A 144,179-nucleotide genomic window follows, 5' to 3' on the forward strand; every position below is an offset into this window, starting at 1 on the left:
CATGGCCCACTTTACACCTCTAGCTTCAATTATGACATCAGGTCACACATAAGTGCATAACTTCCCTCTCTCTTCATACATTCAATAGAAAAAATGAACTAGTAGAAAATTTGCATTAATTTTCTTAAAAGAAAAAATAACATTAACAACTTCATTAGATTTCTAAAGAAAAACATTTATTCTTCATTTTCTTACATTAAAATCTCACTACCATAAATAAAAAATCTTAAAAGGTTAATTCTATATCAAAAAATAATTAAAATCATCAAAAACAAATTAGAAAAATATTTTAAAAAAGATTGCTAGTATAATATCAAAAGTATAGAAAAAAATGAAAAAGTATAACAATTATGTTAGTAGTAATATTAGAAAGAATATTAAAAAAAATTAGTTAATTAATCTAAGTTCACTTGACTAAATTAAAAATATTTTGACAAAGATAAAAAAAAAAGTTAAATAGAAAATTTGTTGTAGCCATCTTCCTCTTCTTTCTCATTCAATCTCATATCATAGGTAAGGAGAGGCCCAATCAACTCATCAATATGCATAAAGTTGAAGCTTCTTGATTCTTTGGTGACTATTAACTTTAATTTCCCATTCCTTTAAAAGAGATCTTAAAATTTTTCTCATTTTCTCTTTCTAATAAAAGATTTTTTTGAATGGATTTGAGTCCATTCACAATATATGTGAATTTAGTAAACACATTAACAATAAATTCATAAATAAGAATGACAACAGGCGAGTTACGAGAGGGTTTTGTAAATTCTATACCCTACATACCTCCCTAAACCTCCCAACCCATACCCACCCCAAAATCGAGATTTAAGAATCCAAACCCTTTCCACACATGACAATGCAAAACCCTCCCCAACCCTATCCTCCTTGCATTCAAGGGTAATGTGGGTTGGGTTTAGAACCCACATCTAATTTTCCTATTATTTATTGTCACATATATGCAATAAATAAGTAAAATAACATGAAAAAACAACAAATTTTTCAAATATTTGATTAACACATGTGAAAACACAAAAATAACGGACTTTCCACTATCACATTCTCAGCTCTCTCTCTCTCTCTCTCTCTCTCTCTCTTTATTGGAAAAATGGGAGAACACTCACTCGCTTCTTTCTTCCTCTCGCTCTCTATCTCTCTTGAAACTTCTCTTGCTTGACCTCTTTCTCTCTCTCTCACTCTCTCTCACTCTTCAAACTCTCTGCTCTCAGTTCGATAGCCTCTCTAAAGGAGAACCACTGAGAGCTCCCCCTTCCAAACTCCTCTCCTTTGACCTCTCCCCACTCTCTTGGGAATGGTACTTCCTATTTATAAGGAAAGGGAAGGGAAGGGTTGCTTTTACAAAAATCTTTAAGGTACATGGGATCTTTTAGGTTAACTCGACAATTAGGGCTTGAAAGGGTGCATTTAGGGTCACATTTGGGTAAGGGGTATTTTAGGTAATTTTGAAAGGAATGATTTGAGAATTTGGTGAGTGAAGGGCATTTTGGTAATTTGGGGTTTGGAAAGGGGTATTCTGGTAATTTGGAAAATAAGGAGGATTTTGGTAATTTTGGAATGAGGGGTAATTTGGGAATTAGGTTTGGGGTATTTTGGTAACTTGGGAATTAGGTCGGGGTAATTTGGGTAACTTGGGTAACTTGTTCAAGGGTATTTTGGGAATTTGGTCAAGGGGGGTAATTTAGGAATTTGATTGGGGGTATTTTGGGCATTTGGAGAGAATGGGCAAATGAAGGGTATTTCGGTAATTTTGAAATAAGGGGTATGTTGGTAATTTATAAGGAGGGGTATTTTGGGAATTAGGTTAGGGGTAATTTAGGAATTGGTCAAAGGGGTAATTCGGGTAACCTAGTAAAGGGTGTCTTGGTCATTTTAGAAGGATAGTTTTTTTTGGGGAATTTGGTCAGGGGTATTTTGGTAATTAGTCAAAGAGGTATTTTGGTAATATAGGTATAAGGTGGGGTTCGACAATGGATTTTAGGGATTTGGGGGTTGAGATTTTGGTTCATTGGATTCTTTAGGTTTCGGCAAGGTCAAAATGGTTTGATCAGTGTTCGAGGGTGAATTGGGGGTTCAGACAGAGGGCCGAGCAAAATCAGGTGCTGATACTAGCGATGGGCTGGGAATTAAGAATTCTAAATTAAGACCATCCATACTTTCCCATCAAAATATAAGTGAGACTTTATGGTGCCAAATTTAATGGTAAGACTAAGGTAGTATAGAACCATCATAAAAGTCATTACAATTGTCATTCAAAATTTAATATCTAACCATAGCAAGAAAATTAAACAAAATACATTGAAGAACATAACAAAAGGAAATTAATTATAAAAATAACAATCAAATTAATTGTTGCAAAACAACTCTTTGTTTTGCAAGGAACATAACATGTGGTTTATTCAAACCCATCGAATAACCCAAATGTTAAAACCATGTTCTCCTAGATTTAATAAAAGAAGCAATCGAACAACTTGCAACTTCCTTAGATCATAAGACCACATCAATGGAATCCCATGTATTAAACAAAAAGTAAATTAAAAGAATCTAAAAAAAATCAAAACGGTAACACCAAAGCATAGTAGAGTACCATATTAAAATCAACCTCATAAGCACACATCTACCCCAATAATCCATCTACAATCATCATATGAAAACCCTGTAAATTAGAAATACCTAGTTGAAAGTAAGAAGAAATCATGATGATTTCATAAGGTTGCACCTTCAACAAAGCCATCACATGCTTCAATAAAACCCTGCAAAATGTGAACAAACAAAGATCATAAAACAAATTCAAGAAAACCAACTATGGATTAATGTCACGCCATTCTTCAAAAGAGCCTTACATGCCTTAGCAAAATCCTGAACAACGGATTAAAATATCGATATGATCCAATACAAGATATGCTAAGTGCATCCTATCGATCGTGTGTATTGGTCCAATACAACATTGTATCGTCTAGTACGGTCTGATAGGCACCGATAAGAAAGCATGTTGAAACCTAAATTGATAATGTGCACACTATAAAAAACAAGGCTAGCATGATTCGAACCTAAGAACCCAAGATGATCAATACCTACAGTTATATGCATCTTTACCAAGCCACCTTTTATTTCATGACAATGAGTGGAATAAATTATCTTTTATTAAAATAATGTCTACATGTAATCCAAAAAAATTAACATACACATGTGTTAGTGTATATGCCCTCAGTTCATATTGATGTGTTGTACATACTTTTGTTATGAATAAAAGAATGTTTATTTCATGTGTTATTGGGTTGTTCCGCCTCATACCCTTAGTTCATATAAATATTATGTATGAGACCTCATAATTGTTATAATGTTGACTTTAAAGTTCACAACCAGTGGGTATACTTGGGTAAGTCTATCTTGACAAAGTTGTCATTCTCACACTACCCAAAGTATTAGAGTTGTGGTCTCAGCAGCTCGAGTTATGACCTAAGGTGTGAGGATGAGTTTTGTTGGAAACATTGAATTGGACCAAACCCATTATGTTCTTGGACTTTATGACTAGTGGAACAATTGAGTGTTGCTTTTAATACCTAGACTTGATATTGATATCACATTGAGCATCAGACTTGTTTATCTTTAATATACCAACCAATGAGATTCTTCTAGGGTCAGACATTTGGGTATGTTGGGAGAATTAAGTGTAGTATGTATATTGATGATCAATGTTATAGGTTCTACTACTATGTTAGGATGTAAAGAATACTTTATACAACTTCCTCCCTGGAATTCTGAATATGTCGACAATATGATTATCTACATCCTCAATGATAGATCCAATGGAGTTGGAAGTTAGACATCATGTCATAAAGATAAAGCAGGAAAAAGTCTCTCTTAACGCTGTGTTTATAGTAGAGATATTGATAATGGAGTAAACCAATAGACTTGGGCTTTATGCTAGTATGGTTTCAAGTGTTTTAAGTGTTTAGACACTGGACGTGCATGCTCATTTAAGTCCATGATAGTTAAAGTCGAATTTGCCTATAATAGCTAATTAAAACTTATGTGGCCGATCCCACTAGCTTGTATGAAGCATGTGACATGTTGGCTCTCCCATTAAGTTAGAGGCCCCACACCAAAGAACCTGTAATCTCCTAAATGGATAAATATTTTTCAAAAATAATAAAGTACTAGTGGATAATTAAGAGTTTTACGTAGGAGTACTAGTCAAACTATGTGATAGATAAGTTTAGTAAGACTAGGATTTAACTAGGTGATAGATTCCAATCTAATGGCTAATTTAAGAGACTTGGACTCTTTTTAATCTTATCTTAATTGAATTAGAAAATGTAAATAGATTAGGAGAAGGCTCTTGCACCCTCCAAAGTCTATAAATGAGAAGGGATCAAACCATGCTTTGTTCTCCCTATTACTTGCATTCGTCCCCCCCCCCCCCCCCCCTCCCCCAATCTCAATTGAGAGACATTTAAATTGGGGTGGTTTTGCACCTTATTTGACTAGAGCTTATATTCATTGGTTCAAGCACTACTCTAGCCTTGTTTGGGGACAAGAAAACCACCAAAAAATGTGACAAAGGTTGGACTTTTGTTGTTATACTTCTTGAAGAAGAAATCCAAGATTGCAAATATAAAGTTGCACCATCTTCAACTTGTTGTAAAGTTACTGGGAGGATTCAAGCTTGGGTGTGAACACCACTTCGAATTTTGCATTTGTGGATTTTAGCACAAATGGTCTAAGAACCCATTCGGTCCTATGAGAAAAATCGGTTTTCTCATGTCTTCGGTTTTAGCATTAGGGTTTAGTGAATTTTTTAATTTCTACCTTTCTTATTGTTACTATTTTTGGAACAATACGATCATTGGATGATCATTTCAATATGTTGAACAACTCCAACAACAAATTACAAAGATTAATATTCAAAATTCATATTATATAAACCAATGGAATATATAAGCTATAAAATCACATTTATATCAAATATTATTTTTAATTTTAAGAAATTTATACAAATAAAATATGAATAATATAATAATGATTTTAATACTTAAATTTATAAATTTGCACATGACATGTATCTTAATTTTTTATAAAATATTAATTAATATTTTAATTTGCCTTAAATAACAATGTATTTATTATTTACGAAAATAAAAATATTGTTTACAAAATATTCAAAAATATAATATGAATTGAAGATATAAAATCCATTCATCTACATTTATGTTAAAAAAATTAAATTGTTTACTTTAAAAAACTTTATAAAAATACAAATATTAATAATGAAATGATTATTTTAGTAATTAGAATTTATGAATTTTCACATGACATGTATCTTTAAAATTTTAATAGGTTTGATATATTTTATGTTAAGATTATATATTTTTATAAATTATTAATTGATATTTTGTTTTTATTTTTATAATTACATATTTAATGTTTACAAAAATGAAAATATTGTTTAACAAACATTTGAGAATTATTTTTTTGTTAATGTTAAAAATTAAAAATAGTAAAATGGAAATGATATATTAATTCAAATATATTATTTTTATAGTTTTTGTGCCTTAGACTTTAAAAGAATATAAAATAATAATGGCTTTGTACATGTATTAATTTGAATAAATCTATATAATATGTGTCTTAGACTTTTGATTGATGCATTATCAATAAAATTGTAGGAATTTTATGCCCACTATATTAATTGTAATATATTTCTTCATATATACCATTAAAATATATAATTTCTATGTATTTATAAATCATTTGTAGCTATTTTGATATTAAACTTAATGTTATGAATATATTTATAGAATTTGTATACATTTTCTTAATGTATCCAAGCATTTCTATATATATTTCTTCATATTCGTATCCATATCCATAGCCCAGTTGTTCGATATGGCACTTGATACCAATACTTTGGTCCTGGTCCTGAACTCCTCAATAAACAACAACGTTATTCCTCTTAGACCAATCAACTCCAACTTTGCATAGAAATGAAAGTTTATTCTCTACCTATTTTCAAGAAAAAATAAAAATATAATAAAGAAATGAGAAATATAAGAAAGAAAGGCATGTCAAGAGGAAAAAAGTAATAAAAACACATTGTCGTCATTGCATGGGGGGGGGGATAGAGTATGGAGCCATCTGGTAAGTCCTTTTGGGAAGATCTTTTGGTAGCTTTGACAATCAAATGATGCATTGAGCTTTTGCATTAAGATCCAAGCAGCCTAAAGTCCGTTTGGCTAAGGAATGTCTTTTTACACGTCTTTCTATGCAGAGATGAATAGAAAAAATGCAAAAGCTCCATTTGGAGCTTCCTGAAAATTGCCTATTTTGGGCTTCTCGTGTCTTTTTGACGCATTGTCTTTTAGCAGTTAGATCTACTATGAACCAAACGGAGAAGACGACAAACCTAATTGAAAGATGCATCGAACGAGGCCTATGTTTTTCCACATTGAAACGACGGGAAGATGTTGCTCCTCCTCTATATTGAAGTTATACTTTCAATTTGCATGATTTAGTTGGAAGAGAAAGATTAGTAATGTGTTAGGAGAAGATACAAATGGGTTAGGAAAGGAGGAGTCCTATTATGGGTAGTTTTTCATTATATCACGATTTAGAATCATTGATTTTTAAGTCTAACCCTCTTTTTTCTTTATATAAAGGGAAAATTCCTAATTAGTACACTGTATTTGGGCCTAGTGCTACTTTGGTCCCCGAACTTTAAAACATAAGAACTCAATATATGAACTTTCAAAACATGTCAATCCAGTAATTGCCGTTAATCCACCATTAAGTGGCGTTTGAAAAGATACAAATGTCATTTAGTGTCATCTAATTCTCCTTATCAACCACTCAAATGTTGACAAAAAATGAATAGTCCCAAATCTTTGCCTCTTCTATTAAAAAAATGACCTCGGCTTTTTTGAATATAAGAGGCAAAGATTTGAGATTATTCATTTTTATTAATGTTTGGATGGTTGATAAAAAATAAGATGACATTAGAAAGGCATTTATATATTTTCAAATGCTACATAATGGCCAATTAAAGATAGGTATTAAATTTACACATTTTAAAAGTTTGGGAATTGAATTTTCGCATTTTAAAATTTGCCACCAAGGTAACAATAGGCAAAATTTACTTGTAAATTTTTCTTCAACATGAATTGAAGAGTAGGACTAGGAGTGGTAGAAGGGGAAAGGACAAATGAGAGAGTTGAGGAAGGGGGGTTTGGAGAAAAGGAAAGGGCTCAGGGCTGCAACTAATATTCTTGCCGGTCCCACCATTTCTCTATTGAAGAACCGAACAGTGCATATTCTTGTTGTTTAGCTAGCATTAATAAATAATTCAAAGTTTAAAACAGCTTGTAAGGATCATACTCGGTATTGGGTGCCGACTATCAAGAGAAAAGATCATATCGCCGTCTTCATTACTCGGACTGATCTAATGGTCTATAATCCATTATTCTGGTGGCAGTTATTCAAAAGCGAGTTCAAATCAGCCCCCACTTCTTCTCCAGCACATCTTCGCCATATATTGAGTATATTTTCTGATGAAACATCAGAAATGAACATGTCATCATGAGAGATATTTCCAATACAGGTGGGGAAACGAAGATGTCATGATCGAGAGATGTTTATAATACCCGGTGGGATGTTCTTGTAAGGTGCAATCTTGTGGGGGGCTGATTTGATATCCCAAAAGCGATCATTAATTACGTGCCTGTAACTTCCTGTATAATGTACTTTCTATATATCATTTTGAGGCGAATCTTTTCCGGGGCTTTTCGCGCTTCATGAAACTCTCTCCACTCCCTCTGAGACTCTTGAGTCTTGGCTCTGCAATCTGGTGAAGTGGGGAGGTTACAATGGGAGCTGGAAGGAAAACACAAACATTTACGTTGAACCACGAGAGAGGGAAAGGTCCATTATCGGTCGGTGCAAACTCTAGTGCTTCTGCTCGTGGGTTGAGGAAAGGAGACATTGGTGGGTTGATATTTGGTTGTACTCATGCTACGATGAAGGAGTGCCTGGCAATGCAGTTGTTTGGTTAGTTCTTTAACTTTCCTAATCTCCATTTGAGGTTCTGTAATGATTATTTCGTGGTAACGTTTGCGTTTCGTGCTCTTGCAGTTGGTCTTGTGATTTTTTTTGAATATCCATGTTGATTTTTACTCATTGAGACTTCTAGATCGTGATATATATTTTTTTGTAAATTAGGTTTCCAGGATTCGTGAAATTTTTACCTGTTACTCATGAACTTTTATCACTGTGTTCAACCATCCTGTTTTCTGGTTACAATTCGTGCTCTTGTATTTCGGTTTGTGGTTTTCTTCAATTCAATGCCCACATCGACTTCTTTTTACTCGGTGGAATGTATTGACAGATGTTTATTATTCATTTATGTATAAATCTTGGCATCATGAATTCATGAAGTACTCGACTCTTTCACAGGATTGCCGGCTCAACATATTTCGTACGTGAGGAATGTTGAACCCGGCCTACCCTTGTTTCTTTTCAATTATTCTGATAGGAAATTACATGGTATTTTTGAGGCTGCATGCCAAGGGCAGATGAATATCAATCCATATGGCTGGACTGATGGGTCTCAGAGAAGCCCGTATCCTGCACAGGTAGGCATGCATTGTGTTATTTCTAATTTACTCGAAGTTTTCCATTTAGGAATAATGGATGCATTTGAAACAATGGATAATTGTATTACTATTTTTCTCTCCCTCCCTCTATTTTATTAGGTTCGCGTCCATGTCAGGTTGCTGTGCCAAGCACTGACAGAAGGGCAGTTTAAACGGATAATTGAGGATAACTATTACAGTTCGAGCCACTTCTATTTTGAGCTGGACCACAAACAGACAAGAGATTTGATTGCATTATTTTCTTCATCACCGGTCCAAGGTAGTACTACCTTACCGAACAGTTCTGTCAACTGGAACACTTTGCCAATGGTCCTTTCAAATCCTATTAGAACTCGTGGAGACGATGGCTCTATAACACCAACTTCAGAGATGGATGTAGGTCAATCAGATCAGTTTAACATGGAATCCTGGCAATCAGGTGCTGCATCTTCCTTGGATGATGTAAGCGAGTCACTAGAAGAACACAAAGATGGGGTTGTTGAGGAAAATTTTGAAAAACAGGAAGAGGTATACCGTAGGCTACTTGAAATATCCAAAACTCGTGAACGTCGCAATTCTTCTCCAAAGGAAAATGTTGAAGATATTGCTGGTCCTTCTATGGTAAATGACAAGCATTCAGAGGGTGAATGCTTTTCAGATGAGCAACAGGTTTCAGAAGAGAATAGAGAATGTCCATTTAACTCCACTGATCCTCATTTCATCATATCTAAGGTTATTAATGCTTTGTTATCTGTTAACTTTGTCTCTCTAGTTTGGTTATTTGTTTATTCTGTACTCATGTTCCCTAATGCGTTTAATGTAGTTGATGTGGAAAATAGAGCAATTGGAGATAGAACAACTCCAAAAGATGGCAGCATTGGAGAGCAAGCTGGTATTTCTGCTCATAATGTTGGATACTAGATTGATTTCTTTTTGTTATTTCTTACTGATTTGTCATGCATCTTTAATTTCCAAATAATGCCTTTGACACTTTAGTTTATTGGAACATTCTAATGCGTTTCTGCATCAAATGTTATCATCATCATCCATGCCTTATCCCAACTATATGGGGTTGGCTACATAAAACCTGCTTCTCCAATCCATTCTATTTAAAACCATATCCAACATTAAATCATTAGTGCTTAACCGTTTCTTACTACTACCCATGTCCTTTTTGGTTTACCCCTAACTTTGCTAGTGTGAGCATGTCTTACATTGTCAGTCCCAAGCCCAGATAAAGGAGGAGGGTTTCATCAGGTTGGCCGGTGGCACTAAAACTTTTGCCAAACACTCATTAATATGGATCCTGATTTGTTTTTTCTGCATCAAATATGTATTAATAAAATTATGAATCAAATTCAGACTATTGGCGAATGTACATCATTGTTAAGAAGGTTGACAGAATTATCAATTAGTTAGGGCAGTAGTATTGAATTTGATTTGATTTTACTTGATGTCTCTCATGTAATCTTCATAGTGTAGGAAGATTCTTGGAGCTAAGGTGGTTATTTCTTCTTTGATGAAAAACACCACAATTTTCAAGGTGTTTATTTCTTTGTTATTTGATTTCACAATTTTGCTGATTTCATTTTCGTAAGGTGGTCTTTTGGGGCATAGTGATTTCTTGTTTAGTCCAGACTCAGATCTGAACTATTCGTAGGGGAATCCACAATTCAGCCCTCCAGCAGCCAAGGGTTGATCTGATGAGTTTTAATTGTTCATTAAAAAACCAGCCAACCAGAAACCTACTTCACCTATTTCTCATGGTTGAACTATTTTATCTTTCAATGCCAACCATGAGCCTTATGACCGGTATTTATGTAATCGATTAAACTCTCTTAATTTCTCTTTGGTTTCAATCATTTATTGACTACAGTAGACAATATTGAACGTTACACTGATTTATGATCTCTATTCTGCTGTCCAAGTGAGGTGTGATATATCTTAACAAGTAAACTCTCCTTATGTTACACTGATTTATGATCTTCATTCTGCCAACCAAGTTAGAAGGTCTAATATTGCTTTCATGTTTAACTAGAAATGATCACATGACTGAACATTTATATCTTAACAAGTAAAATCTCTTTTTACCTTAAAATGGTGGCCTTTGCTGGATCAAGATACTAAATATATGCTCCTATTCCAAATATCAAACCCTTCACAGAATTCAGTAGACAATATTAAACTCTCCTAAGGTTACACTGATCCCAAATTGTAACAGTCTTTAACATCCAGAATTGTAAGTCTTTAATATTTTTTCATGATTTTTTGTCAAGGTGCCATCTTGTCACCTCCTTTAGTAATCCTTTTATTTTATTAAAAAATTTATTATTACTCTTCACAAAAAAAAAAAGGTTACACTGATTTCTGATCTGCATTCTGCTGACTAAATGGGAAGATCTAATATTGCTTTCATGTTTAACTAGAATTGATCACAAGATTGAACATTCATATCTGAACAAGTAAAATCTCTTTGTACCTTAAAATGGTGTATAAAATGGTGGCCTTTGCTGGATCAAGATACTAAATTTATGTTCTTTGCTCCAAATATTAAATCCTTTGCAGAATTCATGATATTCCTTTTCATGGTGATTTTTTTTTGGTAATAAAATAAAATTTATCAAGAAATGAAAAAAGAAAGTACAAAGGAGAGTGACCAGAAGTCATTCGAGAGAGGCAAGAAAAAGCTTCACCTACATCCACAGCTGTGTCCATAACCTTAGTTAGGTCAGCAGCTTTATCAATCTGATGAGTCTCATCTTCCTGTTGTACACTTTGGGCCCTGAGAAATCCTGGTTTCACATCTGTTTCTTCTCCCCTCCTCTAACCTTTCACTTCCGAGGAAACAGCGTCAACCAAATCAGAACAAAGGCCTGTTCTGCCCCTTCCTCTAAGCCCTTCTCCAAAGTGAAAGTCTTAGCTGCAACAGGGTTAAACCCCTCCACTATGCCCTCTCAGCCATTATGAGAGATCTGTTCTGAGACCTGGTCTGTGGAAGGAGATTGTCAAATGGTGATTAACTGGTTTCAATCAAAGCTGAAGGCCCTTGGTGTTCAAGAAACAAAATAATAGAAGCTATGGCACTCGCACTGGTTACCAATCTGAACTGCTCGTTCGGTTGCATACCTAGGTCTGCCAATAGCTGAGACAGGCTAGCCATTGGGGTGAACAAGAGGGAACCGGAGTGGGGCACACCAGGTCCAGTGGTATCATTTGTAATTTAGAGTGTTTAGTTACTTGTTGATATATGCTAGCTTATGGCTGTTTTGAATTATGAGTTACCCATCCATTCTCTTGTAGTGTAGGGTGCCTTTATCTTTTTATAAAAGGTATAGGGTCTCTCTATCTTTTCCTGTTGTTATGTGATAAGGTTACTTGTTTTTTTATTGGGCATATGACCATTTTGAATTTGTAGTATCACCTTTTACACCTACTGATGCTTAGATCATCTGGTTAACATTTGCTTGCTTTGGCTTTCTACATTGATAATTTTCTTTTTTATTCAAGAAATGCAGATTTGGTTTTCACAATTCACGGTTATTAAGAAACTGCTGCTGGCACAGTTTCTGATCTTATTATGGACTTTCTTCATTAATGTACTTTGTGAAAATAATGGTCATTATTCTAGTTATATTCTCTATTGGAGTTCTGAGAATTTCAGTCTATGTATCATGTTTTAGATTATTTGCTTTGGCTAATGCTTGTCCTACCATTCTCATCAATTCTTGAAGAATGTCTTCTTTTTCTTTCTGTCTGAGTTTCTCTTAAGGTTTATATTTTGTTGAAGATTGTTAGTGTAGGGGTATTTCTGTCTTTATACTTATGTTGAGGTTGCTGATCTGTAATATAATATTAGAACTAGTGTCCATCACTTAAATAAGGCACATGTGTCTTTTCCATTATATTAATAATATAAAAACTTGTTTGGTCGAATGGGAGAGTAATTCGAACCCGACTTTTCTTCTCTCCTTTTCTCCTCCTTTCTCTTTCTTTTCCTTGCCTCTTTCTTCCTCTTTCTTCTTGGCTGTTATCAGACTATAACTCAAAGGCAGGCCGAATTATAACATGGTATCAGAGCTCAACTAAGAAACTCGGATCTGTCCAGATTTCTATTCTCTACGCACTCGATCTAGGGTTTTTCCTTGATTTCTCTGCCGTCAATTGGAGATAAGGGAAAGGGCTGAAAAGGAGTGGTCGCCCTCTTCCCTTGGAGGTTTATGCCTCCAGTTGTGTCTTGTGTGGTCGGTTGCTGTGGTTTCTAAGAAGCCCTCCCCTAATCGATGAAGAGAAGAGGGCTGATTCGTGTGGTGCAGTGGGTATCTTGTGTGGACTGATTTTCTTCTCGTGTGGTTTGTCTTTCAAGTGATGAGGTAAGAGATTTCTATGAATATTTTCTGTTATGAATCAAATAGGAATTATGTTTCAGATCGTATGATGGGATTTTAGACTGTAGTGTGCTAGGGTTTATGCTATTTTTTTATGTGATTCGAAGGAGGAGTGGTGCTCATATAGTGGTGAGATTTCAAGTAGTCGTAGGGTAGGGTTTGTGGTGTAAAGAGTGCAATCTTCATCAATAGCAAGTGCTGAAACCAGTGTGATCAAACAGTGTGCAGTGTGTCGAATTCAGTGATAACAGAACTCAACAATGGGAGATAACAGTATAGCAAATCTAATGTGATGATACCTACTGACTACCTGAATGTTCAAATGTCCTCCATTAAACTGAATGGAGAGAATTATGTACCTTGGGCTAAATCTGTAGAAGTTTTTCTGAAGGCAAAGAAGAAGGTGAAACACATAAGGGAGGAGAAACCCTCCACTGATTCTCATGAGTATGAAGACTAGGAACAAGAGGATGCACATATTATCACGTGGTTATGGAATAGTATGGAATCCAAGATTAGTGTAAATTTCATGTTTCTTGACACTGCCAAAGATGTGTGGGACCATGCTAAGAAGTATTCTGGTAAAGACAATACAACCAGAGTATATCGGCTATATCAGGAATACTTAAATCTACAATAAGGCAATCAGAGTCTTGAGGAGTACTAAGCTAGTATGAGAAACATCCGTAATGAGTTGAATATTTATCACCCCCTCACTTCTGATGTCAAAATTCAACAACAACAAAGAGAACAACTTGACGTGACTCGATTTTTGGTGGGGCTGAAATCCGAGTATAAACCAGTATGGGCTCAGATACTAGGAGGGTCAGCTCTCCCTTCTTTAGAAGAGGTGTTTGCTCGACTTTGGAGGACTTCTATTGGATCTATTGAGAACTCTAATGCCTCAGATAGATCAGCCTTTGCAGTGTCAAGGGGCCGTGGTGTTCGAGGTGGAGCTCGAGGAGCTCAGTCTGGCTGTGGTGATAGCAGTGGTTCGGTATATGGCTGGAGTGGTGGTGGTGGACCTACATATAACCGTGGTGGTGGTCGTACTGGAGGTAGAGATTCAGGGGGAGCCCGTGGTAGAGGACATGGCTTGGGTCCGAGGAGGTGTACTCATTGTGTATGGATGGACATACCATTAATTATTGCTATGACTTGCATGGTTCACCCTCAACCTGGGCCAATCATGCCATGACTAGTGACACCAGTTCCAGTTTCAGACAGGAGAATCGTTCATTGATCAGATGCCTCCTACATCCACAGATGGTGAGTGTTCCCCGTGATGAGTATGAGAGATTTGTCCAATCCACATCTCAGTAGAACACGACTACTCTCGCACACTTAGGTATGGCTTGTTTGGCATCCACACCCAATCCTTGGATTATTGACTCTAGAGCCTCTGATCACATGACTGGAACTCCAGGTGTGTTTTCTTCCCTCTCATTTTTCAACATCACAATTTGTTACCCTTGCTAATGGTTCCACATCCTTCATTTGTGGTGTTGGTAATGTTGACCTGGACCCTGTATCCCTATCCTCAGTTTTGTATGTCCCTAAATTTTCGTTTAACCTTATGTCTGTTAGTAAGCTGACAAAGTCACTTGATTGTTCCATTACCTTTTACCCTTCTATGTGTGTTTTTCAGGATCTCAAGACGGAGATGAAGATTGGTGGAGGTCATGAAGCTGGTGGATTGTATTATCTTGACGGTGGTGGAAGAACATCAACAACTCTCCAGTCATCTCTCTCTCCTCTTCAGTGGCACTGTCGATTTGGTCATCCTTCACTGAAAGTTTTGAAATCTTTGGTTCCTTCATTAAGTCAACTTTCTGTTTTAGATTGTGAGTCGTGTTAGTTTGGGAAACACCGTCGTGTTCCCTTTAGTTCTAGGGCTGATAACCATGTGTTGAGTCCTTTTTCTTTGATTCACTCGGATGTTTGGGGTCCTCATAAAGTGGTCATACAATGGATATAGATATTTTGTCATTTTTGTTGATGATTTTTCAAGGATGACGTGGCTCTATTTAATGAAAGAAAGAAGTGAATTGTTTACCATCTTACAGAAATTTTATGTTGAGATTCGCAATCAGTTTGGTGTTCACATTAACGTGAATATTTATCTTCATCATTTCAAGAGTACTTGGACCAACATGGCATTATACATCAGACCTCATGTACCTACACCCCACAACAAAATGGGGTGTTTGAGAGAAAGAATCGTCATCTCTTGGAAACATCACGATCCCTCATGCATCACATGAATGTTCCCAAACGCTTTTGGAGTGATGCGTTGCTTACTTCTTGCTTCTTGATTAATCGGATGCCCACGTCTATCCTTGATGGTCATTCCCCATTTACTACCTTGTTTTCCACCTTGTCTCCATTTCCTTTTTCTCCTCGAGTATTTGGGTGTGTCTGCTTCGTCCATAATCTGAGTTCCGGGAATGACAAATTAGATGCACGATCCCTTAAGTGCATCTTCCTTGGCTATTCTTGGACCCAGAAAGGGTATAAGTGTTACCATCATAGTTCTCGACATTCCTTTGTGTGTGCTGATGTTACCTTCTTTGAGTCTACTCTATTTTTCTTGGGGTCCGGTGATGCTTCTTCCTCCTCATCACCTCCCCCTCTTCCACTTCCAGTTGCCGATTCTGTTCCCCTTGTTCTAGCTGTGACCAAGTCCTTGCCTCCAGTGCCACCACCTGTTGAACGCCCACCTATACGTCAAGTGTATACACATCGCCCACGTATACCGATTGTTACTCCTCCGGCTCCATCACCATCGACAGATCCGGCAGTTGTCTCCACACCAGCCCCGAACCCAGTATCTGATCTTCTTCTTCCCATTGCCTTGCAGAAAGGTAATCACACTTGCACCCTTCATCCTATTTCTAATCATGTTTCACTCACTCACCTTTCCGCCTCCCATCGCCAGTTTATCTCTTTGTTATCCTCAGTTGTTGTTCCTAAGGATGTCTAGTAAGCCCTTGCCTCTCCAGGGTGGTATCGTGCAATGGAAGAAGAGCTCTCAGCTCTACTTCATAGTCATACTTGGGACCTCACCGCTCTTCCTCTTGGGAAGCAGACTGTCGGTTGTAAATGGGTTTATACTGTTAAGTATTTGGCTGATGGTAGTGTTGAGTGCCTGAAAGCTCGATTGATTGCAAAAGGGTACTCCCAAACCTATGGTATTGACTACACAAAGATCTTCTCCCCAGTTGCTAAGATTGGGTCGGTTCGTGTTGTGATCTCTCTTGCAGTTATGTATGATTGGCCCCTATATCAACTTGATATCAAGAATGCCTTTTTGCATGGTGATTTGCTCGAGGAGGTCTACATGGAGCAACCACCAGGCTTTGTTGCTCAGGGGGAGGATGGTAAGGTATGCAGACTCAAGAAGGCTATTTATGGGCTTAAACAGTCTCCTCGAGCATGGTTTGGTAGGTTCAGTGAGGTGGTAAAGAAGTTTGGTATGAAACAGTGCCAAGTTGATCAGTTCGTCGTCAGTCATGACTCTCCGGTAGGAAAAATACTATTGGTGGTGTATGTAGATGATATTGTTATTACCGGGAATGATAAAATGGGCATTGATAGGTTGAAGACTTTTCTACAGGAACATTTTCAAACAAAATACCTTGGCTAATTTAAATATTTATTGGGATAGAAGTAGCAAGGTCTAAGCACGGTATTAATTTGTGTTAGAGGAAATATGTGCTTGATTTGCTAGAGGAAACATGTTTGTTAGGTGCTAAACCAGTTGAAACACCTATGGAAACAAATACTAAGCTGAGCAGTGATATGGGTGAAGTGTTTGAAGACCCTGGTAGATACCGACGACTTGTAGGTAAACTAAACTACCTAACCATTACTCGGTCAGATATTTCATTTGCGGTATGGAAACAAATACTAAGCTGAGCAGTGATATGGGTGAAGTGTTTGAAAATCCTGATAGATACTGATGACTTGTAGGTAAATTAAACTACCTAACCATTACTCGGTCAGATATTTCATTTGCGATTAGTGTGGTAAGTCAATTCATGCAGAAACCTCTGGATCCTCATTGGAATGTGTTTCTAAGAATTGTGAGTATTTAAAAGGGGCCTCTGGTCGTGGCTTGATATACAAAAGTGGTGGAACACTTGAAATAGAAGGGTATACTGATGCTGACTGGGCTGGTTCTATGTCTGATAGGCGGTTTACCACAGGTTATTGCACTTTTATGGGGGGTAATCTGGTGACATGGAAAAGTAAGAAGCAGACAGTTGTGGCAAGAAGCAGTGCAGAGGTAGAATATAGAGCTATGACACATACTGCTTGTGAATTAGTGTGGCTAAGGAACCTTCTATAGGAGATAGGATACAACATTAATACTCCAATGAAGTTCTATTGTGACAATCAGGCTGCAGTTTATATTTCTTCTAATTCGGTGTTTCATGAAAGAACCAAACACATAGAGGTTGATTGTCACTTTGTGAGAGGGAAGGTGCTGAATGGAGTGATAGAGACTGCATACGTTAATACAGGAAACCAGTGGGCAGACTTATTTACAGAAGGGTTGAATTGGGGAAGAGTGGATTACATATGTAACAAGTTGGGATTATATGATATATACTCACCAGCTTGAGGGGGAGTGTTAGTGTAGGGGTATTTCTGTCTTTATACTTATGTTGAGGTTGCTGATTTGTAATATTATATTAGAACTAGTGTCCCTCACTTAAATAAGGGCACATGTGTCTTTTCCATTATATTAATAATATAAAACATGTCTGGCCAAATGGGAGAGTAACTTTCCCTAATTCGAACCAGACTTTTCTTCTCTCCTTTTCTCCTCCTTTCTCTCTCTCTCTTCCTTCCCTCTTTCTTCCTCTTTCTTCTTGGCTGTTATCAGACTAACAGAACTCAAAGGCAGGCCGAATTATAACAAAGATTAATTAGTTTTATGATGTTTTTCTGAGTAGATGTTTTATGTTAGTTGTTAGATAGGAGGTGGGGACCACAATAGTTATGTGAGTTCAAATTTTATTATTTTTTTGTGTTATATATATGCTGTTTTATGTTTTGCCACCCTATAAGGGCATAGTTGTCTTTGTACTATTCTATTATTTTAGTATAAATAATAAGTGAAGGAGACGACCGGATTATTGCTCTCTTTTCTTTCAACTTCTCTTCTTCTTCTCTCTTCCTTCTCTTTTCCTTCTCTCTTCAAGAAATTACTTTCTTTCATATTTTTTAATTCAGTAGATTTCTACTTGGTATTAGAGCATCGGCTAGGGTTTCTTGAAGCATTCTCATGCAGCCCTAGATCAGTTGACTGCATGAAGTAGTAAAGGGCTGATCGATCTGCTATAGATTGCCCAGTTCTTGGAGTTTTCGGCATCAAAATCAGGAAGAACTGGAGTACGGGGAAGAGTCCCAGAAAAGTTGGACTCTTTGTTTTTGATCTGATCTTGGGCGCCCAGGTATTGTTAGTTTTCTTTTGATTTTTCAAAGAGGGCGGTTTGGTTTCTGAAATTTTCTAGGCCTCTCGGAGTGATCGATTCACTTTTCTCTCTGTTGGGAGGCGTGGTGAGGAGAGAGATTTCCCTCCAGCTAGGGTTTTCTTCTTCCGGAAGGGTTGGTTTCTGTGTGTGTGGTATTAAATTATTTTTTGAAGGTCTCCAATCTATTTTCTCTTACTGTTAAACTGTTTGAAGTAAAAGGGAGAGTTGGAATACCGAGATGAAATTTACCGGTACTGTGGGACTGGGTGTTGGAGGTAGTAGTGATATTTTTGGGTCTGAGATCATTACTACAGTAAAACTTGATGGTACAAATTATTTGGAGTGGGCACAATCAGCTAAGATGGCTATTGGTGCCTGTGGAAAATTTGGGTATCTCACTAGGGAGGAGAAGAAACCTGATACAGACTCTTCCCGATGGGTGCAAGAGAATTACATGGTAATGTCCTGGTTTTGTAATTCTATGTTACCTCATATTGCAAAAAATTTCCTATGGGCCAATACTGCTAAGGAGATTTGGGATGGAGTGATTGAAACCTACTCTCAGAAGCAAAATGAAGCCAAAGCCTATCAGTTAAGAAATCAGGTGATAAATATGAAACAGGGAGAAAAACCTCTTGCTGTGTATTTTTCCACGCTGAAAACCCTATGCCAGAAAATAGATCACTTAGAAACTATGGTATGGGAAAGTGTAAATGATGCAACAATTTATCACAATCTGGGAGAGAGGAATAGGGTTTTTGAGTTCTTGGCAGGGCTGAACCCTGAATTTGACATTGCTAGGCAGTGTATTCTTTATAGGGAGGGTGTGACACTCTCTCAGGCCTATGCTTTTGTCTTTGGAGAGGAGAGTAGGTGGAATATAATGCTGAGACAGCCTGGGATTGACCAGTCGACTATGGTTGGTACAACAAAACCTAAGCCGAATGGAGACAGGGGGAGTAGTGAGGCTAGAAGGGAAGATAAGAAGGACTTGGTGTGTGATTATTGCAAGAAGCCTATGCATACCAGGGACATTTGTTGGAAGCTTCATCCAAATCTTGTGCCTGCTCGGATAAGAAACAAGAAGGGAAATGCAAATGTAGCCACTACAGGAGACACTCCAGCCCATCTCTCCCAAACTGATTGGGAATCCATTGCAGTAGCAATAGTGAGAACAAAATTGGAGAGGTTTGGACAACATGTGAGTAAGAAAGATTTACCCAGTTCTAGCCTTCCAGATGGACAACAGAATGCAGGAGCCAACTACACCACTTCCTTTTCACATACAGGTAGTTCATATGCAACTGCGAATCTTGCATCCACTTCAGGTAAGGAGGGACCTCCTTGGATTATAGACTCAAGAGCATCTGAGCATATGACTAATGCCCCTACCATTTTCAGTTCCTATCAGCTGTTCTCTGGTAGAGACAGAGTCTCTACAGCAGATGGTTCACATATGCCCATTGCTGGGAAGGGGACAATTAGAGTGACCAATGATATAAGTCTGTCCTCTGTTTTACATGTCCCTAGACTTTATACCAACCTACTGTTTGTTAGTTCTTTGACAAAAAAATTGAATTGTTCTGTGACCTTTCTTCCTGGTAATTGTGTTTTGCAGGATCTGGAGTCAAAGAAGATGATTGGGAGTGGTCGTGAGGTGAATGCAATCTACCTTCTGGATGAGATTTCGAGACATCAGGGCCATCATGTTAGCAGCAACAACAGTAGTGGGTCAGAGTCAGTAAACCAGATTATGCTTTGGCACAATCGCTTGGGACATCTTTCTTTTAGTTCTTTGAAATGTCTTTTCCTAAAGTTGTTTGAGTCTATTCAATTGTCTACTTCGGAGTGTGAGAGTTGTCAATTAGGAAAACATTGTAGACAGTTTTTTAAATCAAGTAATAAAAGAAGTACTTCTGCTTTTAATATTGTTCACACTGATGTATGGGGGCCATATCAACCCTTCCATGGGAGGATTCCATTACTTTCTCTTGTTTGTGGATGATTATACATATTTGATGAGATCACGTGATGAGGTTTATAACTTAGTACGACAATTCCACCAGATGGTTCTCACACAATTTGGAGTGAGAACTAAGGCTTTTAGATCAGATAATGCCAGTGAGTACTTTGAGAAGGACCTAACCACGTATCTCTTAGAACATGGTGTAGTTCATCAGAGCAGTTGTGCATATACACCACAATAGAATGGAGTTGCTGAGAGGAAGAACAAACACATTGTGGAGGTGACAAGGAGTCTTATGGTGTGTGCTTCAGTGCTTGTGCAGTTCTGGGGAGATGCAGTTCTTACAGCTGTACATGTGAATAACCGTGTTCCTTCACGGGCTTTGGGGTTTAAGGTGCCATTTAGCCTTTTTTTTCCAGATGGAGAGATATTTCATATACCTTTGAGGGTTTTTGGCTGTGTTTCTTTTGTTCACATTCTTGGCCCTCATTGCAAGAAATTGGATCCTAAGGCCAAGAAATGTGTTTTTCTTGGGTATGCTCAGAACCAAAAGGGGTATTGCTGTTATGACCCAGTGTCGAGGAGCAAATTTGTCACTATGGATGTTACCTTTTTTGAATCCACATTCTTTTTCTCAGGTGGTGTTCCTCAAGGGGAGAGTTTTGGGGAGGAGAACTCACAATCTGTTCCTCTTCCTGTTTCTGTGGTGCCTCCATCAGTTCAGCCTCCACCTGCACCATTAGTTCAGCCAGCACTTGCACCTCCAGTTTCATTAGCTGAGCCACTACGGGCAGCCTCACAGCAATATCAGCACTGGCAGATGATGGTTGATTCCGTACATCCTCGACCCACACCACTCTCTGTCAATCATTCTGAAACTCCAGATTCGGTAGATATAGTTCTAGGTATTCCTCTTGAGCCTGAGCATGTTATGTTTTTTGATGGTAATGTTTCTGTCCCTAACACCATTGTTGTAGCTGATCCCACTGACCTTGATCTTCCCTTTGCACTTCGTAAGGGGAAGAGAAAGTGTACAACCCACTACATTTCACACCATCTTTCCTACAATGCCTTATCACCCTCCTACCGTGCTTTTCTTTCTTCCCTGGATTCTATGTCTATACCCAGGAATGTTACTAAGGCTCTCTCCAAACCTGAGTGGAAAACAACCATGCAAGATGAGATGAATGTTTTGGTCAAAAACCAAACTTGGGAAATAGTTGATCTCCCCCTAGATAAGGAGACAGTCGGATGTCGATGGGTATTCACAGTGAAGTATAAGGCCGATGCCAAGATAGAGATGTACAAGGCAAGGTTGGTAGCAAAAGGGTATACTCAGACCTATGGTGTTGATTATCTAGAAACCGTTGCACTAGTAGCTAAGATGAGTTCAGTTCGTATCCTTTTATCTCTAGCAGCCACCTATTCATGGCCCTTGTTCCAGCTTGATGTCAAAAATGCTTTCCTCAATGGTTACTTACAAGAGGAGTTATATATGGACATTCCAGTAGGATTTTATGAAAATATTGGTAAAGGAAAGGTGTGCAGACTCAGAAAATCTCTGTATGGACTGAAACAATCACCTAGGGCTTGGTTTGACAGGTTTAGAGGGGCACTCATCCGTTATGGATACACATAGACACAGTCTGATCAAACCCTCTTTGTGAAGAGGAGAGATGCTTTGGTGTCAATTCTGATTGTGTATGTGGATGATATAGTGGTGACAGGAAATGATCTGGAGGAGATTGATAATCTCAAAAAATCATTGTAGCAGGAATTTGATATCAAAGATCTTGGTAAGCTCAAATACTTCTTTGGGATTGAAGTTGCAAGATCCAAGCATGGGATCTTCATTTCACAAAGAAAGTATGTACTTGACCTACTGCAAGAGATTGGGAAGCTGGGGATCAAACCAACAGACACTCCTATTGATCCAAATCACAAAATTAATGGTGTGGATGGTGAATTGGTAAAGGATGTGGGGAGATATCAAAGAATGGTGGCTCGACTGCTGTATTTGTGTATGAGACGACCAGATATTTCTTATGCTGTCAGTGTTGTGAGTCAGTACATGCATGCACCTCGGGTTCAACACTGGGAAGATATTGAGAGAATACTTGCATATTTGAAAAAGCACCCTGGCAGAGACATTCTTTTCTCAAATCATGAGAATTTGAAGCTAGAATCTTTTACAGATGCAGACTGGGCAAGATGCTTAGATGACAGGAGGTACATCAGGAGTGTGTACCTTTGTAGGTGGAAACTTGATATCCTGGAAGAGTAAGAGGCAATCGGTTGTGGAAAGGTCAAGTGCAGAGGCTGAGTATAGATCCATGGCTGTCTTAGAACTTCTTTGGGTTAGATCTCTTTTGAGTGAGATTGGGGTGAAAGCAGAGGAACCTTTGATGTTATACTGTGACAATCAGGCTGCAATTAATATTGCACACAATCAAATTCAGCATGACAGGACAAAACACATTGAAGTTGATAGACATTTTATAAGAGAAAGGGTAACAACTGGAGAAGTTTGTTTGCCTTATGTTTCTTCAGAGTTGCAGCTGGCTGATGTTCTCACTAAAGGGGTGGCAAGGAACAAGCTTGAACATGATCTACGCAAGTTGAGAATGTGTGACATTTACTCCCAACTTGAGGGGGAGTGTTGAAGATTAATTAGTTTTATGATGTTTTTCTGAGTAGATGTTTTATGTTAGTTGTTAGATAGGAGGTGGGGACCATAGTAGTTATGTGAGTCTAAATTTTATTATGTTTTTTGAGTGTTATATGTGCTGTTTTATGTTTTTCCGCCCTATAAGGGCATAGTTGTCTTTGTACTATTCTATTATTTTAGTATAAATAATAAGTGAAGGGGGCGGCCAGATTATTGCTCTCTTTTCTTTCAACTTTTCTTCTTCTCTTCTTCCCCTTCTCTCTTCCTTCTCTCTTCAAGAAACTACTTTCTTTCATATTTTTTAATTCAGCAGATTTCTACTTATTTCAATACATTTAATATGAGTAGTGGTGTATGCATACTATTTGCTTATTCTATTGTATTTATCCTCAATTTGCTTGAATGAATGGAACTTATTTTCTGCATTCCAGGCAGAGTCAGAAATCCAAATTCAACAATTACAGAATCGCGTGAGACAATTGGAATCTAAGGAAGATCCTCCCAGTGGATGTGAAGGAGCAATAAATGGGTCATGGGATGATAATGAAATTAAACCAAATGGACAACATTCATGCCTTGATGGCTCAATACTTATAGTAGGTGGATATGATGGAAGTTCATGGTTATCCAATTTGGATTCCTATTCACTATTTAGGGATGAAATGATACCTCTGAAGCCAATGAGCACTGTTCGTTCATATGCCTCAGCAGGAACATTGAATGGTAAAGTCTACATTTTTGGTGGCTGGAATGGTAATTTGTGGTATGACACAGGTAGGTGCTGTTTTTCTTTGCTTAGATTTTTTGTCCTCTTATTTTATATTATGTTCTTTTTACAACACACTGACATTTCAATCGTACTTTCTGAAGTTGAGTGTTACAACCCAGAGGATAATGAATGGACTTTTTGTCCACCATTAATTGAGAAGAAGGGAAATTTAGCAGGTGCAACTTTAGATAACAAAATATTTGCAATTGGTGGTGGAAATGGAATTGAATGTTTCTGGGAAGTTGAAATGTTTGACCCTGCTCTTGGACGGTGGATCCCTACTAGATCAATGCTACAGAAGGTACTTATAATTTGTTGTCTGGACTACAAGCTAGGTTTATAAATAAGGTCAAGCCTACATATTTGTCATCATGAGGGAAAAACTGCAGAAACATATTTGATAGATAGCATGTATGTAGATGACATCAATATGCATGAGTTTACTATATTGCACTATTGCAGTAGTACAGACAAGATGGTTCTTTATTATTATTTTTTGATTGGAAATTGGCATGATTTTATTAATGGCGTTGAAAGTGTACTGTGTAGTTTTAAAAACTGTAAAATCTCTATACATACATTCACAGTTCTATACGAGCTACCCCGATGCTGCTCACCCTTTCTCCTGGAAAGAGCCCCTTAGATAAAACAGAGACTGTCCTCTATTTCAGTGGGTATATTCCCAAAATCAGAACCTGCCTACTGATTTACTCAAGAGACTGGGAAACAGCAAATGAGTTAGAAGATTGAGGTATCCAAAATGGTTCTGCTTCTGGCAGATGGATCAGGTGTCTTCTCTAATAGAATTCCAACTCTAATTTATCCTGAGAAAACCAGTTAATTATGTTCATGGTCCCTAAGTACCCCTCCTACATCTCATTGCCCAGGGTTTCCAATATTACAGCCATCAAAGTTCTTTCTTACTGTTGATGTTGATGCCACCAAATACCTTCTATTGATGCATCTGTAGAAAAGCATGAAAGTACGCCTCATGTCTTCATCCTGTGATTAACTCTGATTTCAATTAGGACACTTGGTGGTTCTCTAGATTGATGTTATCTTGAAAAATCCAATCATTTTTTTTCCCAGAATTTCCATAATATGATTGCTCTTGCACACCTCTACATGATTTTCTTTTCTTTCTTGGGGAGAAAAAGTTGGTAGAAATAAAGTGTGTATCTGGCATTGTGGATAAGTAAATTAAAGCAGAAAAACGTTCCAACATAATATGTACAAAAAAATAGGAGATTTGTAAATTAAAGGTGGTGAGCTTGCATTACATAGAAAGCATATACGTAGTTATAAAACCTAATTTTCTCTTCTTCTTGAAAGAGCTTCACAAGTATTTATCTTTAGATGAAAGACTTGCCCAACATGAGGCCCTTAGTTTTTAGGATGTGGAACACAACCACACTACCTTAACTGGAAAGACTTGAAAAGTTTGGTCTATTGGAGCAATGGCCTTGAAAAAAGAGGCATAAGCGAAGTTACCTAAGTTGCCAAGTTTCCAACTTCTTGTATTACTAGCATAAGGATCTTAGAAGACACCCCTAACATTTGACATTTCTAAAAGGCAAAGTTACCTACCTGAAGGAAAGGATCCTGTAGGGTGTAAATAGGTGTTCTCACTTTTCAGTGTGAAATTGGGCAGATTGGTCTATGGAAAGATAAATATTGACTTCACTTGATATTTTGTAGTAAAGATAAAAATTTATTAAAATGAAAAAGAGAGTACAAAGAAGGTGATAAGGAATCACCCAAGAGAAAAAAGAAACAAACATTTACCCATCCTAAATCCCTTAGAGGAACAAACCAAAAGAAACACTCCAAAAGGCAAAAACAATCAGCCCACAACCAAACAACGACTTAAATATCTAAAAGCTAAAATTCCTCAATTCAATTGACTTCTCTTCTAAATTGATAAGCCCTTGCAATGTTTAATGCTTGGGAATAGGTTTCAACAACACCATCCTATATATCTTTTGAAGTTTTAGCCCACTAATAATTCCGACTGATGTGTGGCTGTATGTAATTAATAAGCCATGGCATCATATACTTTTCTTGCACCCATTCTGCATGAGAAGAGTTAGCAGATGCAGGGGTTTTAGATTCTCCACTTGTATAACCAATCTTCCCATGCCCACCAATATATATTTTTATAGATTGTGACCACTCCAATTAATTAGTTCCACCAACTGTACACAGGTGATGGATACATTGGGAAACATACCAGCATTCCTAAGAACCAGCTTGGTCAAGAACTTGTTTGAAATCATTCCAGACGGTTTTATTAGGACAATAGAGACACACAACTCCCAAAGAAACAAGAATAAAAATTCAGTCAATACTTCCAGTGACTAGTAGCAGGGTTAACTTTAATCTGGAAGGAGAAATAGTACTGTTGATCACTTCAGAGTTCAAACACAAAAAAATCCCCCAGAAAAGGCTGTCAATCTCACTGAAAAGATAGGAGACTTATCTTAATTTGGGCGCCACTTGCAAACAGTCTTTAAGACTTATCTTAATGTGGGGGCCACTTACAAACAGTCTCTTTAACCTTCAACACAAAAACTGGTTCTTTGGTTCGTCTTGTTTTGGGCAGGACCTCTGAGTGATTTCTAAGGCATGGCAAACAGCAGCAAAAGTAAGTAAGAATAAACCAGGCAGGAGAAACAGGTTCTGATCATCCCTTTAACATCCCATGCAATGGCTGATCCTAGTATTGCTTGGGAAAAGAGAAACAAGAGTGAAAGAAAACCCCCTGCTCTGATACCAAGTTGGTGATCAAAGCTTCACAAAAGAATAAAAAAAAATAATAAAGAGAGGTTTAAGGGTGCAACAACACTCGATAGATAGAAAGGAGAAAGGAGAGAAGAGAGAAGAGAAAAAGGGCTTGAGGAAGACCAAATTGTGGGTAACATGGTGCTGTCCCACTCACTTAAATATGATCTGTAAACCTACAAAATAATAAAGAGAGGTTTAAGGGTGCTACAACACTCAATAGATAGAAAGGAAAGGAGAGAAGAGAGGAGAAAAAGGGCTTGAGGAAGATCAAATCGTGGGTAACATGGTGCTGTCCCACTCACTTAAATATGATCTTTAAGCCTACAAAAAAAAATGCATCTTTACCCTTAATAAGTAAGGGCAGCAGCAACTATAAAAAGAAATAAAAATGGACCATGGTCCATTATGATTTATGACATAACAGTATAATGGTACAACAGTAAATAAAAACCAAGGCCCATTTCGACGACAATTTATATACCTATTTTTTTCCGTACAATTGAGAGGAGCACTAGTAATAATGAGGGGTAGTACTGCCCCACAAGTCTTCAACTATATGTCTCATGCAAGGTTCAAAGTATTGATACACCCTGATACAGTTGAAGGGTTGTTGTATTGGTACTTTATACCACACACATGCCACTTTTCTAGTTTTTCTTTTCCAAAAATAGGGAGGGGGTAGGTTTAAGCATTGTTTAACATTTGAAACACTTATGAGATTATAATTATAAAATAGACATTATTAAACTAAAATAATCATTTTGTGTGTTTATATACTGATTTCTTTTTATTATTTTCTTATTTAATAGGGTTTAATTAACACAAACATTGCTAAATGCTGTGTTGAATCCTCGAAGACTTAAAAACCTGAACCAATAAGTAAGGAAGAATTACAAATTTTATCTAATCATCACATTTTCCGCTTCCATATATTCTTCTTCTTCTTCTTCTTCTTCTTCTTCTTCTACCAATACTTTTTATTTTCTTCTTTTCCTATAACAAAAATAAGGGTTCAGCCCCTATATTTTTTGAAATTTATTTTCCTTCTTCCTTTTCTTCTCATGAATATGTTGATTTTCTATACTTTAATATGAAATTTATACTTTTCTTATGAAAATCATGAATAATTATTAAAGAAATATGGTTATGGTACCTAAGGAACTACCCTAGGATCTATGTTTTTTGCATAGATAATCCATCGCCTAGGTGACAAGATGCCCCCCCCCAGTCGCCTAGCCTCGCCTTGGTGCCTTGAAAATTATGATGGCCGATACAACGCGATATGCCTAATACGGGTTGACCGTGTTGACATTTTGAACCTTGGTCTCATGACATCCCTTGGGATCTCATTTGTCCAAGTTTGATTCCTAACTATGACCCAAGTTAGTCAATAAGTCTGTTGTGATTTTCTTTCCTGAGCATGTGAAATTACTATCAGTTGGATATTGTGTATACGTGCCAGTAACAAGATAGTTTGAATCGGCATATATTCCATGGTGATTAGGATTTCTGATTAATATAGTCATTTATGAACTTGCAATCTCTCTCAATCCAGACTAGTTAATGACCAACCCGTAATGGTATAGGGAAACTATACCTATGTATTTTGTTTGGGACCCACCATTTACATGGTAATTTTAGGGTCTATCTATAATTAACAAACCACTTAATCTGAAAGAATGACAGGCACACTAATATAATGTATCGAAAGCATTCGTATTAGGTTTTCTATTTGAGTTAGGAAACTAAATTAGATTTGATTTGTTACTGGTAGATATGGGGTAACCTAATCTGAGTTAAAATTTATTATCCCTTTTCTACGGTGGAGTCCTATCACGTCTTTGAGGATCTCCTCTTTTCTGAGGGCTTTGTGTAATGTGTATTGATAGGTTTGGTGTTGACCAAGATTATTTCCCACCTGGAAATTCTCCCTTGCTTCCCACACCTCTGCCATATTGACCTTCATGTCACCAATTCGTTTCATTTTGCTTCTAATATTTCCTTGTCCATTCTCTAGCATTGCAGCATCAATGTAGTTGTTGACAGACACACCAAAGTTGACTTTCATCACAATTTCCTTCAGTTTGCTCCTTATGTAGATTATTCTGTTGTTTCGCCTGGGTTCTGGAGTTAACCTGCAGGCATCAGTGAACTCACTACAATGTTGCCTGGCTTGGTCCAGGATCTTAGCTATGCTTGGCCTGAAATTCCACATGGTCTGTAGGAGGAAAGTAGTAATTTCTAATACAGCAGAGCACTGCTACTTCTTCTTCAGTTCTCATTCTCAAACTTGCATTACAGATCTGAAATATCTCTAATTTTATGTCTAGATATTTCAACCATAATACTTCATTAAATTCATTTCCGATCTGAAACCATTCCTTTCCTTGCATCCTTAACCCATTATTAATCAATCCATAGGATGTAGAGAAGATGGGCCGAATGGCCCATAGGCTTTTTATTCTTTTATTCTTTCTTACTGTTTATGTTCTTGTCTGTAATGGGTCTTACTCTGGGCCCATCTTTTCTATGTTCTGTGTAAATTCTTGCCCAACTAAGGGCCTCTTTGTAATTATTCAAAGTTTATCTTAATAAAATGGTGTTAGGGTGTTAGAGAGAGAGAGTAATGTTCGAAACTCTCATTCTCTACACCCTCATTGCCGAACTCTCAAGGTCTGTTTTCTTCATGGTATCAGAGCAGGCCTGAACTTCAGTATTCTAGGGCTGGAAGCTTCATCTCGTGTTGCCTGATTCTTGGAGGTCATTGGAAGTTGCTCAAGACTCAAATTTCTTGGAGAAGTGATTCGGTGGCCAGGAAGAATCAGAGAAAAAAGGGGAAACAGCTCGGTCCTTGATTTGAAGCTTAAATATTGTAAGTTGTGCTCAGACTTCTGGGTTATTTTTTCTTGTTCTGGACTGTTAATCTCCGAAGTTCCTTTGGAAACAGTACAGATATTCAACTATCCTCTGATCAGGTTTAACCAGAGATTTCTGGGTTGTTTTTCATTTCGTTTCTGGACTGTCAAGTAGCCGAAATACCTCTGAAATCAGTACTGCTGTTTATTGTCTTTTTTGGATTGTTTTTGGGCCCCTGTACGGACTGTTCTTTGGGGCTGTTTTCATCTTTAACAGTGTGGTCTTCTATACTGCCCACTCTGTGTTTGTAAAAAGGTCTCTTCGACAGTAGGGACTGTTCTCTTCCCTTGTGGGGTACTGTTTGGAAAGTACCTAATTTTTTTGTTTAAGAAAGGGAGCTTGGACTGGGTGGACAGTGTTTGGTAGTTTTCTGATTTATTCTTGAAGGCCGAACCAAGTTTGTTGGTGTCTCGTGCTGTCAACAAGGTGCTGCCTCTGTTTTGGGGCTCTCACAGCTTAGGTGTGACTCAGCTTTGTGTATTGCTGCTTGAGGCTGGTTTAATACAGCCCTTGTTCATCCTCATCCGGTGTTGTTTTGGTTGAAGTTTGCTGAAATCTTATTTGAAGTGGTTAAAATGATGGACTCATTAGAGATTGAAAACAAGAATGTGGCTGAATTCGGACAGGTTCCGGGAGCTCCTATTGACTCTTTATTGACTGTGACCACAGTCAAGCTAGATGGAACTAATTATCTAGCATGGTCACAATCAGTAAAGATTTATATATGTAGTAGAGGAAAGTGGGGGTTTATCTCCGGGAGCAAGAAGGCTCCCCCAGAAGATGATCCATCTCATGAGAAGTGGATCCAAGAGAACTACACTGTTATTGGGTGGCTTGTGAACTCAATGCAGCCACAGATCAGCCAGCACTATCTATGGATGAATTCAACAAAGAAAATCTGGGATAGTGTTGCTGAAACCTATTCCCAAAAACTAAATGTGGCTAGAGCCTACAAGTTGAGAAGTGATGTGAAGAATCTGAGACAGGGGGAGAAACCATTATCTGTATACTTCTCAACCTTGAAGTCTTTGTGGCAAAAATAGACTTGATAGAAGCTATAACCTGAGACACCACTAATGATGCAGAGACCTACAAGAAACTGATTGAAAGAAACAAGGTGTTTGAGTTCTTAACTGGACTAAACCCAGAATATGATATCACAAAGCAGAATATTCTATCCAAGGAGAGTGTCACATTGTCACAAGCTTATGCATTGGTGAGCAGTGAAGAGAGCAGGAGGGCTGTCCAGGTTCAAGGGGCTGGTTTTAGTGATCACTTTGCAAATATGGGGATTAAATCCAAAAGGGTTGCTGGGACTTCTAGTGGCTCTGGAAAGAAAGATGTGGTATGTGAGTACTGCAAGAAGCCGAAGCACACCAAAGATAAGTGTTGGAAGTTACATCCTGATCTTGTTCCAATTCGGTTTCAGAAAAAACATGAGAGTAAAGGGACAGGGAGTGCAAATGTGGCTGTTGGGCCAGATAGTGATAAGTACTATACTGAAGAAATGTCTGCGTGTGCACAGTTGGCAGTCATGAAAGCAGAATATGAAAAGTTTGGAAAGATGATCAGTCATCTAGAGGATGTGACTTCTTCCAACCCTTCAGGAAATTCAGCTCCTTCTGCGTTTGCTCATTCAGGTACAAGGGCCTTTGTCAATCATGCAACCACTTCAGGTAATCTTAAGATCCCTTGGATTATCGACTCAGGTGCTTTTGATCATATGACCAACCTCTCTACCCTGTTTGTTTCATACGACTTGCTTCCTGGATGTGATAAAATCACTTTAGCCGATGGTTCACTTGCCCCTATTTCTGGCAAGGGAACCATCAAGGCTACAGATTCCTTGTTCTTACCTTCTGCACTTCATGTACCTAGACTAAATACAAATTTGTTGTCTGTAAGTAGTCTAACCAAGTCACTCAGCTGTTGTGTAACATTATTTCCTTCCTATTGTGTTTTTCAGGATCTGGAGTCTCGAAAGGTGATTGGGAGTGGCCATGAGGCGAACAGAATATACCTGCTTGATACTCCGGGACAATGCACTAATCATCCTGGGAATGTTGCTCTTGGATCTGTTTCTTCAGAGTTTATTAGTCGGATTATGTTGTGTCATCGTCGTTTGGGTCATCTGTCTTTTTCTGCCTTGAGTCATCTATTTCCTGAACTGTTTAAGGGAATTAGTTTGTCCAGTCTTCATTGTGAGTCTTGTGAGTTATCAAAACATTGTAGAAACAATTATCCTTTGAGTAATAAAAGATCTTCTTTTCCTTTTAATATTGTGCATTCTGATGTGTGGGGGCCTTACCACTTACCCTCCATGGATGGCTACAAATATTTTATCTTGTTTATTGATGACTTTTCTCGGTTCACTTGGATATTCCTGATAAAATCCCGTGATGAAGTTCCAAGACTTGTAAGACAATTCCATGATTTCGTTCTAACCCAATTTGATACCAGGATTAAAATCTTCAGATCTGACAATGCAAAAGAATACTTTGAAGTTGCTGAGAGGAAAAATAGGCATATTGTTGAAGTTGCAAGAAGTATCTTATTTGCCTCGCATGTTCCTACAAGGTTTTGGGGTGATGCCATCCTCACTGCTACCTATATTATAAATCGTATGCCATCCAGGGTTTTAGGGTTTAAGTCTCCCTTCAATCTCCTTCATCCAGACAAGGACCATTTTCCTATTCCTCTTCATGTCTTTGGCTGCATCTGTTATGTACATGTTCCAAGTGTCCAAATGCATAAATTTGAACAAAAAGCCCACAAGTTTATCTTCCTTGGTTATTCCTCCACACAGAAGGGTTACTTTTGTTTTGATCCAAAGATTGGCACTCGGTATGTCTCAATGGACGTCACCTTTAATGAGTTTTCTCCCTTTTATGGTTCATCTCGGGAAGGACATTGTCCACATGGGGAGGATTTGGCACAGGTGTTTGCCCTTCCTCTTCATGTTCTAGTTGAGTCTTTTGACAAGTCTGCTTCTCCTTCACATGAATCAAGGGAGGGTCAACCATTCCATTCTCCCTGTCCCAGTGTTCTTCCCTCTTTACCTCCTCGTCCTATCCTCAATCCCAAGGTGTATCAAAGGCAAAGATCCAGGAATGAGCAGGTTGTTTCCCTTACAACACATGAGCCTCATGCACTTCCAGTCACAGATGAGACAATAGGTACTGTTTCAGCACCCTTGGAGTCATCCTTCCCTGACCTTGATATTCCCATTGCTGTTAGGAAAGGAAAACGGAAGTGCACTGCTCACTGCATTTCCAAGCACCTTTCTTACAAGTTGCTTTCTCCTTCATACTTTGCCTATCTATCTTCTGTTGCTTCTAACCCTATTCCCAGGTCTGTGTCAGAAGCTCTTAATATTCCAGAATGGAGGGATGCTATGAGGTCTGAAATTGATGCCCTACACAAGAATGACACATGGGAAGTGGTTGATTTGCCTGAAGGGAAGGATCCAATCAGTTGCAAGTGGGTCTTTACTATCAAATATCGAGTTGATGGCACCATTGAAAGGTACACGGCTAGGCTGGTTGCAAAAGGCTATACACAGACATATGGGATTGATTATCTGGAGACCATTGCACTTGTTGCCAAGATGACATTTGTGAGGGTTCTTCTATCTTTAGCTGCTCACTTTGACTGGCCCCTTTATCAATTGGATGTGAAGAATGCATTTCTGAATGGTGAATTACATGAGGAGGTTTATATGTCTCTTCCTCCAGGGATGTATGGAATTGATATGCAAGGAAAGATATGCAGACTGAAGAAATCACTTTATGGACTAAAACAGTCCCCTAGAGCATGGTTTGAGAGATTTAGAACAACACTTGTTAACTTTGGTTATGTGCAGACACAGTCTGATCATACTCTTTTTGTGAAGAGGAGTGGACCTCTGGCAGTATACCTCATTGTGTATGTAGATGACATTGTAGTGACTGGTAATGATGTTTCAGGAATTCATGATCTCAAATCTTTCCCCCATACAAAGTTTGAGATTAAAGATTTGGGGGAACTGAGATACTTCATTGGCATAGAAGTTGCTCGATCCAAGGATGAGATTCTTATCTCCCAAAGGAAGTATGTTCTTGATTTGCTCTCTAAAACTGGGAAGACAAAGGAATCTTCCAGAGGCTTCTTGGGAAACTTCTGTACCAATGCATGACTCGGCCAGATATTGCATATGCAACCAATTGCATTAGCCAATTCATGCATGCTCCTCGAGACACTCACATGGCAGTAGCAGAGCGAATCCTGTGTTATTTGAAGGGCTCCCCAGGAAAGGGAATTCAGTTTGCCAAGCATGGTCACATGAAACTTGAAGCCTACACCAATGCTGATTGGGCCAGAAACATTGATGACAGAAGATCTACTTCTGGGTATTGCAGCTTGGTGACTGGTAATGTTGTTTCTTAGAGAAGCAAGAAACAGTCGGTTGTTGCTCGGTCTTCAGCTGAAGCAGAATACAGGGCCATGGCACATGGAGTCTCTGAACTTTTATGGCTAAAATCATTGATGGAGGAACTTGGGGTTGAACATGACAAGCCAATGATGCTGTACTGTGATAATCAGGCTGCCATCAACATTGATCACAACTCAGTGCAACATGATAGAACTAAGCATATTGAAGTTGATCGACACTTCATTAGAGAAAGGGTCTCTTCGGGTGAAGTATGTCTTCCTTTCATCACATCTGAAGGACAGTTGGCAGATTTTCTCACCAAAGGCATTCCTAAGGCAAAACTTCAGTATGATACTGGCAAGTTTGGCATGATTGACATCTATGCTCAACTTGAGGAGGAGTGTAGAGAAGATGGGCCGAATGGCCCATAGGCTGTTTATTCTTTTATTCTTTCTTACTATTCATGTTCTTGTCTGTAATGAGCCTTACTTTGGGCCCATCCTTTCTATGTTATGTTCTGTGTAAATTCTGGCCCAACTAAGGGCCTCCTTGTAATTATTCAAAGTTTATCTTAATAAAATGGTGTTAGGGTGTTAGAGAGAGAGTAATGTTCGAAACTCTCATTCTCTACACCCTCATTGCCGAACTCTCAAGGTCTGTTTTCTTCATAGGATAACCCCTGTCCTCCATCCTACTTCAGTTAGAGAAGTGGTGGTGCCTGCATAAGGAACACATCTACTTTTTGAGCTTAGGAGGACCTTGTTTGGTTTTCTTAGTTTTTCCTCGAGCTGGAGGTTTCATTGTTTTTTTTTTTTGAAAATTTAAATTGGTTCTCATTTAATTTTTTTTTTGATTATTTTGATTGTCATCTGGATTCTAGAGAGCTCCTTGTTTGATGGATTTTTTATATTCATCTGTGATAACCAATAAAAATAAATAAGTGCAAGTCTTTTCGAAAAGTAAAATAGAATTTTATTAATAAACAGATATGAGCATTAGCTGCATTAAAGCATCCCTTGGAGAGGCACAAGATGCTACCTCCCCCGTGAAAAAACAGAAAATACAAATTACACCTCAGCCCAAAACAGTTGGCCCTATTCACCCCTTGTTGTGTCTGCTGTCACATTAGCTGATCTGTGCACCCATTGTATCTGTCCACACCCATGGTGCCCATTTGGCTTGTTTCTGCCATTTGCATGTATTACAAATCCATTGCCAACATTCATTTATAGTTTATTAATTTAAACTTCTGGCTACAAGACTATTATGTTTTTAGTCATATTTCAGGATCCTTTAGACACCTGTTTTTAGTCACATTTACTGACAGCATGCTCTTTTTTCCCCTTTCCAGAGATTTGCTCCTGCTGCTGCGGAACTTAATGGAGTACTCTATGTTGTTGGTGGATACGATGGAAAAGATTACTTGACGTAATATTTCATACTTCTTTTCTTTATTTTTCACTTTATTCTAATTTTTGTCACCTTAAGCCAGCAAACAACCTTGTTACAAAAACATTTCATTGAAGAACTTACAATATGATTACTTGCGAATGTACCTAGTTAATATTTTGGTCCTATTTACTACTTGCTCTGTTCGATTATTCTTCTCAAGAAACATGAAATTTCGAGTGGGTAATATATGCGAAAATCAATTATTAAAGTCTGTTGTGAGACATAATTGTGTGGGCTTGGGCCTTTTCTTAGTTTCTGTAATGTATCTCTTTTTTTGTTTAAATTTTATGGCCCTGGGCCTGTCTTGTACTTTTTTATTTTATTGCTGCCACCTAATCAGGGGTAGTTTTATCTTTGTTGTAATCTTTTAAAACCTCTCATTTAAATATCATTTAGGACTGGACTGAATAGAAGCTGCTGTCCCCATTCTGCAAGTTCTTCTCCTCTTTTATCTTAAAACCTGAATGTAAACATGGTATCAGAGCACTGATATGTCTCTTTCTGGTTGGTCATCATCTCTCTTGCTGTTCTTTCTTTTTTCTAGTGTTTCTATAAAAAACCCTAGGTTTGCTAGTGTTGTATTGAAGTTTCCTTAGCTTTTTTTCTTTGGAAAAGGGTCCAAGGAGAACCAGGATGGGTTCTGTTATTGCTCAACATGGGTAAGATAAGGTTTGAGTAGTCTTTGGACTACTAGATTAACCTGTTAATGATAGGTCAAGCTTTGAACTGTTAGCAATAATAGTTCTGGAGATTTTTTCAGTTCATACGAGTGGGAGATTCAGGTTGCATTGCAGGTGGCTGTTAAAGAGAATTGCTCAGTTTTGAAGAGTAGAGATGTCCTCCAATACAAGTGAAGGTGACTTCTAATGAGAACATGTCGGTTGAGGGTTACTACAACATGGAGAACCCTAGTTTCTCTAGCCTTCAGATTAAACATGTGAAGTTGGATGAATACAACTTCAAGGAATGGTCTATCTTAGCAGAAGTACATATATTTCAAGCCATGGGATGCTGGGGTGTATCAATGGACAGGTCAAAGAACCTAGTTTGGAACTTGGAAGAGCCTACATATGGAAAGTGGTATTGGGAAAATTCTCTTGTCATGTCATGGCTGCTATCCTCCACGACAGATAAGATTGCTAGGACAGTTCAGCACTATCCCACAACATGAAAGATTTGGGAAAAATTGTCTAATATATATATGGACAGAGAAAGAAAAATACAAGAGTCTACTGGTTAATCCAAGATATTGCAGCCTTGAGCCAAGAAAATATGTCTGTTGTGACATAGACAGTTCGAACTGCACAGAGAAGTTGAAAGGGTGTGTCTAATGTGCATACGCCCAAAAAGATGTATTATGCATTATTTGGGTACAAGAGAAGGGAAAGAACAAAACTGCCCTCCACTAAAACAAATAAGAAAGAGTTATTCAAAAGAGAAATAAAAGGTAGTGTACATAAGGTACATGATAATATGACACTCCTAACAAAGTTAGCCCATAGTATCTCGACACTTCCCTCAAACTAATGCCGAGATAAAAGCATCAATTTGTCAGCAAGAAACTTGTAGCGAGGGCTTGTCATAGCCTTCGTGAAGATGTCAGCAAGTTGAAGACTAGAAGAAACACGAGAAAGAGTAATAGTTCCAGCAAAGTATTGATCTCTAATGAAGCGATAATCAACCTCTACATGTTTAGTACGTTCATGAGAAACAGGATTAGAGGCAATATTGATGGCATTGACAGTATCTACATGGATGGGAATGGGAGTTGGGAGCTACATATGAAGATCACCAAGAAGAGCTCTGAGCCACATAATTTCACTACAGAATGATGACATGGCTTGATACGCAACCTTAGTGGAGGATTTGGATTTCTTGCATTTCTAGGAGATGAGGGAATCAGTTATAAAAACACACCAGCCAATAGTAGATCTTCTAGTGTCAAGACATCCAGCCCAATCTGCATCAACTTAGGCTGATACATGTAGAGATGATGATGATGAGAAAAGAAGTCCATGAGAGATAGTACCCTAATGTACCAAATGATTCAGAGAACTGCAGCCATAAGGGAAGAAACAAATTGACTGACAACTTGAACAACATAAGAGATATCCAGCCTTGTCATGGTGAGGTAGATGAGACTACCAACAAGTTGTCGATATAATGTAGCATCTGGAAGAAGTTCACCATCATCCTTAGATAGTTTGAGGTTCACCTAATGAGGAGTATCCACCTTCTTATCATTGGTGAGGCAAGCAAGGTTAACCAAGTTCATAGCATACTTTTGCTTATTTAGAAAGTACCCTTAAGAAGAGCAAGCCACTTCCAATCCAAGGAAGTAAGTCAAATGACCAAGATCTTTCATCTTGAAAGAGTGAGAAATATTGTTATGATCATCACTGGTAGTAAGTATTTCATCAACATAAAGAAGAAGGGTGATTCCTTGGGCCCACTTCAAAATGAAGAGAAAATAGTCAGAAGGACTTTGTAGAAATTCAACATCAATAATGACGGAAATCGTAAAGAGATTTCTTGAGGTGACAGACCATAGTTGAATCACAACAATATCCTGGAGGAGGCTTCATAAACACTGTTTCTTTGAGATGACCATGAAGGAAAGCATTCTTGACATCCATTTGATGGATGTCCCATTGCTTAATTGCTGAAATAGCCAACACCAATCAAACTGTAGTCATCTTTCCAACTGGAGGAAAGGTTTCCTCATAGTCAATCCCATATTCTTGTTTATATCCTTGAGCAACTAAGCGAGCTTTATATTTATCAAGACTACCGTCTGATTTCAGTTTGACAGAATATACCCATCTACTCCCAATGATTGAAGCATCTGAGGGTGCAGGAGCAAGACCTCAATTATCATTTTCTGCCATAGCTGGTCCATTTGGGAAGAAAGGAATGCAAGACTTTTTCAGGTAAGGAAAAGACTAGTGAACAAAATAATCATGGTGAGAGTGTTATATTGGGTAGAATCTTTGGAGATGTTTGATGCTTGTTCAACTAGTGATCTCTTGAATAATTGGAAGTGGCCAATTCAGAGTACCATAAGTTCACTACAACCCTATTTGGTCTCCACCGCTGAATGGCTATGTAAAATTAAACTTTGATGGAAGCAATGCAGGTAAATCTAGGCCCCTCTGGTATTGGAGGGGTTTTTAGAGACTGGGAGGGCAGAATTGTTGGCCTATTCTCGGGTCCAATTGGTGTAGGTGATTCTTTAAGGGCCGAGGTGATAGTTGTCATGTAGGGGCTGCAAAAGGGAAAGGACACGAATATAAGGAAGCTGATTATACAAGGTGACTCCAAGCTGGTACTAGAGTGGCTGTAGAAGGAAGGACAAGGGTTTTGGATCTTTAATAATGAAAAGAAAAAGCTTCAGTGGTTGACACAATATTGAAGTGAAATTTAATTGGGTAAAAAGAACTACAAATGGGATTGCTGATGTACTAGAAAAGCAAGGGGTGAAAAGGAGTCATTTGTTTTGGGTTCAATTGTAATAGCTAAGTTCTGTTATGGAGAGTTAAGAAAGTTTACCTCTCCTATTTGTAATTGTTCTATATTAATTTTAATGAAATTCTGTTATTGATAAAAAAAGAGGAACTGGCATTGCTTGCTGATGAGTCTTTAGAATATCTGTAGATGGCAAGACAGTAGAAAAGGAGCTATGGTTGGTAGAAAAACCATAGCAGTCAGGTCTAGAAACACAAGAAGAACGACAAAGAGGTGGAGGGGATGAAATTGTCATAGGAGAAGGTTTTAGAGTATTACTTATAGTATCAAGAGGAGGAGATGAGCCATGAGCTGGTGGAGAAGGGGGCGAGGGAGCAGGTGCTGAAGCAACTATTCACTTCCGTACATACTAGCGAAGAGATTCCAAGAAGGAAGGAGTGGAGTTCATTGTACTTGTGGATTCAAAAGAGTGCAAAACAAAAATAGGAGCAGACAACTTGACAACATGAGTAAAGAAAGAAACATTCTCAAGGAATACATCATTTATGGAAATTTGGATCCTCTGTGCTTGAGGGTCATAACAAAGAAGCCCCTTATGATCCAAGCTATAACCCATGAAGGCACATATAGCCAATTGATGTATGAGCTTTGTGCGTTCATGGGGGGGGAGATGAACAAAGCAAGCACAACCAAAAATATGAAGCAGAGAGAAGCTTGGAGGCCGATGAAATAAGCATTGGAAGGGAGAAACATCCTGAAAAACAAAAGATGGAAACTGATTAATGAGGTATACAGCTGTGTTGGCTGCCTTTGCCCAAAAGGAAGTAGCTACATGGAAGTCTTGCAACAAGGTTCTTACCACACTCAATTAGGGGTGGCCACAAACCGAGCTCTTCATGAGCTACTTGGCTTGGCTCAGCTCGGTTGAATAAAGCTTGGCTTGTGAGGCTCGTGAGCTGGCTCAAATAGCTACATTAATAATAATAATAATATAAATTTGTAGAAAATAATATATATAATAAAAATATTATGTATATAATAATATGTTTATTTTTATATATAATAATAACTAATTATTATAATTCTTAATTTTTTAAATATCAAATAAGAAATATTATATATATATATATATATTTTTTATTTTTATAAAACATTTTTCTCAAGTCGAGCTCGAGCTTACGGTCTTTTGACTTGAGTCGAGCTCGAGCTCGAGCCTAGTACTACCTTGGCAAGCCGAGCTCGAATAGCTAGCTATTTGGCTTGACTCGGTTCAACTCCACCCCTACACTCAATATGTGTCCATTCTTCCGCTCTGCCACCCCATTTTGTTGTGGGTCCCAATACAAGATATTTGCGATTGAATTCCCTGTTACCTCAAATAGGTTTGAGAATCTCCATCAAGGTATTCCCCCCCGAGTCTGATCGAAAAACACCAATAGTAGCATCAAGTTGGTTTTTAACAAGAGCATGAAACAATTTGAAGGTAAAGAAAACTTGACTTTTGCCTCAAAAAATATATCCATGTATATCGTTGTAATCATCCACAATATAACAAGTATTGGTACCCCAACCTTGAGGGTATGGGAGATGACCAAACATCACTGAAAATCAATTTAAAAGGAACCGAAGAGTACATAGCAGTAGAGGGAAAGGGTGGCCAAGGCGTCTATGCCAAAGGTGCCACTCATTATTTCTACAAACAAGTTCAGTGCTAGGTGTAGTAGAAAATAAGCATGGCGATGTTGGTGGAGACTGTGATTTCTCAAACTACAAAGTGAATAATCATCCTAGCCTACGCCCCTTCCCCTTCATCGCCCTAGTTCGTTGGTCCTGGATCAAACATCCATTACGAGAAAAGGAAACGATGTTACCATCTTCTTCTAATTGGCCAACAGAAATTAGATTAATAGGAAATTTTGGGACAAGAAGGGTTTTAGGAAGATGAAACTAAGAAGAAGAAGAGGTATGCAAGGTCAAATCATTATAACCAAGAATCTCAAGTTTTTCACCATTAGCTGTAATGATACGCTTATTCAAGGATTTAGGTTTAAAATTCTGACCAGAGTATGCCCTCGTCATATGATTGGAGGCACTGGAGTCTAACTCAAAGATGACTAGGAGAAGAACAGTAAAGGGAAGACTTACCGGACAACCCAATAGCAGAGAATGTAGAAGAAATGGCTCAAGACACCTGCTGTCGCATCTTTTCCTCAGTTATAACTCCAAAAGACACCTTTGACTGATGCCGGTGCAGGAGAAGTAGATGTACCACCTTCTGAATTGTCCATGGTAGTCTGATAAGCTCTATGCTGTTTTTTCTTGTATCCTAAAGAGTTTCCCTTAGACAGCTTAGCAGGGTATTCAGATTTTATATGTCCATGTTGCTTGCAATATGTGCAAGTGTTCTTCTTTCAGCAATGGGAGACAACATGACCATATTCCTAACACTCGTAACACTGTACCTTAGAGAGATCCTTCTTTGGCTTTCGTTTGTTTACAAAGTAGACAGTTTCAGTCCCAGATTCATGCATCCCATTAATGGTGGATTGAGTATCCAATCTTGTTTCTTCCCTGAGGAGTTTTCCCAATATAGCATCCAGATTTAGGGTAGTATCCCTACTCAGAATATTTGATCTAATCATTTCATATTATGGCCGTAAATGCATTTGGAAATGCATGATTTTCCTCTTGTCAAACAAAATGTTCCTTCATAGTCTTGACACAACAGGCTGACAAAGAGTCCCCCATGTTTACCAATTAATATTCAGTCCATAGATTAATGAAACCAGCAAAGTACTCTTGGATCTTCTTCTCCCCTTGGGTGTAGGAGAGGATTTCTGTTTCAATTTGGTATTGTCTAGGTAAGTTGGACTGTTGGTAGACCTTCTCCATATGCTCAAATATCTCCTTTACAGTTTTGAGACACTTCATCAGAATAGCTATGTCAGCTTCTATCGAACCAAGGATCCACGAAGTTATTCTTGCATTGTCTATCTTCCATTGCTTTAGCCCTTTATTATCAGATTCATCAGGCTTGGCAACCGAACAGTAGAAATCACTGTTTGTAAATCAGGATGGTTTCCTTGTGAAGAGAAAGAAAAAGAAGATGAAGAGTTTCAGCAGTAGAGAAGAAAAGAGAGGAAAGGAAGAGTGGGATGTTAACCAGAATTGAATTAGTTCTGGCCGTCAACCCCTCATTATATTTTATACTAAACTTAAAAGAACGAAAGATTACAAGAATGCCCTTAGTAGGGCGGCTATTAAAGTAGCTGAACAATCACAACTTAAAAAACATAAGCTAATGGGCCTAAAGCCTAATAACTTCCTAACTTAACAACTTAAAATAAAAACAAAAACAACTGGGCCCAATAACTAGAAATCGGCCCAACTCAACACTCCCCCTTAAGTTGGGAGTAAATGTCACACATTCCCAACTTGCGTAGATCATATTCCAGCTTGTTCCTTGCAACACCTTTTGTAAGAACATCAACAAGCTGCAGATCAGAAGCAATGTATGGGAGACAAACTTCCCCAGAAGTCACCCTTTCTCTGATGAAATGTCTATCCACTTCAATGTGCTTAGTCCAGTCATGCTGAATTGGGTTATGGGCAATGTTAATTGCTGCCTGGTTATCACAGTACAACTTCATAGGTTCTTTTGCCTGTACACCAATTTCTCCTAGTAGGGAATGGATCTAGAGGAGTTCTGAAACCCCATGTGCCATGGCTCTATATTCAGCTTTAGCACTTGATCTTGCCACCACTGCTTGTTTCTTACTCTTTCACGAGACAAGGTTACTCCCAACAAGGGTGCATACTCCTGAAGTAGATCTCCTGTCATCAAGGCATCCTGCCCAATCTGCATCTGTATAAGCCTTCAACTGTCCATGATCAGCAAACAATATGCCTCTACTTGGGTGTCCCTTCAGATAAGCAAGAATCATGTTAACATCCTTCCAATGCTGGACTCATGGAGCATGCATGTATTGACTTACCACACTTACTGCATAGGAAATGTCTAGTCTTATCATACACAAGTATAGCAGCCGCCCCACAAGTCTTTGATATCTCCCAATGTCCTTTACTGGTCACCTTCTGATGCATTAATTCTATGATTCCGATCAATAGGAGTACTGATTGCCTTTGTCTAAGCTTCCCTGTTTCTTGAAGAAGATCCAAGACATACTTCCTTTGAGAGATAACAAGTTCCTTGTTTTGATCTTACAACTTCAATGCCTAAGAAGTATCTAAGTTTTCCAAGATCCTTAATTCAAATTCTTTGCGTAGATTCTTCTTCAAACAATCAATCTCACTTAGGTCATTCCTTGTGACAACAATATCATCCACATAAACAATTAGGACTGACACCAAGGATCCCCTTCGTTTCACAAACAAGGTATGATCAGATTGAGTCTGAGTGTAGCCAAAAGCAACCAAGGCCTTCTTGAACCCGTCAAACCATGCTTTGGGAGATTGTTTGAAGCCATAAAGTGACTTCTTAAGCTTGCATACCTTTCCCTTTTCAGCATCACTGTAGAAGCCAGCAGGAAGATCCATATACACTTCCTCTTGCAGATCCCCATTTAGGAAAGAATTCTTCACATCAAGTTGAAACAGGGGCCAAGAGTATGTGGCAACAAAAGAAAGAAGTATTCGAACAGAGGTCATCTTTGCAACAGGTGCAAAGGTCTTTAAGTAATCAATGCCATAGGTCTGTGTGTACCCTTTTGCAACAAGTCTGGCCTTATACTTTTCTATACTTCCATCTGCCTTATATTTTACTGTGTAAACCCATCTGCATCCAACAGTCTCCTTGCCCTCTGGTAGGTCCACAATCTCCCATGTCTGATTCTTAATTAAAGCTTCCATCTTTTCCTGCATAGCTGTCTTCCACTTAGGTTTGGAGAGAGCCTCACTGACTCCCTTGGGCATAGACACAGAGTTAAGAGAGGAAAGAAAAGCACGATAGGAAGGAGAAAATCCACTGTAGGACAACTACTGTGAAATACAATGAGCAATACACTTTCTCTTGCCTTTCCTGAGGGCAATAGGAAGGTCCAGGTTATCTCTAACGGGATTAGTAGAACCAATGGGAACTGAAACAGTAGTGGGATCGAGAGGAATACCTGAATCCGTGTCAGTTGAATTTGGAGTCTCCAAGGAACCGACAGGAAGTGATGTGAGTTTTGCTGCAGAGGAATCAACCTCCCTGTGAAGTCTTTGTCGTGAGTAACGCTGAGGAGCATGACGCAAGTGAGGTGGTAAGGTATGTGATACAGGAGGCTCAAGGATAGGAGTGGACACAAGGACTGGAACTGGGAGAGGGATAGACTGCTCACTCACTTCTCCAAAACACTCTCCCTGAGAAGGATTCTTTGAGAAGAAGTATGTGGACTCAAAAAAGTGACATCCATAGTAACATACCGACTCCTAGAGAATGGATCATAGCAACAATACCCTTTCTGATTTTCTGCATATCCAAGGAAGACATACTTCTTTGCCTTCGGGTCAAGCTTCGAGCGGTGAGGACCAGGGATATGTGCAAAGCAGAGACACCCAAACACCTTGATAGGAATATGAAACATCTCCCCCTCAGGAAAAAGGAGATTGAATGGGGTGCTGAATCCAAGTATACGAGAACGCAACCTGTTAATCAAATATACTACTGTGAGAATTGCATCACCCCAAAACCGAGCTGGAACTGTAGATGTGATCATCATGCTTCTTGCAATCTCAACAATGTGTCTGTTCTTCCTTTCTGCAACACCATTCTACTGTGGACTGTAGGAACAATTGCTCTGATGGACAACATCATATTCTGACAGATATGAAGCAAGGTGTTTTTCAAAATATTCCCTGGCACTGTCGAATCTGAACACCTTTATTTGTGTTCCAAATTGTGTTAGCACCATCTGATGAAATTGCCTTACCAAGGATGGTACCTCATTTTGGGATCTCATCAAGTAAACCTAAGAATGTTGAGAGAAATCATCCACAAATAAGAGAAAATATCAGTAACCACCCAATGAAGGAACATGATAAGGTCCCCACACATCAGAATGAATAACATCAAAAGAAAAAGAACACCTCTTATTACTGGCTTTAAAGGAATGTCTACAATGCTTTCCAAGTTGACAACCTTCACATTCCAAACTTGACAAACTAACAGACTCAAATAGCTTTGGAAACAAAAGACTCAAAGAAGAAAAAGGCAAATGACCCAAACAATTATGACAAAGCATAACCTGACCCACAAACCCTAACTCACTATTTCTACTGACATGATGACTTTGATGAGGAGAAAGCACATCTTGGAGGTAGATTCCATTCACTTCACGACCACTCCCAATCGTCTTCTTTGAATCCAGATCATGCAAGATACAATGACCAGGAGAAAAAATTACTGAACAGTTCAGGTTCTTAATTAAACTACTAACAGATAACAAATTAGTGCTCAATCTAGGAACATGAAGGGTGGAGGGAAGGGAAATGGAATCACTAAACTTGATAGACTCCTTCCCAACAATGGGAACATGAGATCCATTAGCTGTGGAGACCCTATCTCTGACAGAATAGAGTTGGTAAGAGGAAAAAATAGTGGAGCTATGGGTCATGTGTTCTAAGGCTTCAGAATCTATAACCCAAGGGGGTCTCTCCTTACTTGAAATAGAAACATAACTTGCAGTGGCATGTGAACTACCTGTGTGAGCAAAGGAAGTAGAGTGAACTCCACCAGAACCACCTGTACCTTGCTGTCCGCCAATTGCTGAACTAGAACTGGTTGTATCCCACTGGTTCAGAAATTGCCCATACTTCTCAAGTTCGGCCCTTATTGTAGCAGCTGTAGTAGGAGGGGCCGGAATGTCACCAATGACTGCCATGTGAGCATTTCCTTTCTTATTTTTGAGTCTATTCGGCAAAAGATGTCGATGAAGCTTCCGACAAGTATCTCTGTGTGCTTAGGCTTCTTACAGTAGTCACAGATCAAATCTTTTTTGTCTTCTTTCTTGATTTCATTGCCACCTCGATCTCCACCTTGTTTAGGTCTCACAATGCTAACCATGGCCGACTGATCAAAACCAGAATTTTTCATCATCACATTTCTCCTGCTCTTCTCCCCTGACCCAAAGGCATTTGCCTGGGAGAGGGTAGCACTGTCCTTGGAAAGAATGTGCTGGCTTGCAATATCATACTCGGGATTAAGGCCAACAAGAAATTCAAACACTCTATACTTCTTTAGGTGTTTCTGGTAGGCAACTGCGTCCTTAGTGGTTTCCCATGCAAATGTCTCTAAATGGTCAATCTCCCGCCAAAGGGTTTTAAGGGTTGAAAAGTAAACTGCAATAGGTCTATCTCCCTGCCTTGTAGCAATAATATGATTTCTCAATTGATAAATCCTAGCAACATTCTCCCTCTGTGAATAGGTTTTTGCAACCCCATCCCATATTTCCTTAGATGTATTTTTCCCATAAAAAGTTTTTACTTATATGGGGCAACATGGAATTACACAACCAAGTCATCACCATATAGTTCTCCTATACCCACCGAGAGCTGTTAGTTTCGGGTTTCATTTCTTCATCAGTGATATACCCTAACTTCCCACGAGCACCAATTGCCATCTTTGTAGATTGTGACCATTCTAAGTAATTCGAACCATCCAACTGAACTGTAGTAATGGTCCCATCCTCGAAAAGGTCTCTAGCACCTCCTCCCACTAGTCCCATTTCACTCCCGGGCTTGTTTTCAACTCTGTGACCATCCATACTTCTCAAAAGGTGCAAAGAAAATTACTGTAATATGCAAGATCATATGAAACACTTTGGAACTAACAATACTGTTGAAATAATTTAGTTATTTGTTTTAGGGTCTGTTTGGCTAGTTAAAGCATTTTTTATTTCTGTTATTTCTGTTATTGTACTCACTTTTAGCAGGGGCACAAGGGTCTTTTCCCTTCTTATTTCTGTCGCCCTATATAATATAATAAAAGCTGGCGCCGCCAGCACTGTTCTATTGCTTCAAACTTTTTCTTCTTCGTTTCTTCTTTTTTTCTCTCTTCTTTCCTTCTCTTCTCTACTTCCTCATATTTCAATCAGATTTATTGTCAAGATGGTATTGGAGCAAGACTGTTGAATCTGGGCAACCAAGTTTTTTCTCTTCAAGTTGCTAAATCTGGGCAGAACAGAGGACTGAATCTGGGCTGATCAAATCAGATCTGCAACTGGTACAACCCTAAATTTTTCTTTCTTATTTTTTCTTTCCTTGGTCGTGTACCAAGTGGAGAGCAAATGAATCCAAACCACTAAATATTGGCAGACTTTTGTGATGGTTATATTTTTTATTTGTTTGATCGTGTGATCCTGTACCTATGAAAAGGTGACTGTAGGTCGTAGATGACATGTTTTCTTTGCTCGTTAGTCTGATTTCATGTGTGTTAGGATCTCTCTTATTGATTAATGCTGTGGTGGAACTTACACATTATTGATTAATGCTGTGGTGAAAATCAGTCTCGTCATAGTTCTTCTTTGGAAGTTGGTGCTGTTTGTTTTTGTGCTCAGATTAAGTCCAGAACTGAATTGTTGTGTGTGGAGCTTTTGTTGATATAAGGAGGGATCCTAAGTTGAGAGTTTAGATAAAAAAACTTGTGCTTACCATGTTGTCTGAGAATTCTGCTACTTCAGAGATTCCAGGGAGCCACAATGGAGTGAGTGGGGGAATGGATATGAGTTTCCCCATGGCTGTTATTCCCTTTGATGGTTTGAACTACCTTGAGTGGTCTAGGGGAATAAAACTCTACATCACTGCTAGAGGGAAAATAGGATACATCAATGGGAGAGTGAAGGAACCGAAGTACGGAAGTGCTGAATATGATAGGTGGAACCAAGAGAATAGTATGGTGATGTCATGGCTCTTGGTTTCCATGCTGCCATAGGTAAGGAAGACTTTTATGTGGGCTGAAACTGCTTGTGAGATATGGGAACAAGCAAAGTCCACCTATTCAGAGCAGAGACACTATGCCAAGATATATCAACTGCAAGCTGAATCCTCTACTTGCTAGCAGAGGGAGAGGAGTCTCTCGATGTACTGTTCTGATTTGACATCGATATGGAAAGAACTTGATCACTACCAGAATGTGAATTAGAAGTGTGATGAAGATGCAAAGGCGTATAAGTCACTTGTATCTCAGCAACGGATCTTTGCCTTCCTCCTAGGGCTGAATCCTTCATATGAGTCCATCAGGGTGCAGATCTTGGGTAGTAAAGACTTGCCATCAGTTCAGGAGGTGTATGCCTTAGTGCAGTCAGAAGAGAGTAGAAGAAGTGTGATGAATTGTGTAGAGGGGGAGTCAGTTGCCCTAGCTGTCCGGGAAAATTCAGATACAAATGTCGGAGGTGCTTTTAAGAAAGGTGATTATCAGAAGAGAACAAATGATAAGAGTAAACTTTGGTGCAGTCACTGCCAGAAGACACGACACACGAGAGATACATGTTGGGATCTCCATGGAAAAGAGAGAGAAGAGGCAGCCGCTCTCTCCAAAAACCTCCAAATCAGGCAGGACTTGAACCGCCCTCTACAAAAAACTCCAAGGAACCCTAAAAAATTAGGGTGCCACTTCCTAGGTCAAAATTGAAGAGTCCAACAGAAACAAGACTCTCCCCCTTTCTCCAGTTTTTCCTGATTTTGATGAGTAACCCTAGACCAGCTATAGGGCAAAACAGATTGACCAAAAAATCCAAAAACTGGGGTTACCTGAGATCTTTGATCAGCCTCTTAAATCACCATGCAGTCGACCGATCTAGGGCTGCATGAGAAAACAGCTCAAGGAACCTTTGGCCTTGCTTTGATACCAAGTAGAAATCACTGTTCGTAAATCAGGATGGTTTCTTGTGAAGAGAAAGAAAAAGAAGATGAAGAGTTTCAGCAGTAGAGAAGAAAAGAGAGGAAAGGAAGAGTGGGATGTTAACCAGAATTGAATTAGTTCTGGCTGCCAATCCCTCATTATATTTTATACTTAACTTAAAAGAATGAAAGATTACAAGAATGCCCTTAGTAGGGCGGCTACTAAAGTAGCTGAAGAGTCACAATTTAAAAAACATAAGCTAATTGGCCTAAAGCCCCACAACTTCCTAACTTAACAACTTAAAATAAGAACAAAAACAACTGGGCCCAATAACTAGAATTCGGCCCAACTCAACACGAACCATCTACATAGCCCCGGAGTCCTTGTCCTTAAACATAAAGCTGGAAGCAAAACTTCACAGAGCATAGTTATTCCCATCAAATTTGACTGACAGTTAATCCCTTTTGTCTGAAGCCATTTCAGTTGGAAAAACAACAAGAGCTAGAGTTGCTGCAAGTAAAGCTGATCTAACAAGTCTCAGATCAATCACTACAGATTTGATGTAACTAAGAGAAATCATATTTTATGAAATAAAAGCCTCCAAGAAGTTTCTGAAAGATTGACAGTCCAGAAAAGGAAAATACAGAGTCGACTGCAAGAAGATGAAGTTAGACCATACCAACAAGGAACCAAACCTCAAAGCAGAGATATGGGAAGCAAAAGTAGGTCTAGGCGACACCAGATCTAAGGCTTCAAGGCTATCCAATAGAGCAGAAGAGAGAACCGAATCAAACACCAACCTGGTACTCGCCTTTCACTGGAAAACAGCCAAGAAGTGAACTGATCGAAACAGTCGTTAGAAAGTTACCAAATCAATCTCGGAAACTGAAGAGAAGAGATGACTTCTGATGCACTTTAATCGAAGTAAACAGCAGCCAAGAGCAAGAGCTTCCAGCCGATCTAGAATTGAACTGCACAGAGAAGTTGAAAGGGTGTGTCTAATGTGCACACACCCAAAAAGATGTATTCTATTATATATTATTTGGGTACAAGAGAAGGGAAAGGACAAAACTGCCCTGAACTAAAACAAATAAAAAGAGTTACACAAAAGAGAAATAAAAGATATTGTACACAAGGTACATGATAATATAATATTCCCAATAAAGTAAGCTCTAAGTATCTCAACATGTTGTTACCTATTTTTCTACTCTTGAGGGACTTTGGGAGGAGCTTGAAACATACTAAAGATACATACCGGATTTTTACTGATAAAAAAAAAAAAGATGCATCTGGATTTTAAATCCTCACCTTAAACCAGCAGCTCTAATAAAGGACAAGAAGCCAAACTTAAGTAATGGACCTCTTGGGCATGTTGGAAGTTTAAATATTGCTGAGAGCATGCAAAGGAATGCAACTACAGGTGCTGCTTCTCATGTGGGACAGACTACTACTCATCAGCTTTCCAGAATTCACAGCCCAAGAGGTAGAAATCCTCAATTGGGTATGATTTGATTTAGATAATCTTCTGTTGATTCCCAATCCTTTGCTAAGCTAGGTACTGCTTCTGCTCTCAGTGTTATTCAGGCTGCATCTCCTGGCTATTGGGTCATTGACTCATGAGCTTTTGAACATGTAACAAGTAGCTCCTCTTTGTTTTCATCATATCATCTTGTTTCTGGTCAAGATAAGGTGAGAGTGGCAGATGGTTCTTTATCTGTTGTCTCTGGTAAAGGAGATATTCAGCTTGGGAAAAATCTTTCACTCAAGCCCGATCAATAGCATTAAATGGATAACAAGGAACATTGCAGTCACAACATAGTGGGTTCAGAGGTCATCCAACTCACTGGATGATTGTTTAGCTAAGCTAGGGTTTCAAGGGATCATTTGTTTTGGGCTAAATTGTAAACCATGTAATAGGTGAGGGGTAGAAGCCTATGTATAGTCTGATTATCAGGTTGATAGTTAATTGAGGCTGACTCTCTGGATGCTCTTTTGTACCTTATAATTCTCTTTAATTGGTAATGTTATTGTTACTGATAAAATATAGAAGGTGACTAACAGATGTTAATTTAGGTGACAGAGGAGCAACCACAATCTCTTTATTGAAGCCTTTAGTTACTTGCATATATGATCTCAAATAGGAACAAATCCACTAAAGAAGCAACAGTGATACAATTAATATAAAGTGTCATTACCCAATGTTAGTTCTAACTATTTGGGGTCTTGGGAGGGTAGACTGGATATGGTCCTAATCTTTACCTTTTTTGCATAAAGTTTTTTTTTATCAGTAATCAGTAAAATATTTCATTAAATATGAAGAAATATGGCATTGCAGTTTAGTGCACAAAGAAATACAGCTTATCAAGAATTACAACTTCTAACCCACATCTGCCCAAAATGGTTGATCCTTTATACCCCTTGTTTTTCCAGAGTATCAGCCAGCCATTTAAAGCTTGCCTCGAGCTCCTTTGCTAGGCTTTTGATTCCTCTGATTAGATATCTGAATATCCACACTCCTGGACTGCTGTCTTCTTTCCAAGAATTTACTAGCTTTGGTTCTCCCTTGACCTCCAGTTTCTAAACCCCTGCTTCTTTGCTAGTTTCAGACCTTGGTGTAAAGCTGTTAATTCTGCTCTTGCGGAGTCCCCTACTCCAATTGGCCCTGAGAACAAAGCTACCACTTTCCCTGCATCATCCCTAGACACACCTCCAACTCCTGATAGCCCTAGACATAGTTTTCAAGGCGCCAAGGCGAGGCTAGGCGACTGGGGGGCGCCTTGTCGCCTAGTTGCTTAGGCGGGCACCTAGGCGTCGCCTAAGCGATGGAATTTTTATGTTGAAAATATAGATCCTAGGGTATTTCCCTAGGTACCGTAATCATATTTCTTTAATAATTATTCTTGATTTTCATAAAAAAAGTATAAATTTCATATTAAGTATAGAAAATCAACATATTCATGAGAAGAAAAGGAAGAAGGAAAATAAAATTCAAAATATATAGGAGGAAGAAGAAGAAGAAGAAGAAGAAGAAGAAGAAGAAGAAGAAGATAATAAAAACAAATTAGTACTTTATAATTATAATTATAATCTCAAAAAAGAATGAATAAAATGTATTTTATAGTAGGAAGTAGAAAACTGCTTGGTGATTAGGTGAGGCGAGCCTCAAATGGCGCCTTGTCGCCTAGGCATCTCCTTGACAACTATGGCCCTAGAATTATTCTATTAGGCTGAGGAGGCTTCCAGTCCAGAATTATTCAAACCCAATTTGCTGTTTTGATCTTTATGCTTTCACCAATGTCCTCTAAACTCCTAGACATTTCTTTGAACAGTCTTCCATTTCTTTCATCCCAAATTGTCCAAATTGTTGCTGTCCTGACTGTCTTCCAAAGTAGTCTTCCTCTCTTTTTTGCTTGCCTAAAGAAGTTTGTACTAAACAACATAATGAAGTCTTGTGGGGTGTCCCATCTGCAGCCAAAGAAGGAGGAAATGCACGTCCAAATACAATTTGCAAAGGAACAGGAAATTAGTGAGGAGTTGTTTCACCATTTGCCTTACATATGACACACATACGAGGGGATATGCTTTTGTTTGGCCTTGCATTTTTTTTGCTTAAAGTTACCTCTCTTAGACTTGAACCTGCATTCTCATGCTTGCCAGCTCAAGATGATATGCGACTAAAATGACAACCGATCTCTTGAAGTAGAGGCCAAAGATTTATGCTGGACTGAGGGGGACCCCATGGACTGTTTGGGCTTTACCTCAAGTGGCCTTTACGAAGGTGAAGGATTGATCTCCTAGGATTAGGAATGCAAGATGTTTAACATCACACTGGCTACTTGTGCTTTTTAAACAGACTTGATTGAGGGTTAATACTTGGCCCTTATTTGTTTTCTCTAGTTTTAGTAGAAGATCAAGACTGCAATCAGTCTTGAACCCTAATAGATTTTAGGTTTAGAAAAGCAGAAGAAAAGTAAGAAGAAGGAGAAGGAAGAGAAGAAAAACAGAAGAACACAAGGGTTTGAAAGGAGGGACAGATTCTAACACATCTGCCGCCGCCACTCTCCTAGTATTTATAGGTTATGTTCAGTACATAGAGGAAAGGACAGATCTGCCCTTAGTACTTACATGACAAATAAAGTAAATAAAAACTGAAATAACAAACTGACCCCAACTGACACTACTATGACTGAAACAAATAACTACACATGCTGTCCTACGAACACAGTGGGGACCACTGCTGTGGGGCCCACATCAGTGTTCTCTACACTCCCCCTCAAGTTGGGAGTAGATATTTATCATTCCCAACTTGGATAGGTCTGTCTCTAACTTCTTCCTTGGTACAACCTTGGTGAGGATATCTGCGAGCTGCATATTAGATGTGATATACGGGAGACACACTTCTTGTGATGTGACCCTCTCTCGCACAAAATGTCGATCAACTTCGATATGTTTAGTTCTGTCATGCTGCACTGGGTTGTGGGCTATATTAATAGCTGCCTGATTATCACAATACAACATTAAGGGCTTTTCATAGTCAATACCCAACTCTTCAAATAGTGATCTCAGCCATAAGATTTCAGCCACTCCGTTAGCCATTGACATGTATTCTGCTTCAGCACTAGAGCGGGAAACAACACTCTGCTTCTTACTCCTCCAAGAGACAAGGTTACCTCCCACAAGGGCACAATATCCAGAGGTAGACCTTCTGTCATCAACACTCCCAGCCCAATCGACATCTGTATAGACCTCCACCTTCATGTGATTATCGTTCTTGAGTAGTATACCTCTACCCGGGCATCTCTTCAAGTATGCTAATATTCTCTTTGCTGCAAGGAGATGAGAAGTTCTAGGGGAATGCATTTACTGGCTAACAACATTAACTGCATAACTGATATCTGGCCGAGTGAGGCAGAGATATAGGAGCTTTCCAACCAACCGTTGGAACATAACTTTGTCTTCAAGAGGCTCCCCGCCCTCTGCACTAATCTTGTGATTCTGTTCAATGGGTGTATCAGCAGGCTTAACACCCAACTTTCTAGTTTCCGCCAACAGATCTAGAACATATTTTCTTTGAGAGATAAAAATCCCCTGTTTAGATCTAGCAACCTCAATACCCAAAAAATACCATAGTTCACCAAGATCTTTCACCTCAAACTCTTGATGAAGGAGCTGTTTGAGGGACTCAATCTCATGGTTATCATTTCCTGTCATCACAATATTATCAACATATACTGCAAGTAGTGTCAGAGAGGACTCCACCCTCTTGATGAACAGTGTATGATCTGACTGGGCCTGTACATAACCGAACTTTCCAAGGGCTAATCTGAACCTATCAAACCAGGCTCTAGGTGACTGCTTCAAACCATACAATGCCTTGTTCAGTCGGCAAACCTTCTTACCTGTCTCTACATCATAGAATCCAGGAGGCAACTGCATGTAGACCTCTTCTTGTAAGTCTCCATTCAGAAAGTCATTTTTAACATCCATCTGGAACAAGGGCCAAGAATGATTTGCTGCAAGGGATAACAGAACTCGAATGGTGGTCATCTTGGCTACTGGGGCAAAGGTCTCCAAGTAGTCTATACCAAAAGTCTGGGTGAACCCCTTTGCGACCAGCCGGGCTTTGTACCTTTCAATAGAGCCATCAACATTATGCTTCACAGTGAATACCCATTTACATCCAACAGGTTTCTTTCCTTTTGGTAGGTCAACCAGTGCCCAAGTATTATTCTTCAACAGGGCATCCATTTCAACTTGCATTGCATCATTCCATTCTGGAACTGATAAGGCTTCTTGCACTGTTCTTGGAATAGGGACATTGGCAATGGAAGTGAGATAGGACCGGTAAGAGGGAGATAGGCGATCATAGGATAAGAATTGTGAAATGCTGTGAGCTGTAGATGTGGTGCAATGTCGTTTCCCTTTGCGGATGGCAATAGGGAGATCAAGGGCATCCACAGGAGGGGAAGTGGCAACAGTGGAAGGTGTCTCAGTAGGCTCTGGATCTGGAGCTGCAGAAGGAACTGGAACTGGCCGGGACTGCCGATGACTAGGATCAACCTGCTTGCATCGCCTGTGATAGACTCTCAACTCCTAATCCCTCTGACCACCCTCACCACTACAGCCTTCATCACCCAGTGGAATAGGTAAAGGAACAGCCCCACTCCCACTGCGCTTCCCCTGGGTAAAGAGACTCAAAATCCCACTCTCACTGCTCTCCCCCTGAGGAGAAACCCTAGGATAATAGGGTGTCTCCTCAAAGAAGGTGACATCCATGGAGACAAACCTTTTCTCTGAAACCGGATCATAGCAGCAATAACCCTTTTGAGTTTGTGCATAACCGAGGAAAATGCATTTGGAGGCCTTAGGTTCAAACTTGGAATGATGAGGCCCGAGAAGCTAAACGAAACAGGTACAACCAAAGGTTTTAAGAGGAACAATGAACAACTCCTCGTCTGGGTATAGAAGGGAAAAAGGGGTTTTCATATCAAGAACCCGGGAAGGAACCCGATTAATGAGATATACTGCCGTGAGGATAGCATCACCCCAGAAGCGAATAGGTACATTGGAGGTAAACATAATGCTTCTAGCCACCTCCAAGATGTGCCTATTCTTCCTTTCGGCAACGCCGTTCTGCTGCGGTGTATGAGGGCAAGTGCTCTGGTGAATAACTCCATGGCTAAGAAGGTAGGAGGTCAATGGCTTAGCAAAGTATTCCTTTGCATTATTAGATCTAAGGACTTTGATTTTGGCCCCAAACTGAGTGAGAATCATCTGATGGAAGTTTTGGGTCATACCAGGAACTTCATCCCGAGAACGCATAAGATAGACCCAAGAAAAGCGGGTATGGTCATCAACAAACAGTAGAAAGAATTTGTACCCTCCCATAGAAGAGATGTGATATGGCCCCCAAACATCAGTATGCACAATATCAAAAGAAGAATTACTCCTTTTATTACTCAAAGAATAAGAAGTTCTACAATGTTTGGCAAACTCACAACTCTCACACCTCAACTTTGATAACTCAACAGACTCAAATAAAGCAGGAAACAAACTCTTCAAAGACCTGAAACACAAATGACCTAATCGATTATGCCAAAGCATAACCGGACTCACGGATTGAGAAACAAAAGATTTCTTATCCACTGACTCCTCCCGACGAGAACTCTCTCCAAGCAGATAGATCCCGTTCGTCTCACGGCCAGTCCCAATCACCTTCCTCGTCTCCAAGTCCTGAAAAACACATCGGTCAGGGAAAAAGGTTACTGAACAGTTCATGTGTTTGGTAATACTACGAATTGAAAGCAGGTTAGTATCAAGCTTAGGAACATGCAAGACAGAAGATAAAGAGATAGTAACCGATAGCTTGATGTCACCCTTGCCCGAAATGGGAACAAGAGAGCCGTCAGCAATGAATACTCTATCTCGGCCAGAGGACAAGTGATAAGAAGTGAACAATGATGGCAAGCTAGTCATATGGTCAGATGCACCTGAATCTATTACCCAACAGTGGTCAGTATTACCTGGAGCTGAAGCATGGTATGCTGAGGCTCGAGTACCTGAATGTGCAAATGCAAATGTGGTAGGAGCTGATGGTGACTGAGACGGCTAAGTTGAACTCCCAACTTCCTTTTCCAACTGTATGAGGGCAGCCCGAACATCAGCTAAGGTCTCTAGGGATGTGCCTGATGAGGATGCTGAGTCAGTGTTCACGGCCACATGAGCAATTCCCTTCTTATTTCTTAGTTTTGCTGGGACCAAGTGAGGATGTAGCTTCCAACAAGTATCTTTTGTGTGCTTGGGTTTCTTGCAATGTTCACATACCAGGTCCCGTTTATCTTCCTTCTTCCGGTCCCTTTCTGGATCACCCCCTGACTTAGGTTTAACAGCTGTCCGGGTTGGGAAAGGGGGCTGAGGCTGCATCATGACTTTTCTCCTGGTCTCTTCACTATGCACCAGGGAGTATGCTTGAGTGAGGGTCACACTATCTTTGGTCAGTATTTGTTGCCGCATAATGTCATATTCTGAATTCAAGCCAGCCAGAAACTCAAACACCCTATTTGTCTCAACTTGCTTTCTGTGAGTCTGTGCATCTTCGGGACTCTCCCACTCAAGGGTCTCTAGATGGTCAATCTCATGCCACAAGGATTTCAAGGTAGAGAAGTAGACAGAAATTGGCTTCTCTCCTTGTTTAAGGCTGTTCACCTCACACTTCAGCTCATAGGCTCTGGCAACATTAAGGGGTTGGGAATATGTTTCTTTCACAACATCCCATATCTCCTTGGTTGCCTTTGCTCACAAGTAATTTCGACTGATATGTGGCTGCATAGAATTACACAACCATGCCATAACCAAATAGTTCTCTTGAACCCACTTGGTGTATGTTGGGTCCTCCTTGGAAGGTTCTTTCACATCTCCCAAGAGGTAACCCATTTTTTCCTTTCCTCCAATAGCCATCATGGCTGATTGAGCCCATTCCAAGTAATTTGACCCATCAAATCTCACAGTTGTAATCTAAAACCCGGTTTCAGATACACTACCATAACTACTGTTCCCAAAACTACTTTCTCCATGATTTTTAAACTCCATCTTTGGTCAAGAATCAGTAGCTACAAACTGTTAGATCCACTACACTAGAAAATAGCATTTGGACAGTCGGTCACAACCAGAAAACAGTATGAAATCAATGCAGGTCTGATCTGAAACCAATCTGTAATCACAGTATATGCATGAACTAGTGCAGGCCTGATCTGAAACCAATCGGCAATCACAGTATATGCAGGAAACCAACACAAATCTGATCTGAAATCAATCGGCAAGCATAGTTCCAGGCTGTCTGTCAAGTTTTTTATCCCCTGGAAGAGCAATCTTAGATGCTATTTTCTGAAACCAGCTTAGAGAGCAATCTGAGATGCGGGAGCAGAATTAGGGTTTCAATCGTAGGTTTGAAATAAGTGCTCAGCCACACTCTCCAAGCAGTCCGTACAGTTAGGACCTGTCGTAGAGTCAATATGAAACCCTAAAACTGATCACCTCTGAGAAAAGGGGATTCGGCCCAACAGTCAAACCCTAGATTAAAGAAAAAAACCTTAAAGCAGTTCGGCCTCTCCTTCTAGATAGGTCCAACCTATATCGACTGATAGCAGTCTCTGGAAACTAAATGAAAACTTACTTATGGAATGCTGTTCACTGCCTTCCAGGGTTACCTGAACCCTAGCCTTCGCTGCTTCTTCCTGATTATCAACTCTTTGCAAGCCACGACAAGTCCTCAACAGCTGCGAACCTCTCCTGGTAATCTCCAAGAATCAGCTGACAAATACTTCTTCATAAGCTTCCAGTCCTAGCTAGTTCTCATGTGGTCGGCTGGAATAGACACACATGAGAAGCCCTAGATTGGCTCTGATACCAAGTAGAAGATCAAGACTGCAATCACACTTGAACCCTAATAGATTTTAGGTTTAGAAAAGTAGAAGAAAAGTAAGAAGGAGAAGGAAGAGAAGAGAAACAGAAGAACACAAGGGTTTGAAAGGAGGGATAGATTCTAACACATCTGCTGCCGCTACTCTCTTAGTTTTATAGGTTATGTTCAGTACATCTGCTGCCGCTGTCCTACGAACACAGTGGGACCACTGCTGTGGGGCCCACATCAGTGTTCTCTACAGAATTAATTGACTGAACTTATTTTAGGAGGTCATATGGTGTATGTCGTTTGCTGACAGAGTATTAAATGATGAACTAAACAGGTGGTGTGCCTGCATAAGGAACACATCTACTTGTTGAGCTTAGGAGGATCTTGTTTGGCTTTCTTAGTTTTTGCTTGAGCTGGAGGCTTCATTGTTTTTCTTTTTGGAAATTTAAATTGGTTTTCAATTTTTTTTTTTTGATTATTTTGTTCTCATCTGGATTCTAGAGAGCTCCTTGTTTGATGAATTACAACTTCCCACATCTGCCCAAAAAGGTTGTCCCTGTATACCCCTTGTTTTGCCAGAGTATCAGCCATCCATTTAAAGCTTGCCTCGAGCTCCTTTGCTAGGCTTTTGATTTCTCTGATTAGATATCTGAATATCCACACTCCTGGACTGCTGTCTTCCTTCCAAGAATTTACTAGCTTTGGTTCTCCCTTGACCTCCAGTTTCTTAATCCCCTGCTTCTTTGCTAGTTTCAGACCTTGGTGTAAAGCTATTAATTCTGCTCTTGCGGAGTCCCCTACTCCAATCGGCCCTGACAACAAAGCTACCACTTTCCCTGCATCATCCCTTGATACACCTCCAACTCCTGATAGTCCTAGATTCCCTATTGAGCTTCTGTCGAAGTTAAACTTTATTCTATTAGGCTGAGGCTTACACCTCCTTGTGTTTGGGAGGCTTACATCTCTTATGTTCTGAACTACGCTTCACACCTCTAGGTAGTGGAATGCCTCGTGTCATCTCTCCGTGTTTTGAAACATTGACTTAAACGAAGCATTCTATAATAGTTACCGTACAAGTTGATTTTCTTTTGGAAAAATACAAAAACCAGAAAATTGAGAGGGGGTTAGAGAGAGCAGAGGGAGCAGATAGCTGGACATTTCTTACATTAACTACATTGAGGTTCATGCATATATGGTTCGAGCATTTCACGCTGGATAGGAAGAATGGAGAGAATTAGGGGAATTATTAGCTGTTTATCCTCCTAAAGGTTTTCATTTTGATTTCTAATTCTATTTTGTAATGACTGTTGTGATCTAGTTAAGGACTTGTTTCCAAATTTGATTTGAGCTAACTTTACAGGTCTGCTGAAAGATTTGATCCTCGAGAAGCTTCTTGGACCAGGATTCCTAGCATGAATACAAGGAGAGGGTGTCACTCAGTGGCCGTTTTGAACAATAAACTGTAAGTTAACTTTTTTTAATGTGTAGCACCCTACCTTATTTGTGACACTGTTTTCTTTGTTGGTAGCTTTGCACTTGAATGTGTTTCACCTTTTTGGTGGTCCTGCTGAAATGTTTATTGTGACTGCCTTACCTTTTGATTTGTCAGATAACACATTCCAAGGCTGCAGTTCCATTTATAGATGACTTTTGCAGTTTATTGTTAACTTTCTTTATATTCTTTAATCTGGAAAATTTGGTAAAAAGTAAAAACATAGTGCCAGGTCGCCAACCGAGGGGTGACTCAGTTGGTAACTTGGTATATTAGCTGGTTTGTTCCAGCAGAGACGGGAATTTGAATCCTGCAACCACCAAATTTTTTTGGAGGGGGGGGGTAAGTGTGGTGCTGCACTACTCAAACGGCCCCTATGGGGATTTGGGCGTATCACCAATTACCAAAAAAAAAAAAACAAAGCACCAGGTCTAGTTACAGAAATTTATTTATTTTCTAGTCATTTGGCATCTGAACAATCTCAGAATATTCAATGCTTATGATGAGAAACATATTCTGCAGATATGTACTTGGTGGGTACGATGGGAACAAAATGGTTCGAGATGTTGAAGTTTTGGATCCCCGTACTGGTGCATGGATGACGGGGGACAACATGAATGAACCTAGGGGTTACTCCGGTACAGCAGTAATTGGAGACTCGATTTATATAATTGGAGGAACACAATATGGTGAGAACATTGAATGCACGGTACGTCCGTCTTACACCACATCCCATGTTCTAAGAATTTCTTTGGAGATGGTAACTGTTAATTGTCTTTAATATATATCAGGTGGAGTTGTACAAGGAAGGCCATGGTTGGAAGATGATCAATTTGAATGCCATTGGTAAAAGATACTCCTTCTCTGCCATTGTCCTATAGCATCAAATTAGTTGCAGGTTGCATTGGTTTTTCTTGAGGAAGAATTAGAAGGTAATGGTTATATGCTGAACCTGTCTTTTTTCTTTTGGTATTGGTAATCCTGATCTGGCCTGAATTATTATTTAATTTTCAATCTTTTAAATTGTCCATGTGGTGTATTGCACATGTTTAAAATATGTATTTGCGCTGCAAAATATCTCTAGAAATCTAGAAAATTTCTAAAATGAGATAATATGAAAACATCCTTCTAAAGGATATTCATATCTTTTTGGATATTCAAATTTAAGGATATTCATATCTTTAACTGATGAATGGAAAAGAATTTTCATATCCTTGGTAGAAGAAAGGACCATCTTACTAGAAGTGAAAATTTAGCTTGTAAGGATGGAAGCCATTCTATGCCTCATTGTATGTGCATGTAATTTTGGGATGTTAAATGTTATATCATAACAACAAAAGAGCAGAAAAGGTATGAAAATGGAAAATGGTTGTTATTTGTAGGGTTTCCAATGGGTTGTATCTGGTTGGGTCCAGATTCGTCATTACACACACATTTTGCCCTATTAATAATGTCTACCTATCCAGATTCTTTAATACGAATGTTGGCCATAAATAATTGGTGAGGGAGGAATATATGAGACTTTTTTCCAGCTAACTTGATTTAGACTTACGTAAGGAGTGGGTATGCATCCATTATGAATTTTCTCTCTCAAAAAGTGGTAGTCCACTTAAATACGTTTCATCTTTTCATGAAAGAGAAAATTGAATGCAATATGAACAATTGTGTAAATCGACGGATCTTGTTTACTATCCTCAACTTCCATCAAATATATTTCTTGATCATAGGCATATGGGATAGGAGGTCTAGAGACCTAAGTAGACCTTCTAGGTAGTGTGGGATCATAGTAATCTAGTGTTGTTGGGACTCTCCCATTGCGGTGAAAATCTCCTCTTTAAGAACTATTACTTGCTGAGATTGATCGTTGAGGTCCTTGAGGATATAATCCTCTTCCATAAAGTGGGCATTTTGACTGACGACACCCTTTGTTCACTAGGGTCATAGAAAAAGTAGTATCTTATAGAATCCTTTGGGATTCTAGTTTGTCAGTACTTGTCTTTAACATGTTCTTAACAACCCCAAATTTTTAAGTGTCTTACACTGCTTGTTGCCAAAAGTTTCAAGTGCTTCTTGCCAAAAGGAGGTAGGTAACTTGGAGTGTATAAGGAGAGACCTTACCATATCTAATAATGTTCGGTTTCTCCTTTCAGTTACACCATTTAACTAAGGAGTAGCTAATAGTGATAGTTCATCCAATACCCCATTTGTTTGCAAAAGTGACATTCATCTAATGACTTGTCTATCTTTTGCCTTTTGGATTTTTTGTTCTTCTTCTGAGGTTTCTTACTCTGCTTCCTTATATTGTTACCATTCTCCTTCCTTGGTTTTGCAAGTAGATGAAGATGCTTATCCTTTTTAATCAGTGCTTCAACTTTTTACAACATATTGTGGAGCTTGTTCAAGGTGGCAGTCATCTATTTCATATTGTTGTTATTACAAACTGATAAAAGGAAGGCAAAAGAGAGTTAGGATGACATCCGTTTTTATGTCATCCTCTAACTTGCTGCCAAGAGGCTCTGGTTCATTAATATAACCTATAACATCTTCATGAGATGGTCAAACCAACTGACTCTTAGGGCCTGTTCGTTTCTTCTTAACTCTTATCTCTTAAGAGGACTCTTTTAACTTTAAGAGAAAATTGGTTGTTTGTTTCCTTTTATCTCTTATCTCTTAAAGTACAACTATACAACTTTTTGTTTTCCAATGATACCCCCAAAAAGATAAACAAAATCTTTCATATATGGGGTCAAAATAGATATTTGATAGTTTTCAGAATTCAGAACAACATTTTCTGCATTCAAAATTCAGAGGAAAGAAAAGTTCACCAATACCAATATACCTCTTAATGAAATTATTGCACTTTCAGATGTCAGACTTTAGAGCAAATGAACAGGCCCGTAGTCATGCAGGTGGTCATCAACATCTTGAGGACCTTTTGTCTTCTAGAATTTCTTTGTAGGTGGCAACATTCTCATTTTGCTTCTGGATGGAGTTGTCCATGGGAACAAGAATATAACACTTGGCAAGAGAGTTATTATCCTGCCAATCGTTGTATTTCCTTCTTTGTTCCTTAGAATCTCTATTGCCAGGGGCTTTTGGAGCAGCCTGGGTGACAACCTTGTCCAATTTCTCAGATGTGAGAAATTGGAGGTGTTTTCACATCTTTGAGAATGTGAGGAATTAATATTGTTTTAGCTGCATAATTCCATCACTTTCTGTGATGGATACTAATCATCTATCTATCTAATAGGTATCCTCTTTAGCCTCCACTGGACAATATCCATTTCCATTTTTGTAGGTTAGACCTTTCCAATATTAAGTGCAATACCATCTAGTTGGAGACCCCATGGTATTGTGAGAGAGTCCTCCAATGCTATAGGAGCATTGGTGATCAAGTAGATAGCCCCATTTTAGGGTGCATCTCCACTCACCATGTCAATTTACCACCACAATATTGCTGGAAGGCCTTTAGAGATAGTTTCGAAAACATATTCCTTATTTTTTCACTTATATTTTCATGAGGGAACTTAGTAATTTAATCCCAGTTGGTTGGTGGGAACATTGTAACGTGAGGATCCCTCATGGGAGGAATCCAGGAGGATCAATTCAGCAAGGAGAGCATTCAATGATCTTAAAAATATCATGGGGATGATGTGCATCCACCCAGGATACGTAGGCGAGTCACATATAGTCTTAACATGGCCAATTGTGGCCATTTGGCGAATTCAACAATTCAGCATGTTCAACAATTAAATGCATAAAACTAAATGAGAGCTCAACTTAATTAACACTGTAACACAATGGGCCCAGTAATAAAGTTCATATTTAATACAGTGATACTTTACCTTCTCTCAAAAAGAAGTTTATGTCATAACAATTTTATGACTTTATTCAGCCTATGTGTTGGGCCCAATTGCATATGCAATTCAGCTCAAAACGTGGACAACATAGGATGGGCCTATTATGTTATAACTGTTGTTAGAGTTGTTATTTGAGTTATTTCTGCTATTAGAGTTGTTTCTGCTGTTAGTTCTAGGGTGCTGTTAACATTTTTCTAGCATTTATTTATTGTTTTTTATTAGGGTGTGCCACAAGGGCATATATATAAAATTTCCCTTTTGTTTTAATTACATTATTATAAATAGAGAACCGGGTGCCACCAGCTCAGATTTTTGGCTCCGAAATAGCCTTTCTCTCTTCTTCTTTGCTTCTCTCTCCTTCTCTTCTCTCTTTTCTAGAAGAAAACATGGTATCAGAGCATATTTCTGGGCGATATGACGTTTTTCTCTCTGAATCACATCTCTTCTCACTCAGATTTCTGGTTTGTTGGACTTTTAAGAGAAAAAACCTAATTGGACTGGTTAGAACAATCAGATTGTGTTTTTCCTGGGTTCTCCCTTGATTGTAGCACCAAGGAAACCCTTTTGGTGACAGCTGATGCTGTGTAGGTTGTGTTTTGATATGTCTACCTTTGTACAGGTGCTCTACAGGGGTTGTGTGACTGTGACCCCCTTGTGACAGGTATGTGCTGTTCTTTCTTGGTGTGTGTTTGTGTGGCCTAATGGTGATTATTGAAGTTTGAGTGTTTGAACCGGTTAGTTGCTGTTAGTGGTGTTTTTAGCAGTGGTATTCCATTCTAGAGAGCAGATTGGTGTGTGTTTTCTACTCATGGTTGTGGGTGGTAGTAATAGGGTGGAGGCATATTTCTCTGTGCATCAGTGGTTCTTTTGTTTTGTAGAGCTTGTTTACTATGGCAACTAATGGTTCAGCTTCATTTGGAGTTACATCAATCCATGGTACAGCTAGTATCGGTGTTGAGAGTATGATTTTTCCGATGCCAATTACCCTTTTTAATTGGTCTGAACTCCCTAGAGTGGGCTAAAGGTGTGAAACTGTATGTTACAATTAGGGGAAAGGCTGGATACATAAATGGGAGAGTGAAAGAACCTAAAGGTGGGATAACTGAACATGATGGGTGGGATTAGGAGAACAATATGGTGATGTCTTGGCTTCTTGCAGCCATGGAACCTGATGTAGAACTTTATGTGGGTAGAGACCACGGGTGAGATATGGGAACAAGCCAAAACAACCTACTATGAGCAAAGACACTATGCCAAGATTTCTCAGTTACAGGCTGAGTCAACCTGCAAATAGGGTGACTGTAGTTTGTTAGCATATTATTCAGCCTTTCAATTTGGAAGGAGTTGGATTACTATCAGACTATAGATGGATGCATGATGATGATGCCAAAACTTTAAGATGGTCTCTCAGCATCGGGTTTTTGCTTTCTTGTTGGGATTAAGCCTTGTGTATGAGCCTCTCCGAGTTTCAGATTCTGGGGAGTAGTGAGTTGCCTTCAGTTCAAGAGGTGTATGCTTTGGTTCAGTTTGAGGAAAGTAGACAAAGTATGATGGCTACAAGTGAGGGGGAGTAGCAGGTGGCCTTAGCTGCAGAAGGTGGTAATAATGTAGGAAAGAAGAGTGATGGCAAGAGAGAGTTAATGATAAGGATAAGTTGTGTTGTACTCGCTGCCAACGTTCATGACATACATGTGACACATGCTGGGATCTTATTGGGAAGCTGAAGTATGCTGTAAAAAAGGAAGAGCAGGGTAAGGTGCAGGGTTAGAAGAAGTATAATGCAACAAATATGGCATTTCAAGATTCTCAACTCGTAGGGGTGTCTACTGGTACTACACGGGAACATTCAATGGGTTCTTATGGACAGTTCAGTTACTAGTACCCCTTCTACTTAATTTGCAAATACATTAGGTAATGCGGCCTGTGCTTTCCATGTCTCCACTGCCACTGATTCCCCCAAGATCTTTTCTAGTCTTACAACCTTTTATCAGGGAGAGATATGGTGAGGCTTGCAGATGGATCATTCTTTTCCATTGCGGGCCGAGGATTAATATCCCTTCCCTATGGTCTTAACCTTAATGGTGTGTTGCGTGTACCTAAACTTCCTATCAATTTGCTTTGCATTAGTAGTATCACAAACTCTTTAAATTGTAGTCTAACTTTTTTTTCTTGGTTCGTGTGCTTTTAGGATCTAACTTCTGGGAAGACAATTAGTAGAGGAAGCTTAGTAGATGGTCTCTATACTCTCGACAACAAGGCTGGTTTCTTGGTGTCATCTTCTGAGTCGAATAGTCAGTTGGCCAGTAAAATAAGAGTCAAGTTTTTTTTTTTGTGGCATTATCGTTTGGGTCATGTGTCATTTGAAAAATTAAAGTATTTATTTCCTTTTTTAATTAAGTCATGCTTAGTGTCAGATTTCTTGTGTTAAACGCGTCAATTGAGCAAACAATGTAGAACAATTTTTTTTTTCAAGTAATAAAAGATCAAATTTCCCTTTCCACATTATGCATTTTGATGTCTGGGGGCCTACTACTATAACTTCAGATGGTGGGTATAAGTACTTCATCACATTGATTGATGGCTCATTTCCTTATACATGGGTATTTCCCATGCATGCTAGAGGTGAAGACCCAAAGATTATAAGGGATTTCCAAAGGATGGTGTTCATACAATTTCATGTTGAGATCTAGATATTTCAATTAGACAACATAAAAAGAATTTTTCCATGATGAGCTCTATGAGTTTTTTTCTTCCCATGGATCACTTCTTTGGAGTTCATGTGCGAGAACACTACGGCAAAATGATGTTGCTGAAAAAAAAGAACATACACCTTCTTGAAGTAGCATGAGGGATGATGTTGCATATGAATGTGCTAAAACATTTCTGGGTAGATGTTGTACTTGCTGCTGTGTATGTCATCAAACACATACCCTTAAGAGTATTAAACTACAAGGCCCCTCATTAGTTATTGTTCCCTCAGTGTCCTTTGCTTTCCATCCCTATGAGAGTGTTTGGTTGTTGTGCCTTTGACCATGATTTTTCTCCTCGTGGTAAGTTGGACCCTTGGTTTTTTCTATGTTATCTTCCTTGGGTATCCCTCATCTCAAAAGTGTTATTGGTGTTTTGATCCCATTGGTCGTAAGTATTTTGAGTTTGGGCCATTCTACCTTGCTTCTTTTTAGGGGAGAGTAGTATGGAGGAGGAAAAGCACGTTAAGTTTCCCTCTACCATCCCATTGAGTTTGAAACATCCCATGGATGTCAAGTTCCCCTCTTATTCTGGATCATGCTGCTTTTGTGTCTTCCTATGTAAGCGTCATAGAGATCTCTAGTGTTCTAAAGATGTAGAGCTATCGGATTCTTAGCAATTGATACTGTTAGACTCCTAGGAGGTAAGTTCAAATGAACCAGGCACCCTTGTTCCCAATTCGGTTGTGGATGATCTTGACATCTCGATTGCTCAAAGAAAGGGAATGGGGCCATGTACTACCAAATGCCCCATTACCCACTATGTATCATGTGACCATATTTCTCCCACTTACCGTGCCTTCCTATTTGTCATTGATAGTATTCTTATACCAAAAATTGTGGTAGAGTCTTACCATGAATGGATAAGTGCTATGAAGGAGGAGATTGATGCCCTCCATAAGAATCACACTTGGGAGTTGGTGGATCTTCCAAAAGGGAAATGCCTAGTGGGGTGTAAGCGGGTGTTTACAGTGAAACACAAGGTGGATGGAAAAATAGAAAGGTACAAAGCAAGGCTGGTAGCAAAGGGGGTATACACAAGTTTATGGTGTTGATTATGATGAGACGTTTGACCTAGTAGAAAGATGAATTCAATTTGGGTTCTGTTATTATTGGCTGCAAACCTTAACCATATGCCTTCCTGGGTATTGGGGTTCAAGTCTTCCCATGTATCTATTAGGTTTTAGGGTGATGCAGTGATGACAACTACATATCTTATTAATTGTATGCCTTCTCGGGTATTGGGGGTTCAAGTTTCCCTTTAGTGTTCTCTTTTCAGACCTTGAAGTTCTCCTTTGCGAGTCTTTGGACGCACTTGTTATGTTCATGTTCCTAGTTCCCAAAGACAACGTTTGAACCTAAATCTAGGAAGTGCATTATTCTAGGGTATGCCTCCACACTGAAGGGTTACTATTGATTTGATCCTTGTAGTGGCACCCATTTTGTTTCTATTTATGTCACTTTTGTAGAGTCAACTCCTTTTTATAGCCATTCTTCTGAGGTGGAGTCCTCCAGTGAGTTGTTTGCTTCTCCCCCACTTTTACTGGCTCCTATTGACTCTTGTGCTAGTCCTTGAGCTCCTTTGGCTCCTTTAGTTGAATATTCTAGCTCCTCCATTCTTGTACCTCATCTTCCTCTTTGTCCTCCTGTGTTTTCTACACCTTCTATTCTTTCGAGGTGGTACCAATGACAAAGACTAAGGCACATATAGCTAGTTCACCCATCTCTAGGTGAGCCTTCGGAATTTCTAGTCACTAAAGAGAGGACAAGTCCCATAGAACCACAACCAGTACCCTCATTCCCAGATCTTGACCTACCCATTGCTGTAAGAAAAGGTAAAAGAAGTGTATTGCTCATTGCATTTCCAAACACTTTTCTTATAGTTTGTTGTCCCCTTCCTATTTTCCTTCCTAGCCTCCATTTTAGCCCAACCTGTCCCTAAGAATGTATCAGGAGCCTTATCTAAGCCTTATGTAAGATAGAAGCACTTCATAAGAACAATACTTGGGATATTGTAAACTTGATGGAAATGAGCCTGTTGGTTGTAAATGGGTTTACACCATAAAGCACCATGCCAATGGACAAAATGAGAGGTATAAAGACTACCTTGTTGCCAAGGGGTATACTTAGGTCTATGGGATTGATTATATGGAAACCTTTTCTTCGGTGGAAAAGATGACATTTGTGAGAGTTTGTCTTTGGCAGTAATTATGATGGGCCTCTTTACAAGTTTGATGTTAAAAATGCCTTCTTGAATGGTGACTTGATAGAAGAGGTGTATATGTCCCTTCCCCCTAGAGAAAGTATGTGTTGGACCTTCTCACTAAGACTGGGAAGCTTGGTGCTAAGCCTGCTAGTGCTCATATTGATGTGAATCATAAGCTCTTGGCTGATGATGGGGAGCTCTTGACTGACAGGGGAATGTTTCAAACATTGTTGGGGAAGCTTCCATACCTGTGTATGACACAACCAGACATTTCCTATGCTATGAGTGTGATTAGCCAGTTTATGGATGCTCCTAGAGACACACATATGACTATTGAAAAAGGGGTGTTGTGTTATCTTAAGGGTACTCCTAGAAAATGTATATTCTTTTCTAAGCATGGACATATGAACTTAGAAGCGTTAAGTCGTTAATAGATGCTGACTGGGCGGGTTGTATAGATGATAGGAGAGCCACATCGGATTATTGTGCCATAGTGGCTAGAAATATTGTCTCCTGGAGGAGTAAGAAATAGTTTGTTGTTGCCTGATCTTCAGCTGAGGCGGAGTATATGGCTATGGCTCATGGGGTGTTGGAGTTGTTGTGGCTCAGATCTCTCTTGGAAGAGATGGGAATTGATTATGATAGGCTGCTGATGTTGTATTGTGATAATCAGGTTGCCATTAACATTGCTCATAACTTAGTTTAGCATGACACAATCAAACACATTGAGGTAGATAGAGACTTCATACGAGAGAGAGTGGCCTCAGGAGAAGTGTGCCTCCCTTTCATCTCTTTAGAGGAACAACTAGCAGACATCTTGACCAAGGGAATACCTAAGGCAAAGCTCCAACACTATATAAGCAAGCTGGGCATGATTGACATTTATGCTCAGCTTGAGGGGGAGGGCAGAGAAGTTGGGCCAGATGGGCCTTAGTTTGGTGGCCGAATGGGCCTTGCTTTAGTTCAGACATTTAGTTCTTATGTTTATTGGGTCAACCGGCTAACCGGGGGCATCCTTGTAATTTTTCTTTAATTTAATCCAGCACGTATATAAAGGAGCTAAGGGAGTGAGAGGGACAATTTCTCTTCTATGCTCTTCCTCTTTTCTTCTAACATCTTTTTCCTCTTGAACAACCATTTCTCTCTTCTTATTATTTTTCTTGTTATACAAGTAGGAAATTCTTGGACTGCTTTTCTTCTTGAACCTTGTATGGTGTGGGGCCCACAACTAATGAGAAAGGCAACTTATGTCACATGCATTTAACACTTAAGTTAGTGGGGCTAGCCGTTTAATGTTAATCAGCGCATGGGGTTAATTCACCAATATCCATTATGGGCTTAAGTGAGTTGGTCCAAAGTGTCTAAACACGAGTGCTTGGGGTCTTGCCATCCTAAATGCTCAAGTTCAATTGGTTCAGCCTATTATGCAATCATTAGGATAAAACTGTGGAGACTCTGTGATTTGATGTATCTTATTAGTATAGTCCCTATTGTATATTACTTATGTATCTTATTCTTTTTTCTTTTTCAGCCCTATATGGGCATTCTTGTAATTGTACATATCTTTGAATATATAAGAGACTCTGGGGTGGGGGTCAATTCATTCTTGACACCTCTAAAATTATTCTTGTTCTTTTCTTTATTCAGCCGAGAGTGTTGACAAAAACAATCCAACAAATCACTTGCAACTAATTTCTCTACTAATAACACTTGACAACACATATGGGGAAGTGGACATAGTGTCCAACTTTCACCTCTAATAGATCCTTATAGAGGTGGAAGATTCAGGTATCCATCATAGGAGGCTGTACAGAGCATTCTCTCTCTAAACATAGTAGTAGATCTTATCACATTGATCATCAATTGACATCAAGGTTCAAGATGTCATCGTAGCTTGCCTTTTATTCTTTTTAGTTTTTCTTCTCCAACTGGTTCAAAGGGGTCGGTTTAAGGCCCTTCTACCCCTTGAACCAGATCAGACCCTGAAACACCCCCTGTAGGTATTGGGAAGCCACCGATGTGATACGTATCGAAATTTTGAACCTTGATTGGCATACCATTCTTAAATACCCCAAGACACCTAGATATTTGACCGTAAAAGGATCTCACTGGTTAGCATATCAAGGATAGGCAAGTTTAATACTCGGCCTGATACCAATATCAAGTCTAGGGATTAAATGCAACACAAGTTATTCCACTTATCGCAAAGTCCAGGAACACATTGGGTTTGGTCCAGTTCAATGTTTCTTTAAACATTCATTCTCACACCTCAGGTGACAACCCTAGCAGATGAGATCCATTGCTCTACTACCTTGGGCAGTGTGGGAATGACAACCTTGTTAGGATATACTCCCCAAGTCTGTCCACTGGTTGTGAACATTTAAGTCCATATTGCAATAATTATGTGGCCTCATACATATTACAGATATGAACTAAGGGGTAATAAAGCAGAACAAAGCCGTGACACATGAAATGAATGATCTTTCATTCACAGTAAAGACATGTACAATACATCAATTAGAGTTAAGGGCATACACATGTCTAGCATACTTTAGCTACAGTATATTTTAAGTAGTATGGGCCATAGCACTATTCTTTATTTAGGGGAAATTTGATACCGGTCAAACTGTGGCTGAACTGAATGACTTCTTGTTTTGTCTTTTGGTGAATTAAGTAATTTGGGAGGTTGTGAGCTCTTTACTGGCTTAAGCTGAAGTTGAGTTTTATTACTATACCTTTGAATATTTTATTTTTTTAATTATTCTTTCAACTAAAAGACAAAGTGCTAAGTATTCACTTTAACCACTTTAGTTCTTGTCAAACAGCCCCTTAGTGATTGCTCTTGGCTACCACACTTTGCTTCTTGCTCTTTCAAGTGACCAGATTGTTTCTTAGATAAGTACAATATCCCGTAGTAGACCTCCTATTGAAAGATGATTCAGCCCAATCTGCACCTATATAGTCACCACTCTTATATGGTTATCCATATGTCCTCTCAAGTATCATAAAGCTCTAGAGGATGCTTCTCAGTGAGAAATTCAAGGGCTTTGTATTTACTTCCACATTAAAGGAGATATGCTCATATGCATCCACTGATTGACAAGTAATTGAACTTCCCAACCAGTCTCCTATCTCTTCCTGGGTCATCAACTAATTCCCCTTAATCGTTTGTTATCTTCATGCTGGGATCTTTTTGGCATCACTGGCTCATTGCTGGTTTTTCTCCTAACAATTCTGTTTCTTTCAGTATGTTAATAATGTATTTCCTTTGGGATAACTTAATGTCATACAACTTCGACCTTGCTGCTTCAATATCCGAAGAATACTTTGGTTGATATTCAGTTTGAAAGTATCAATGAAAACTTTGGATTTTTTTTTATGCAATTCATATTGCTTGCATTAGGAAAAAGATACTGTACAACATTATTGGATCCACCACACCAAGCTCTAGGTGATTGTTCCAGTCTATAAATGGCTTTGTTAGTTTGCAATAAAATATGTTTTTATTCTTTAGCAACTAATTACGACTATCCATAGTGCCACCTAGGAGATGCTTTAACTATATACACCTGAAAACATTTGGTATAAAGTTTATAACCAATAAGTTTAGCATTCTATGTTTTTATAGATTCATTATATATGCATAAGTTTACAAGTAAGATTTTTTAAACTTTTTTTTAATTCTTTTATTTTGTCATTTTAGGCACAATAACTAGGACTCTGATTAAATCCAAAATTGATACCATCCGATTTAGATTTAATGTTTTGGTAATTGGATTTGACTTGGATGTAGCTGGATCCAATCCGAATCTAACCCATTTATATTTATAGCCCTAGTAAGGCATATGCATTTAGTACAGGGACGCATAAAGAGCTAATGCCTTGCATTTTCTCTTTAAAATGACTTTTTAATAACAAAAAGATTATAAATATTCAGTGGCCATCATATTAAGATGCTCCTTGTTATATGTTAGCATAGTTTTTAAGGCGCCAAGGTAAAGCCCAACAATAGAGGGGGGTGACTAGGTGATGGAGTTTTTTACATAGAAACCATGAAAAATGGGAAACTCCCTAGGTTCCAGAGCAACCAACAACCATCTTTCATTTATAGTTATCTATAGACTTCATAAAAAAAGTGTACACTTCATATTAAAAAAAAGCAACTCAACATATTTATGAGAAAAAAGAATGAAGAAAAGGTCAGAAAATAAAGTGGTCGTGCTCCTATTTTGTCTATTGGACAGAATTTTAAGTTCATTGCTTATTGTTTGAGGTTTTGAGGTATTTGAGGGTTCAAATAGCATACACCAACATGTGTATTGATTGAACCCTAAAAAGTAAGAAAATAATCAAAATAAACCAGTGTTTAGGAAACTGGACGGGAGCGACCGGTTGAACCACGACTCGTGGTCTTGGCCAGTTAGGTTACACCCCCAAAACAATAATTACTGAAAACCAGTGAAAACTGGCCGACTGCCCAGTTTAACCGGAAAACCAATGAATCGGTCCCAGTTTTGTGAAACCACCCATGTCATTCTGTAATTGAAATTTTAAAATGTGTTACTTATTTTCATGTATTACTTAATTACCACTAATCAAGCCCTTTATTTCTGTTAATTAATGATTCTTTATTGTATATATTACCTTACACGCATTTTAAAGAAAATGTAAATTAAGAGACTTGAACCTGGTCATTTGCTTTAAAACTAAGGAATTTGCCATCCATCCACCATATTTAAGTATAATAAAAGTTGTAAAAAATATTATATATAGTATTTATATGACACGTAGTATATATGTATATGCCACATCATCATGGTTTGACCCCGGTTGAACCTCTTACCCGTGAACCTCCCCTTTTTTCTTTTTTTTTTTTTTTTTAATGCCCAGTTTGATTCTCTGAACATTGAAATGAACTAGCATATAAAACCCAAAGTTTGAAGCACTTGAGGGTTCAAGACAGCACAGACCAACATATGTGTTGATTGAACCCTAAAAATAAGAAAATAATAAAAATTAACTAGTATATAAAATCCAAAATGAATAATTTGTTTTAATAATATCTATTTAATTATTACAACATCACAAAACAAAGGATATAAAGGTGTTTCATAGTGGCATATACAAAATAGGTTGGCAAATAAGCGAGGTTACCATCCATAGGCACCTTGTAGCCTAGGTGTCACCTTGACAACTATGTATACTATCATAGTGCAAATGTGAAAAACCTGACTCTACCATCACTCATTTGTGATTTGTCGATTTGAGTTTGATAGTTTAACATTAAGTATTGTGGATAGTATCATGCTTAAAATTATTTTTTATTTGAATTTGATGGTTTTTTTATTGGAAATTACAACTATAAATATTTTCTAATTTTTTATTTATTTGCTATTATTTTCAATTATTTATTAATTAAAAAATATATGCTTGGATGGTTACGCCTCTTGCATGGTTTACACCTCACATCTTTTAGGATAGTGAAAGAGCTCTTGTTATTGCTTATTGAACATTCTCAGAACTGTAGAATCATCTGCCAGATTCCTAGCAATTCAACTATGATTGCTGACAAGTGTTCCAATTCAATCAAAATTCCTGGTAGTGAATCATTGCCACCCAACATAAGTAGAAAATTGGCTGCATTATAAACTTTAGTTTAAAGGTCATAGTTGTTTCTGCATCTTGGTGATTCATGCAATTATTGGTGAAATTTATATTTCAATAAAATTTCATAGATGGATCACATCTGTATGTATCCTACACTCGTCCACACATAGTTTTATAGTCTTACTCATGTGGGCAAGATATCTCCTTTCGTCCAATGGCAACATGCATGCACCAATATTGCCTGTCATGAGTCGCACTCAACTAGGTTATTAGGTCTCCTGTCATGAGTCGCACTCAACTAGGTTATTCGGTCTCCTGTCATGAGTCCCACTCAACTCCTAATATTGCCTGTAGGCCTACTTGTGTTGTGAATTTAATTGTTTAATAGATGCCTCATAAAATAAAAGTATATTCGTCATCATCACCATCATCATCAAGTAAGCCTTGTCCAACTATATGGGGTCGTCTTCATGAATCATTCTTCACCATTCCGATATGTTGATATCATCTGTTCATTGCCATATTCAATAATTTAAACATATGTACAAGAAAATGGTTTTCAGTTAGTGCATGGAAACATATTTCCAACCTAGCAGTCTACCAAGGGCCAATTCTTTTTGGAAAAAAAATTGGGAAAAGCCTTTACAGTCCATATTCTCTATTTGGAAAAGAATTTGGGGACTCTTTGGAGTCCTGATGTGTAACCAATATCTAGCTAATCAGATAAGATTTGTAGTCAGGTTGGATGACGATCTAATTCCGTTAAAACAGCCCAAGTGATTTGTGCCATCAAGCTAATGGAAGTGTTATTTGTCTATTTACTGTCCATTTGAACATGTATGTAATAAGTTTGGTTCTTTCTAGCAATGCATATTCTTCTAATTACTTGTTTTCTCATTCTCTTTACAGCCAGTGCCATTTACAGCTCTAGTGATTTGTGCCATGAAGCCGATGAAGTTTTTTTTTCTCATTCTTTTTAGATATATATTCTCATTCTACTATTTATATGTAGTCTCATAATTCTAGCTTGATGAACCATATTATTATTTATTTTTCTAATACACTTTGTTGCACTTGGAAAAGCAAGGCTAGGCCATAGGGGGCTCCTTGTCAACTAGTCATCTAGGTGTGCATCTAGGCATCACTTAGGTGATGTTTTCATTTTTAAATCATCATCATCTAACCTTGTCCCAAAAATATGGGATCGGCTGTGTTAATCAAACAAAAAATACGGGATAGGCTATATGAATTCTGTTTCACCAATCTGTCCTAATAAGAGCCTGTTCACCATATATAGCTTCTGGCGTTCCTGTGTGGGACCCAGTTTGGAACGCCAGAAGCCGTGTCCCAAAAGCCCTCCCAAACGGCACCAAGTGCCATTTCCATTGTTAAACTACAAGTGCTTGAGGTAGGTCATAGGTGACCCACCCTCCATGGGCTCTTTGTTGTCTAGACAGCTTTGCCTGCATTCAAATATGGGCTTCTATGGTTGTTTTCTGAGATTTGATATTGTGTCTTTCCAGGTATCACATGTACAGTTGAAATCTTGGAGGTGGAATTAGATGGACTTAAAGAATATCACTGGTTTATGTTTTGGGCATACGGGCATACGGCAAAGTTTAGGCTGACTAATATTTTACGTTGGCAGGAAGTCTCCAAATGAAAATCAGCTTCTTGTTGGTTGGGCTTTTTGGCATATTTTTGCTGATTTTTTTTTAATTTTTTTATTTGAACTTCGAAATTTATCATGCTATAGAAAAAGGAATATCATGATTCACCTAATAATCAAAAAAGCAGATCTGTTTCGTGTGGAATCTTCTGGTGAGGAACCTTACTACCCTTTTAGAGGATGGCTCATCGGTCAACTTGAGAACTTATAGGATGCAAATGGATCGGTTTTTTATCCGATTCAATATTGTTGGATTCGGATCAGACGTATCGGATTAACGAATCTGATTGGATCAGGAAATACGATCTGATCTGTGCATTTTGGATATTGAATTGGAATTACCCAGCGCAAACCACAACTTTAATCTTTTTTTGTTTTCTTTAATAATCAATTCATTTGCCTCGTTGCAGAAAAGAACTTGTCTTTCCCGCCAATAAAGCTAGTCTTGGTCTATTCCCCCTTTCTTTTCACATCCTTTTCTTTCAAACTTCAGGATATGCATAATCAAAGATTTCAATATGGGACTTTTTACCGACACTAGAGCATGGAGATCTGGAGATGTGGGAAATGAGAAAGATCACGAACTGAAGGAAAACTATTGATAGATATGGGGTCTCTTTTCCTTTTTCTTTCTATTGAGAAATCCCAGATTTTCTCTGCTATTAAATCTCTTCGAAGTAATCTTGGTTCATTTTTTTTTTCTTGAGAAGTCCCAAACTGCACTCTTAAATATCTTCAAAGTTCTCTCTCTCTCTCTCTCTCTCTCTAGTGTTGTTAATTGAATCTAATCCAAGTATTTTTCAAATCGAATTTGAAATTAAGGTTTTAGTATCCCATCAAATTCCAATAAGTCTTATCAAATTGAATTCGGATATACCCTTTGTTCTAATTCAATTCATTTCATTTGCTTCCCTAAGAACTTGGCCTGATTCAAGTATCAAGTTAATAGGGTTATGGGGTTGGTCTATTGGTCTATTGTCTGCTCCTTTGAGCTACTAAACTCCATAAAGATGAATGTGGTTAGTACTTGGTACGAGGCAAGTTAAATGGATGGAGCTCTAAAATGGGTCAACCCGCCCATGGCTTGGCATGATTAGACCCACTTGCTATGGTACCTAGGCGGGTAGGCCATGTTAGGCTTGGCGGGCCTACGCCTAGGAGCTGACAGAACATGTGGGAAAATGGCTCATACTGACATGCTTATGAGAATATAGCCGTTGGAACTTGGAACTAGGGATGAGCAAAAAAAACTGAAAAACTGATCGAAATTGAACCGAAAAATTGGTTAACTGAACCGGTTGGTTTGGTTTCGATTCAATGATTTTAAAAAATCGAAGGTATCGGTTCGGTTTTGGTTAAGCAATTTAAAAAACTGACAGTTAACCGAACCAAATGGTATACATGTTTTTGTAAATATTTTTTATATATTTATGTATATTATATATATATTATATATATATTATAAATTAATAAATACGCATTATATATAAATATATATTTATAATATATAATATATAATATATTATTTATTATTTAAAAATATAATGTTTTATATATTTATTTATAATTTATTATTATATATTTATATATATTTTTATAAAAAATGTTATAAAGTAAAAAAATCGAAAAACCGACGAACTCAACCGTCGGTTAACCGAACCGGTCAACCGGTTAATCGACTGATTTTGGTTTGGTTTCGGTTATCGATTTTCGAAAAACCAGTACTAGCGGTTCGGTCCAAAAAAAAGGCCCATGGTTCGGTTACCCGAACCGTGAGCACCCCTACTTGGAACCCTTTAATGGCTATAACATTTTAGGGGTGTAAATTTTATTGAAATGTCCCCAAATAGCTATAACCTAGTTTTTTGTTTGTTTTTATTGGGGGGGTGGGGGTGGTATCTGTGCGTTTCACCTTAGGGGTTATATAATGACTTAAATTCCCTCTCAATAGTTATATAATAGTTAGTTTGGGAGGCACTTGGTAAAGTGATAAATTAACTTTTTGAAAGCAAAATATCCCTCTTAACAATTATAAATAGCTAGTTTAGGAGGGTATTTTGGTAAGTTGAATAATTTTCCTTAGGGTGGCATAAAATGATTAAAATGTCCTCTCGACAGTTAGCTAGTTAGGGGCATCTTGCTAAAGTGATGAATTAACTTAGTAAAAGATAAAAATATCCATCCCAACAACTATGGGCAATTAACTTAGGAGGGTGTTTTGGTTAATTGAATAATTTCCGAAGCCTATAAATGCCCTCACCCTCTCTCATTCTTATCACAACTCTCATATTCTCATATACTCACATACACTCTTACAGTCTCATACTCTCTTAGTTTCTTACTTCTTAGTCCCCAATTTCTCAACTTCATTTCAAGTTTCAAAAAGGAAGAGGCTTGCTTTAGTGTATCAAGTTAACAATTTGAGAGGCTTAAAAAGTTCATCAATTGAAATCAAGTTCGACTATTGGATTGGAATTGCTTAATTTTTATTTTATTTTTCTAAATTTTAGGGTTTTAGTGTTTCACATTTACTAAAATGGTTTTTCTTCTTAAACTTACTCTTCCTATAGTTCCAATGAGGTCCAATCATAGTATGATATCATTGTTGATGGTGCTAGTGGTATTGCTGATAAATCATATCCTAGTCTACTTAGGAGTGGCAAGAGAAAGACTAATAAAATTTGAAAAATATTTACCATAGAAGTTAGGGAAAGGGAAAGAGAATAGTTTTCCAAAAAATGGAGAAGTGATTTTAGCTAATAGAGAATAGGTGGTATAGGCCATTTAGCTAATAGAGAATAGGTGGTATAGGCCATTTAGCTAGACACATGGCATTACATTTTGAGGAAAAATGGTGATGCAAATTAAATACAAGTAAAATGTTGTTTTTTTTGATAATTTTCAATATTTATATGAAAAAATGAGACAAGAACTAGTACAGTGTATTGTACATGCTGAATAATTGTTATTATTATTTTTTGTAAATCCAAGCTTGAAATATTTTTACAACAATCTCTAAATTCTCAATTTAAAATATTTTCTAGAAGAACTATAAGAATGGATGCTTTAAATTTTTTTTGTTCATATAATCAATATTTAATTTTTACGCTTTCAACTTTTGATTACAAAGTTGTACTTCTGATTTAATAGTTGTATTTGTGTTGTTGGGTATTTTATTGATGAATTATGGCTTTTGCAAAAAAGAATTTTAACTCATATTTTTAATATGTACATGGGTTGTAACCTAACTTAACCACAACCATCTTGATACACCCATTTTGACCAATTTGAATTTTTAGAACTGGGTAAAAAGTAAATAAATTCTCTTATGTTGCTACATGTTAGTAGTTGATTGGTCAAACGCTGCCACAAAAATTGGACTTCATTGAAAAGTTATGGAGAAATAAAATAGAAGAGAAAAAAAGGAGGGTGAGATTGATGCACGATTTAAATTATCAATTCATATCGGCTTGACATCCTATGTTTATAAATAATAAATCTATGTTATAAATGTTAACAAACATAATCCGTTCTTAGGAATTAGGATATACATGTGTCTTGCTTAGTTCATCAATCATATTTTGAGGTTTCTTAGTTGTTCATATAAATTATCAAATCATGTGCTTATTATGTGTATGAGATGGAGATTTAGTGTTATGAATATACTTTTAGGATTTATTTATTTGAATGTGACATGGTATCGGTGCATATGTGAAGTGTGTTTTGATATATTTCTTAAAATTGAATTTTTGATATTCTGCGTTTTTGATACTGTTTTAGTGGTTCAGATAAGTATTGTTCAAAGAGAAAGAAGAAGACCATAATCTCTTCTAGTTGACCATAACTATTGTTCAGATAAGTATTGTCCAACTAGAGAGTCTAAAACCTCCTAGTTGACCATAATCTCTATTATATTAGAATAAGGGTACAGAGTCAAATATATCCCTAGTACTTAAGTATGGGACATGAAGAATAAAATACAAAACAGAATTACATCACTACACTACTTAAACTATAATGAAAAGACTAAGTTACCCTTACTCGACCAACTCTAATAGATACTTTTAACCTTGAATAAATTAGTGAGCCAAGGATTAAAGTATTGATACGATATGTCCCATATCAAGCGTATCATATTCATATTAATGCATCCAGATACACATGGATACATTTATATATAAACCTTTTAAAAATTTTGAACTTTGGGATGATTGATCTCATCTCTATAATCCTATTAAAATAAAAAATAGTAAACAAAAAGTAAAAAAATTGGAGTATTGGGCATATTGATACACATTGATACCGAATTTTGGTATCAAGTGTATTGGTATCATTGGTAAAAGGAGAGAGAGAGAGAGAGAGAGAGAGAGAGAGAGAGAGAGAGAGAGAGAGAGAGAGAGAGAGAGAGAGAAAAGATGAAAGAAAATAAGAGGATGGTGAGAAGGTAAAGTGGAGAGAGAAGAAAGGGGTGAAAGAGAGACGGGAGAAAAGATAGAATTTGTAGGAGATGAGAGAAAAAAGAGGGTGAGAGTGAAATAACAAAAAACTAAATGAATTGATTTCATAATTTACCCAAAATCTCAAGAGGAATCTAAGTAATTTCATTTTTCTTGTTAAATCATACATGTAATTGATAATTCCACTTTTTAGGTTGAATAGAAATATGAAATTCTTCCTTGAATCCAATGATCCAATCAACCAAAGTTGTTCACTAATTGAAAACTCAAAGCTCATACTTTTTACACCTTCAACAACTTTGTAGTCTAGATCTATTGGGCATTAGAACTTGTAGTTTGTCCTTCTCTCTCTAGGGTTTGATTTGCTTGTTGTAGGGTTATGGAAAACTACAATTCTAAATTTCTCTCTCTATATTATAAAGAGGTAAATGAATTTTGGGGTGTGAGATCCTTTTTGGATTACCATAACTTACGAGTAAAGTTGGTATATGAGAAAGAAACTCCTCTTCACCTTAGGATTTATCCAAGAATTCTACCTAAACTTAGAAACCCCTTGAAAATGTTACCTGCTTAAAAACTCTTTAAAATCAATTGGTAGCATATGATAACCTATGTATATTAGGGATTTCCAAATCAATCAAGATATTGTAGGATATAAGAAACTTTCTATATCCTAGAAACCATCTTGTGGGTCCTAGTGCTACTAGGACACTTTCTATATTTATTCTAGGGTGATCTAGGACCAGAATATAAGAGTCCTAGTGCAACTGTGACTCCTCCCTAGGAGTCTTAGTTTAATTAGGATTCCTTCCACACTCATCCCGGAGTTACCTAGTCTGAGCATTAGGAAATGACTTACTTAGGTTGATTTAGAGTTGCCACCCATTAGTTAGGTGAAATGGAGATGATGAGACCTTTTGGAATATATCAAAAACCATTTTTTTTTTTATTTATGACGACTCCAAACTTGAGGCACTAACTAAATTAGTCTGGGTAAGACTTAGTTGGTAAAGGTAAGGGGGGTTAGACACCCTTCTCCCGTTTCTAATAAGTGGGGCTTACATGGGGATCCCAAGACGAGTACAATACAACCATAGAATTCTTCATCAATGTAACAAAGAAGAGTCTAAGGAACTACCAAGAAGAAAAACAAGAACAATCACTGCAATAAAAAGAATTTCCGATGGGCTTTGGGAGATTGAGATCAAGGAGATTTGGACTATGGATGTTTCGGTTAATGAGGGGATTTAGAATGAAATCTTTATCTAAAAGGGGGTAAATGAAGGAGTTTTGAGTTAAAACTTTACAAGTAGGTATTTTAGGATTTTTTTTGGGGTCTAATGGTAGTGTTTGATGACCTTAGGGATGTGAAATCAAGACTATGGGTGTTTCAACCAATGAAAGGGTTCATATAGAATCTTTGTTTGATAGAGGGTAAATGGGGGAATTTTGAGTTGAAATTTCATGGGTAGGTATTTTAGGATGCTTGGAGTCTAATGATAGTGTTTTATGAACTTAGGAATGATGAGATCATGGGAATTTGGGCTATGAATGTTTTGGCAAATGAAAGGGTTTGAAATGAAATCTTGGTTTGATGAAGGGATAAATGAGACTATTTTGAGTTAAAATTTCACAACTAGGTATTTTAGGATGTTTGGAGTCTAATGTTAGTATCTGATGGGATCAAGGATATTGGGATCATGGGAATCTAGGTTAGGGGTAGTTTGACTTATGAGAGGGTTCGAAACAAAATCTCGTTTTGATAGATGGGTAAATGTAGGAATTTTGAATTGAAATTTTATGGTTAGGTATTTAGGGTGTTTGGAGTTTAAAGATTTTTAATTAGATGGGTATAATGGAAGATATAGGAGTTGAAATTATCTTGGGTGATACAAAGTTGGCTAGTGTGGAATATCAAAGTAGAATCTTGAATCATTTATGTGTCAAATAGGAGTATTTTTCCATGGAAATTTTCAGGTTGGTTGAGTATGGGATTTTGGGGTCAGTGGTAGAGTCTTATGTAGTTAGTGAGATAGATTTAGTAATTTTAAGCTTTGAAGGTATCAACTAATTTGGATCACTGAAATAAAATCTTTAACTAATGGTTGATAAAATTCTATTGTTTGGATCTGAGGTTTGATGGTCATGATGTTGGCAGGATTTGATCAGGGTCATCGAATTGGGATTAGATAAGTTCAATGATGGATTTCGAGGATTTAGAGCTAAGATTTGAATTCTTTGGGTTTTTTGGTGCTTTAGAGAGAGCATGTAATGGTTTAATTGGACGTTTGGTAATGAGTTGGTGTTTCATGCGAATAACCAAACAGAAATTGGGTGATGATAATTGCTCCCGTCTTTGTTATGAGGTAGTAGGCTACGGATCAACAAAGACAATAGAAGTACACAAATATTTTTGTGAAGGGTAAACTTTAGGAGAGGGGGTTAAGGTGAAAAAGGAAGGGTTCCAATGCAACATCGTCTCATCATGTGTTAAGGCTAACTTTATTATAGCGCATTTGCCTTATTTGTAATGAACTACATGTTCATGAGGATCAAACAAAGTGCACATATGCGAGTATAGTTTATTCAATGAAAAAGCCATGTTACGCTGTGATGCAGTTTAGAAACATTTCATGTAAGGTAATTAGTAAAATTTCTGTTATGCCTTGGTGCAATTTTAAACAAAGCATGAATGCTAAGAGAAAGAATTTTATGACGTGCCATAAGGTAAAACATAGATTTTGAGAGGAAACACATTATGCTGTGTAGTTAGAAATCCATTGTATGCCAGAAAATTAACTAAGATCACATATGCTATGATGCAATTAAAAATAAAGGTCAAATATTGAAGAAAAGCATGGTATGCCATGAGGCAAATGGAAATCCATTTTAATCTAGGAAATTAACAAAGAGAAAAATATGTTGTGATGCAATTTAAAATGAAGCTCAAATATCAAAAACTGCATATTATGTCGTGATGCAAGCAAAAAATCTATTGTACATAGGAAAATCAACAAAAAACACGTTATACCATGATGTAGTTGAAAAAAAAAAGCAAAAATGTTAAGAAAAAGTGTTTTATGCCACAATGCAATAAAAAATCAGCAAAAACCATGTTATGTCATGATATGGTTAAAAATAAAACACAAATGTTGAGAAAAAGTGCATTACACTATATGTCAAGAAGTCAACCAAAACCAGTGAAAATCAAACTATGCAGTGATGCAGTTGAAAATAAAATACAAATGTTGAGGAGAAGCACATTACATCGTGATGTAATTGAAATGCACTATATGTTAGGAAATCGACAAAACCACGTTATGTTGTGATGCAACTAAAAATAAAACACAAATGCTAAGGAAAAGTGTGTTATGGTGCGGTGCAATCAAAAGCAAAATGGGAGAAAAAAGCACAAGTACAACATAACAATGAGGTATGCTTTACCTTTGTTAAATTTTCATTTATTTACTAAATCTTTAATTAACTTGCGACATCCATCGAGATAAACATAAATTTTTTTCTTGTTTCTTGTTTATCCTATTTGTTATTTTTCATTCATTTTTCACTTCCCTCTTCATTTTTTTTATGTGTGTTTTCATAATTTTGTTATCATCACCTTCATTATTATTTCTTTTCATTGATTATAGAAGTATTGTAATAACTTTCCTTTTCTTTATTTTTGCTTCTTCCTTCCACCCTTTTTTATCAAATTTTTATTAAGCACCTATTGGATCCACGCAAGTCCTTAAAGTTACAAATTCATGTTGGTGTAATTGATCCATATGACACCATGCAATGCTCGATCTTATGTCGGGAAGGTGGCTAGTTTCACCATGAACAAGAGACTTTTAGGATGAGAAATTCTCATAATATAAGAGAAAGAATACAAATACTCTAGAGGTGATATGGGTTTAGGTAATTCCATGGACAAGCTCTCTTTTGAGCAAGTTGAATTCAGTTCACTTTGTTCTACACTTTTTACCAATGCTTTGGTATTGTAGATTTTAACAACATTTATGACAACTTTTATGATAAACACACCTTGTATTCTTCCGATTGCTCTTACCATTACCAATTTTGTTTTCTTTATTTTTTTTGTTGTTTTGACCCTTTTTTGCCCCTAGTGCCTTGTGAGAAGGTTTTCACCAGGTTTGGGTATTGCCTAGTTGTGGTGTCATGGAGCAATTTCTGGTTTTCATTTGGGTCAATGAGATTTGATTTTTCACCTCGCTCTTTCAAGTCATTCTCTTTCCTCTTTTTTGACCCTTCTTTCCCTTGGTGCCTTGTGTGAAGGTTTTCACTCGGTTTGGGTATCACCTAGTTTTTGTGTCACGAAGCCCTTTCTTGTTTTCATCTAGGCCAACAAAGTTTAATTTTCCCATGACTTGATGTTTTTACTCGAGGCACTATTTCGAGTTTTCACCTTGCTCTTTTAGGTCATGCTTTATTTTAGAATTTCTCTCCACTCTCTCAAATCTCATCATTGCTATAGGGATCCCCTTATTTATTTCACAAGTTTTTTAAAAAATGCATAAAAACATACTTTAAGGCATGAGGAAACATTTCAAGTCTAATCTCTAATCTCACTAATGGAGTTACTGGTCTATGGAAGTTAGCTTGTCGGCATGGACTACAACAGAGGGATGGTTATGTGGGGGTAGTTTTGGTTTTGGAAGTTACTACCTAATTTTTACAAAGAGATAAAAAGCAAGCAATATGGGAATTTTGAAAATCTTTTAGTCTAGTTAAAAGTAAAGAATTTGGTTTCAAATTTCCTTGAGTGAATCCAAAGCAACTTAGTCTAACTAGCCTAGGTAAGGATTAAAATATGAGTTTGGAAGGGATTAGGCAGACTGAAGCCTTAGCCTTTTTTCATTCCCTTATTCCTTAAAGTAGGAGTACCTTAGTTATTGGTCAAAACCCACTAGAAGAGTAAGAAAATAGAGCATCATTTCCTCATTGGTCCTAATAAACGACTAACTTATAGCCTACATTTCTCAATTCAATACTACAAAGCATGCTATAATGCAAGCAACAACATATAAGGGAAAGTAACTATTAACCTAAATGTTGCATGAGCATGTTGTTTAGCATATATATTGCAAAAGGAAGTAAATTAGCAATTTAACATGATGCACGAGCAAGAAAGTAATGCAAATAGTTACATTAACAACATAACAAACCTATGAGCTGATTGGCCCCTTTTCTCGGTTCATTTTATGATGCTTTTCCAAAGGGGGTCTGAAACCGGCAAAAAGGGAGTAAGTGCTCCCAAAGCAAACCAAAGCTAAATATAAAAGAAAGGATTGGGATTTCTTACTTGGAAATGCTTAATTCCCTCCTTAAATTGGAGACACGAACCAAAGCTTCTTGCACTTAGACCCTTCACAAATTGGACTTCGAACTGCATGAGCTCGATTACAAACTCAAGTTTTTAAAAAGATTAAAGTAGAAGCTCCCATAACTCCCTAGGAAGAGAGAAAGGGAACTTGTCTTCCACCCTTAGGGAAATTTCACAAAAGAGGGAACCTCCACTTAGGAAATCTCAATACTACACGTAATTGGAGTGCTTTAGAGATTTTTTAGGAAGAAGCAAAGATATGCATTGAACACTCACTTTAGTTGAGATTAGTTGTGAAGTTGATGTTATGTTCAAGGCTTTGGCAATGCCCTTATTTGTAGAGATGGACTTGAAGTGAACCTATACAAGAGCTAGTTGCAGATTCCATCTACACCCACACTTTTTGCTTTAAAACTTGAAATTTAGAGGAAAATGGATTTTGGAATATCTAAAGAGGTAGAAAATGAGTGGGAGTGTGGAGAACTTAATCAAAATTATTAGTTGCAGACCAATAGTCACACGACTACCCCTTTTTAGGACTTGTCAAAACTTTTCCAAATTGATTCAAAAGTCTTGGGTTTGAGTATGTATTTGATTCTTCTAGAATCCTTGTCCCTAATTAGTGTTTTATTTAATCAATTGCACACTTCTTGCAAGATTCTAACATGAAAAGACTGTAACTCCCTTATTCTAATTTTTGCTTGTGAGGGCCAAAATAGTTTTCTATAGTATTGATATATTATGCTAATCTATAAATTAAATTAATGAATTTAATCAATAATATAATATAAGTTTTTAACTTTATCATCATCATCATCATCATCATCATCATCATCATCATCATTATTATTGTTATTGAAAATTAAGAATTTAAAGAACATGTACTATTTTTTAGAGGATAAAAGAAAGAATAGATTTCATGGATAGATCTTGGAACTCCAAGGCCAATCAAGGTTCAAAGTATCGGATACGCTTAGTGTATCGGGAAGGCAATTTTAAGATACATATCGAGATATGCCTTGGATACGCATGCAAATCGGAGAAAAATAATCAAGATACACATATGAACACTATAAAAACTTCAATTTAACATAAAAAATACATCAATAACACTAAATATAAAGCTTTAATAAGATATATACAATAAATTAATATAGTTTAATAGAATTTATGAAGAACCGCATCATACTCAACATACGTGAACATCTAAACAATGTTTATTAAAATTATAATCACATCAATATTTAATAATTCAATTCAACACATACAACATAATTCAATACAAAATATTAATATCTAAAATTAAAGAAAAACATTTAGTAATAGAAGTGTAAAACATACCTTCATGAATGATGATGTCTGTTAATAACCTATATAACATAAAATTCAAAAATAATTAATAAATAAATATTAAAATCATAATAAAAATTAATTATTTGATAGGTTATTTATTTATATACCTGAAATCAAGTGATGACAACCAATAATTCAATACTATAGGGAGTTTCTTGCAGACTCATAATTGCTTATATTTACATTGTATTGATCTCTAACCAAAGCGCAATATTCGTCCCAACTCATTCTATTAGAGTATGACGTATATATTTGTCTGAAATGCTTAAATTGCTCCCTAGTACAACATTGTTGATAACAAGATTAAGTCTGATAAATTTGATCCATATCCTTCAACAAAACCACCAAAAATCCAAGAACCCATTGCAGTTCTAGGGGTTGTAGATGTACGACGGTGTCATATGATTCACGTACATACTGATAAGAGCTATAACTATAATTAGAAGTTGAACTCAAGCTCATTCTACTTAATCCAGGCATCATCTCATTACTTTCCATGGATCTTCCATAATGTTGGTTCCATTCATACTTGATCTTCCATAACTATAAGAACTATAACTATAACTATCCATTAATTGCATGTCTCTATGACTTGGATGGTATTGCTCTTGACTAGGTGGTATTGAATCATCCACATGTGGTATATATTTAACAAAAATACCACTAGCATCACCTTCATTGTGGCCACATATTCTATCATAGCCACCTCTATCATATTCATAACCAGAACTAGATTTACACCATCATCACCACCACCATCATCATTAGTAGACTCATTACCATTAACATTCTCACTACCGCCGGTTTGTTCTCTGACTCAATCATCAACATTTATTCCCATTTGACTAGCAATATAGGGATTAGGTCTTAGAGGATTATCTAGTTCATCTAAGACCCTTGTTTCTTTTTAGTATATTCTAACCAAGATATCACTGGATCTTCTTCATCTTATATATCATCAAGATCAATTGGGTTGAAGTAACATTATTGATGTCTTCTATCTCTAATGAGGTGTCTAACCCTCAATCTCATGTTGTAGTAGATATATACTAAGTTCTCAAAAGTGTCAAAGAATAGACAATTCCTCTATTTTGTATGAATAAGGCCGAAGGTACTTCAATTTTGTTTACAATCACTAGAAGAAGCCATTTTTGATAATACCTTTATTGTTATTTTACAAAGATTGTAGGCATCTTGACCATAAATCAATCACCATTCAATTGAAAAAACCAAAAAAATATTTTAATATAAATATTAAATGTATAATATTAAAAATAAAATTAATTAGTTAACAACTTGATAATTTAACATTAAATAATAGAAAACTCAAGAATATATAAAATTTTAATTTACTTGGGTCAGTTCTTGTTCTTGCTTTGATAGGTATAGGATCTACAAATCCACTTAATGCTTTACAAAGTATTTTTGCCTTAATTGAGAATAATAGATATTAGTATTATATCATCAAAATATATTATTATAAAATTTATCAACTTACATAATTACACTTTTACCTCTTGTAAGGCAAGGGCATCTCTGGTTTCATCTGGCTCTAGCCTTGTAATGACTCTTTTCAGAAATAACAATAAATCCTCATCCATAGCAAGATTATGATCATATTGGAAGGCTAGATTTAAATAATATGTTAAAATTGAAGAAAAATGTAATATTGTTAATTAAAATCTTATATACTCATATAAAAATTAGCATAAAATATAAAATATTGGAAATTAATGATATAATTATATAAAGTAAAAAATACATGCTTTATGCAAATGGTGAATAAGTTGTGTATTCCATCTCTTGTTTATGATGTCTAAGATGTGCTTATTTGAATTTGGAAATTTCTCTTCAATCATCTTCTTCACTCTGTGCATTGCCTCGTATACAATTCCTATTGTTGCTCTTTTTTCACCGTCAACAATTCGAAGCATTTTTACAAGGGGCTCAGTTATCAAAGCATATTGTTGAACTAATTTTCAAAAGTTGTCATTGATAATCTTCCCAACTTCTCTTTTTTTTTGTTATTGCGTGTGGCAGTGATTTCCATTCATCTCAATGCTGTCTTTTGAGAATCCAGACTTTCAAGAGCAATATAATGAGTGGAAAAATGAATTTTCCCTAGACGTATTAACTCCTTGTTATTTGTAAAACACCTCATCAAGTTGAGAACAACTGAGTGATTATAAATGATATTGCTAATCGTTTTTCCCCTTTAAATGACTCTAGACACCATAGAAACTTTAGCAACGTCTTTTAACATTAAATTAAGGCAATGGGCTGCACATAGTGTCCAATATAAGTGTTTTTTTTTTGTTTTAATATTTTTCCAACTACTTTATAAACACTTCCATTATCAGTCACAATCTGAACAACATTTTCTACACCAACTTCATTAATGACTATATTCATAAACTTAAAAAAATATTATGCATTATGTCGATCGCTAGATGCATTAATGTGTTAGACAGTGTATGCCCTTAGCTCCAATCAGGATGATGTACATTATGACATTTATTATAAATGAATAAAATACATATTTGATTCTGGACACATATGAGACTTGGATTAGTTTAGAATGTTCACAGCCATTGGATAAGTCTAGGGAGATTTATCCTGCTAAGGCTGACACTGATGTGCTGCCAAGTTGGTTGGGGTAGCCTGTCTCAGCTACCAGGGTGAGATCCGAGGTGCATGCAGTGCAAGTTTTCTTGAAACCCTGAACCAGACCAGAATTCCAGTATTGCCCTGGACCTTGGTGATTAGTGGATAAAACTTGAATGTTACACCTGACCCCTAGACTCGATTATGATACTACACTAGGTGTCAGATTGGGATATTTTGATGTGCCAACCAGTGAGATCCTTAGATGGGGTCAAAACCTGGGTATGTTGGGATAGTCCAAGAATTCATCTGAGTGAGTGATCATAGTGAGAGGATCAGCCCCTTTGTCGGGCAAAGGTAATGATCGAGAATGCACTCTCTCTGATGGAAACCAAAACTACCGACAGTTGATTTCAATCATTGAAATTTGTTTTGCAATATATATATATAATGGTTTTGAAATGTTTGCAAAAGGTTTTTAATTCTCAGGATCCATGTGAGTAGAGAGCGTAGCACTGTTTCTTGCAGTCGAGGGAGATGTCCTCTTTTGTCATGCAGTGTTTGATCATTATGGGCTGAGTGGTTATGTGTAAGACCATTGAGGGTAATACCTGATGGGCTAATCTTGCATCTGCCCACAGTCCCTGGGTTTTTATAAGGTGGCTTGGCCCCGGGACCACTTAGTGTAAGTGTTGGGCCTATTAGGAATCTATGTGATGGGCTTCAGGGGGTTCATTGTCTTTTTAGTGAATTCAGCCAGGCCTTGTAACAGAGGCTGGGCTGAACCCGTGTGGCTGATGTGTAGATCAATGTTTGGGTCCCACGCCATACAAAGAAGCCCAACTGGACAGCAATTTGAAAGGTTAATGAGCACATAGACTTATTGGGCCTAAAGCTCATTTCGAACTGGTTTAGTTGGACTAATTAAAGAGTGGGGCGGATCTGGGATTGGATCAGCAGATAGGATAGGGAGTTATCCCAATCCACTCAGAGAGTCCAGATCTGAATTTGGATAAGGAAACCTCCTAATGAGATTAGGAGCTGATCTCTTTAAGGCTATAAAAGGAGGAGGGGGCAAACCATTCATATCATCCTACCATCCCAAAAAATCCAAGAGATCAGATCTCAGATCACACAAAGAGAAGACAACAACAGTGTGACTGCGCCATTTTCTCCCTGCGTTCTCCTCCAGTTGCCGCCTACAGCCAGTTCAATCTCCAGTTTTGTAGGAGCGATCAAGAATAGTTATTGATATCAGTCTTTGGAGAAAGGCTGATCTGAAGTCGTGCTCACAACCTCCATCGAATTCTTGCTGAAGGATTCAGTTCTCAGGAAGAATACTACTGATTCTGCTCCACCCTACACTGTGTCATCTTCAATGGGAGCAGTCTTTGGAGACTTCTTCGAGTGTGAACACCTTCATTGGAGTATACTGTTTCTTCATATCAGGTATATCTCTCTCCTACTGTTTTGGTTCAGATCTGGTTCAGTTCTTGGTTCAAGATTGATCCTTGAAAAATGCAGTTTTTCTAAAACAGGTAATGTGATTCCCACATGGGAGAGAGTGAAATTTTTGAAATTTCGCCCTACCTTCCTACAGGGTTCAGCCATCCATATGATGGATCTCTCATCCCTTCAGTGGTATTAGAGCCAAGTTCAAATTTTGAACTGAAATAAATCAGATCTAAACCTGCGCAAATGGGCAGAAGGCATTCTACCCGATTTGCGGAGATTGTGGTTTTTCTAGGAAATTGTTTCCTAGATCAAGGGTGAATGATCTGAAATTAATTCTTTATAAATATGAATTGCATTTAGAATTGTTCTTTATGATTTTTTTTGATTTATGGGCTATTCATACAAAGGAGATCAAAACCTTTAATGGTGTAGGAAATCTGCGATTTTGTAGTTCTATTATTTTGGTTTGTAATTATTTTTTTTTTAATTTCTAGACTGAATGTATAGGAATTCGATCTGGTGTAATATTAATAGAAAAACTAGGATTTTCAATTTATTTTATTTGATGATCGAAATTGGCGGCGCAAAGGAGGAGATTTCATAGATATGAAAATCGCTATCTGCGATTTGCAGTTTATGAAACTGCAAACTGTGTTCTGACATTTGTTTTGCAGATTGGAGATGTGCGAACAACCCTGTGACTGATTCTTGTTTTTCTTTAATCAGTAAATTTAATTTCAGATTGTTTCTTGAATTAAATCTTGAATTAAAATCAAACCCTAGACCCATTCGAACCAGATTGGTCCAAACTGGTTGGGCTGAATCTGTGGTTCAATGAAGGCTGATATCAGCCCTAATTTCCCACTTTTGGGCCAAGGGATTGATATTTAATTATGAGACTTAATTCGGCCCACACCTGTAAGGCCCAATTTTAAAGAGTTAAAACTACTAAAGCCCACTAACTACAGGAAAGCTATATAGGCCGAACTGCTAACTGTTACTCAGCCCATATACTCAGATAATATTAATCAGTAATATTATGGATTAAATTTGGGCTTTAATAATGGGCTTTATAGATATTAATTGATTGTATCAATTCTATCATTGCATGTGATGTATGAATGTGTGATGTGCAATGTTCATGGGCCAAAAACACTTGGCCCATGCAAATACAATAGTGGCTCTTGCGCACACCATGGCTGAATGCACATCATTGCCATGGTGTCCCTATGGGTCATTGGATGACCTCTCTCAGTGGTGGGCCCCACACCCCTGAAAAGGATACATGCAAAACCCTAGCCGTTTAGGGCCCACCTTAATCTGGCTTTATGAAAGTCAGTGGGAGCCACTTTGGTTTGACCTAAATTAAACTAGGGCGTAACTTTTGTTCCCTCTTGATTTGTAGGGATATGATTGTATAGAAACCACATTAAAACAACTCTTCTAGCATCGTTTCCAGATTCATGATCATAATACTCCTTAATTTTTTTGTCCAGTATCTCTGTCTCTATAAAAAAATCTATCAATCTCTTCTATGCTAGGAGTGTCACTTTTTGAATATTTTTTGGACATAGAGGGCTTAAATATGTTAAATGCTTATTTCTAACTTTTTGCTCAAAAAATACCACTCTTGCTTTTAGATAATTGTGGTTGTGATGAACCCCCCTCTTGATGTTGTGATTATTTAAATTGGGGCCTAGTGCTATAGAATCTTTACAATTGCTTTTGTTCCTATTGAGAAGTTTGTGATGCATGCCTATACATATTAAATGCTCTTTGCTCTGCATCATCGTCATCATCATCATCATCATCAATGTTGACATATTGAGACCTTTCTTCTTCTTCTTCTTCTTTTTCTTCATTTTCATCATCCCTTCCGGGCCTCAATGTTCTTCCTAACATTTTTGTTCTCTTTGTTTTTATTTCTTCAACATCTCCTATTCTTTGAGATGTTCTTTCATTGCTTTGGAAATTTCCATTGGGCACTTTGGACAATAAAAAACATTTTGGATACATTCTAGCCAAGTGATGCTTACGATGGGTTACACCACCACTTTTCATAATCTGCCCATAAAAAATTACATTTGGTATGGAGTTTATTATTATTTATTCTAGTACCATATCTCCATCCAATATATGGGTCTTCTTGTTAGACCTTATCAGATACGCTAGAGTTGGATACCAACTCTATCACTATCTGGTTGTAATGTATCTTATCCCTTGTACATATCTTATCCCTCTGTTTTTATCCTTTGTTATCTTTTGTAACATGACACGACACCTGTGTATATATGTTGAGATAATTACATCAATGGAATATACAAGAATTCAATCTTCCATTAATTCCTTTGTGGTATCAGAACCAGTTCCACTCTGGAAAACTCCTCAAAAAGTTGTCACCAATATTTCCAATGGACCTGTCAATCTCTACTCAAACGTCACTCAACCCATCTCTGTGAAATTAGATCGAGACAACTATTTCTTGTGGAGATCTCAGATTTAGCTTGTACTCTATGGGCATGAACTTTTCAGCTATGTGGTTGGCTCCTGCCCATGTCCACATCAGTTTCTTCTCTCAACTTCACACTCTGCTCAAATTGATAATCCAACCTACAAACAATGGATGGTTCAGGACCAACTTCTTTTGAATTGGCTTCTCTCTTCCTTAACTGAATTTGTACTTTCTCAAGTAGTAGGCTGCAAAACCTCACGACAGGTATAGTCTCTCCTTGAATTAGTTTACTCTCCAAAGTCTAAGGCTAGGATTATGCAATTACAGTTTGAGCTTAATGATCTAAAAAGGAAGGTCTCTCCATGGGAGATTATGTCCTCAAAATAATAAAACATAGCCGATGCTCTCTTTGTTGCAGGAGAACCATTATTTGAATCCGATTTAGTATACCAGACAATTGAGGGTGTACCTTCCGATTAATAAAGTTTCACCATTGTTGTATTCACTAGACCTGAAGGGGTAACTTACGATAATCTTCAATCTTCTTCTCCAACATGAAATCAAGTTGCAACCTGCTAGAAAATTAAGCACACTTGACATCTCTGCAAACATGGTGACCAAGGAACGCAAAAAAAACTCCTCAGCATTCAGATTATTCTTCAGACAGAGGAAGAGAGAGAGAAATGACTTCACCCCAACCAAATAGAAGATACAAAGGAAGTCCATGTCAGATTTGCAAGTTACCTAATCATTCTACCTTTACATGTAGAAGTTGGTTTTATGCCTCCATCAAATATTCACCAAAGAAGCCTTCAATACACCTCACTAAAACTTCATCTCAGTCTTCTCCATGTGCAGACTTGTGCTGGTATCCAGATTTTGGGGCAATACATCATGTCACCAATGATCTGAGCAATTTGAAGATACATTCTAATTACACTGGTCTAGATCAACCGCGAATAGGTAATGGCTCAGGTTTGCTTATTCGACACGTTGGCACTTCTTCAATTCCCACTCATGAGAAACCTTTACTACTTAAACTTTACATGTGCCCAATGTCACTAAGAACCTTATCTCTGTTTCTAATTTTACCAATGATAATGATGTCTTCTTTTAATTTCATCCTTCTACTGTTCTTATTAAGGATCAAAAGTTGAAGAAAACACTGCTCCAAGGAACTTGATGAGGGGAATTTTGGTCAACCCACTTGATGATGGACACGTGGACGCTATTAGTGACGTAGCATCCCATTCAGCAAGATAGCTCACCGGCTTGAGATGCAGTAGTCAATATCAGGTACAAAACCGAGCTAGAGCAAGCTTGGCCCACAATGTCCCACACAGTAGAACAACTTGTTGGAGTAACACGTGGCAGTCAGCATCAGATACGCGACTGAGCTAGGGCGAACACAATCCTTTGTTAGCCCATAGCTCGCGTGAAACACCCCTGTGAACAACGCCCGCGTAAGCGCTATAACCGCAACACAGAGAATGGTTCTCCGAGTTGACTACCCTTAGAGATATTACCAGACAGTACCTGAGCCTCAAGAGCTATAAAAAGACCCTAGGATCATTCCAAAAGGTATGCGCACATAAACTCTTACTCTCTCATATCCTCTCTCATAAAGGATCACTCACTAACTTAAGCATTGGAGTGTCCCCTGGGTAAAAATATACCCAGACACTCTAATCTCACTTCCTTTTCAGCTCTTAGCTCAGACCCCTAGCTTGGTCTCATAACTCGACACTATAGCTCGACTCACACCACAGGCTAAACCTGATCCAAGCCACCTCATCAGACCTGAGGGAGTGGACAGATTCTGTACCTCATCTATTGGTGGGACCATTTTTGGCTTCATCTATTGGCGCCGTCCATGGGAAACATAGCAAAAAGCCTGTGTTCCCTTTCATTCATCTCTTTGTCTCTCTCATTTTACTTAGAAAAAAACTCTCTAGATGGCACTTTCAGGAAATTCCTCCACCAACAACATCCATGGCTAGATCCCGACCATCACCATTGGTCAAATCGACGTTCCACCACCATAAGCAGAGAATGTGAATATGCCTCCCCCATCTGTGGAACCAACAACACCTCTTGCAGTAGTGGATATGTGACAGTTTAATGACTTGGTATGATGTGTCAATAACATGATTGAACAAATGCGATCATGGGAAAATCAGTTTATATTTATCAGTGGACAATAACAACAGCAATCCCAACAGCCACATCAACAACAACCTCAACGGTTGTCCCAACAACAACCACACCAGCAGCAGCCTTAGCAACAGTTCCGCTAGCAATCCCAACACAACCCCATCAGCAATCTCAGAAGCGGAGTTAACCTCGGCGCCTGACGATGTTCGAACTACCAGCACCCAGGGGCAGCTAGTCTTATGACAATCAACAACCCCCCTATCCAACCACCAAAATAAAGAAGCTTGCCTCAATCTCGAGTGCGTAGCCAGATCCACGCTCCAAATGGAGAAGGCATTGCGGCACCGGATGAACAAGGACCAATGGAGAGCTAGGTGGAAGCCCCCACTGAATCTAATGTGACTAGCTCCATCGAGGATACCAAAAGAAAGAAAAAACACCGTGCAGGGAGAAAGACATGGCTCGCCCGGGTAGGGGGCGAAGCACAACTGAGAGAAGGTAGTGCGCCAATGGGGAGAATAATCTCCTTATCCAATCAACCTGGTTTGACTAGGGAAACCCCGCTTGCACCAGAAATCCTTAGAGCTCCACACCCTAAAAACTTCCAAGCACCTACCCTGGAATCTTACCGAGGGAAGTCGAATCCAGTGGAGAGCATTAATAGCTTTCAAGATTTAATGCTCCTTTACGGGGCTAATGATGCTAGTATGTGAATAGCATTCCCCACCACTTTAAAAGAAGAAGCTAGGTTATGGTATTCGGGATTGGCTCCAGGGTCCATAAAAAATTGGGACCAGTTCGCCTGACTCTTCATCAACCGATTCATCACAAGCATGCCACATTCTAAATCAGCTATGTGCCTGTTCAATGTAGTCCAATGAGTCACTTAGGGAATACATTTGGTGCTTCAACATCGAAAGGTTGTAGATCCCTAATTTGGATCCCTCCGTAGGAGCTAGAACTCCACCCTCTAGCTACCATGAAAAAAATCCTCACCATTGCCCATAAATACATTAGGGTGGAAGAAGCAGTAGGTGGGGAGACTGTGATTGCAGGAAAAAGGAAATGAACAAATGAAGAAGCAAGCACCAGCTGAACCAAGTGAAGGAGTAGATTGCCTCATAAAAGCAGATCCCCAAGGAGAAGGCACAGCAACTCGTCGCATCAAAAAAGCAAGTTGCCAAACAGAAGAGCAGGACGACAATTAGAAATACCTCCTGTATACAGCAGGACGACAATCTGAATGCTCGTAGAAAGGAAATTTTCATGCATATCCAATCAAATGATTATGTGAAATGGCCACCCAAGATGAGGGGAGACCCCAACATCAGGAACTCGAACATGTATTGTCATTTCCATAAAGACTATGGGCATGACACTGAGAACTGTTGGAACCTGAAAATTGAAATCGAGGACCTTATCAAGCGAGGCTACCTGAAACGCTTCATCATGGATGAGCCCCAAGGAACAGAAGCCAATAAGGAAGCACCGCAGAATAGTAGGCAGTAGGAACCACCAGTCACATCCCATAGGCCCCAGAGAATCAGGTTCGGGGAACAATCAATGTAATCATGGGGGGCTCCATCATAGCAGGATGCACCTCATCTGCTGGGAGAAACACAGTATGGAAGCTGGAACAAGAGGATGACCAACCCTACAAATGCCCCAGATTGGAAGAGGTCATTTATTTTATAGATGATGACATGCGGGGGATCTAATAGCCTCATGATCATGCACTAGTGGTAAAATTTCTAATCATTGATTTCAAGGTAAAAAGGATTTTGGTAGATTCAGGCAGCTCGATTGACATCTTATTCACTGAGGCCTTTAAGAGAATGGAGTTGAGTAAGGTCAACCTGCATCCTACTAATATACCTCTGGTAGGATTCAACAGGTAAGTAGTTCACCCGATTGGTAAGATTAGGTTACCGATTGAAGCTGGCTCCCCGCCCCACCCAGTTCACCTGAAACATGATTTATTAGTAGTAGCGGCATCATCGCCTTATAATGCGATCTTGGGAAGACCAATTCTACATGCATTGTGAGATGTAGTATCCACATACCACTTAGCATTGAAATTTCCAATAGACATCATGGTGGGAGTGCTACGTGGTGATCAGCTAGAATCTCGGAAGTGCTACGTGGCCTCATTGAAAGCTAAAGGGAAGATGATAGTTGACATCGACCTAAACCCATGACTAGAAAACACTGAGGAAAGAGCTCTCCCGACCAAAGACCCGGTAGTAATACAAGTCTCCAAAACTAACCCAGAGAAATTGCTACAAATAGGAGCTCACCTAAAAGATACCCTACGATTCGAATTGGTAAGTTTTTTATTAAAAAATCTAGATTTTTTTACTTGGTCGGCAACTGAAATGCTTGGAATAGACCCTAAACTAATAACTCATAAATTTAATGTGGACCCTACAGTTAGACCAGTCCGGCAAAGGAAGAGAAACCTTGCCTCAGAAAGGTGGGACGTAGTAAATGAAGAAGTAGGGAAGTTGTTAGCTGCAAACTTCATAAAAGAAGTCTAGTGCCCGAAATGGGTAGTGAACCCAGTCTTAGTGAAGAAAGCAAATGGCAAGTGGCGGGTGTGTATAGATTTTATAGATCTAAACCGTGCCTGCCCAAAAGATAACTTCCTCCTACCCAGCATAGACCGCTTGGTGGACGTGACCTCATGATTCGAACTGCTCAGCTTCATGGATGCCTATTCGGGATACAATCAGATCCTGATGGACCTTGAAAATTGGGAGAAGACCGCATTTACTACCGAGACAAGCCTGTATTGTTACAAGGTCATGCCATTCGGTTTAAAAAAATGTTGGAGTGACCAATCAACGATTAGTGATATGTGTTTTTTCAAAGTTAATTGGTAATAAAGTAAAATGCTATATGGATGATATGGTTGTATAGACTTTGCTTTCAAAAGAATTGGTTTCCGACTTAAATCTTGTATTTGAAGTTTTGAAAAAACACAACCTAAAGTTAAACCCAAACAAGTGTGCTTTCGGTGTGACCTCAGGAAAATTCTTGGGCTGCATCGTTAGCCAACGAGGCATTGAGGCCAACCTGGAAAAAATCCAAGCGATCTTAGATATGAAACCACCCAAGATGGTTAAAGAAACCCAAAGACTAACAAGATGAATAGCTGCCCTGAACGAGTTTATGTCCAAGTCAGCTGGGAAGTGTCTTCCCTTCTTTAAGGCCATAAAAAGAACCAAGACTTCGAGTGGACCGAGGAATGTTAGCTCACCTTCGACAAACTGAAGCAATACCTCAGCTCGTCCCCTCTGTTTACCAGGTCCAAGGTGGGAGACGAGCTCAAACTTTACCTCTCTACAAGTGATGAAGTGGTAAGGTTAGTCCTTGTCAGAGAGGTAGACAGAATGAAACTTCCCATATATTATGTTAGTAAAGTACTCCAGGCCACCGAAATGAGGTATCCAAACATTGAGAAGCTCCCCTTCACCTTAGTATTAGCCGCCCGGAATTTGAGACCCTACTTCTAGGCACACTCCATAGTGGTGCTAATAGACCAGCTGCTGAAGCAAATTCTCCTGAAGCCTGAGATTTTGGGAAGACTCACCAAATGGGCAATCGAGCTCAGTGAATATGATATCCGATTTGAGCCACGCACAGAGATCAAAGCACAGGTCCTGGCAAATTTTTTCGCTGAGTGTACCTTCAGCTCACCATTGCCTGGGTAGACGATGCTAACAATGGAAGCCTTATCTAGCATGGCACCCCAACCTCGCGAGAAAGTGAGCTGGGATGAGGAGCCCTGCATACTTCACGTACATGGTTTGTTTAACCGGGATGAAAGTGGAGTTGAGTTAAATCTATACGGACCCTACAGAACAAAGCTGGAATACATGCTTCGGTTTTTATTTTGAACATCAAATAGCGAAGCTGAATACAAAGCCCTACTAGCAGGATTGACATTAGCAAAGGAAGTAGGAGCCAAACACATGGTGATATGCAACGACTCACAACTCGTAGTAAACTAGGTAAATAGGAATTATGAGGCTCAAGACTCCTCCATGATGGCATACCTCACCAAAGTTGGAGAACTCCTACCAGTTTTCAAGTCATGGTATCTCTAACAAATCCCGAGATTGAAGAATATAGATGTTGATGCCCTCTCCAAATTAGTTATCACGATGGACTCGACAAAATGAACCATCTACATCGAAGAACTACCACGACCCTCGATAGAAAAAGCGAGTGAAGAGGTCGCCAGTATCACTACCGCTGGGTCAAGTTAGATTGACCCACTCTACAATTACATGCACATCGCAACTAGCGGAAAGAAATGCAACTCGCTGGGTAGAGTGACAAGTAGCTTGCTACATGGTAGTAGGTGAGCTTCTATACAGAAGATCCTTCACAATTCCCTACTTACAATGCCTAAGGCAAGATGAGGAAAATCAAGTTCTACGAAAAATCCACGAGGGTCTTTGTAGAGGACACTTAGGGGGTAGGGGCCTCGCCCAAAAAGCCCTATGACAATGGCATGCGATTAGTGCCAATGGCATGCGAACATCCTACACCAACCCATTGCCGACCTAAGATACTTAAGTAGCCCATGCCCATTTTCGTAGTGGGGCATAGATCTATTGGGGCCCTTCCTACCGGCCAAGGGACATAAAATTTTTTGGTGGTAGCTGTGATTACTTTATTGAGTGGGTGAAAGCAGAACCCCTAGTGACAATAACAGCTCGCAGCATCCAAATTTTTTTCTGGCAAAACATAGTGTGTAGGTTCGGCCTGCCAAGAGTGTTAATATCTGATAATGGAAAACGGTTTGAAGACATTAAGTTCCGAGACTAGTGCAAACAAATGGGAATAGAACAAAGATTCATATTGGTGGCACATCCCCAAGCTAATGGGCAAGCCGAAGTCACCAACAGAGCGATATTACAAGGACTCAAAGTTCGGTTATCTCGTGCCAAAGGACTATGGGTAGACGAACTACCCAACGTGCTATGGGCCTACAGGACTACTGTCAAAACGACAACTGGTGAAACATCCTTTAACCTGACCTATGGGACCGAAGCTGTAATATCGACAGAATTTGAAATTCCAACCCTACGATCTAAAAAGTACACCGAGGGAAGAAATGGGGAAGAGTTGCGAGCTAACCTCAACCTACAAGAAGAAACAAGAGAACTCGCTTACATTCAGACTGCAACATACCAACAATGTGTTGCGCAATACTATAATGCTAGAGTTAAGAAATGAAATTTTAGGATCGATGACCTAGTGCTTAGGAAAATCATGGTACCTGAGACTGGAGTAGGGAAGCTCAGTCCGAACAGGGAAGGACCTTAAAGGGTTTCTAAAATTTTTGGTGGAAATGCATATGAGCTCGAGACACTCGAAGGGAAACAGGTAGCTCGCCTGGAACGTAGATAATCTATGGCAATACTACGCATGAACAAGGATCCAGGTAGCTCTCCAGTACAAAGAAACAACTCGGTAGGTAGCATAAGAACTCGGAACGATACGCCATGATAGAATGGTGCAGAATAGGCATGCACGGAATATTGAAAAAAACAAGATTTCTTTACTACAAAAAAAACAAGACTTATTTAGTTCAGACAAATGTGGAGCACGCAGGCCCCAAAATCTTGACGGGAGCTTGAAAAGACCCCGGAAACAATTGAGAAGAACCACCAGACACCACAACAGATCCCTTGGCCGAGCTGAGAAGTAGGCTACTCATCACCGTCAGCACCGTCATAAGGCTCCTCGCCCTCTCCCCCATTGAGTTACTCTTTGTCGTCTTCCTCCTCCTCCTCGGGGGTTAGCGGCTCTTCATCCACCTGGGTGACAAGTTCAGGTGGCACTCTCGGAGAAGTGATGGAGCTGACGTCAATATCAGGGTAGAGAGACTTGAGATAGCAGTGTCACAACTTGTAGCCCTTCTTCATTGGAGAAACACTATCCAGTGCCCGCTGATTTTCATACTCAGGAGACTTAAGGTAAGAAACCACCACCTCTGTCCTAGCTCGCTCAGCCCTTGGACACTCCTTTTGAGAACACTTTGACCTTGCCTCAGACAGCTCGTGCTGCAAACGTTGACGTTGTCCATGCTCCCCCTCTGAGTCCAACCTGAGCTTTTGCACTTCAGCATTGAGCAAACTGACGTTGACATGCAGGCCAGCTCGCTCCTTCTGACAGGAATAGGCATGATCCAGCAGGGCCTAGCCGTAAGAGTTTGCCTACAGGAGAAAAAATACCTGGGTAAAAAATAAGAGGGGGGGGGGGAGTGCACCCGCATAATTTATTGGGTCATCCGGGCTCCGGCCTCTGTAAGGTCATCTCGGCAATCCACTGCATGTCCACCGGAAGAAGTATCCCCTACCGATCTGGAGCACCACCCATGTGTCACTTAGCTGGTCAATCAGCTTGACATTCCGAACACATGGAGTAAAAGGAGGAATGTTAGAGAGATAAGGGCCTTCCTCTTGCGTAGGCTTAGAGACAGTAGAATCCGGCTCGGCAAGCCTCGGGTCCCCCTCATCTTCTAGGTCAATAATGGGGGGTCCCATAAGAGGAAACACCTCGCGATGCTCAACTTAGCGCTTCTTGCGGGCAAATCTCCGCTCAACAGACATCATTGAGGTGAAGCTCGCCATACCTAGAAAAGTGAAAAAGCCCCAGTTGTCAAAACAAGGGGAAAGTTTAAATGGACAAGCAACCTGAACTGAATGTGCAATAAGTGGCAAGGCATCCGACCCACCTATCCGGCTTGGGCCCGCTTACACAAGCATTGAATCGGCCAGAAAATCCTTAATTTTAACACGTTCTCGGATGAGCCGCTGAGTGGCATCCCATAGCTTGTCATCCTTGCACTCAGGAACATTTTGAGGACAGCTGTACCAAGTGGTACTACAGCCCCAACCACCTGCCCTTCTCAAGAAAAAAGAAATGATTCCTCCAATTCCTAACCTTATTTGGGAAGATAAACATTTTCTTCCCACTACGAAAGGGGAGATAAAAACAGAAGGGACCCAAAACCCGCTTCATATGCACTAAAGCCGAGATGGCCTCATTGCTTAGAGGAAAACCGTGGTGATGGAACAAACTGATTAACCCAATCAGCGTCCTAACCTCGTTAGGGGTGAGCTGGCCCAGGGACACCCAATAGCGCATTAGGGCAGCAATGATGATGTGATGAAGGGGAAAATGAAGAACAGCCGCCAAAGACTCTTCGTAGACATATAAACCTTCAGGGCCATGCTCCCTAGGATAATGACCAGGACCAGGATTAATCCATTAGTGCTCATCTAGGATCTCGTATCTATGACACAACTTTACCACCTCATCCCCTGACAACTCGGTTCCCCCAAAAGAAGCCATTGCAACCTCGTCCTCCTCCCTTCTACCCACCATTTCCCCATCATAGAAAATGTCGAGGGAATTTTCATAGGGGGAAGTGAAATACTCACTGGAAGAGATGCTGGAAAGGTCTTGGAAACAACCACCGCTGGACTGATAGAAGAAAAACACATCTCACCCATGGGAAACAGAGCTCGCCTTAGCAGGAAACTCCAAACCCTTACCTCACTCGGAAAGTCCAAAGGCAAAGTGGGGACCTCAAGGGCCCCCCTTATTTAAAAGCTCACCGGACAATAAGAATTAACTACCTAGATTTGAAAGAGACAGGTGCATGTCTCCCACATCTCAGTGGTGCCTGCGACTGACAGGTTGTTGACAGCTGCGAGCAAACACACGTGCCGAATCTGTTAGCGTGCCAAGCGCAAAATTTGAAAAAGGTGCGCATTTTGCGCCAATCACGAAAATTGAAGGAAGCGCACATTTTTTAAAATTCAAAAGCCCGCCAAAGCGAGACTAACTAAACATGCCAAATCGAATAAGCTGAACTGAATGCATGGATCAAGCAATGGAAAGCTCAGCCGGACCGACCAAACCTGTAGACAGAAGCAAGGTAAACCCAAACTGTGCCCAAAAAAAACTTCTACTCTCTTCATTTGCTAAATAGCGACTTGAGAGTGGGGGGCTAATGATGAGGGGCATTTTGGTCAACCCACTTTATGATGGACACGTGGACACTATCAGTGACATAGCATCCCACTTAGCAAGACAGCTCTCTGGCTCGACATGTAGCAGTCAATATCAGGTACGAAGCCGAGCTAGAGCAAGATCGGCCCACAACGTTCGACACAACAGAATAGCTCGCTAGAGTAACACGTGGCAGACAACTTTAGATATATGGCCGAGCTAGGGTGAGCTCGATCCTCTGTCAGCCCCCAGCTCGCCCGAAATTGCCCCGCAAACAATGCTCGTGTAAGCGCTATAACCGCAACACAAAGAATGGTCCACCAAGTTGACCGCCCCTAGACCCGCAGGCGACCTGTAACCGCCACATGGATCTAGCAAACAACTGACCAGTACACCCTTGGATTTAGGAAACAGCTCCGTGCAAGTCTCAGAGACATTACCAGATAGCACCTGAACCTCGGGTAGCTATAAAATGACCCCAAGACCACTCCAAAAGGTGTGCGCACATAAACTCTAACTCTCTCATATCCTCTCTCATAAAGGATCACTCACTAACTTAAGCATTGGAGTGTCCCCCTTGGTAAAATTATACCTAGGAACTCTAACCTCTCTTCCTTTTTAGCTCTCAACTTGGACCCCCAGCTCGACCTCATAGCTCAGCACTGTAGCTCGACTCACACGATAGGCTCAACCCGATCTGAGCCACCTCATCAGACCTAAGGGAGTGAACAGATATTGTGCCTCATCTATTGGTGGGACCATTTTTGGCTTCATCAGAACTCTTGATTGTGGCCTTTATAAGCTTTCTCATGATGAACCAGCTCCCCTAGTTATTAGTAGTCCTCAAGCATATATTGGTGAACGGGTTGATCTTGACATTTGGCATTAAAGGTTGGGTCATCCTGCTCCCAACATAGTGAAGCACATAGTGTAGAAGAATAAGCTTCATGTGAAGTCTAATAAAAGGTTCCTTTTGTACTACCTGCCCACTTGGCAAGGCACATCGTTAACCATTTCTTGCTAGTTCTTACAAGGCTACTACACCTCTTGAACTAGTTTGTTCTGATTTATGGGGATCATCCCCTATTAGTTCTCATTCTAGTTACCATTACTATGTGAGTTTTATTGATTCTTTCAACCAGTTCACTTGGATTTTTCCTCTTACTCATAAAAGTGAAGTTCCCTCTATACTTATCTCTTTCAAGACACAAGTTGAGAATCTATTGAATCACAAATTAAAAATATTGCAAATTGGTGGTGGCTCAGATTATAAGAAATTGGGTTCTTTTCTTGATCAACATGGTACATTGACTCTCATGCCCACACACTCCACAACAAAATGGGTCTGCTGAGAGGAAATATCATCATATTATTGAATTCGGCTTAACCTTGATGGAAAAAGCATCTATACCACCATGTTTTTGGACTAAGGCAAAATGTAGTATTTCTCATCAATAGATTTCCTATGAAGGTTCTTAACTATAGAACTCCATGGACCAGTATTTTTGGCAATAACCCAAATTATCTTTCTCTACGGGTCTTTGGGCGTAAGTTCTTCCCTTACACTCGAAATTATGGTGATGATAAACTAGATTACAAAAGTTTATCTTGCATTTTCATGGGATATTCAAATTGCCACAAAGGCTATAAACGCTATCACGTATCATCAGGTAAAATGTTTATCTCTCGGCATGTTGTTTTCAGTGAATCGCAATTCCCTTTTGCTATTCACACCTCTCCCAGCATACCCTCATCACCTCCTCATTTTCAATGTACTTTCACTCCTCTGTTGCTCTCCCCACTCCACAACCGTCACCCCATGATCCTCCTATCCCAACCCCATCTAACCCATCCAATGCATCCTTGTGCTCCACCATTGACACACCTTGTCCATCCAACGAACCTCTTTGCCCACCAGCACCTCGTCGCATCCATGCCATGGTGACACATACCATGGATGTCACTCACAAACCAAAGCTATATCTATCGACCAAATACACCTTACCTTTCAACACAACATAACCCAAATTTGTCCAACAAGCCTTACTCCTACCTCAATGGCATGCTATTATGCAGGACGAGATAACTTTACTTCATGCTAATAACACCTGGACACTCTGCCCCTTACCCACTGAGGCCAATGTCGTCCGATCTAAGTGGGTATTTCAGGTAAAACATAATCTTAATGGTATCGTTGATCGCTTCAAAGCCAGGTTGGTATCCAAGGGCTACACACAACGTGAAGGTCTCGACTATACAAACACTTTCAGCCTTGTTATAAAGCCAGTGACTCTTCAGGTGGTTCTACACCTTGTCCTTGCCAATGATTGGATTTTACAACAGCTTGATGTAAACACTACTTTCTTACATAGGGATCTCCAAGAGGTTGTATACATGTCTCAACTCCCTAGCTTCATTGATTTTGAGAAGCCTAAGCATGTTTGTCGCTTCCACAAAGCTCTTTATGGGCTCAAATAGGTTCCTCGGGCTTGGTGTTCCAAGCTTCGTGACTTTCTTGTTGCCTCAGGTTTTCAGCCCTCTATATCAAATTCCTCTCTCTTCATTCAACATTCAACTGTTGGCATCTTGTTGGTACTCGTTTATGTTGATGACATAATTATTATCGAGTCTTCATCTCAGAATGTTCTTTCTCTCATATCCACCATTGGTTCTAAATTTTCTATTAAGGACCTTGGCACAGTCAATTATTTTCTGGGCATCGAGGTTTCTTACTCCAGTACCTGCATTCATCTCTCCCAACAGAAATACATATTTGATCTACTTTAAAAATCAAGCATGGATACTGCCAAACCCATCAGTACGCCTATCACTCTTGACATATATCTCTCTCTCTTGGTGGTACACCTCTTCAAGACCCTACTAATTATAGAAAGCTGGTTGGTGCTCTCCAGTATTTGATGATTACTCATCCAGAGATTTCTTTTATTGTCAACAAATTATGTTAATACCTACACCATCTCACCATTGATCATAGTAGGACTCTCAAACCAGTCGAGAAAAACTATTCCCATATGGAGCAACAGTGTTTGGCGCTGGTCTTTGCTACACAAAAGTTCAAGCACTACATCCTATGTCAAAGAGTTAGACTCATCGCACGGAATGACCCAATAAAGTTCTTCATGGACAAACCTCCCCTCTCTGGTAGACTCGTTAAATGGATGATGCAACTTAGTGAGTATATGATAGAATATACCCAGCCAAGGGCTATTAAGTGTCAAGCAGCAACAAAGTTGTTGGTCACATTCCCCTCAAGTGGTGACTTTCCTATATTAGATGAAATACCAAGAGACATACCTATGATCGCCGTGGCCAAAAGTAGTGAGTGGATCTTGACTTTTGACGGAAGTAGCACCAGTGCCTCGGCCAGCACTGGGTTACCCTAACCTCGCCTGACGGGCACACGCCCACCTATTCTTTCAAGCCCCACTTCCCTTATTATCACAACATAGTAGAGTATGAGGCCCTAGGTCTTGGTCTGCTCAAACCAATAGAGTCTGATGCAAAGAAAATCAAGGTGGTCGGAGACTCCAAATTGGTGATTGGCCAGCTTGATGGAAGTACAACAGTAAAGGAATCAACTATCTTGCCATATAGAACCTTGATTCAGAAGCTAGTCCGCAACCTGGAGGTAGATTTCAAGCATCAAAATAGAGCCAAGAACAGGTTCGCCGATGCACTAGCCACTCTAGGATCCAAAATACCGTCCAACAAAGAGCCCATAAGATCACCATCCAGTCTGTAGATAAACAATCAATCGTCAAATTGAAAGATTGGGTAGAAGGAGATGATTAAGTAGCAACGGATGATTGGAGATATGGCATAGTCCAAAAGTTAAAGAGTCAAGCCATAGGAACACAAGACGACAAGTTGGTCGCAAAGTTTCAACTAGTGAATGGGGTACTGTACCATAGACAGTCAGACAGGGTGAGAACAAGATGCTTAGGAAAGGATGAGGCCAAAGCAGTCCTGAATGAAGTGCGCAAGACCCATTGTGGAGACATCACAAGCACCCTATTTTGAAAATTACAAAGGTTAGGGTATTATTGCCCTGTAATGAAGTCAGAATCCTCTAGAGTACAGTGGGAATGCAATAAGTGCATCCCATAAGTAGACGAAAGAGAATGCCTTGTGGTTTGTGAGGTGGACTGGAGAAGAATGTATATAAGCTATCTGCAAGATCATACGCTGCCCATTGATACTACATTGAGAAGAAGGTTATTATCTAAGACTAGGCTGTTCTATCTCCAAGATGGGATGTTATACAGGAAGTCATATACAGGGAAACCTTTGCGATGCCTAGCTGGCGATGAAATTGAAAAAATATTGGAGGCAGCTTATGGCTCTGAACCAGCCGCTCACCAGGGACAGCTAGCACTATACACTCATGTCTTGCACCTAGGTTTCTACTGGCCAACTATGATGGAGGATACTCAGAGGCATGTGCGAAAATGTCACAAGTGCCAAATCCATGGTGATAGAATCCACAAACCCACCAACAACCTTCGCCCAATCATCACACCCTGGCCCTTTCATACTTGGGGAGTAGACCTCATAGGCAAGATACATCCCCCTTCCAAAGGGTACTGCTTTATCATAGTTGCCACAAATTATTTCACCAAATGGGTAGAGGCCATACCTTTGCGAAGAATCTACGCGGACAACATAGCCAATTTCCTAAGGCAAAACATAGTTCACAGATTTAGAGTCCTAATGAAGATTCTGACAGACAACGGCCTATCCATAAAAAATCAAGAAGTCTGCGATCTTATAGGGCAATACAGTGCAAGACTAAGGATATCAACAACATACTATCCACAAGGCAATGGACAAACAGAAGCTACAAACAAGACCATACTAAGGATGTTAAGTAAAACAGTGGTCGATAATCAAAAGGATTAGACAGAAAAACTGCCAGAAACCCTCTGGACCTATTGCACCACTATTAGGAAGAGCACACAAGCGACGCCCTACTCATTGGTATACAGCCAGGAAGTAGTACTACCAGCAGAAATACGGGCCGTATCTGCCCAAGTAGCCTTTGCAATGGATAAAAAGGTTAGACCAGAAGACATGGACCACTTATTCACAGATAAGCTTGAAGTTGTTGATGAAGCCAGAAATTTGGCCATGCAAAACCATACCAAATATAAACAAGCTCTAGCCACAAACTTCAACAGACTTTTGAGACCTAGAAACTTTAAAGGAGACAAGGTGCTCAAAACAGCGATAAATGTTAGACATGGCAAGTCTGCGGGAAAATTCACCCCAACATGGGAGGGGTCGTATGTGATAAAAGAAGCCCATGCATTAGGCTATTATGTGTTAAAGACTGTAGATACAGAGGAAGAGGATGAAACAATTAATGGCTATTGGTTGAAACCATACTTCTAGTAAAACTGAACTTATGTAATTTCATTACTGCATGTAATCATTTCAGAAGTAAATGTATACTGCTTCAATATTTTTGTTTTCTTATGTGGTTGTACTTTACTTATGAATAATTGTACTCAATTCCTAGTACACATATCAACAGTTCACATTTTGCGATAAAGCCTTGATGTATCCATATATCTTATTGCTATGACAAAATTGATGCTTTCAACGATACAATCTGTGTACTAACTTTTGAATATGCCTTCCATATATGCTCTTATCTCCTAGAAACCCTAGGATTGCACTCAATTTTCCCCGGCAACCCTGGGAAGGTCCTGGAAAGCCCAGGTGTGCTCACACCTCCTCGTTACCCTAGGATTGCATCCTGGTTGCCCGGCAACCCCGGGAATGCCTTGGCAACCCCAGGCGTGCTCTCATTCCCTAGCAACCCCAGGCGCGCTATCATTCCTTGGCAACGCCAGGAAGGCCCTGGCAATCGTAGGCGTGCTCTGATTCCATGGAAACCCCAGGAAGGCCCTGGCAACCCCAAGTGCGCTCAGATTCCCCGACAACCCCAGGCGAGCTCTTAGTCCTTAGAAACCCTAGAAAGGCCCTGGCAACCCCAAGCATGCTTAGATTCCCTGGCAAACTCGAAAAGGCCCTAGCAACCCTAAGTGCTCTCATTCCTTGGCAGCCCCAGGAAGGCCTTGGCAACCCCAGGCGCGTTCTCTTTCCCTAGAAACCCCAGGAAGGCCTTAGTAAGTGCAGGCACACTCTTATCACCTAGCAACCCTAGGCTTACACTCAGATTCCTCAGTAACTTTGGGAAGGCTCTCGCAACCCCAGGCAAGCTGACATCACCTAGCAACCCCAGGCTTGCACTCACATCCCCTGGCAATCCCAGGAAGGCTCTAACAACATTAGGTATGATCTCTTTCCAATCCACCACATGAAGAACTATGCCTTCTTAAGGCACGATAACCCTCGACCATTATACGGGCAGCGTATAATGGACCTTTACTATCTCTAACTTCCATTTTCTACAAAAACGGACCTTAACGATCACTTCATAGTTCGTGTCACTCTTTCGCAATTGACAATATGTAGGTATTGGACAACCCCATTCTATGAATATGTTAGTCACTTATTTTTATTCAAGGCAAGCTCATTCACATCTCATAGTATCTCAGAACGACGACATAACACTGCCCGCTTTCTCTAATGATCTGCGATAACGTTTACTATACCTGTGTTAATACTTAATTGCGGTAGAGCCCAACAGACGAAATACTTAAATCATGTTACTCTCTATGTCTACTACAAACCCGTGAAGCACTTTCCAATTTTAGCGAACGTTCGCAACAGTCTTTCTCAGCAATATTCAAACACTCGCGCTAAGCCTTCAACATAAGGGGCACGCACGGTGTCCTTTTCTTTAGTACACAAATAAGCACAATTGTGACCAATTACGATTAATTTCTAGAATACTTATACGTACTTGTTTGTGACATAATGCACAACTTTAGATAATCTCATTACAATTCGACATTCCCACTGAAACAAAACTGCACCACTTACAACTTTGATTCAGACTATTTCTCATGAACTCATATGCAATAAAGCTTTCAAGATCACAAATTTTGGAAGAGAAACGAAGTTCCACCGGGAAATTGTTGCGAAGACTCTCCCATATGGTGCTCCAATATAAAGGGTAAACATGGTCGCGATAACGATGAGATAAGTACTTTCACCTACGTGCAGTTGCAATAGAGATAAAGTAACTAAGGTACATATAACCACAAAATAGTGAAAAGAAAATCCAGCAACAATGATTCTTTACATTTCATTTGCACTTTCTTTACATTTATGATTTTACATTCACGAGTTAGCCCATTCATGCTTCATCGCGATAATGGACTCCATTGCCTGGCCGCACCCTTTGAAGCTTTTAAGATCTTCTAACTCTACCTCGTATTTAGCAAGGATCTTCTGCTGCCTCGACTGTTCAACCTTGAGCTCCTCCAACTTACCTACAACCTTGGTGATACTGGCTTCAGTTACCTTCCGGCGAAGACGCACATCCTTCATCGAACGGAATAGTACAGACTGCGACACATGGAGACCGGCCTTCCAAAATGCATGAGCCAACATCACAACCAGGCACTCGATGTGAGACATGTCGAACCCCATCGCAGTAGAAGTTTTGCATGCCTCTAGCGATCGGGCGAATTCTGACTAGGAAAGCTCTTCAGCAAGTAGGTTCATTATAAGATCCATCATAGTGGGAATGAACGCTGGCCCGACAACAACTTGATGAAAGTTCGTGGATGGAAACCACCCATGCTGCACGAATGTTGAAGAAAACTTGGCCACCGAGCCAGAAACAATGTATTTCTCACCCTTATGGCAACCCTGGATCTCTACAGGATCCATGGTTTGATAACCCAAAGGAGGAATCTCATGCTTATCGCAGTACTCCCTCAATTCCTGGCGAATCTGGGCCAATCCTTCTTTGTAAGACATCTCTTCCAACGGAAAGATAACTCTAGGATCTCCGTCCCCATCTTCTGACTGACCCTCCAAGCTCCCGGAGACACCAACTTTGCCAACTGCGGCTTCAAGCTCAATGGGAGCTCTGACCTCTGCCACCCCAGGTATTTCGACACTCACAGTTGCAGGTGGGACTAGGGCCTCCTCGCAAGGAATTGCAGCCTCAGAATTAACGTGAACCACCTCCTCCTGTCCCGCATCACCAGGGACAGCATCCCCATCACCAACTCCCTTGAGGACCTCAGAAGCCACATAGGGGGGCTGTGCTGATCTCGACTCTTCCACTAACCGCCTAATAATAGGCGTGACAGGCACGGTGGCGGGGACTGGACCAAATGGACCCTACAATTAAAAAGTAACACAAAACAGTCAACAAAATGAAAACACGATGCACTCTGATGCAAAGCTAACAAAAGCATACCTCTTCGACCGCGATAGAGGCCTCCGACGCTTCCGAATTTGGGTGAGACTCATCAGTTTCCACACGCTTCAACACATAAGACTATAAACAATTCATCAAAAACAACGGTAAACCCGAGACAATACTAACAACAACCATAAAAAGAAGAGTGTCAAACGAAAAAGCAAACTCACTAAACCAGCTCCCTGATCAGGAGCTACTGGAATCTCCGTATCCAACTGAACTCCTCTCCACAGATTGCAAGAACGACAAAAACCAGGACTCATTCAGTTTAGTTGCGATAAAGTAAACCCGAAAGAAAGAAAGAAAGCAGCAGACGGAGTCCCATACCAAAGCACTGTCTGTAGGACCTCGCTTCGGACGAAGGGGAGCCTTCCTCTTCATTCGTCCACTCGTGAAGCTAATGATGGCACCCCAGGAAGAGAGCGCCACAACTGTCAAACCCACCGGTTTCGTGGCCGGGACAGTCTTCTCCATACGTGGTGACGTTGCAGAATCCTGACCACCCTCAGCTTGGACCTCTCGCGCATGCGATAAAGTCGCAGCTGAATCCCTAGACGCCGACACACTCGCAGGTTGGAAAGAGCGTGCCACCTAGCTGACGTTGCCCATTTCGCTACAGGGGGATGACTGCTTTCCCCCTCCTCCAAAATTGGGGGCCTCCTCTCGCGTTTTGGCCCCACCTTCTCCGATAATCGCGATATAGTGGAGGACGGAATGGCTCCTTGGTTCACGGCATGACCCTTCGGAGGAGCCAAAGAATGATGGAGCTGGGGGATCCTCCTCACCAACTCTTGAAAACCCCCAAACAATGTGCAGAGATAAGAAAAATGAAGGGACCTGCAACACTGCTCCCTCAACAGCCCCGTGACCGGGAGACGCGAACAACCTGGAGAAGCAAGATCTTGACGTCGAACCCAGAAGGTGTCCTCCCCTGAAGAATTCAGAAACTGACCACCCATATCGTCATACCCGAACTGCCGCATCACCCAATCCGGGCAGTAGGTAGCCAATTGCGCTTCACCCGTGCGATCAAGATACGCCACTACTCCAGGCCATGTCACCAGTCGCGCAACACCCGTAGCAGGACTATCCACATCTACCACGCACTCCTGGTCACCATCACTCGGGATAGATAAACTGACACAAAACGGCATTGCATGACGAACAGGGCAAGCATACGACCTCCATGAAATACTGTCAAGAGAGGCCAGCCTCATGTTTATCTCAACCATCTTAAAACTTCTATGCCGGGCAGCTTGAAGAAAACGTTTTCCTCTACAAACATCAAACACCTTCACCTTGAATTCCTCACCTCGCAAAGTGGCAACAGGAACCCGCATGCGTGCAAGAGAGCGTGGAGTGACATTGAGATTGAGGCGCTTACACAGGAACATCCAGAGGAACGACACACATACATAACTGATACGCCTCCTGTAGCTCGGGTCCACTATTTGATGGATAATGTCATCCGATTGCTCATAAAGGTACCCTAGGAACATCGAGGCCAGAGGCAGATGATGGCCACTCACGGCAAGAACAACAAGAGGAACCAAAGATGTACGCAGGCTGTAGTCGGGGGGACCGGGAAAGAGAAACCAAGAAGCAACATAGAGAATAGAGGCAACAAGATGGCACTGACTATTTGCACCCCGCACTATCACATCCCTTTCACTGTGAGACTCAAACCAGAATTCTAGCCATTGATCCAATGGCATCTTCCTGCTAGCAGAGGTCTAATCTACCAGAACTTTGTAAGCCACAACGTCGTGGAGGTGATCGTCACAGAAATCTCTACAGTTAGCTAGAATGGATTTAATGTGTTGGAGGTGTCGTGGACAGACACGACACCCCAATGGGTAAAGACAATAGGGCAGCTACATGTTCCACCGTAACGGTGAACTCCCCAAAATCCCCGACAAATGTGTGGGTACAACACCACAAGTGCTCTAACAAACGCCCCACATACTTCATGCCCTTCCTACCAGAAAGGTAGCAATCCATGAATCTAAGCTGACCAGAATCATGCAACATTCGGTAGTACATAGGGTTTTCAAGGACGTATCCTACCCAATCAGTATAGCTATTAGGAGATTTGGCACTATCAGTATATAGACTCTTGACATTTGTAGGACATACACTGGTCCGATTGACCACACATATACATCAACTCATTGCCACGAATGGGATTGAATATACCCTCCACAACCCTCGCAACCGGGACCGGAAGCCAAAAACCCTATTCCCCTTCAGCTGCCATAGCCGCCTCTCTTTCCATCAATAAATCTGCCGTGTCCACTTCCCTAACGAAGTCAGCGAAGGGACAACCTGATTTTCCATGGCGAGTAGCCATGAGAGGCAAGAAACAGATGGGGACAAAGAAATGCGGGACAAGAAAAAGAATTGAAAAGGGTTTCAGGGAGCAACCGAGGACAAAAAGAACACCACGAAGATGATAGCAAGAAGGCAAAAAGGGAGAGCCAATGTGGTTTCCCCTATAGTATTATAGAGCTTTTCCACGCGTGTGGAATGCCAAACTGCACCGGAGAAGACGAATAGATGCCAATACAAGACCTGAAATGATACTTAGGGGGAAATGTAACCCATGTTGTTGGCATAAGCACCCTTTAAAAGGCGGGACAAAACGACACATTCCTTCAAACATAGTGCCACGTCAGCTACCGTCATTTTAAGAATATTGGTTAATGAAATGATGCCGCACGAGTGGTCAGGCCACATTAATTACAACTTAATTAATGAAGAAGTCGCTAATCATGACTGCCACACGAGCACTGCCTTACAGCATAACACCCTAGTAGTTCAATCACCAATTATTGATTGAACAATTTGCCTTACAGCCACACGGGGGCTTTGCCCCTCCTACGTCATTGCTCATAGAACCCTCTGCCAATCCCTTTCATGCTGCTAATAGTCAGGGGGGGCTTGACACTCCAACAAATACCCTTTCACAAATAACCAGGGGAGTTAAAATTTTCAAACCGAACATAAATATGCCCATTAGTAGAAAGGAGTCAGTCGAAAGCTGAAGGGATGGGAGATCCATCAGATGGGTGGCCGAACCCTGTAGGAAGGTTGGCGAAATTTTAAAAATTTCTTTACTCCCATTTGAGAATCCTATTCCCAATTTAGAAAATCGTATTTTCAAGATTCGTTATTGTAACCAAACCAGACCAAATCTTAAACCAAAATTAGGGAGGGATATACCTAATATGGAATCCATGCAAGAATGTTCCTCCCAACATAGATGTTCACGCCCAAAGAGTGTATCGAACCCTCCTTCCACTGAAGATGACACAGCTTAGGATGAGACAGGATCAACAGGTAGTTCTTCACCAAGAACTTTTGATTTTCAGCAAGAATCGAATGAGATAGTGAGCACATCTTCTAAATTGTTTGTTATGGCAAGAAACAATATCAAGATCGAATCTTGATCAAATCCAAGAACTGGAGATCGAACAGGGTAGAGTGGCAAGAACAAGAAGAAAAAGAGTTGAAGGAAAGATAAGTCTAACTGAGTTGTCTTTCTCTCCGTATTGAGTGAGTGTGTCTTCAAGGTTTGCCCTACTCTCTTATTTATAGCCTTAAAGAGATAATTTCCTAATCTCATTAGGAGTTTCCTGATCCAAATCTTTATTTGGATCTGGACTCTTTAACTGATAAGTATAATCCCTTATCTTATCTATAGATAAAGATCAGCCTTCCTAATCAAATTAGGAGTTCCTTAATCCAAATCTTTATTTGGATCTGGACTCTTTAAGTGCATAAGGATAATCCCTTATCTTATCTGTTGATCCAAATCCCAGATCCATCCCTATTTAATTAATCTAATTAACCTAGTTTGAAATGAGCTTTTAGGCCCATTAGGCTTTCAAGCTCACTTCCACTTTAATGCTGGCTAGCTTGGCTCTCTTTGTATGGCGTGAGACCCTATCATTGATCTACACATCAACCACATGAGTTCAACCTAGCCTCTGTTACAAGGTCTGGCCGAATTCACTACTGAATATAGTGAATCCCTGAGTCCATCACTATGGGCTCTTAATGGGCCCAACATTTACACTAAGTGGTCATTGGGTCCAGCCATCTTATGAAGGGCCAATGACTATGGGCAGATGCAAGATTTGCCCATCAGGTATAACTCTCAATGGTCTTACAGTTAACCTCTCAACCCATAATGATCAAATACTACCCGACAAGAGAGGACCTCTCCCTCGGTTGCAAGGTGTAGTGCTGCACTCTCTACTTAAATGGATCCCGGGAATTAAAACCTTTTGCAAATATTTTGAAATATATATATATATATATATATATATATATATATATATATGTATGTATGTATGTATATCTCTATATAAATATATTTTGCAAAAACAAATTTCAACGGTTGAAATCAACTATCGACAGTTTAGGTTTCTGATGGAGCGCAATCCGACCGGTCTTAGCTGTCAACGAATTCGCCTCTGATCTGGAGCGTCGGGGAGCCTGAAACGGGAAAGATGAGAGAACTCCGGGGGGAATCCGGTGTGATAACTCCGAAGCTCAAGTCAGTAATCTCTCAAAGGCAAAGTGTAGACCAGATAGCGCAAAGTTCACATACCTTGTTTGTTGGGGGCAGGGGCCTTTTATAATCACTTCACGCACTCACTCCGAGGCCCATGTCAGGTCGGGTATGATTACCCTTGCGTCTGTCAATTCAGGCGTCGTCCTTTCTACCGGGACAGAACCTTCACTGCCTAACCGTCTCTCTAACTGGAGATGGCGGTGTCAGGAGACGGTGGTAGGTGGCCGTTTAGAGTGCGGCCGTAAAGCGTAAGATCCAAGTCAGTCAGGTGCGCCGCCCTTGGGTACGGACTTCCTCGGTGTCAGGCATAGTGTGGTTTACTTGGTTTTGGTGCCCTGAGGGCGATGTGGAGGGGTGAGCGAGGCGAAGTCTTGAGTTCAGAGGTATGTATAGGGTAGGTCAGCTCGGCGAGGTGTATCCCGAACTGTTGCACGACAGGCCAGTACGACGAAGTATGTCCCGAACTGTTACAAGGCAGGCCAGTTCGGCAAAGTATGTCCCAAACTGTTATATGCAGGCCAGTTCGGATTACTTTCCTGGTTTGGGGCCAAGGGTGAGTTCGGGCCCCTAGTAGGGAGTTCTGACTGTTGGTTTCTCCCCTTGGTGCTCGCGCCTTAGGCTTGCTTTTGTGCCGAGTTGTTGCCTTTGCCACGTGTCCCATAACTGTGAGATCGGGCCAAATGCTCCTTCATCAATTGCCCCCCACTCCTCGCGCCAAGGGTCTTGCCCTAGTGCGGGGAGTTTTGTGAGGTGGTAGGTGGATTTGTCCCGTTCTTTGAATCTTTACTGCGCGAGTTGCTTTTGCCAGGGTTCTTCAGTTTTTTGGAGTGTCCGAAAAGGCGGGAGACGTGCCTACTGCTCATAAATGTTGATGGGCGTGGCAGCGCGCATTTAAATTTCAAAAATTCATGCCATTGGGACGTGACAGCGGGTCATTTAAATTTGAAAAAAGTGCGCCACTTCCATTCTGGAGGGACATGTGCTGGCGGTTTTCAGTTGTAGGGAGACGTGCGGCGTGTTGTCAGTTTCAGAAAGACGTGCACCGACGCGACATCGGTTTCAAAAAGACGTGCGCTGACGTTTCGCTCTTTTCGGAAAGGCGTGCGCCAATCACGTCTCGATCTCAAGGGACGTGCGGTCAGCGCGAATGTGGGCTGTCGGATTGTCTTTGATCTGCACTGTCGGTTCTTGGTTACTGTAGCTATAAATAGTGGGGGACCCCAGTCGATTTGTCACTTTTGTGGTTTGCCTCTTGAGCTCGTCCAACTTTTCAGCTCGCGTCCAGGTTTTTCAGCTCGCGTCTAGGCTGGTTACTTAGCCTTCGAGGTTTTTTGGCTTGTTCCCGTCTCCGGAGCCTTCAAAACTTTCCGGTGAGTACCTTCCTGAATCCACCTCTTTTCCTCGATGTCTAGCTTTGATAGCTCAGACAACTCCTCAGATAGGACTGATGTAGGTTCTACAAACCGTGCCGTATCCCCCGACTGCCTTAGTGATCCTGAGGTGGAACTTGATGACTATGAACCCATAGGCCAAGCCGCTTCGGGCAGTTTGGCGTCTACCTCTCGCCGAGGTCGGATGCTAGAGAGGTTTGGTCCCTCAACCATGACGCCCGAGGGGCTCCAATCTATACTTACGTCTTACAATCTGCCTGGGTGGTATGCATATTTCATTCCTTCGGGTTGCTTTCCTTGGGAACACGGTCCTGATGAGATCGTGATTTTTCGAGAGCAGCTCGCTGCGGGGTTGCGACTGTCTTTCCACCCTCTTCTCGTCGAAGTAATAAACCACTTCGGTGTTACCATTGGCCAGCTTCATCCGAACTCTATTCGGAACCTAGTGGGGATTGTCTCCCTTTTTTGCGAGCAGAATTTCCCTTTAGACTTGGAGATATTCTCCTCCATCTTGATGCTCAAGAGACAAGCGGGTTCTCTTCCTAGGGGAAGACGGGCGTATTACCTTTCTCCTCGCCCGGGCTTTAAGCTTCTGCACGATCTTCCTAATAAGGTCCCGGCGTGGAAGCGGGACTACTTCGGTGTGCGAAGTGCACAAGGATGGCCCTTTCAGACCGGGTGGGGTGAGGCCGCTCCTGATTCTGGTGTCACTCTCGACAAAGAGACGGTGAAGGGCTTTCAGCAATGGGCACGGCAAGGTTTAAAGTGCCATCAGTACTTGACGGAGGCCAAGCTTATTGCGGCCGGCTTGAGTTCAGGTAGGTTTCTAGTTCTGCGGTTTCTTGTTTGCTTTGTTCCTTCCATTTTTTCTGATGTCGAACTCGTTTCTGCAGGTGTGATGGATGCAGAGAGAACTCGTGGGGGGCACCTATTCCAAGGCATGAAGAGGAGGAAACGGGTTGCCAAGCGAACTCGTACCAAGCTGCCCCCGGATGAGGAGCCTCAAGTTCCAGGCCGCACGCCGGAGGATCTGCCCAGGGAGCCCGAGGTGACTCCATTGATGCATGAAGCGGTCGGGGTGCCTTACGCTGAGACTACTCACATGGGTGCTCCTGCTTACTCCAGTGCTCCTGCTCACTCTGGGTCCGCTCATACGCGAGTTGGGCCCTCGGGCTCGGGAGCTCAAGGGGAGTTCAAGAGCGTGTTGACGCCGAACTACGCTCTTCAAAAGAGTAGGGAGGCTACTTTCCCCGAGGAGATCGCGGCGTGGACCGATCTTCTTTTGAATCAGGTTGCCTACCGCGCCGTAACACATGCTATGGTGGTAAGTCAGATTTCGTCTGCCTTCATTTTCTATTGCTTTTGCTGTTGTTGCTCACTTGTTTATTTTGGTAGGTGAATTCTTCTATTCAAGCCTTAGCAGCCCAAGTGGAGAGGAGTTTGCGACAGGCGTGAGCTGCTGAGGCTGCCGCCCATGCTGCTGAAGAGGCTTTCCGTGCCACGAAAGCGAATACCCGAGCTGCTGAGGCGGCCACTTATGCTGCCGAAGAAGCTGCTCGCGTCGCCAAGGCCAGGCAGGCGATGTCTCAGTGTGATGCCGAGGCCATGGGGGTAGTCGTCAAGCACATGGCGGACTTGAAGTTGGACTTGCAGCATCAAGTCGAATACCTTCAAGAGGACATCAGGGAGAAAACGCAGATTTTTTCCCAAGGCATTGAAGACGCCAAGAAGAAGGCCGTTGAAGACTATATTGCCTCTCCGCGTTTTGACGATCTGATGGTGGATTCTTACAGAAAGGGGTTCAAGCTGAGCCGATGGATGATACAGAACACGTACCCCGACCTTGATGTTAGTGCCATCTCCACTTTGCGTATAACTGAGGAGATGGCTAATGCTACCGATGGCGAGCCGAATTCTGAAGGAGAAGCAGGGCCTTCGAGTGTTGTTGAAGTGCCTTCTGATGGCGAAGAAGTAGCTCCGGGCATGTAAACATTTTTTTTTTGGGTGCCTTCTGATGGCCAATGTACTCCTGTTTTTTGCAACGGAATAGACAATCTTTTTTCCTAAGTGTTACTTTTCCCGAACTGATTCTTTGTCGAACTGATAATATGCCACTGTTTCTTGTTCGGGTTATTGTACTTACGTGACCTGTTTCGGCGCTAAGGATTTTGTAGAGAACTGATTTTTTTCCGAGCTGATAATATGCCCGACTTTTCTTTGCTTGCTTACGCCAAGGTTCCTCTTGGCGCTAAGGATTAAGTTCACAATGTTCCATGCTCGAGGTACTTGTTTGCCTTCTAAGGTTTCGAGCTCGTATGCCCCCCCGAGCCCTCTCTTTACTTTATAGGGCCCTTCTCAGTTTGGTCCAAGTTTTCCCACGCCGGGTTCGGGCACCATAATCTTACGAAGGACCAGGTCGCCGACCCGGAAGCTTCGCTGTTTTACTCTAGCATTGTAGTAGCGAGCTACCTGCTGCTAATAGGCTGCTGTTCGGATGTGCGCGAGGTCCCTTACCTCGTCTAGTAAGTCAAGGTTGGTCCGTAACTCATCTCTGTTTGTCCGATCGTCGTATGTTTCTAGTCGCAATGTTGGTACTTCGATTTCCGCCAAGATCACTGCTTCAGTGCCGTATGTGAGGTTGAAGGGGGTTTCTCCTTTGGCGGTTCTTTTTGTAGTTCGGTGGGCCCATAAAACGTTGGTAGCTCTTCGGCCCACAATCCCTTAGCTCGATCTAGACGTGCTTTCAGTTCGCGCAGGATGGCTCTATTCATAACTTCCGTCTGACCGTTTGCCTACGGGTGCGCGACTGATGTGAAGTTCTGCCAAATCCCCATGTTCTGGCACCACTCTTGGAACTTGATATCCTCGAACTGCTTGCCGTTGTCAGAAATTAGTACCCGAGGTAACCCGAAACGACATACTATGTTCTTCCAAAAGAAGTTCTATATGTTTCAAGCCGTAACTGTTGCCAGAGGTTCGGCTTCTATCCACTTCGTGAAGTAATCCACTACCACAACTAGGAATTTTCTCCCTCCTGTTGCTGGTGGGAATGGCCCTAGGAGGTCGATGCCCCATTGTGCAAAGGGCCACGGGCTGGCGAGGTATTTGAGGTTGGAAGCAGGCTGATGGTGGATATTGGCGTGCTTCTGGCATTTGTCGCATTTTCTGACGAGCTCAACTACTTCTGCCTTCATCATTGGCCAGTAGTATCCTTGTCGAAGTGCTTTTTGGGCGAGTGCTCTGCCACCCAGGTGTCCGCCGCATTGGCCAGTAGGGGAGCGTGTAGGACCGTCGGTACAACCGTTTGTCAATTATGACGTATTTGGCTGCCTAGCGCTGCACCCTCTTGCCCGCATTGCGTTTTGCAGGGAGGGTTCCGTCTATCAAGAAGCTCGCGAGTGGGTCGATCCAGCTCAGCTCTGCTTCGAGGATGGGAGCGAACTCCTTTGCCCCCCCCCCCCCGAGAATACTAGGCCGAGGTAAATTCTCTATGTACACGGTTCTCATGTTGTTGTGACTTGTGCTGGCTAGCCGGGACAGAGCGTCGGCCTCAGTGTTCTCTGACCTCGGGATTTGCCTGATGAAGTGTGACTAGAAGTTGAGCAAGGCCTCTTTTACTTTCGCTAAATATGCGATCATAGAGAGCTCGTGTGCTTCATACTCGCCCGTAACTTGGTTGACTACGAGTTGGGAATCGCTGCAGATGACCAAGTGCTTTGCTCTTACCTTTTGCGCTAAGTTCAGCCAGGCTATCAGTGCTTCGTACTCTGCCTCGTTGGGAATCGCTGCAGATGACCAAGTGCTTTGCTCTGCCTTGCTGGTTCGAGGAACCATCCACATGAAGGATCGAAGGCTCCTCATCCCAGTTCGCATTTCCCCTGACCAGGAGAGATGCCACATTGGCTGCTACTTCATGGGGTTCAAACTCTATTGGCTCGGGAGCTCTAGGTTCGCCCGAACTGGGGACCTCAGGCTCAACTTGTTGGGCTTCGTGGCTGAAAGTGCACTCGGCGATAAAATCTGCCAAAGCTTGGGCTTTAATTGCGGTCCATGGTTTGTATTGGAGATCGTATTCGCTGAGTTCGATGGTCCACTTCGTCAGCCTACCGGAGACCTCAGGCTTCAGCAAGACTTGCCTTAGGGGTTTGTCGGTTAAGACGACGACGGTGTGAGCTTGGAAGTACGGGCGGAGTTTCCGAGCTGATATCACCAGTGCGTAGGCTATTCTCTATCTGCGGGTACCTCGTCTCTGCTCCCTACAGAATTTTACTAACATAATAGACGGGCCGCTGGACCCGATCTACTTGTTTTACTAATATCGAACTGACCACCTCGTCGCTCACCGAGAGGTACAGTTCCAAGACCTCGCCCTCCTCGGGTCTGGCTAAGGTTGGCATAAGGCAAGGTAGGTCTTTAGCTCGTCAAACGTGAGCTGGCAATCTCGGGTCCATTCGAACCCTTTGCCTTTGATTGCCTTAAAGAAAGGCAAGCAGCGGTCTGCCGACTTGGACATGAAGCGGCTCAGAGCGGCTATGCGGCCGTTTAGCCTTTGAACTTCTTTTACTTTTCGAGGTGGTCTCATATCAAGGACGGCCTTTATCTTATCCGGGTTGGCCTCAATATCGCGCCGGTTGACAATGTACCCTAGAAACTTACCCGAAGTGACACCGAAGACACACTTGTTTGGGTTTAGTCTCATTTTATACTGATGCAAAATTTGGAAAATAGAATCCAAGTCTTTTATTAATTCCTGGGAGAACTGTGTTTTGACTACCATGTCGTCTACATAACATTTGATTTTCGTGCCAATTAAAGACCGAAAAAGTTTATTTACAAGTCTTTGAAAGGTCACGCCAGCGTTCTTTAGCCTGAAGGGCATGACCTTGTTACAGTACAGGCTAAACTCGGTAATGAAGCTGGTTTTTTCTTGGTCGGACTGGTCCATCTTGATCTGGTTGTAGCCTGAGTAGGCATCCAGGAAGCTTAGCAGCTCATGTCCCGAGGTCGCGTCCACTAGGTGGTCAATTCGGGGCAGGGGGAAGTCTTTTGGGCAAGCTCGATTCAGGTCGGTGTAGTCGACGCACATGTGCCACTTGCCATTGGTTTTTTTCACCAGCACTGGGTTGGCTACCCAGCTCGGGTAATGAACTTCCCTTATGAAGTCCGCTGCGAGGAGCTTTTCGACTTCTTCGTCGATCACCTTCCAGTGCTCTGGGGCTAAGTTGCGTTTCTTCTGTCTAATGGGTCTGACTACAGGGTCAGTGTTAAGCTTGTGAGTTATAAGGCCAGGGTCAATACCGGGCATATCTGCCGCGGACCATGCAAAAATATCTAAATTTTGGAGTAAGAAACTCACCAGTTCAGTTCGCAAAGGCTCCTTGACGGAGGCACCGATCTTGAGTGTTCGCGTCGGATCTATAGCCGAGGTCGGGACTGCGACTGTTTCCTCAGTGGGCATAGCTCATTCGTCGCCCTACTCCGCAGGTCACTCTATTTTGAGGTCGCCGGCTGCCTTGGTTTTGCCCTTTAGGGCGGCAACATAGCATTTGCGGGACTCGAGTTGGTCGCCCTGCACTACCCTCACACCGAAGTCCGTGGGGAACTTCATTGCCAGATAATAGGTGGAAACCACTGCGCGTAGAATATGCGTAATTGGTCGCCCTATTATGGCGTTGTATGGGTAGGGGGTCGCGACCACCAGGAAATCGTGCCTGAGTCTTATCGCACGTGGCCATGTGCTGACTTCCACAGGTACTGTTATTTTCCCCAAGGGCCTGACTTCCTCTATGCTGAAGCCTACCAGAGGAGTGTGAGCGGGTTTCAAATTGCTTTTCTGCAACTGCAATTGGTCGAACGCCGATTTGAATAGAATGTCCGCTGAACTACAAGAGTCCACCAGTACGCGCTGCACTTCGAAGTCGCTGATCCTTAGTTTTATGACGAGCGCGTTGTCGTGGGGATAGTGAACACCTCGCGCGTCGTCTTCTGTAAAAAAGATTGGTTCTTCCATCTTTGGCCTCTTGGGAGGGTTCTGCTCCTCTCGGGCTACTTCCCGAACTGACGACCGTGCTGCTGCCGAAGTGCATCCTGCCACCACCGAACCGCCCACTATCACGTGGATGGTTCGCCGGACTGCCCTTTCTTCTGGGGAGGAGGTCGCTGCAAGGCTTCAGCCGATCTGCTGCTCGACTCGGGGGCATCTTTTCCGTGTTCCCCTTGCCGACCTGCTTTATTACTATTGTCGTAATGTACAAAATTTCTTAAGTACCCGCGACAGATGAGTCCCTCTATCTCATCGCAGAGATTATTACATTGTTCGGTGCTATGACCGTGATGTTTATGGAAACTACAATATAAATTTTTGTTCCTCTCGTTTGGGTTGCTCTTCAGGCGAGGTGGCCACTTTATGTAGGGGGCATCCTTAGTCGTCATCAAGATCTCGGTCCGCCTTGTGTTCAATGGCGTGTAGTCCGTCCGAACTGCTAAGGGAGCTCGGGACGGTTGGCTTGGCTTCGCCTCTCGGTTCTAGCTTCTTCTGTCGCTGGGGTTGGAGGGCTCGCCTTCTCTTTTTATTTTTTCAACCCCGCTTTCATTTCTCTAGTTGATCTCTTCCTCTGTTCTCACAAACTTGTCCGCGAGCTTGAGGAAGTCGGCCACGGTTGCTGGCTGGCTAGCCACCATGTGCCATTTGAACTCTTTGTGCGTCACCTCTCTTTTGGCCGCGGTGAGCTGTACCGTGGGGTCTAACCGAGGGATCTGCAAACATGCTTCATTGAACCATTTGATGTAGCTCCAGATGGGTTCTCCCTCTCTTTGGATTACCCCGAAGATACTTTCCTTGGTTCTGGGACACCTTTTGCTGGTAACAAAGTGCACAGTGAAGATCTGCACGAACTGGGGCCAACTTCTTATTGACCCGGAAGCTAGGTTTCGGTACCTGGTGCGGACCACCCCTCTGAAGGTGGTGGCGAAGGCCACACACATACACGACTCGCTGGCCTTAGCGAGGTGCATTTGCGACTGGAACTCGTCGACGTGGTCGTTGGGGTCAAAGGACCCATCATACTTGTCCAGAGAAGGGAGTTTGAAATCTCTAGGCAAGGGGGCTGCCAAAAGTTCTGCTGAAAGGGGGGAAGGAACTAAGAGAATGGGGACGGTTTTTACCTCGCCCGAGCTCGTTTCTTCCTTGCCTCTGAGCTCAGGTAGCACACGGGTAGCAGTTCGGCGACTTCGCTGGCACCTTCTTTGAGTGGGCCTGGTGTTGGCACTGCTGGCCTCCGTGTTGCCGAGCTCGATGGGCCCGGAATGTTGTTCTGCTACTAAGGTGCTGAAGCGGTTCTCCGTGAGTGGGAACTCGGGCTTGGAGCGCCTGGGTGACTTCATGGGCGAGGTTCCTGACCCACCCGCGAGCTGCAAGGCGAGGGTGATCTTTCTTTGCTTACGGCCTGGGGATGAGGCCTAACTATTAGGGGGGTTCTGTTGTCGGGAAGCCTCTCCTTGGTGAGGTCGTCCACCTTGAGGGGAGGCCTTGACCGGCTTTGAAACGGGGTGCCGGGGTGGAAGCAGTGGTTGGTTCAAGGGTAGTTGAGGGAACTGTTGTTGATAATGGTGTTGGGAGAGGTGGTGCAACACCTGGTGTTGCTGGAGTTGGTGCTGCTGGAATTGCTGCATTTGGGCCTGCATTGCCCGCATACATTGCATGAGATCATCTAGCTGGTTTTGGCGGGCTGCTAGTGGGACAGCAGTTGGTTCTGCGAAGTTAGTTTTGATGGGGAGTGGAAGAGGAATGTTCAACGAGGGAGTGTTCAGAGGTGCCACCGCCTGTGGCACATTCAGACTTGGGATCCCATCCACTTAAAGGGGGATGGTGAACTGCCCAATGCACACCGCCGAAACATGAAGTTGTTCTCCGGTAGTGGCTGGTTCGGTTCCACGTCCGGCACTGCTAGAGGAGGCCATTTCGGTGTTGGAGTGGGTGTTGGAGTTTTTGAAAGAAGGGTAGGTAAAAGAGATTTAGAGGGAGGCTTTTAGAAGCGTTCCCACAGACGATGCCAATTGATGGAGCGCAATCCGGCCGGTCTTAGCTGTCAACGAATTCGCCTCTGAGCTGGAGCATCGGGGAGCCTGAAATGGGAAAGATGAGAGAACTCTAGGGGGAACCCAGTGTGATAACTCCGAAGCTCAAGTCAGTAATCTCTCAATGGCAAAGTGTAAACCAGATAGCGCAAAGTTCACATACCTTGTTTGTTGGGGGCAGGGGCCTTTTATAATCACTTCGCGCACTTGCTCCGAGGCCCATGTCAGGTCGGGTATGATTACCCTTGCATCTGTCAATTCGGACATCATCCTTTCTGCCGGGACAGAACCATCACTACCTAACCATCTCTCTAACTGGAGATGGCGGTGTTAGGAGGCAGTGGCAGGTGGCCATTTAGAGTGCGGCCGTCAAGCGTCAGATCCAAGTCAGTCAGGTGCTCCACCCTTGGGTACGAACTTCCTCGGTGTCAGGCATAATGTGGTTTACTTGGTTTTGGTGCCCTGAGGGCGATGTGGAGGGGTGAGTGAGGCAAAGTCTTGAGTTTGGAGGTATGTATAGGGTAGGTCAGCTCGGCGAGGTGTATCCCGAACTGTTGCACGGTAGACCAGTTCGGCGAAGTATGTCCCGAACTGTTACAAGGCAGGCCAGTTCGGTGAAGTATGTCCCGAACTGTTATATGTAGGACAGTTCGGATTACTTTCCTGGTTTGGGGCCAAGGGTGAGTTCGGGCCCCTAGTAGGGAGTTCTGACCGCTGGTTTCTCCCCTTGGTGCTCGCGCCTTAGGCTTGCTTTTGTGTTGAGTTGTTGCCTTTGCCACGTGTCCCATAACTGTGAGGTTGGGCCAAATCTTCCTTCATCAGTTTCCATTAGAGAAATCGCATCATTGATCATTCACTTTGTCCGACAAAGGGGCTGATCCTATCACTATGATCACCCACTTAGATGAATTATTGGATTGTCCCGACATACCTATGTTTTGACCCCCTCTAAGGATCTCACTGATTGGCATATCAAAGGCAGCCCAATCCGATACCTAGTGTAGTATCATAATCGAGTCTAGGGGTCAGGTGTAACATTCTAGTTTTGCCCATCTATCTCCAAGGTCTAGGGTAATATTGGAATTTTGGTCCGGTTCAGGGTTTCAAGAAAACCTACACTACATGTACCTCAGGTCTCACCCTGACAGCTGAGACAAGCCACCCTAACCAACTTGGTGGTACATTAGTGTCAGCCTTGGTAGGATAAATCTCCCCAGATTTATCCAACGACTGTGAAGATTCTAAAGCAACACGAGTCTCATATGTGTCCAGTTTAAGGATATTACATAGAAACACACCATAATGACATGAATCAAACATGTACTTTATTCATTTACAATATATGTCATAATGTACATCATGCTGATTGGAACTAAGGGCATACATTGTCTAAGAGCTCTCACTTGCACTTAGGTCCAATCGGGTACTAGCCGGAGTCCCATACTTTCCATGTGTTTCTCAAACGCTTTTTGTGTCAGTGACTTAGTCGATGGGTCTACCATATTCTTCGCTAAAGCTACCTTTTAACATCAATCTCTTGTAGATCCAGTGTTGTCACACAATAGTTGAATTGGTGATGTGCTGAATTCCAAATTCTGGAATGTTCACCTTCATTCATTAGGCAGTGTCACTTATGGAAATGTGTTCGGCTTGGGTTGTGGACTATTATTCTTACTGCTCAGGACGCGTTCGTAAAGATGTGACCAGATGTAGAGATTCTACCATTTGGATCTGACTGGCAGTCGGTATCAGTATACCCTACAATCTGTAGTGAACTACCATTGAATACCAGACACAACTCCTTTTGTCCTTCGGAGGCATTTTAGTATGTTTTCATAGCAGTCCAATGTTCCTGTTTTGGGTTAGACTGGTATATACTTACCACACCCATTGCCCGAGCAATGTCAGGACGAGTAAACAGTATGGCATACATGATGCTCCCTATGGCTGAGGCATAGGGAATCTCCTTCATGCCCTCAATCTCCTCGGGAGTCTTCAGAGACATACCCTTGGAGAGAGTGACTCCATGCCTTAAAGGAACATTTCCTTTCTTGGAGTTCTCCATACTGTATCTCTTGACTATTTTGTCAATATAAGTAGATTGGGATAATCTTATTATCCTCTTCGATCTATCTCTATAGAGTCAAAGTCCCAAGATATAAGAGGCTTCCCCAAGATCTTTCATGGAGAATTACTGTGAAAGCCATACTTACACCGTAGTCAACATTCCTGCATTATTCCCAATGAGTAGAATGTCATCTAAATACAAAATCAAGAACGTAACATTATTTCCACTGGTCTTCCTATAAATACAGGGCTCATCTGGATTCTACTGAAAGTCAAACTGTTTGACAGTTGAGTCAAAATGGATGTTCCAGCTCCTAGAAGCTTGCTTAAGTCCATATATGGATCAATTAAGTTTACATACCATGTGTTCCTAACTTGCAGCTATAAAACCTTGTGGTTGCTGCACATAGATATCTTCAGTAAGATCCCCATTCAAGAACGTGGTTTTGACATCCATTTGCTAAATCTTGTAGTCATGGTATGCTGCTACAGCTAGTAGGATCTTAATGGATTTAAGCATGGCCACGGGCGAAAAGGTTTCTTCATAATCGATTCCTTCTTTCTGAGTGTACCCTTTTGCCACAAGACATGCCTTGTAGGTCCCAACCTTACCATCAGGGCCTTTCTTCCTCTTATAGATCCATTTGCAACCAATTGCTTTTACCCCAAGGGGCGGATTTACCAGAGTCCAGACTCCATTGGTCTTCATTGAGTCTATCTCAGCTCTCATGGCATCTACCCACTTTAAGGAATTTATGTCCAACCTAGCTTCCGTATAAGTCACAGGATCCTCCTCACTGGTCGTGGTTTCCACCAAGTAACTTTCTTGTCATAGCCGTAACGAACTGGAGGCCTGGATTCCCGGGTAAATTTCCTCATCAAGAACAACTTCCTGATGATGATTGTTCAGGATGTAATCTTCCTCTAAGAAATGAGAATTTCGACTACAAAACTCTTTCTGCTCTCCTGGGTCATGGAATAAATACCCTACAGAGCCTTTTGTGTAACCTACAAATGGGCAATGACTGGTTTTAGACTCCAATTTGTCAACACTTGTTATTTTAACATGTGTTAGACAAACCCAAATCTTTAAGTGCCTCACACTTGGTTTCTTATTGGTCCAAAGCTCATAGGGAGTCTTCGGAATGGATTTGGTTGGAACCCTGTTCAACACGCATATTACATTCACCAATGCGCAACCCCAAAAGGATGTGGGTAATTCCGAGTGTACGAGAAGTGATTGGACCATATTCAATAAAGTCTCGTTCGTCCTCTCTAACACACCGTTTAATTGTGGTGTAGCAGGAGAAGCTAGTTGTGATACTATCCCATTTTCCTTTAAGTAGTCATTGAATTCGTCAGAGAGATATTCGCCTCCTCGATTTGATCGAACTACCTTAATGTGTCTCCCCAACTATTTCTCGACCTCTTGCCTGAACTCTTTGAACTTTTCAAAGGATTCATATTTGTGTCTCATTAGGTATACGTAACCATACCGAGAATGATCATTGGTAAATGTTATAAAATAAATGTGCTAGTTACGTGTCCTAACATTCAGGGGACCACATACATCAATATGTATAAGGTCAAGTGTGCTTGTAGATCTTTCAGGTTATTGGTAAATGGTCGCTTTGTCATCTTATCCTAAAAGCAAGGTTCACAGGTTGGGAGATCTTCTACAATTAGAAAATCCAAAGGACCATCCTTTACCAGCCTTGTTATATGATCTAAGTTAATGTGACCAAGTTGGTAATGCCATAGGCACGTGGGATTAATTGTATCATGGGTTCTTTTTTTGGGGTTATTATCTGACGTAGTTTCGATTATATTTGTTTCCAGAGAATGATAGAGAACATAGAGACCATTCTCAAGTTCTCCATATGCGATGAATTTGTTATTCCTTTTGATATTAATCACATTACTAAAGAGAACAGAATAACCATCCGCACATAGTTTTGAAACAGAAATCAAATTTCTTCTCAAATTGGGTACATAAAGACAATCTTTTAATGTAATTATTCATTCTCTAAAATACAATTCTACAGTTCCTATGGATGTAGCTACAACGCTTGAAGAAGTCCCAAAGTAAAGAATCACTTCATCATCACTCAGTCTTCTACTTGTCCTGAACCCCTGCAATGTGTTACATGCATGAGTAGAAGCCTAGAGCCAATACATCAGGAAGTAGAAGTGACCAACATATTGGTTTCTATGATAAAGGATTCGAAATTACCTTGTTTCTTGGTCTTCAGGTATTAAGGACAATTCCTCTTCCAATGGTCAGTCTATTTGCAGAAGTGATAGGCATCTGATGCCTATTTTTAGGCTTGCTAGTTTTCTTCTAAGGTTTCTTCTTTGCCTTTCTCTTCTTCTTACCCGATTTTCCACCTTCAACAAGCATGGCAATGAACTCATCCTTCTTTATTAGTTCTTCGGCCCTCTGCAACATATTGATGAGTTTCTGAAGGCTAACATTTAACTTGTACATATTGTAATTCATTATGAACTGATTGAAGGAAGGAGGCAAAGACTTTAGGATGGCATCAACTTTGGTGACATGATCTAGCCCAGATCCAAGAGCCTCAAATTCAGTGATGTACCCCATCATCTTAAGACAATGGTCATGAACTAGCTGGTTCTTGGACATTTGTGCGGTCATAAACTGCTTTAGGACCTTTTGACGTGTAGAACGATTCTGCTCATCATACATTGTCCTTAGACTATCGAAGATATCCTTGGCCAATTCGATCTGATCGAACTATCATTGTATCTGATTGTCTAAGGAGGCTATGATATAACACCGAGCAAGAGAGTTTTTCTCTTCCCATTCTTGATATTCCCTCCTATGGGCCTCATAAGCCCTATCACCTAGGCGATCCAGAGCAGGGTTCTTAGCAACCTTGTCCAATTTCTCGGACGTTAGAACTAGCATAAGGTTACAATACTAGTCAGCGTAATTTGAGCCCTTAAGCTTATTATCGTTTAATAGTTTGATGAATTGTCCGTTTGCCATTTTTGATAAAAGGCAAAGCAAATATTAGTCCACAACCCGATTTGATTCATGTTATCTACATAGATATGGCTTTTAATCTATGTTCCATTTCCATTTGTTCATCTATGAGATTTCCCTCCTATCTCAGTGATGGAGACTGCGAACTATCTCTAGAAATGTGAGAAACCACATAGGGTGCATGTAGCCAATTGTTTCAGCTGCATAACCCCACCACCTTCGGTGAAGGATCACATCCACTCATCTCATGAGCTTTCCTTTTGGCCTCTATCAAACAAGGATCATTGCCATTTCAGGTTAAACCTTTTTGTCCAGTGAGTGCTTATCCATCATATTCATGAACATCAAGGTACCGTGAGTGAGTCTTTCATTTTAGGATAGGCCCCTTTCACATCGGTCTATGACGCCCCTATCATCTTCTGAAACAATTCAACAGATGCAGTAGCAAATGGGTAACCCAATTTTATGGTGCATTTCCTCATTACTAAAGGACCCATCTTCATGTTAATGATGGAAGGCCTTTAGAGAGTTCATCATATGAATCTCCCTATCACATGCACGGCTGATTCAGTTTTATCATATTAAAGTTAGGTTTTGATAGAGGTGGGCCGAATTATAGCTTGAAGTGGGTCATCCACCCTCTATCCTAAATCGAATTAGGGTTAGAAAAGCCAACCCCATCGAAACAACAATTCGGTCCAACCAGTTTGGACCAAATCTGGTGTAAATCGGCCCAAGTTTTGGTGTCCAGTTCAAGATTTAATTCAAGAATAATGATATGAAAATAAGTTTATTGAAGATAATCAAATTATCAAGAAACTAAAATAGAGGGCTGCACTGTGATTTTCTTGGATATCCTGCAAACCTGCAAAGAATAGTTAATCGTAGATTGCAAAATAGATATCTGCAAACAGATCGTAGAACTTGTTTCTGTGAAATCTTCTTCTCCTCTATTGCGCGCTCCAGCAATCTCCTGATGGAAATAAAATAGAAAAACCTAATTTTTCTATTATTACATCACATCGAATTCCTATACAATTTGTCTAAAAAAAAATTACAGACCAAAATTGAATAGAAAAAAAATCGCAGGGTGTGCCAATCTTAGCACAAAAAAGATTCGATCTCCATCACATGTGCAGCCCAAAAATTCAAGAAACATTCACAAAACAGTTCTATAAATATCAAAGAATAGTAAAGATTTATTTTCTAAATCATCCGCTCATAATCTAGGAACCAATTCCCGAAAAAAAAACGCTAACTGCACAAATCGGGTAGAACGCCTTCTACCCATTTGCGCAGATTTAGATATGTCCTAATTTGGTTCAAGACTTGAACTTGGCTCTGATACCACTGAAGGGATGGGAGATCCATTAGATGGATGGCCGAATACTGCAGGAATGTTGGGCAAAATTTCAAAAATTTCTTTATTTCCATCCGGGAATCCTATTTCCAATTTAGAAAACAACATTTTCAAAGTTCGTTCTTGTAACCAAACCAAACCAAATCTGAAACCAAAATTAGGGAGGGATATACCTAATACAAAAACCACGCAAGAATGCTCCTCCCAACGTAGGTGTTCACGCCCAAAGAGTGTACCAAATCTCCCCTCCACTGAAAATGACATAACTTAGGATGAGACAGGATCAATAGGTAGTTCTTCACCAAGAACTTCTGATTCTTCAGCAAGAATCAAATGGGATAGTGAGCACAACTTCTAAATTGTTTCTTCTGGCGAGAAACAATATCAAGATCAAATCTTGATCAAATCCAAGAACTGGAGATCGAACAGGGTAAGGCGGCAAGAGTAGGAAGAAAAAGAGCTGAAGGTAAGATCTGTCTAACTGAGTTGTCTTCTCTCTATATTGAGTGAGTGTGTCTTCAAGGTTTGCCCTGCTCTCTTATTTGTAGCCTTAAAGAGATAATTTCCTAATCTCATTAGGAGTTTCCTGATCCAAATCTTTATTTGGATATGGACTCTTTAAGTGATAAGTATAATCCCTTATCTTATCTACAGATAAAGACCAGCCTTCCTAATCAAATTATGAGTTCCTTGATCCAAATCTTTATTTGGATCTGGACTCTTTAAGTGCATAACGATAATCTCTTATCTTATTTGTTGATCCAAATCCCAGATCCGCCCCTATTTAATTAATCTAATTAACCTAGTTTGAAATGTGCTTTTAGGCCCACTAAGCTTTCAAGCTCACTTCCACTTTAATGTTGGCTAGCTTGGCTCTCTTTGTATGGCGTGGGACCCTATCATTGATCTACACATCAACCACATGGGTTCAGCCTAGCCTTTGCTACAAGGCCTGGCCGAATTCACTGTAGAATACAGTGAACCCCTGAGTCCATCACTATGGGCTCTTCATGGGCCCAACATTTACACTAAACAGTCCTTGGGTCCAGCCATCTTATGAAGGCCCAAGGACTATGGGCAGATGCCAGATTAGCCCATCAAGTAAAAGTCCAATGGTCTTACACTCAACCTCTCAACCCATAATGATCAAACACTGTCCAACAAGAGATGACCTCTCCCTCGGCTGTAAGGTGTAGTGTTGCACTCTCTACTCACATGGATCCTGGGAATTAAACTTTTTGCAAACATTTTGAAACCATAATATATATGTATATCTCTATATAAATATATTTTGCAAAAACAAATTTCAACGGTTGAAATTAACTGTTGGCAGTTTAGTTTTCCATAAAAAAGAGTGCATCCCTGATCATTCACTTTGTCCGACAAAGGGGTTGATCCTGTCACTATGATCACCCACTCAAATGAATTCTTGGACTGTCCCAACATACCCAAGTTTTGACCCCCTCTTAGGATCTCACTGATTAGCATATCAAAGGCAGCCCAATCTGACACCTAGTGCAGTATTATAATCGAGTCTAGGGGTCAGGTGTTACAATCCAGTTTTTCCCATCTATCTCCAAGGTCCAGGGTAATACTGAAATTTTGGTCCGGTTCAGGGTTTCAAGAAAACCCACATTGCATGTACCTCATGTCTCACCCTAGCAGCTGAGACAAGCCACCCCAACCAACTTGTTGGTACATCAATGTTAGCCTTGGCAGGATAAATCTCCCAAGTTCTATCTAATGGCTGTGAAGATTCTAAACTAATGTGAGTCTCATATGTGTCAAGTTTAAGGATATTACACAGAAACACACCATAATGACATGAATCAAATATGTACTTTATTCATTTACAATAAATGTCATAATGTACATCATGCTGATTGGAGCTAAGGGCATACAATGTCTAACAAAAGCAACATTTTCGAGTGTCTTTTGTTGATTTCCTTCCCATCAATGGTTAGGGGGGCTGAAATCCCAAAATTCAACACAAGCTGGCCCATTGCTAGAAAGGGGTAACGCGCATTGCATTCCCAGTGTCTTTTGCTAATTCCCTTCCTATCAATGATCAGGGGACTGAAACACACAAGCGAAGCATAGCATTGCCCATTGACAGAAAGGAAATCATCAAAAGACAAGGGCCTGAATTATAGAATACAAGAAACCACCCCGAAGACGTGAAATGCACGTCCTTCACACAGAACCGCAAAAACATGATAAATTCCCAAACCCAACGCACGCAAACGAACCAACCACAATACCTAAAAACAAATGCGAAAGCGAAGTGCTTATCGATAAGCTCCCACTTACCGATAAGCAAGGGGGCTAATGTAGGTATATAGTGTTCAATCAGACCTTCAGAGAATATCAAACATTGAATTCATACCACGTGGCTGCATAGGAACAACCTACAACCAACTTTCCTGCTGTGATGAACCTACAACATGCATTGCAAAACCGTGATAAACCCGTGGTTCATCGCACACCCTCGACAAGCCACTCGTAGCATGAGTCAAGGGAAATGAGGGTTGGACCCGTGGCAAGACCTGCACGTGCTTGGAACTGTGATAAACCCTTAGCCTGTTAAGGAACGCGGCAAGATGCCATGTAGGGCTAACAAGGTGTCGCCCATCAAGCGGTGGCATCACTAATGCCATGTCAATTAAGTAGAAGCACACGAGAGGTGGTAGCATATGTGAGTAATGAGGGATCTTGAGTGAAAGGAAAACCAATCCTCAGGAAGATCCTCACAAGACATGTGGCGAAACCCCAGTGGTGCACTTAATGATTGACAACAAATCCAGTATTCTCTTTTCCGATAGGTTACAAGTACCTTTATCTCCTACCTTTTATGATCTCGGGATCTCCCCCATAAATAGAGATCCTCCTCGTATTGGAATTCATTCAACACTCAGCATTAGAGCACCCTTTGCCTTGGACTCCTTACCCTAGAACCCTAGGCCGAAAAGCCAATCTCCCCCTAATTCTTGGCCTTTCTCTTTCTTTCAAAGAGACCATCCCTCAGCCAAGCCTTACCCAACCTACATATACAATACGATACACCCCAAAATTTTAAACCTTGAGGCCAATATTGACCTTGTAACCAACCCTTCAAGATCGATTTCAAATTCTTTCTTAAAATCAAACTGAACCAACCATACTCACCCCTATAAAAATGAACTTTGATGTATATAGAAAAAAAAAGGTCAGAGTAAGTTTAAAAAGGGGGTTTTAAGGTGAATTCATATTGGCACCCTACGCATTGTCCTACATGCACATCTCACTGTATATTAAGAATATATCTTCATACTTGTTATGAGGAAATTAGAGGTGATCATGGGTCGGGCTGAGGCCGGGCTTTACACTTATGATAAGGGCTATAACTTAGGCCTGGGCCCGGCTCGGCCTGGGGTTCCGGGCCTAAAACATAAGCCCTAGCCCAGGTCTTCATGGTCCTGGGCCAAGCCGGGCCTGATTTTGGGCCAATATCTTTCATATATAAAACAATATATATCTATAATATTTTATATTAAATGGCATAGCATGCATATGCATATAAACTTATTTTATACATTATATAATATAAAATACTAGCGGAGGGTCCCTGCATTGCAGGGGCTTGGAGGAATTAAATTATTGTATAAAAAAAAAGAAGGTGAGAAGGAATTTTTTTAGTGAAAGTATCTTAGAAGAAAAGTTACTTGAAATAAATTAAAATCTATATCTAATAATAGTGGATGCAAAACAGGTTTTAAATTATTTTTTGGGTAAGTTATTTCTGAAATTAAGGTGGAGAGAGAGAGAGAAAGAGTAGGTTATAAAAAAAAATTGTATTTCTGGAAATTAAGGTAAGTTACATCAAGACCAAAATCAGAGAGCTGAACATATTATGTATGAAATAAGGAATTAAAGAGTTATAGAAGAAATCAATAATGAAAAATTGTAAATCAACAATATATAACATATTATTGATTATAAAGAGCCTCAATAAGAGACCAACTGGTCTGAATTTTAACAATAAAACATTATTGGTGAAAAAATAGGACAATCTCCCTGATTCAGAGTTCTTTTTTTACCTTTGCATTGAAGTTGGAATCCAAAAAATATTTGATGATTTAAGATCTCTATGGATCACTGGAGGATTACAGTGTTCATGTAGATATTCTAATCCTCTGCATCACAAAATTGAAGTTAATGGATGACAGAAAATTAGAATGGATTGTAAGAAACTACAGAATCAGGTAAATGAGAAGAACTTAAAATAAAAAATAAAAAATGAGTATTGCTTAACAAACTGATAAACTCACCTTGTTGCCTCCGGGGGTAATTTTCATCCGGATATGACAGAAATTTAAACTGTTACTCTTTCACTATCTTTTAACATCATTTCCATTGGCCTTGGATAAGAAATAAAGTGATAACATGCAATTGTGTTTCAAGAGGTCCATTATGCATCCATTCATAAACAAGAAATCTTGTTTCTTTGTGAATGCAATGGCCCATAAGAAAAATTATATTCGGATGCCGGATGGCTACCTTCACTCTGCAATTTTGTTAATACAATTTCAATGGACTGAAATTTTAGTGGATGGATGATATTTTTCAGAAAAATTGTTGGTACTGGGTAGAAATATTTTGGGCCTAATCTTTCAGGTCAAACGTCAAAGATCAACTTAATCATACCAGTAAGTTGACCTCAATATTTATCAGCAAGATGGCATATCAATGCATTCCAGTAGATTTCACCATTTTACCTTGTATTGGCATATCAATACATCGTTTTCCAATACAAAACTGTTCTCATTAGATTCAATTTAACCAATTCAATTTTCAATTTTTCCACCCCAACCCAAACAAGGTGTTATTTCAGTGGAATGCATTGAGATCCCCTCAAAATATATCTAATAAGGCTGAGCATAACCTCATCACACATTTATATTTTTTTCCAGGCTTACAAAATGAGGATAGCACAAGTAACAGATGCTAAGATCATGATAACAACTAATCATATGGCCAGAACTCAGAAGAATCAGAGCACTTTCTAGCTTGTCACACTAAAACCTATATTATTCCATGATATATATATATATATATATATATATATATATATATATATATATATATGTGATGCTCCAAAACAGCCAGGAGCTCTCTCCCCTGGCTTGTCTCATCTATGGGTTTGCCACTAAGCCTGATTTGCCTCAGGTTGTAATATTTATATATAAAATATATAATTTAATGTAAAATAATATATATATATATATAATATAAATTTAATATATACAGACCGGGTCAGAGCTTGAAGTATTAACTTCAAGTCCAACTCTAAAATTTGTGGGCCTGAACACAAAACCCAAACTTAAACCTGAAATTTCTGGGCCGGGCTGAAATGTTTCCTATCCTAAATACGGTTGATATGCACTGTGGGGCTCTTTGTGGAGCACTGGGTGAATTGGTTATAGGTAAAAAGTAGAAGAAGAAGTGATCCCATCACGTTGGGAGGGTGTTGTAACATATTTTGTTGGAGGTAATTCCATCACGCTAGTGCTACCAGTGGCTTTGGCTTTAGCCACTTGTACACGTGATTCTAAATTTCTGTGATTCTACCATAAAACCACAAACATCGTTTTCCGAGAACCCAATGAGTGGAAGACACTCAACCATTCCGCTAAAATTTCAATTTTCAGTATTCAACCGACATCACTTCCACTATTAATATTTTAATTACATAATTAAAATTTACCTGAAATTATTTAAAAAAAAAAAACTAAATATTTCACCGCACTTCATGGGTGTGCCGTCAGGCCGTGGCTCAAATTTCTATTACTCCATGGTCCAAGCCAATTTGCTTCTGACTTCCGGCCCGTGGCCCCCATAATCGTGTGGTCAATGCCGATGCCTCCACAAGGGAACATATGATTTTGTGATACTAGACATACAATATCACCATCCATAAATTTAAGTTAATTTCGTCATGGTTTAATGGATTAACCGATCGGTCCGGTTCTTCCATTCAAATAGTGTATGCTGTATGTAATAAGGCCGGATTCAGTCGGATTGAATTACATCGAAACCCGATCCCATCATTCAAATTCTAAAATCCGAATATGATAGATGTGCAATCGATTCCTACGACCACTGATGCAAAATTCAAAATATCATATTTTTTATTAGATTCTAAATTAATCAGATTCTGCTCTATTATAATATTATATATAATCAGATTTTGTTAAGTGAAAGTTAAACAATAACAATATATAACAATATATAATTGTTTTATATTTTAATTTTTAATAATCAATTTGATCGAATTCGATCTGAGTTGGTCGGTTTTCTAGTATTTTCGATTGATTTTAACTTAACAATTTTTCAACTTGACCAAATTAGATTAGTTTTGGTTTGGTCATTTGTAAACTGATCAAAACTGAACCAACCCGACCATAGATATATATTTTATATTTTAAATATAATTTTTTAATACGGGAATGTGGGAAAATTCCCATATTTCTTAGATGAAAATAATTTATATCATAAATTTAATTTCTTAAATTTATTTTTTAATAATACCACTATAATTTATTAGATTTAAATTTATTTTTTAAGTTTAAATCTTTTGAACAAACAAACCAAACCAAAAATAGACCCAAATTGATACAACCTGAGTTGGTAGGTTTTCACTTACGGTCAATTGGTTTTGGGTGACAAACTCCTAACCCGACTAGGTTAATTTTGGGTGACAAACACTCCTACTTTCAGCTAAATTAATAATATAATCTTTAATAAACAACAATAGTTTAATCTTCAATAATTATTGAAATTTTATAGAAAAATATACATATATTGAAATAAATTTATAATGAAAATACAATAGATATCTAATAAAAATATAATAATTACAAAAATACAATAAATACTAAAAATATATGAAATTAGTCAATAATTAGTGTAATCTCAAATAATCGTTTAATCTTTAATAATTATTAATCAATAAATTATAAAAATACATAATTACTAAAAATAAATTTATAATAAAAAACATAATAAATTAAATATCAAAACAAAAAATAAATTTATAAATAATTATTGAAAACATATTTATCAAAAAATACATTAAATATTTACTGAGAATAAAATAAATATTCATTTCAGTATATATAAATATATAATGAATATACAGTATTATTGTAAAATTGTTACTAATAAGTATTAATTTTTTGAAAGTTATTTTCAATAATTATTAATTTAAATAAGTGTACTATTATTAAACAATTCGTTATTAAATTTTACAATATTATTTAGTTGTTTAAAATTTTAAAATATTTATTTTAATAATTTGTAAAATTATAATTAGTACTATTATTAAACAATTCGTTATTGATTTTGTAAAGTATGAAATTAATATTAATATGAATTTTATTTATTTTAATGTTATTACATAATATTAAACATTTTGTTGTATAATTATTTAGATATTTTTTATGTTTTTTATTTAAGATATCTAGTTATTGAAATATTTAATTAATATTACATTCTTATTATTTGAATAACATTTAAATTGAATAATTCATAAAATTGTAATTTATATTGTTACCACATAATTTCATGTTGAATTTTGCAAAAATATATAATTATCAATGGGCAATTATGTGGAATTAAAAAATAAAAAATTCAGAAAAACAGAAAATTAGGAAGGGGGTTTACAGCAAAGAGAAGCATGGTGATGTGGACTGTCTTACTATATATATATATATATATATATATAGATTACATATATAAAATAAATAAATGAATAAAAAATTATATATTTTAATTATACATATATACAAACTATATAATTATAGAATATCATAATATTTTATATATGCATTTTTTATTAATATCACACTCAACTTTTATCCGATCGGGTGGGGTCAAATCCACCTCCGATGATCCTATTACCAATGTACGTTTTAACATCTAAGGGGGTGTTTGGTTTTGTAAATATATCATGGACGAGATTGTTTTGGTTCCATTTACAATAGAACAAAACATATATTTTTTTGTGGACTGTCCTTGCCCACAAAATAGCATGGATAGAGATGGGCCACCCCAATTTATCATTGCCAATATTATTTTATTGTGGATGGACCACACTATAGTGAAGACAGTTTGTAGGAAGCATTCAATGCAAGGCACTTGTGTTACACTGACCCAACCACCCTCATTTTATTTAATCGTTTAACATATTTTTATTTATATTTAAATTGTTTATTACCAAAGATAGTATTATGATGATTTTTCTAAACATTGGACCCTTTTTAATTATTTTCGTCACTATTTTTTTGTTAACCAAAATGGTTTTGCACTATTACATCTATTCATATTATATACATTTTATCCTCTAATAATTGACATAAACAAAAAATATATTTATTAATAATTTTCTTATCCATTATTATTTTAAATTATTTTTGGATAAAATTATGGTTATTTCATTCATGATTAACTGCATAAATTATCTCATATGTTGTATGTAAGATATGTAAGATATATGGAATCAATAGTTTTGTCCATATAATTTTGTCTACAATTGAGAACAAATATTAATGATAATATAGTATGAATTGATCCTTACCACAGAATATGATATACAATATTCCACACTCACCAATTTCTCATTTACATTATAGAACACTAACTAGACCTGATAATTGTAATACCTTTCCCTTCTTTTCTATTATATTTTCTTTCAAATCAAACACTTCCTTAGAGCCCATGACTGTCGTACCAAAACGGTCGCCGGTTCTCTTATTCAACCGTCCGGTCCGGTTCGATACCGGCAGGATCATAAATCCTTGAAAAGTGGTGTCATGTTGATAATTTAGCTCACCTAAGGCGGTGGTTGTCCGACCTTAGAGTAATTGCCAAGTGAAGGAGTGTCACATGGGCCCTTATTTCCAAGCCACGAACCAAGATCTAATCTATGATCTTTTTCCCTATTACAAAAGAAAAAGGAGAAAAAAAAAAAAAAGGAGAAATCTATGCTTTTCATTGCTTCCCACCGCAGAAAGCATCCAACACTTCCAATTAACAACAGTTCGAGTACCACCACCTTGAGATAACTACTTCTCTCCGTCCATCTGGTTATGTGATTAATCTCTGCAAGTTCTTTTTAATGGGTATCAAGGAATTCATGTTCTCTTTCCTGCTAGCTTCAATTTTCTTCACCCTTCTCTTCATCCCTACACTTCTAAGCGGACCCATTTCCAGATTCCGGCCGATTACCACAGTTCACCTTCCAAAATCCGGCAAACCATATCCTGTCACATTTGCTTACCTGATCTCTGCTTCAGAAGGGGATGTCGAGAAACTAAAACGCACCCTTCTCGCCTTGTACCACCCTGGAAATTACTACCTCCTCCACATGGACAATGGTGCGCCGGAGATGGAGCATCTGGAACTAGCTGAGTTCGTCTCCGGCAACCCGGTTTTCGCTCAATTCGATAATGTTTGGATTGTTGGGAAGCCGAATTTGGTCACTTACAGAGGACCCACCATGCTCGCAACTACTCTCCATGCCATTGCGATGCTTCTGAGGACTTGCAAATGGGACTGGTTTATCAATCTCAGTGCCTCTGACTATCCCTTAGTCACTCAAGATGGTAAGGTAAGTCAGATTATTTTCCTATTTGTCTGTGCTTATTTGAAGTATAGGTTGCCTTTCTGATCGGATAGCTTATGACCCTTTTCTCAGATCTGATCGATGCCTTCTCCAACTTGCCTAGAGATCTTAATTTCATACAGCACAGCAGCCACTTAGGTTGGAAACAGTAAGAGATTCTCCTAATTTTCTTGGTCTACTCTTCTACTTAAATTGACTGATATCAGTAGTTCTACTTATTAAATAGCGTTTAATCAATATCTTGAATCACTACAAACTCTGTAGGAGTAAGAGAGGAAAGCCAATCATCATAGACCCTGGACTTTATAGTATGAATAAATCAGAGATCTGGTGGGTTATAAAACGGAGGACTCTTCCTACTGCCTTCAAACTGTATACAGGTTTGTCCCAATGGTATTTTTCTATTTCTATGGAGCTATATTCCATGTTATTTGCAAGTATACAACACATACATGATAAAAATTTATCATCACTATTTTGGGTTAAATACACTGAAATTTCATTTAGTATATGATGTAATGAATCTGATTTTTGATGTTTTTGCTCCTGTGAACACATTTAATTAATCAAATGTGTTATTAGGATTTAAGAAGATAGTAAACACTGTATATATTTATATATTTCTCAGATTGCATAATCTAGGGAAGTCACATTCCATAGCCTGTGCTTCAGATTATGGGTGTGGAGTGCACATGCCTCTGCTAGGCCAGGAACAGATTATAGGAATTTAATTTTATAACTTCAACATATTTTTGTTATATTGTATTTCCTTAGGACAATAGTTCACTGTTTGAGAGGGTTAGTATATGGTGATATGTTGGACCTGATTATGCACTTACAGTGGATTATGTAAGGCTTCTGTAAGAAAATCTTCATGTCTAACCTCCATTCAATGTTGAGTTCATTTACGTAGTATAATGAAAGGGGTTAGGACCTTCAGTAGATCCCACTCCCACCTAAGCAACCTCTAGCGCCTAAATCTGAATGGCACCCATTTTCTGGTCCATCAACATTTTCTGCCTATATGTCACTGTAAAGAGATGGAATTTCAGTTTGTTACGACAAAGTTGAAAATTTTGGCTTCCTAGAAGAGAAGAGTTGAAAATTTTCTCTATGAATCTATTTTTGTGTTTATGTCAAAGGAGGATAAATAAATTATAAAAAACAGAAGATTACATTGCTTTAGATTAATTAGCTCCATTAATTGGTTGTGAATGGCTTAAACCATCTGAAATTTAATTGGTTTTAATTAAGCACATAAATATTGCGAAGCAATTACTTTGATAATTCTATTTGCCAGGATTGACATCACAACAATGTTGATTAATTCCTTCTCTCCTTTCAGGTTCTGCTTGGACAATAATCTCTCGATCTTTTGCAGAATACTGTATAGGAGGCTGGGAGAATCTGCCAAGAACTCTTCTACTCTATTACACTAATTTTGTCTCATCTCCTGAAGGATACTTCCAAACACTGATCTGCAACTCTGAGGACTACAAGAACACCACAGTAAACCATGATTTCCATTACATCACATGGGACATCCCACCAAAACAGCACCCAAGGACTCTTGAACTGAGAGATTACAGAAGGATGATTCTGAGCAATGCCCCATTTGCAAGAAAGTTCAAGCAAGGTGATCCTGTGCTTAACAAGATTGATCGTGAGCTTCTCAGACGACATCATGGGCAATTCACATTTGGTGGTTGGTGTTCAAAGAGGGGAGACAAATACAGCATGTGCTCAGGTGTACAGGGTGAGAAATTAGGAGTTCTAAAGCCTGGACCAGGTTCTAGAAGATTAAAATCTCTACTAACAAAAATGCTTTCAGTGAGAAATTTTAGTGCAAGGCAATGTAAATGATTTTCTTTTTTGAATAAAAGGCCTGTTGACACTGGTTGTGAGACACCATTAACTATATTAGGGCCAACAGTTTTAAAGCCCCAAACCTGTACCTAAAATAATATGTAATTTTGTGTATCATCCTATAATCATCATCATCATCTAAGCCTTGCCCCAACTATATGGGGTCGGCTAATTTTTATGTACCA

General features: G+C 39.7%; 3 protein-coding genes across 5 annotated transcripts in view; 2 read left to right on the top strand and 1 right to left on the bottom strand.

Moving 5' to 3' along the window:
* The first annotated feature begins 7,391 nt into the window (after positions 1-7,391).
* Positions 7,392-75,911, top strand: LOC148871545 (influenza virus NS1A-binding protein). 2 transcript variants are annotated; one of them, XM_088971769.1, is made up of 11 exons: positions 7,392-8,055; positions 8,461-8,639; positions 8,760-9,371; positions 9,463-9,531; positions 23,573-23,915; positions 24,012-24,211; positions 35,373-35,449; positions 59,546-59,647; positions 60,200-60,386; positions 60,469-60,609; positions 75,007-75,911. In XM_088971769.1, exons 1-10 carry the CDS (start codon positions 7,875-7,877, stop codon positions 60,556-60,558), a joined length of 2,040 nt encoding a protein of 679 aa, XP_088827895.1. In that variant the 5' UTR covers positions 7,392-7,874; the 3' UTR covers positions 60,559-60,609; positions 75,007-75,911. The 2 variants fall into 2 exon arrangements, with proteins under 2 accessions (XP_088827895.1, XP_088827894.1); XM_088971768.1 differs by having other exon boundaries at positions 75,621-75,911.
* A 34,908-nt stretch (positions 75,912-110,819) lies between these two features.
* On the bottom strand, positions 110,820-113,453 carry LOC148871546 (uncharacterized). The gene is made up of 2 exons (XM_088973372.1): positions 111,982-113,453; positions 110,820-111,902 (listed from the first exon to the last, which is right to left on the bottom strand). Exon 1 carries the CDS (start codon positions 113,376-113,378, stop codon positions 112,419-112,421), a length of 960 nt encoding a protein of 319 aa, XP_088829498.1. The 5' UTR covers positions 113,379-113,453; the 3' UTR covers positions 110,820-111,902; positions 111,982-112,418.
* Positions 113,454-141,324: 27,871 nt separating this feature from the next.
* Positions 141,325-144,179, top strand: part of UNE7 (Core-2/I-branching beta-1,6-N-acetylglucosaminyltransferase family protein) — a 2,906-nt gene continuing 51 nt past the window's right edge. Inside the window, exons 1-4 of one of the 2 annotated variants that reach the window (XM_088973889.1) lie at positions 141,325-142,108; positions 142,201-142,276; positions 142,393-142,508; positions 143,474-144,179. The exon at positions 143,474-144,179 is cut by the window's right edge and continues 51 nt beyond it. In XM_088973889.1, the coding sequence (XP_088830015.1) occupies positions 141,622-142,108; positions 142,201-142,276; positions 142,393-142,508; positions 143,474-143,991 (1,197 nt within the window). In that variant the 5' untranslated portion in view covers positions 141,325-141,621 and the 3' untranslated portion in view covers positions 143,992-144,179. The remainder of the gene's footprint in view (positions 142,109-142,200; positions 142,277-142,392; positions 142,509-143,473) is intronic. The other variant, XM_088973890.1, reaches the window with a different exon arrangement.

This window comes from Nelumbo lutea, chromosome 2 (assembly GCF_056320005.1).
Source record: "Nelumbo lutea isolate HS-2025 chromosome 2, American lotus-T2T, whole genome shotgun sequence".
In the NCBI taxonomy this organism is placed as follows: domain Eukaryota; kingdom Viridiplantae; phylum Streptophyta; class Magnoliopsida; order Proteales; family Nelumbonaceae; genus Nelumbo; species Nelumbo lutea.

Bases quoted from the DNA above. Each gene is read 5' to 3' on its own strand.
- LOC148871545 (XM_088971769.1), top strand. From the start codon at position 7,875: ATGGGAGCTGGAAGGAAAACACAAACATTTACGTTGAACCACGAGAGA. The intron at 8,640-8,759 runs GTAGGCATGCAT...CTATTTTATTAG, and splicing joins GAAGCCCGTATCCTGCACAG to GTTCGCGTCCATGTCAGGTT. The intron at 60,387-60,468 runs GTACGTCCGTCT...AATATATATCAG, and splicing joins GTGAGAACATTGAATGCACG to GTGGAGTTGTACAAGGAAGG.
- LOC148871546 (XM_088973372.1), bottom strand. From the start codon at position 113,378: ATGTTCCTGTGTAAGCGCCTCAATCTCAATGTCACTCCACGCTCTCTT.